Below are 144,179 nucleotides of genomic sequence, written 5' to 3' on the forward strand. Positions count from 1 at the left end.
GGGGTAAAAGGGCACTTTGGGCATCAAGGGGCAAAGGTGCAGGTGCTATAGCACCCACCGCTCGCCCTCTGCACGTGCCTGCTCGCAGCGCTTTAGCCATTGCTACCTTGACGCTGTCTCTGCTCTTTTGGTGATGTTAATCACAAACCAAACCAGAACATTTAGTGGCCGATTCATGGATCAGACATGTTATGTTGTAAGTACTGAAACAATGAACTGTTGGTCAAGTGCATTTAAATGTTTAGAGAAGGTCAAATTAAGCTACCCGTAAAGTTATAGTGCATTTTAATCCGAAAGCCGAATCCCTAACGTTTTGTGAGTAATGTACATTAGTCTTCACTGTTGTGTGGAGAGGCAAATAATTTGACCTTGCTGTGTTTCATACCTTACTCACATTTTTTGATTAGATGCTTATGGTTTAAAAGTATAGAGCTGGCACCAGTGGACAAAGTCATGACCCGTTCAGTGTGTAAAAGTAATAATAACGATAATAATACTCAACCTGCGATTTGATGGAAAATAATCTACCAGGCAAAAAGTCAGGCTGTTGTGAAATGCTCTTTTGATTTGCTATAATTAGAGAGTTGTTGAATGTCGCATTAGAGGCTTTGGTGACAGATGACTTAACGAGCTACACAGGGAGTCCTAATTATTCTGCAATTAGAAATGTAATTATGGGTTGCTCCAATGGCTTTTGTGCTATCTGGTTAGCAGTGTGAGCGAACAGGGAGCATCACCAACAGCTAATCGGTCACACATGGAAAGGTAGATAGGCCTGCAATCACAGCTCCACTCTTCAAACTTGTGAGCAGAGCTAGTTGGATTTTAGCACCGCGGCCTGCGATCCATCAATACAAACCAAACTGGATATAACAGCTCAAAGAACACATTCAGTTACGCTATACTCAGTAATCAAACTGCTGCTGTCCAAACCTGTCAAGCTGGAGATATAAAGTCATAGACCAGAGGCAGAGGTAATGGCCTGTAATTGGATTCCCCTCAGCCTCTCAGTGTTGAGAAAATTTACTGTGGGCAGTACGTGATGAGCATCATTTCTGCTGAATGTTAATCTTGTGTAGTCAAACTGTGTTAATGTAGCTCACAGCAGTCCGGAGAAATATTATGAAAACAAACGGTTTGGTAGATGAATCCAATACCATAGTGTCGTATTATAACTCAAAACAAATTTACCATGTTAGAAATTAGGTCAGGGTTCAGTGATTAATTAATTAATTCAGTAAAAGTGAAATGTTTTTTTTTTTTTTTTAAGTATATATTTTTGGGCATTTACGCCTTTATGGATAGTACAGTTGAGACAGACAGGAAACGGGGAGGCAGAGAGAGGGGGGATGACGCGGGACTCGAACCAGGGCCGACTGCAGCGAGGACTGTGCCTCTATACATAGGGCGCCCGCTCTAACCACAACGCCACGCGACGCCCCAAAGTGAAATGTTTTGCCTTGGCTGACATAAAAAGTGTAAAGACACCTCTGAAATATCCAATATTTCCCAACAAACAAAGAAATTAATCATATATTTTCAGACAACATAGACTGTGAGTTACCTCTTTATTTATCAGAACAAATTAAGGAAAAGTCAATCAACTCATGTCAATTACAATTGTCTTTTCAAGAGACTTCTTCTGTGTAGCCTTATTATTAGGAATTACAAGGATTACCATTTTTTCGGCGTCCACTGTGTGAAGCACTTAATATAAATAATGATGTGAGGAGTTTTCACTTTAACTGGTTCAGTACATGTAGGCTAATCTAAAGTTTAATACGCTCTCAGCATTCAACTTTTATCTATAACTCAAGGAGCAATAAACAAGAAAGAGTTTCAGTCACAGGAGCACCTGCCTCCTCTGTCACAGCTGAAGGCAACATCAAAGTAAGTTTTCATACTCTTCAGGGACAAAATGTGCTACAATGCTCCTGACTTTGGGTAAAATCCATTAAATATGTGAACTGACTGTTTTGGGACTTTTTTTTTTTTTTTTGCGTAGCACATTTTCTAGCTTTAGGTCAGACTTGCAGATTTGCACAGATCTGCTCCTATCCAAGGTCATGGGTATGATGATGTATGTGCGTGATACCGTATTGATACCTGGGGGATATAATTCATCTTTTCAGCAGTGGAAGCAGAGGAGGGTCAGGTGCACAACAATGACCTTGAAGCTGTTATGGTTACAGTGCATTGCTTTGGGATATTGTGAAGGATCAACACAGGGTCACTGGGCTAAATATGATACATATTTGTATATTTGTAGGTATCGATTCATGTTAGTATGGTCACTCTGAACTTCAAATGGTTTTTGACAGAGTTTCCCTGAGTGACACTGTAACAACAGCTCTGCCTCACAGGACACAAGCTTGTTTATCATTTTCAGGGTCAGGATGTGTTTATGCCATGCTTACAGGCGGTGCTGAGGGACTCATGCACTAAGGCACTATGTTGTAGTAATGAGGCACTTGTGCCAGTGATGACAGATGAGGGCTAAGAGGGTATAGCCCTGCTAACCCCTGAGCTCTGGATGACCTGCCAGCCTTACACCGCCTTCAACCGTTCCCAGACTCAGCCCCTGAGCTTTGGGTTGAATTTGTAATTGGTGCCTAGGCTGCACAGCAGAGACCAGACAACACTGTGAGTGGTTCAATGCAATGTTTATGTGCAGCATAGGCCTACCTCTCAAAATAGGATCTACTAGACTTTAACACACATGCACAAACCAGCTCACAAGTTTAGAAGCAACATCCTGAGCTATAGCCCACCCAAGTCCACTGGAGGCTCTGACTGAACAAACACTTAAACTTAAGTCAATATAGTCAAACTCTGTCACCTTCCACCTGTTGCCATGTCAGCAATATTAAGCTCACTGCCGGCGGCGCATAATATGATTTAGCCTCTATGATATCTACTAGCATTGGGTGCCAACAGAGCTAGCATGTTAGCATTGAGTCCTACCTTTTAGAGGCTCCAGAAGTTGAATTTTACGTTGGCTGCTCCGTTATGAAACTTCTTTGGTCTGTAAGGGTCCACAGGAGAAAACAAAAAACCCCAGAAGTTTTCTGCTCATAAAAACTTGTGAATGACACCAATCCCTCAATTTCCAATTTCCTGTTGCATTCCGCCTTGTGCCAGGTAGCCTACCTTGTTTTTGGACAGGTAATGTTACGTCACCGAGCGTAACGACGCGTTCTCGCCGCCCGGAAAATCCTTTCTTTTCACAGCTGTTCTTTCGCTACCTTGTTGATAGACATCTCAACTGACCAATCAGAGCAAAGACGGGGGGCGGGCCCTTCTCTGTCCTGGAAGCTGTGAAAAAAGTTTCCAATTGTCTCATAAATGCGTTAGACTTCATCATCAGTATGCAGCTCAGACAATTACAGACCCATTGCTCTTGCGTGTGTCTTGTCTAAAGTTGTTGAACAAATTATTCTGGAAAGAGTCAATGCATTAATTACCGCTGCAGAAAATCAATTTGGGTTCAAACCTAAGCACAGTACAGATATGTGTATCTATGTGTTAAAAGAATTGTTGAGTGACTACAAAAGAAAAAACTCATCCATGTTTATGTGCTTTTTAGATGCTTCCAAGGCATTTGACCGCGTGAACCATAGGAAGTTATTCAATAAATTGAGTGAAGCAGGCGTCCCAAAATACATAGTGAGAATCCTGTCTTACTGGTATGCTCACCAAACAATGCAGGTGAAGTGGGATAATTGTGTATCTGCCCCCTTTCATGTCAGTAATGGAGTCAGACAGGGGAGCATGTTATCACCCATTTTATTTAATTTCTACATGAACAGCATGTCAAAAGAGTTAAAAATGTATAAAACTGGCTGTATGTTTGGCAGTACTGTGGTGAACCATCTTATGTACGCGGATGACTGTGTGCTCCTTAGTCCGAGCTCAGCTGGCCTGCAGCAGCTTCTTAATGTGTGTTCTTTGTATGGAGAACAACATGACATAAAATATAATGATGTAAAGAGTGTGATCATGATCTCCAGGACAAATGAGGATAAACATATGATTTTCCCTGACTTTAAGCTGTCAGGTCAAGTTTTAAAAACCTGTAGTCAGGTGAAATATCTTGGTCATGTGATCACAGACACACTGACTGATGACGAGGACATTCTGCGTCAGTCTCGCATGTTATATGTGCAAGCAAATGTGCTAAGACGGATATTTGGCTGTTGTTCTGATGATGTGAAGCTGACTCTGTTTAAAGCTTATTGCACACCGCTGTACACTGCACATCTGTGGTCAAATTACAAAAAAACGAGTTTTCGGAGATTACAAGTGGCATATAATGACTCTTTGAGAATCTTGTTAAAACGGCCCAGATGGACCAGCGCCACTGAAATGTTTGTGACTGCTCGAGTCAACACTCTCCAGTCTGTCTTAAGAAATATCATGTATAAGTTCATTTGTCGTCTAAACAACTCAGAAAATCAGATTGTGATGGAACTGACAAACGTTGCATTTAGTGCCACACGTTACACGTCACTGCTCTGGAAACACTGGTATAAGTGTCTTTTAATAAGGGGCTGCTAGACTACCCCGTATGTCGTTGTTGTCTGTTGTTGTATTATTGTTGTTACTTTATATTGTTTTGTTTTTTTTCCTGTCCTGTCTTGTATTTTTAACTGGACCCAGAGTCTGTACTAATAAATTATCTATCTATCTATCTATCTATCTATCTATCTATCTATCTATCTATCTATCTATCTATCTATCTATCTATCTATCTATCTATCTATCTATCTATCTATCTATCTATCTATCTATCTATCTATCTATCTATATAAGCAAATGTATGTAAATTAGGTGTTCTGTGTTTATGCGTGAAAAGGAGGTGTGTCCCTCTGAGTTGCCGTAGGGCGGAAATAAGTTTGCAGGGTTTACCGCTGGTGTTGTGTAGTGTCTCAGTCTGGAGGAATAAAGTGAGCAGAGCTGCTACTGGACACGCTATCTCGTCTCCTGTCCCGTTTATTGTTTTCTATATCAATACAGTATAGGCGAACCCAGAACGCTCGGCTACAGTATCAATATTTTACAGAGATTGTTGAACATTTTGGATAATAAACTCAATTGCTTTCCTGCTGAAAGTTAAATGAGGCAATCAACCACCAGTCTTTACCTACAATATGAAGTTACAGCCAATTAACTTAATTTAGCATAGCAGTTTTCTCTTGCCTCCAGTCTTTGTGCGACACTAAAGCCACCATAATAGCTAAATATATAGTTATTTCATAGGAGTGGTTCTTCTCCTTATTCTGGCTTATTTTTGGATTCCTTCACCAGTCAGTCAGTTTCTGCTCAAATATAAGTGACTCTGAATTTTTCTTTGATTGCATGATCTTCTGCAAGAGGAAGGCAACACAAGTGGAAAAAAATCTCGACTCCAACACATCTGGGATCAGACTTTTAATTTGACTTAAATTCACATAAATAACATTGGTTCATATATATTTTGTATATTATACAACTTTATATAATATATATTTCCCCCTATGATTTACATTCCTCTCTGGCTAAAATTATATCTATGGAAACAGCCTTGCATCAAAGCAAAGCTGCTCTTTTTGTGCTGTTTGTCAAAGGTCCAAATGCCAAAAGGAGAGGAGCGTGTTTCTCTTTGAGTCATAAAAAATAATTTACACAAACAGAAAAAAGCAAAAAGGAGGATCTATTGCATTGTCTCTAGGGTATTACACTGCACTACGAGGAGTGGGTAGGGTAGCTATTGAAAATCATTCACTGTATATATTTTTACTGTATTGACTTGTGACACAAAGAAAGAAAGCACTGCAAACAATCTGATATGCATGGCAATGAACATTTCTTGTCATGTTTTTTTCTTTTCTTTTTGGGGAAAAAAAAGAGAGAGAATATGCTTGACTCAAGATAAGAAACCTCATCACGAAGATAAGGAAAGAGTTATGAAACCTGCAGCAAGGTCACATAATCATGCAGTGACCCAGCCAAGCACACTTGCACAGATGGGTTGAGCTTGTCAGTCCGGATCACAAATCAACACATGGCCGTTTCGAGGCTGTGACCGACATTATTCAACAAGATGGGTGGATATTTGGAAGTCAGGTAACATTCACTAATCTCCCTGACAGAAAAAACAACCATCCACTCATACTGGAGCTCCTACTGTGCTCTCTTTGACCAGTGGATTACCGGTATCTCCGTTGTCAAGTACCACTCAGGAAATCAAAACCACAATCATGACGGACGTGTCACAGAGTTGCCCTAAATGAACGCTGCAGGTTGAAAGGTACACTGGGAGGCCATGAGTCAGATTTTCTCTACCTTTCTGCTGCTGAGAGTTTTACTTCACTGGATCTTTGCTTCAACATCTTAATAAGTAACCAAGGCTACTAGAAAATGATTGAAATCTGTGTGTTTGCAGGGTATGTCTGTCAACCAAATCATAGCCTGCCAACACAAATGTTACATGACATTCAACATCAAGTACATACCTGGTGATGTGTAAAGAGAGTAAAAATGGCCATAAGGTGTCAAGGTTTTCATGTCAAATCTAATATGATGGTATGCAAATCATCTGCTTGTACTGTATCAACACAACCTCAAGTGCCACCTTATCACGATCCCTTCTTACAAAACCTTTTAAATCCGCATAAACTGTGATACATGTTTGATTGTCTGGATCAGCGACGCTACCTCAGCTATACACACTACACCATCAAATCCAAATAATGAGCAAACAATGGATCCAGCTACAGCTGTTACTTGGGCGGTGATGGGTGACACACAGTTTGAAGTCAAGTCCGTTGTGAGCAAATATCCAGGTGAGCGATGAAATCATGATTCAATGAAGTTGAAAGAACTACTTAAAAATTACCCAGTGAACCATTGGGATCCTACAATGTATCATGCATTTACCACGACGAGGCCAACCTAAACAAAACATGACGCGTTGTCGGTGTGTGTGTTTGTGTGTGTGAGTGTGAGTGCATGTGCATGTGTTAACAAATCACAAGAGGAAAACTACAATCATGCCATGACATTGCGACAGACAGCAAGTTAAAGTGTTAACCGCCTCCTTCCCTGAAGTAGTCGACAACAGAGTGAATTTTTTTTTTAAAACAGCTATTAGATCTATCATCGTGATAAAAAAACGCATAAACACCATCATAATCATATCCCTTTTCCGAGGAAGATAAATTTATTATATGCTATTTGAGAAGACGAATGGGGAGGGAAAGAAGCTGGTTGTGTTCAAAGCACAGAGAAAAAGAAAACAAACCTTTTCAACCTTACAGCAGATATTTCTGTTTTATTGCAAAGTGCTTTGAGTGACCAGATTAGGTGTGAAACAAAACAAAACGTTTTTATTGCATTAAACATTTGTTTGGTTAATATCTAGCCACCGTCATTAATCACGGATCATAAATTATATTGTAAATATGACTGAACACAACCAGCAGTAGTGCTAGTTGTCACTTTCCCTCCCCATGACTACCCTTCCACTCTGCTCCATCTACTCAAATACTCATAAAGGGGAAATAGTGTTAATTAAAAAGTGCATGAATATGTTGAGATTAATAATAAAAGTAAACCATCTTTTTTTTTATCTCATAAATAACACCTTTTCCACTAGTTTTCAATAAACCTCTTATTATACAATCCGAGTAGTCACATGATGCAAATCTACCCCCTGTGACCTTGACAACATCTGGGGGTAATGTTAACACTTCCTTAAACTTGGAAGCTGTTGGGTCAAATCTAGGAGGAAGACCAAAGAAAATACTTGAACGATGACCACTTACAGCAACTGAGGGTGCAACACATGAACAGTGACACTGGAGGACTATTTTTTGTCCACCTGTGTTGTGTAATGCAACAGCGAAAGTCACATACAGCTAGCATGGATTTGTGTTAGCGTGGTGGTAGCATCTAGCTGACACAGTAAAACAACTCAAAGAAGACACGTTCACATTTAACTCAAGCAAAAAAACACCAAACTATTCTTTTAACACTTGGTTGAGATCATTTTATCAAATTTTCCCTCTGCTTTTGCTGTGTTTACTTTAATCTAATACAGCGGAGACATTTAGTAATGTCACTGTTCACATGTTGTACTTCAAACTGTAAATGGCAAGAGCATGCCCTCCTTGATCTCTTGTCTATGGTCAAATCAAGATGAAAATCAATCAAAAACAGAAGACCTTAAATATTCAGGGAAGCCAGGAGTCCCGTGCTGCCCAACGACAGACCAATAAAGCTCTCTTCCTCAGCGACTCCGGGGCATCAGATGAGTTTTACGTCCACTGACTTTCACAGTCGACATACCTTGATCCCATTCACTGGCGAATCTGCAAAGCATTGGATAGCTACAAACAAACAGGACAGACATTTTTTTCCCCAGACTTGTGTGCATATTTCCATCACTTTCTAAATCCATAAAAAAAGTGACCAGTCCACTCGTAATGTAGATTAGAGCAGAACTCAGTCACTCTGTCTGTATCCTTCAGCTCCCAGTCAGCCTTTCAGTCACCGGGCCTGAGTGGACTCTGATAGGCCTTTGCTGAGCCTTTCTCAGTGGCAGGTCTTCATCCCGGTCAAGTATGGCGACTCTTGCCGGCACAGACCCATCTGCTGCTGTTGCTGCTCTTGAAGATCTGAGGCCAAACCATCGACAAAGTCGGGGACGGGCAGCCCTGAGAGTATCATGACTGACTTGTTCCAGATCATGAAGGTAGGTACGACGGGCAGGAGGAAGGAGACTTCGAAGGTGTGAATGTGCTGGGAGTTCATGGCGTCGTAGAAGGACAGCGAATTGTTGTCATAGTCCAGCAGGACACCAAGCCGCCTCAGCTGCAGGCTTGCCTCCACTAGCATCTCCTTGCCGTCGTGGCGGACCATAAAGTTGTTGTTGCAGCGTGAGAACACCCATGAGGATGAGTTCTTGCCGCTCCATTCGTTTTTCGGGGCTGATTTATAAGCCACGCCAATGGCATACCTACAGGGAGGGAACATTTTGGAATGCATTAGTGATCTGAAACCAGTGTCCTCCTTAATGACTGAAATTGCACAGTCAAGCTACCTCATGCTGAGGACACACAAGCTAGACTCAGGCCCTTTGGGTCTTTCCTGCATGAAGAGGTCTACTTCAGAGCCAATTAGTGAAAAGAATATAATTAGAATAAGAGTATACACTGTGTGTAGGGAGTGTGTGTATGGGTTTGCATAACAGCCTAGATTTTAACTCCCTAAAGAAAAATATTTCAGTTTACCAAATCTCCTTGAAGGCTTATATAATGCACTCATGTGCGTTTGTGTTTCTTACCATGTGGACGCTCCCAGCAGCACCTCCCAGTAGTGGCACCCGCTGTCAATGAACACATTACCGGCTGCTCCATAGGAGCCTGTGCCGCTGAAACGCTCTGGGGTGTGACTCTTCTTCAGTGAGCTCTCATCCTTCTCCATGGTCAGGCAGTCATTGGACAGACGCAGCTTCTTGTGGGCCGTCTTTGGGTCCAACTTGAAGGGTTGACCTGGAGAGAGATAAAAGTTTGTGCTTTAAATGATTTGTTTCTGTGACGGCCATCATCATCATCATCATCATCATCATCATCATCATCATCATCATCATCATCATCATCATCATCATCATCATCATCATCATCATCATCATCATCATCATCATCATCATCATCATCATCATCATCATCATCAGCACCTATTGGCGCAAACTGAAATCAGCTACCTAAAAACAAGCCGAATAAAATCCCACACATTATCCTGATGTAATACCTGTATATAAAGTAATTTCCAGGCTTGTTATCACTATGATTTTCTTATTAATGTTTGACTGAGTAGCTCCCATTAAAGAAGAGGGGCAGAAACTGAAAGCAGGCGTTGTGCAAACTGACTGACTGAAGTGGCCTTGTTTTTAATGCCTTGTTTAACAAATATATTTGTAGTTTGCTACAGCGCTTCATTCTTTATTTGCCACAAACTAGGGTTAGGGTTAGCCCTAACCCTAACCCAAAGGAGATAAAAAGAAAGAAGAAAAAACAATCTGACTTGAGCACCCTATACGCAGAACAAAAGTTCAGATCAGTTTGCATAAAAAAGTCATCATCACGCACTGCATGAGAGAATGAATACTTTGTTACCGAAAAATGTCACACACATGCAGCAAAATTATGTTGACAGCACTGGATCTCCTCTTGCCTATTTACACTTCCAGCAGAAACATTAGCATTCATTTGAAGTCATGTTTCTGGACTGTTTGTGGTCTCCAGTAACTCTTGGGAGAGCTGATTGGAGCTGTGGTTTGCTGCTGGGCGGACAGTATACGGTCAGCTGGCTCGCTGTGATTGAAAATGCTTGGTAGAGCTGAGGGGAGTTTGGTGATTACTCTCTGTGGATCTGACACTATGACCAAAATCCCTTTCACATTTCACACTAATTACACTAGTAACCAATTAAAATCTATTCGAAAAGGAAAAAAATGTAACAGTTGTTGCTATTTTTAGTTCATGACGTCTTGATATTGTCAAGCTGGGAAAAGGCAGAAGTTACAAGAAGATCAGAGAGGTGAAAGAGCTGAGAGTGAGAATAAAAATTAGAGCATGATTTTAACTCAGCAGCAAAAGGAGAAAATAAATAGAAAGTGGGGTGAGGAGTGCTGGCAGAGAACTCACAGGGAGACACAGAAGAGAGGGATGTTTGAAATACAAGGGCGAGAGTCTAAACTTCAAAGCTCCTCACAGCCTTTGGTGAAAACATTTCATAACAGTGGAGGAAGCCACCCGGCATTCTCCTCTGTGCCTCCCATCACACAGACTCAGAAATTAGCTGAAGGAAATCGCCTTTGCTTCCAATGCACTAGGTAGTGTTCGGGGCTATTCAGAGGAAATGCTGCTATCCGGACGCAAGAATTCAATTTGCAATGACACCAGTAATTTGGGTGTAATGGGTGGAAAATTGAGAGGGTAAAACTAGGTGAGTGGCAGAGAGAGAGAGAGGAGTTAAGGAGCGAGGAGGAGAGGAGAAGTTGAGGGGATAAATTGAGGTTGAAGATTCTGCAGAAGATCCCCTTTCTACCTCTCTGTGTTCATGTAGTATATGTATGTGTGTGTGTGTGTGTATGTGTGTAGGTTTCATGGAGGCCAGCTACGTCCCTTCCAGACCTGACATTTAACTCTGACACCTCTCATCTCATCTCTGTGCCTCCCTGAGCCTCCCACGGCTTAATGAGTGACACAATGAGGACCCCGACTCCTCCTCCTCCTCCCCTCTCTCTATCTGTCCTTCCCTTCATCTCTCTTCCCCTATTCTCTCATTCTCATCCTCTCTATCCTCTCGCCTCTCTCATACACTCTCCTCCAATAATCCGTGTGGTGAGTGTGTGTTACCGCATGTGGATATGAGACGACGAGGCCAATGTGCTGCTGGCAGCCAATTACATTAATGCGCTCTCTTCTTTGAACTGCTTATCGCTGCCAGCACAGCCATTTCCAAACACTGGGGCTCTGTCATGCCTTTCCAGGGGATGACTCCTGAGAGGCCAGGATGGGCCCGGGGTTGAGGAAGGGGAGACACACGTGACAGCAGAGGACAAGCAAGCTGACACATACACAGACACACACACTTCCAGCCTACACACAACCAGACGTACAGTAAGTGGCCAAGTGGAAATGTTTTGAACCAACGCCAGCAGGATTCTTCTAAATGGAAAAAAAAGTCATGCATAATAAGCTTGGGTTTGAACAGTGAATTCTGTGTATGTGAGAGTAAATGTGTATGTACATGAGGCTGGCATGATACTCCAAATGTAACAGAGGATTTTTCCAAGATGGAAGGTGTAACACTGAAAGAACTGTTGCATCTGGCAAGTTGGGTTGCTATAACGTTGTGAGGCTGCATGGCAAAGCAAATGGTTCCAGTTTTTTACATGCAACCTCGAATGCATCATGGTCTGCAACTGGTTAAAGCTTTCATGTGATGTTGTGAACCATTTATTTGCATCGTTAAGTCTATTTTTTTTTTCAACTCAACAACCATACAGCAGTCACAAGCTCATCAGGGGTGGGAAGCAGCTTAGTAATTAAATTTTGAGGTGCTTGTACTTTAGCCTGCATTTTATGAAACTTTATACAGTACTTATACACTGCTTTATATTCTATAATTTAGTACTTCACTGCACCACAGGGTGAACTATTGCAGATCTTTTCTCCACTGCATTCATCTGAGGGCTGTACCTGGGCTGTTAGACTAACATTAAGATATCATACGATACATCAGTACATTTTGCTGTTGAAGCTACTTCTGTTTTTTTACTTAGGGGCTGGATGTGGGACTTAATTGCATGTAAATTCTACACTGTAGTACTTTCACTGTTATTAAGGTAAAGTATCTCATTCACCACCGAACCCCTTCCTGCTGCAGAGTTTCCATGAAATGAACAGACCCTAAGTCTCAGTGGGTATTTGCTGGCAGCATTAGGAAAACATGCTTAATTTGATTTCTCCTGGAGTGCTACACCACTGGCTTAAAGGTGTTAAAAACCTGTGTGGAGTTACAGATTAAATTCTAACTATTTCAAAATAAATAGTAGATGTTGATATCAAAGGAATTTCATAACCTATTTTTTTAATTATCCCCCCTGTAGAGGCATCACACACATTACCACTTAACACTAAATAACTAATGATTGTTACAAAAGAGCTGTGTTGTTGCACACACAAATAAGCTGTCACGCACTCTCCTGTGCTGCCAGATCCTATATTACAAAAAAAGAAAAAAAAAAGAAACAGTCAGGATAGGACAATGGAACAGACCGGATTCATTAGCAGTGTCAGTGATTAGTCTGCTTCCACTTTGTAGTAATACATTAGTAATTAGAGATGTTTGCAAGTGTCTGCAGAGGTGATAACTGCTCTGTGTTAAAGCTGTGCGTTGTCTACGGCTGGGATGTCTTTAATGGAAACTTGTAAAACACACAAAGAAACAGCATCGTGGAAAAAAGGAGAGGAGAGAAATAAAAGGGGGCGACTGTTGAGGGAGCATTTGTGTAAAAAAAAAAAAAAAAAAGTAGTAGCTTCATTCCAATTTCATTCCACTGTGTCCTTGTTGAAATACTTGCAGCGGGATAGCATCTTGGTAATCGACTTTATTTCAATTCAGTCAATTTCACTCAAGCTACTTCTTTTTCCTGGCTCACATTTTTGCTGAGGGAGAGATTGAGCAGCCTCTGTAATGAGGGAGATAGGAAAAAAAGATCCATTTTACTGCATAACTAAACAATTACTGCAGTAGAAACAGAAGCATCAGGGACACAGAGCGCTCTCCTGGCACATCAGTGGTCTAATGCAACCTTATATCTTTTCACAGGTTTCTACTATGTCCCTGTTGAACTTGCAAATCATCCTGTGTCATTAAAATGCATGACTGCACGCCACTTGGCTGCTAATTGAGTGATCCACATGTAATATGGTATGTAATCCAACAGTGCCAACTACTTTCATGGACCAGCTAGGACACAGATTTACACTTCTTGAGATTAAAAATGCATCCATCATGTAAGATGGCTGGTGTTGATACCCAATGGCACAGGAGTAGTTCAAGGTACAGAGAGTGAATTCCTGCTGTGACTTCACATGTTTTACATCTCGTCCTCTTACCTCTTCCTGAGCACTTTTTTTTTTTGGCTCTGTCTACTGAACTTTTACAAAAGCTCAAAATGTCTTTGTGTAGTAAGGAGCAAAGGCAAACAGCAGTTTCCCATCTTCTTCAACTTCACCCTTTAATGAACTCGGTGAAGTCTGCAGAGACCAGTGCTAGAAAAAAATGAGGCTTCTGGGTCTGCGTAGAGTTTCACTGTGATTAAGAAACCATTTGCAGAGTGAATGTTTCTGAGATTGTTTAAGTAAAAGCATGTGAAAGAGTTTTTCTCTCCAACAGTGTAAAATCCAGTTGGTGCTCTGGCCTTCTTGGCTCACATTCAATCTGTTGTGAGTTCTGGAGAAAAAAAAAAAAAACAGCAACAAAAACGCAAAAACTCTCAGTCATTCTCCTCCCTTCCACCTGCTGGCTTTCCCGCCTGCTCAGTAAGTGAAAGACAGCATTTTGGTGAACACATCATAAAACTCTTTGCTGTCAGGTCTAAAAGGGCAAAAGATGGAGCGTGCCTTTAAATGTTAAATATCAGCCCTAATTGGCTCGCCAACTGTTCCCTGCTGTGACATGTGACAGCGTTACGCAGTGCTGTAAAATGAATCCCATCATTATGACGGAACATTAAAACCCATTGGTGCTGCTGTGTATTCTGCTAATGAGAAAAGCTGATTGGGGTGTTGGGCGTCCTTGTTGACAGTTCTAATAAAGAAAATATATTTATAGTACAGCCAGGTCACCAAGAAGGTCAATGCTATTAACTGGCAGATAGCCCAGAAACAAGGAGCTGAGACAATGTTAAAAATACAACCAGCCATCTTCACTGTGCTTGATCCATGTTTGGGCAATTATTGCTTGTTGCTTTTTTGTCCATATATATTTTGTCTTTTGTTTTTCACGCATTGACATAAAGGAACGACTTTTTAGCACACAGAAAGCTTATTTCTCTCAAATTTTGTCCATGCATGTTTAAACCTTCGTTAGTGAACATTTCTCCTCTGCCAGGATCATCTGTCCACCTGACAGGTGTGGCTCGTCAAGACACTGATTACAGCCTGATTTCTGCACAGGTGTGTCTCTGGCCATTCTACAATGTGCAGTTTTATTTTTAGAGGTATCTATTGTCAACATTTGAGAGAACTGAATTGTCTGCGTGTATAAAAGAAAGCTTAGATCTTTTATATTAACTCATGAAAGTGTGAGTGTTGCCCTGATATTTTTGTTCAGTATATTCAGTCTTTTTCTGCCAAGGAAACATTTCAGATCCAGTTACCTTTTCCTCTGCTTTTTTGTAGAGTTTTATTTTGTCATCATTTGTCAAATGACACCTCTCCATAGACAATACAGCTACACATGAAATACTGTCATTACAAGGTATGCATCTTATACCACTATTCCACAGGATACCCATCTCCTCTTCTTTTTTATCTTTCCCTTCACCTCCTTTTCTTCCTTTACTCCAGACACTCCTTTCTCCTCTCATCCCCATTTTTCCCCTCGTCTCATCTCCTCTCCACCTCTTACTGTTTACTTTAGGGGCTGTGCGGTAGCTTGAGGCCTGTCATCAGAGATGGATGCTGGGTAAATATTATTGCAGATCCTTTTACAGGAAGTAAAGAGGTACGTGTACCCCTGGGGCACCTTGACTTGTGATATTTTCAGGTTGGATTTTAGCTGCTTACTCAGTGTAGGGACTGGGATCTGAGGAATACACACAAACTGTACGTATTCACACACGCATACACACTTTCTTGTGTGCTGCGCACACACTCTACAGACACAGAACAGTTTACTGACAGAATGACGAACATTATAAAGTCAACAGTCCAGTGTTTGACTGTCAGCACGGTAGGCGCCTAGAGGAAGGTCGGTATGTATTCAGATTAACTTTTGTTTGCACACAAACAACATGCTGATTCAAAATGGAGCCTATAGTCTTCACTTGTAAACAACAGAGCTTCTCCATGAAGATATATCTAAGCCTGGGTTTATGCTGTTGGTACTCCCACCTCACACAGGCTGCTGCTTTGTTCTACAAAATGGATGCTGATGTTTGTAAAGCTATACATAGTGGTTCAGGTGCGACTGCCAAACAAGGAGGCTGGAGTGTAAATGGAGGTAGTGGAAGCAGGCAACCATACATCAGCCGAGCAGCTTATCACTAGTCAGGGTGGGAGGAGATTTTTGGAAAATGAAAGGTTTTAAAATGTATCCTTTACATTTAGAAAACTAGGTAGATTAATCATTTAACTCCCCATGAAAATCACATTATTCCAATCGACAGTCTTCAGAGTGAGAAATACATTTTCGAAAAGGTTGATCTCAGTCTGCCTGCATGCGCTGACGTCTCAGCTGAGGAAATCACACCATAAAGTTGACTTCCACCTACATGTGCAATCAAATCAGACACTGCACTTAAAGCGTAAACAACACACCTACAGAGACATGCTCAGTCTGTAATAATAAGGACCACTGCACCACTCTCCAGCCTTCATAATGCTGCTGATACTTGTGAGTCTAAATCTGAACCATTTCCTCTGTCCTGAACTGCTTTCCTCCTCTTCTGCAATTGTGTGTCCTGCTGGTATGAATTAATTACTGAGACAGGCAGCCAATTAAAAAGCATAAACAGGGCACAATCTAATAAAAGCTGTTGACATTAATGTGATTTCTTTGTCAGCCGCCACTCTAATAAGTTGTGACCAAACTCGGGCGCAACCTTAATTCAATTTCATGCTTATGAATGCATAAAAACATGGTGCTTTAAAAACAAATATAATGATTATGATGTTGTCCGCCAGAAGATGCGGCTCAGACTTTTTAATCTTAAAATGACTAGATGCATGTTTGGCTTTGAATTAATTTCATATGCTTAATTATTTTTGTTTTTCCAGGAAAAAAAAGTAGGAATTCATCTGTGTTCATTTTTACCATTAAAAATACGATGAAAATCTGGAGTCAGTGTGAGATAAATATGAGCAATACCTGCACAATGTGAGCCTTATGAAAGGAAAATACATGATTTTATTCTCTATTAGGTAAGGCAACATCCTGTCCACTGACTTAGGATTTATAAACTGTAATGGGCTCCATTTTATTTTGACAATCTGTGTATATTGCTCAGGCCTGGACTGTATTAATGGTTAAAACACTGTGGATTGAGGGCACTCATGTCTGCAGACACTCGCGCCTGCAAAGAGCTATTTGGTGTCTCTTATTCACTCAACACTTTCACTCTTTCACTCCAAATCTACCTCTTCTCATCCACTTCCGTGATCTCTCTCTCTTCATATGTCCCTGCCTCACTTTAGAAGACCGTCGTGTAAGAACCTGGTCACAATCCCTTCTGAGGTAAATGCAGAAGTATGGTCATGGCAACGAAAAGGTCACACACACATGCATGTATGCGCAGTCTCTTGCTTTCATGCTTTCTTCATCATACTTAATTCATATGTGTTTCAAGATGTCAGTTTCTCCACATGTTAGCCGTGAGCATCAAAGTGATACGTCTATATACTCCAGCATTAGCACCTCTGTTCACTCCGAGCCACTCAGGGTTCAATGAGTGGTTTCACTGGTGTGACCTAGAAAGCCTGTGAAAGCTGGAAGACTTCACAACATGATTTTAAATGTTGTCTCAATCGAACCAACTGTATTGCACAAGATGGGGCTGCAGCCACTGAGAGAGCACTCCACCTGTGTTGTACGTATAGGCAGGTGACGTTACGACTGCAGATGGGGGGCAGGAAGTGTTTTGCTGGCAGGTTAACCGTTGGAAAATGCCCAAGTTTTGCGCTGTCTACGGCTGTACAAACTGGGAAAAACAAAATAATAACAACATTGTGGGAGAAAGAAGTTATTATCTCCAATACGTGACTGAAACACGGCGATGTGATTCCCACCAGCCGTGTGGTGTTCGCAGCTGAGGGCCGACTTGCTTCTTTTATAAATAAAATGAAAGCAGCGAAATCAATGTCTTTTTTTATCCCATATTTTCATCTTTCTTGTCGAGACCTGACTAACATTACCTGCACTGCAACTTGACCTGCCTACTGAAAACTGGAGATTGAGTTGTGTCATGTCTAATGTGACGATGAGCTAGCAGCCCGTGGCAGAGATGAACTAGACAGACTTACTTCTTTTAAATTCCACACCTGCACATTTCTTTCATTTTCAAATTTGTGGCAAACAAATGCAAATACACAAACGTGCAACAAATGCTGCAAAACGTTTAATGCAGCTACAGTATTTCGGTCATACAATGCAATGGAAGTGATCCCAATGGACACAAGCCTAGTGGTGGGAGTGGGCATAATCCAAACAGTAGCAGCCCAAGTGGGATGCATTTGTTATTCAATACCTTTAACTTAAAGTCACAATGAGCCATTGCAAGTCTGAGCCAGATTCCTCGCTTTTTTGTATCCCCTGAAAACACTTTCATTGTGTTGTTGTAGAATTGAGTTTTTGAAGCTCTTTTGTTTATTTGCATGTGCTGCTTTTTTGATGGAAATGTTTACTGAATTAGCAGTGTGTATCTTTGCATGTGTTATCTTAAGTTGCAGTGCATTACGCTCTCTGGGCCACCATTTGTTCCTGGTTATCTTGACTATAGCTTCATCTCATGCCTTCCTTTATTGTGGTTTCCTTTAGATGCTGTTTGATAAAGATAACATTAAAGGTCTCTAGAGCTTTTAAGCTCCTTGCCGCTGTTAATTTCACAGAAGTTGCTGCATTTGACCTTGCTCATACATTCACACAAATAGCTTCAAGACTAGGTATAGGTTTTCGTCTTCACAATAGCATGGTCCTTGAAGGCTGATGCTGCAGCAGCAAAACATTGTCTTGTTCCCCTTCTTCCCCCCTCTCTGTCTCTCTGTCAGACAAACATGCACGCACTTACACACCCACAAATGTAAACTGTCTGGATGAGATTACAATAAGCACGTCTGGTCTCTTCTTTACCATGAGACCAAAAGTTGCGGCATCTTGAGAGATTAAAAGCTTTTTATACCTCTGGGATGAATTGACAGATGGCATGAAGATTGAAGAAAGGGCACCAGAAGAAGAGATCATATGCCATAGCCAGGGGTAACAGAGGACAGCGTGCCAAAGAAGAGGTTAGAGAGGGACATGAAGGAGGAACATGAAGAGTCTGAGGCCAAGGCAAGACGTTGCGTAAGAGAACAGGCTTTAACAATGCCTTTTGAAAAAAAAGAAAGCCTGTGTCAAAACCCTTTATTTGTTTCCAATTTGAACAGTTCCCACACACACTCTCGCTTAGCAGTCGTTAAGCAGAGCGAGATGTGTGTGTTGTGATTTAAAACCTCATGTGTTTGAATTACCTTTATATGAATATTGCGACAAATTGTGTCCTCAGAGGTCAAACTAGAGCAGTTCATTCATTTTCTGCTCTGATTCCTTTTGTTCATTTACTAGTAGATTAATTTGCTGTTTGTTTTGCAGCAATTTACATAATAAAGCAGGAGAATGACTGGCAGTGCTGCCCTGTGTTTGCTTTTATGCCACCACATTTGCCTCATTCAGATTTGTTTTACACGTATACAGTGCTGCATTTTGGTTGTACTAAGTAGTTCTTCTTTTGAATAGCGAGTTGTGATGCATGACTTTTTAGTATCTGTGCGCCTCGTCGTTGCGTTCTTCGCTTTGCAAGCTTCAGCCTGAAATATGATGAGCTTAGGCTAAAAGCCCCCAGAGCCTCTCTTCTTAAAAAATGTGACAGCTAAACCCTCCAATCTAGCCACAGTCAGAACGAGAGACTTGAAGAGCAAGAAAGGAACTTGTGGTTCTCAGCTCAAAGGCTTGCTACTGGAGCTCAGAGTCCATGGAGAAACCTAATCAAAACGAGATATCTGTGATCAGTTTTGTTGTTACCCATTTTAATCCAGTAACACTGCTCGGCTTCACCAAAACAGATGAGCAGGCCCATTCGATCTAAATACCAATTCCTTAGAGTAAAAAGGGGGAGAACAGAGTGGGAGATAAGGAAAAGAAAACAGGGACAAAGACATGAGAAATGGACTGACAGATGCATGCACAAACACAGATTGGTGAAGGTGCCATGATGAAAACCAAAAGAAAGAAAAAAAAGCCTCAATCATGGATAAAAATACAAGGTCTTTTTTTGTGGTTATTCTGACAGCTTGTCTAAACCGCTGCAGCAGAGAGAAGTGTTGGTTGCCAATCAGAGGCTCAAAATCTCCACCAAACTTGGCTGTGGGTGGACAAGCATTTCCCCCTGATAGCTCTCTGGCAGTCAGAGAACGGGAGGACTGACAGCGAGTAGGAGAGACAAGGGAGAAATGATACAACATTATATATCAACATTATACAATAAAAGTACTGGACAATAAGCTACTCTGTGTCATAAACAGTGTTAAAACTCGGCCCTGACTTGAAAATATGGATGGTAATGAATGTGGACACCTTCTTTCTAGCTTTTTTCAGAGGTTTCAACCACACATTAATGTATGATTTGATCAAATTTGACTTTTGAAATTTAAAATACATGGAACATCTACTGTAGTTCTTTCATATTTTAATAATATTATATATCAAACTAGCTTATCACATTTTTAAAGTTTCACTCCTTTTCCTACTTTTATCTTTCTTAATTGGCTTCACAACACATGTACAGTATTTGTACAAAAGGGCAATTAAAAACTGAGATTTCAACTGAGTTTCAATCAAGTGTTTCTTGTCTTACCTTAAAAAAATAGTCTATCAAACTCCCTGTTATGTAATGTGGCATGACTGTCATAAGAATAATGTGACTGCTTTATAACTGTGTAATGCCAGCAATTATTGTAATATGATCCAAAGCAATGTCTCTAGTACTTTTCAATGCATACATTGGCCTTAATGTTACTGTTATATGGTGAGGGAGGTGTATGCTACATGTTACAGTAAGTGTAATCCAAACATAAAGTCAATAAAATTCTATTTGAATAAGTTTGGTAATAAGGTTGTGAGAGATTGAGAAAAGGAAACAACGAGGGAGAAAGTAATATAACGTAAGTGAGACTGTATGATGAAAAATAATACCAATACCACCTCATCATTTATCTGTATCAGGGGAGATGGTTATAAATTGAACTTCTCCTAAATGTTATTTATATTGCTCCCAGTAAGACAAGTCCAGAGCATCTGTGACAGTGAGCTGAACTGCCAGCTCCAGATACCCCGCGCTTCACCTCTAAATGCTCCGCTGCTACATGTCGAGCCTGCATCGCACCGAGGCAGTAATCCACTCTGATGCCATAAGAAAAGAGCTTAAGCACTGACATGCTCCATGTCCCACAGGCAGGGCGTGTCTGGAAGAATCTGGGTGTGCGGGGTGGGAGGGAGCACGGATTCAGATGAGAGGGCCGGTGATATGATGGATGACGGCAGAAGCTAAAACCTGTTGTGCTTAAAAGGAGCAGATGGCAGCTTCACATGCAGGACAGGTGTGCTGGTGGAGAGGGGGAAGAGTTCTCTTTAAGTTCTCCCTCGTCACTATTAACTAAAAGCACATAATGTATGTGAATGTAATATTACATTCATAAAATAAGCATAAAAAGGGCTAAAATAAAAAGTGTGCCTTTGTGTCCTATTGACTTGGAACGATCGTTCTGGTGAGAACGTTCCCAGCAGTAATTTCACTTTTAAGAGCAACATATACTCGTCACTTTATGTCAAGAGAGCCACTGGGAGTAATAACATGGACTCAGTGACACACAGACTGGATTAGGTTAAATTGTGATAGCAGTTCCACTTTACAAAGCTCATCTTTTAGCAGTTTAATATTAACCCCATATCTCCAGCACATCCAAGGGCCAAATCAGACTTCCAATAAAGCACATAAAGAGTACATCAGCAGTTTTAGTCGCTTTCAGCAACACTGAACAGTTTTACAGCCACAAACAGGAAGCTGAGACATCACAAAAGTCTTGTTCCTGTCATCACTTAAACTGGTGAAAAAAAAAATCCTGCTAATACTTCATTCATTTAGTATGAGTTCTTACAATGCATTGCTCAGAAGCAAGATTGATTGTTACATCATTTATATAGTTATATAATTATCATCCTTAGGAAAGAGCATTCATGTAAGAACAAAAAGCTGCACACAAGGAGTGATACTAGAATAGGACCACGCACACACACTCTGCTGTGTGTGGGCCTCAGTTGATCGATACCCTTGTCCCAAATCTGCTAGCAAGTATATTTCTTCGTATTATTTTCAGTATCCAGTGCCACTACTCCCCTTCTCATAGGCTCATTTAGCGTGTGTGTGTGTGTGTGTGTGTGCAGTGCCCGAGAGGGAGAGAGATCATCCCTTGACTATTGCAGTTTCCCACACACCTATTTTACCCAGCAGAGTGTATCCAGATTACAGTTAATCCTAAATACCACAGTCAGACTCCTGACAGCAGCTACAAGGAGTTGGCATATCAACTCCATTTTAGCTTCGCTGCACTACGGCTGCAATTTAAGACTGATTTAAAATTTTATTGAGCACCCTTGAGGCACATCCTAAATTAGCTACTGTATATCGCTGAGGTTTTAACTCTTAATGTGCCACAGCTCAGCCTGAGGATTATTTACATAGTTTCACTGTGGCTGATCAGACTGTCTAGATTCAACAATATAGAACCTGTTTGTTATGCTATACACCCGCAGTGCATTGTGTATCGCTTTTTAAAAATATGTTTTCTCTATTTTTTCGTACTTCTTGTTACTTCTCGTATGAACATTGGCCTCACTGTAACCTAACATGCTCCAATCTTGTGCACATTTTCCCTGTTTATCTGCTCATATTTTCTTCAGTGGGGAAAGCAAATAAAAGAGGAAACAGCTCAAAGCCAGGACAAGATTCTGCAGCAGAAAACACAACTTCAGGGAGAAAAAGAAATACAGACTGAGAGGTAGAAAAAGTGTCAATTAAACTTCACCCTTTCTGACTGCAAAAACCCACCTCCACCTAGTTAGAGAAACAACTTCTTCATACGTGTCAAGAACAAGTATGACTACTGAAGAAAAAGAGATGATGTCAAAAAGACAGCTTCCTCAGTCAGCATGTTAGAGACCCTCTGCTAAACGAGAAACCCAGTGACTTAAAAGATAGAGGAAAAGTAAAAAAAAAAAAAACATGCAAAAAAGAAAAAGCAAGTCATGAAAGGAGAGATGTCATAGTGCCTATTAACATCCTCCAACTGCCATTTTTGTGCAACATCCCGCAGAAACTACCAGCTTGGAACGGAGGGTGCTGGATGTTTAGAGTGGCGCAGGTTTTATTCTGCAGAGGTACATGTGAGTCTAAAAGTGACGCTTTCATGTAACTCTATGCGAGCTGACAGGTGTGTAGGAGAGGTAAATAAAGAAAAGAGGGAGCTGTCATAGGCACTATATGCCGAATTCTGCCGCTAGCATGTCTTAAATTAGCACTGAGGATTGGCACTGACTTTTTTTCTCATATAATGTGATTTAAGCCACAGATTACTTGGTTAAAGTTTCAAAATTAGTTGACATAAAGCCTTATGCACAGTCCTGGCAGGACTAACGTCTGGGTTTTAACAAAGCTATAGTTAGATAATGCTGCACATGCTTCTATGTACTGTGTACTGACCTAAATAATCTCACAATAGTTGATACCTAGTTTTAAATTCAGAAGTATTCAGGCAAGCCTAAGGGGGTAAAACTAAATAACTGATGCAAGATATATTTTACTACAGTACATCCTCTGCTTGATACCTTAAAAAACCTGCCTGATAACAATACGCTGTGAGCAATTAAGACACGTTCACCCAACTCAGACTGTTCTGTGCTATGAATGAAACTCCACCATTTGTAGCTCTGTTGAAATCCCAGTCATCATGGCGTCTCATCCATAGGAGACACCATATGAACGCACAAAGACCGCCTGGGAACTGTTTAGGTCTTTGACAAGAAAGTGTGTGTGTATTTCTTTTTTGGAACAAGTTTTTCATCCTGGATGATGCAACTGTGAAACTGATTCAATACATCAGTCAAAGGATGATGACATCCCTCCTTCTGGGAATATGACTAAAAAGTAATGGTTGACTGTGATTTATTTAAGACATTCATGTACATCCGTACTTTTGGACTTAAAATCATTCAGTGAAGCGCTCATGGAACATGTAATGAAATGTCTCTGACACAAATCTGTCAAGGTGTCGTTTCAGGTTCCTCCTTTCATTTTTTGCTTTGTTGCCCCACGGACAGAAAATGTAACAATCAGACTGAAACCAAAAAGGCAATGCATAAATATTCTGTTACTAATGAAAATGTAATCTACTCTAGTCCTAAATCTGCTTCTTATCTTCCACTCATTTCTAAATCAAAGATAACCCCCTGGGAAAAAAGCTCTGAGCGGAGAAAGCCTGTAAGTTCTGCTGCACAAAGGACACCGCCAGACTTTGAATTGTATTAAATATCAAAAACAAAATTAACAAGACTTGTAAATATTCATAGAAAAGCAGACAGAGGTGCCACATGGGCCTTCACTTACTGTTGGTTTTGAGGCGGGCTGGCTCACTGTTGCGGCTTCCTGCCTGGTTGATAGCCTTGACAAAGAAGATATAACGGGTGCCACTCTGCAAGCCGTGCACCGTGTAGTGGTTCTGCTTGATGTTAGGTACGATCATCCAGCTGTCTGCTGAGTTGTACAAACCTGGCAGATGCAAAGAAACACACACAAAACAGACAAATGTAACATGAGTAACCAGCTTCTGTTGATACTTTCTCCAGACCTAAAAACGTCATGGCACAATAAGACACACAGGGACTGTACAACATTTATGTAAACATACTGATCCATTCCAGGCATGACAGACTCCCTGAGGTGATACTGTAAATCTAAAAACCCATTAAGAGAAAGCCACTGACATAATATGACGAGTGCATCTCTATAGTAAGCGCCTGAGGGCGAAGGAGTGTGATAGCTTTTAATGTTCAAATGTATGGAAACGTGGGCAATACCAACATGACCCCGGTTAGTAGGTGCTTTGATTCAAAGTGACTTGCAGTAGAAGGTTAGTAATGGCTGGGCTAGCTCTGCAGCCACCTGCTTCTAAACACTGTCTTTTCAGTCTCTCAGCTGCAGCCGACTGTGAAGGATAAAAGGGAAATCTCAGCTCAGGGCAGAGGAGAGGATTGTCTACAATGGGGTGTGCTTTTGGTCTCTAGTCTTGTGTGAAATAACAGGGATGAATTTATTCACCTAAACTGACCCACCACATTATCACTCCTTTTCTCTGTCTTGTTTTCTTTTACTTATAAAATAGTGTTTGCCTGAATGTTAAAGCTGAAATACACAACTTTCAATCACATTACAGATGGCAGAGTTGTTGTGGAAGGTCCACTGGTTATCTGAATCAGAACACGGGAAAGTTAGTTAGACATGGTGATGCTGTACAAACAAACAAAGCATCTTGTTTGAGAGAACTAAACAACATGATTAATGTTTGTAGAGTTGGACGTAGAATTACAATCCCTTTCATTGCCTTGTCTTCACTCCCCAGTGCAGAATTGCAGGGAAATAAAAACCCTGAAAGGCTCTCAGGGCCATGCCTGCCATGTCCCTTCTGGTGAGGATGGCGCATTGTGAATTATTGAGCAAGATGGCAACAGCATGCATAAGTAATAACCAAGAGTCTGCTTGTAAATATAAATACTTCACGGGACGCAAATAAGGCCTTTAAAAGTGAGGCAGCTTTAAGAATGAATGAAGGGAAGGGACTCTTAAAGTTGAAGTGAAGGCTCTACATATCTGCCTTTCCTCCGACAAAGAAAACACTGGAGAAAACGTTGATATCCCCCTAGTAGATGAAAGACAAAGACACTGGCCAACAGACTCAACCACATGTTATTTCAGCATCATCTTAATAAATATGCATCTACTGTCAACAATGAAATACAATTGCTGTTTTCCTCACCAAAGGCAAGATTGTTGTTTTACTGTGACAGCTGTCCCTTGTTGTTAAGAAAATTACGCCTCCCACCTGTCGTTTTAGCCGCATCCTATTAAAATTACCGAGGCTACACTGTCTGTGGGCTTTCACAAAGACGAGGGAGAAGGACTTCGTGCTGCTTTCCATTTTCAAGGCTTTTGATCTCCATCCGCACCTCTCCATTTTTGCTCAATCAAATTAGGTCAGTACACAGTGACTCTCTATCACTACTTTCACATGCTGAAAAAAGGGGAGTTTTCTGATGCTAGTTGTGCTGCTTTGGTGTAAGTGAATGTGCCAACGCAGAAAGAGAAAGAAAAGCGAAACAGACCAGATCACGTCTTGCATCCAGACATCAAATCTGTGTTTGTGTTCACTCTGCCGACACATGAGAAGGGAACAGAAACACAAAGCATCTTGGGAATGTAAGAGGCTTAGTTTTTGATGATGCAATATAGAGTTTATTGTGACAGTGTGTATGTGGCTGCATGGACGTGTGCTGCATGTATGCGTACATGCAAAGACAAAGTCTTTGTGCGTATGAGAAGCTGTGCACCTACAACCTACATTTGTCCCCTGTGCACTATTTGTCTGCAATCACTGTAAAACTCATCATTATTTCATCCTACATTGGTACAAAGACTGATCCTGCTGATATTCTGACAGATCCCTTGTTAACACGAAGAGGGAGAGAGATTTTTACCAAACTCTGCCATGTCCTAATGCTCTCACTGCGGTACTGCTTTTCACCTGTGATAATCATGTTAATACTTCACCACAGGCGAGAGCTTATCAAAACACATGAACAACAGACAGCAGCTGGAATCAGCAGGTAGGTCATAAAATGTGGTTAACATACAGAGCTCCCTGAAAGACGATGGAAGGATTTCTAATAGTCCAGATAGATAGAGTAAATGGTTTTTACTGACAATTAGGAAACTGTTCTTTGATCTCAATTATAAAATCTAGGAGAACTAACATGGAGCTAATGTGGATGTTTGGCTTCTTGGACCGAGGTTGGGCTCTGTAGGTAAAGCTATCTCGATAACAGTAACTGGCCAAAATGAAAGGTACCAAACAAACTAAATGGGCACAGAGTCAAAAGACAAATGACACAAAGCTATTACGATGGTGTGCTATTTTAAAATAATTTCTTGCATTTCAGTGCAAAACAAAGAGGTCTGAATGTTGAAAATTATATTTACAGTAATTTTGCCTCCATTTGAAGCATTAATTCTGCCTTGGATTGAGATTGATACCATGCATGTATGCTAATTATAAACAGCTGGAAGACGGTTAGCTTAGCTTAGTGTACAGTCTGGAAACTAGGGAGAACAGTTAGCCTGCTGCTGATGGATAAACACCTACCTATCAGCACTTCTTAAGGTTGCTAATTAACATGTTATATACAGTATATCTGGTTTGTTTAATTTAATGAGTTAAACAGAAAGTAGTGCATTAGACTGGCAATCAGTGAGATTGCCAGGCAACCAGTGGAGACCCTGACATGAGCAATTGGTTAAATTTGTATCACCACAGTGTTTACGGCCATCATTACCTCTTAGTGCTGTGTTATTGATGAAACCATTAGGATGCAGCATTTAATAATTAAGGTCATATAAATGTTGTGTTTACATCAGCGCTACTGTCTGACATGTAGAATTACTGCCTCGGGCTGAATTACTGCACCGACCAGTTGCAATTTACATCCATGTCTGTCCAGAGCCATATACTATATGCAGGTATTTTGTCAAAGATTAGCATATAAACATTGGAATTGTGGCAAAGATCATGCTCTGTGATGTCAATTGTGACCTTGACCTTTGACCACAAAATTCAAATGACTCCATCCTTGATTCCAAGTTAACATTCGTATCAAATTGATGAAAGTCTCTCTGCATATTCCTCAGACATTGAGAATGGTGCGGGTGGACAAACACTTCTGGAGGCATAAAAAGCAAAACAACTGTTTGAGTTAAAATCATCTCCTATGTGACTGTGGTGTGGATGGGAGGAGGCTGAATATTGTATAAACTAGTCTGAATGAACAGAAAGAAAAACAAACATTTACAGAGGCGTGAATGCACAATGTGTGGATGGTTGGGATATTTTCAGCTTGTACTGAGCCGCAGGTAGCAGCTACAAAATTACAGCTCAGGTTTAAGTTTTCGTTTAAAGACATATTTGGCTTTCTGACACTGCTTACATTTCTCCATGGCATTTGGTTTCACTTGCTGATTCTATTTTCTGCCGCTCTGCTTGGATGCTCCTGCAGAAGCAAGGTTCGCAAGACCCCACAAACCCCTACTGCCCTCCTCATGGGAGGCCCGAGGCTGAGGATGAGACCAGACGAGAGAAAAAGAGAGAGCTGGGATAGCGCTCGAGTGGGAGCATTTAGCCACTTGGAAAGTCTGAGAAAAATGCTTTGGCAAAAACTCAAGTGGCATGGCAAGCTAAATGGGTTTCTCTCTTTCTCAGTTTCTCCTGTGAATCTCTGAGGACTCAGTGGCAGCACAGTGCTGAATATCTGAGTCACTCAGTCTATCACAGCTGAAATGTATCCTGATGTTTCAACTGGCTGGGCCACTTGAGTCGCATGTTGAGATGGAGAAATGTCAGGCTACACAGAGGGGAGGAGAGCAGATGATAAAAAGGATCAAAGTGCAGAGGAAAAGAGAGGCGCAGGTGTGTCTGTGCACGCGCTCTCATGTGCACGATTCTGTACATTAATCACATCCTCCTCATATCAGTAGGTGTTAATTTCCACTTCCCCTATGTAACCATTATCCACTCAGATCCTCATCTGTTCTCCTGTTGCTCTCCTCCTCCACAGTGATCTTTCTTCTCCTTCATTTATGTTGTGATAGACGATCAGCGATAATGTGTTTGGCTAATGGGGGTCAGATTTTTGGCAAATATATAAATATTGAATAAAGTTTCAGGTAAATAATTTAAATGTAGTCGATCCTAACACCACAGACCAGACTGAGGGCAAAACAATAAACTCATTTTACAAGATTGCTCAGCAATAAAATTAGTCAATTAAGTTTGATTACAGTTAAAAAACTATGAATTTGTTTACCAATTACAGGAAAACAATTTTGGCTCTGTCTTTTTTCAGTTTTGTATTCAAAAATGGAAAAAATAGCAAAGAGCACAGTTTGTGCCAATGGTGGTTGGGTTTGACTGTAACCAAGGAATTGGCTTTAAGCCCATGTTGTGACCCAAAACACAGAGGCATAGGCTGACAAGATTGCCACATGGTGGTGATGTTGGATCTAAATCTGCACCAAAATCCAACCACCTGCTCCAAAACACTACAACACCCTGTGTATGGTAGGACTTATGTAAAAATATAGAATATGTAATGCAAGAGGCACTCACACATTCACAATGGCTACTTAGAGATAGATTAATGACACAAAATTAGACACTGTCTAGTCAGTCTGGCAGGATTTGCTCTAGTAGCGTTTCTGAAATCTTTGCAAAAATATTCCTGAAACAATAAATGAAACAGCTAGAATACAGGGAGAAAGGTTGAAAAAGGACACTGTTGATTTTACGCTCTCATCTCTAGTGTCTGCAGAGTTCTCACATAATCCCAGATACTAAATAGTGAATCTACTTGAAGCGTATCCTCATGATATGTCTACGTCCTATTTTTATAACGAGTAAGTCCTGATAAGTCAGCTCTGTCGCTTTATAAATATGAGCATGGAGGACAACAAAGACTAAAGCTGGACAGAAAATCTAGGTTATGCAACACAGTTGGTATGAAATATTGAACATAAGAAAACACAGTGAAAATAAGACAGAGGAATAACAGAAGTATTGTGCTGCTCCAGTTTAGTTCCCTTTGTAACTGCAGAGAGGTGACTGAGTTTCTTTTGCGCCTCTTTTGGGGATTGTGCATCAGTGTGTATGTGTGTGTCTGTGCGTGTTACATGACTCACTGATGAAATTCGTCTGGCCAGTGTAGATTGTGTACTGCAGCTCGTAGGAGGTGACACTGAACTCGTCCTCAGACGTCCAGTGAACAGTGATGGTGTCATGGGAGGCGGTGCACAGCTCGTCTCTTATGGATGGCGGGGTGGGAGCTACAAGTGGAGGAAACGACAACGTGATTCATGGTAAAAATGGAATAAAGAATGGTCATAATTAGAATGTCTGGTTAAATATAGAAGTCGTTCATTAAAACATAAAGATTAATATAAAGTAACATTCAAGAAAAGAAATGACCCCCTACAGGTTACATGATTTTTAGAGCAGCTGGTGTCTGGGATACATTTCTTAGCCTGGTAATATAAATAGTTCATGCTCTCAAGTATAAAATGACACAGTATGGAAAACCTTTTACACTATGTCTACAAGTTACGTATGTAAATAAGGTCATCCAAATGGTTTCACATGCCAGCTGGTCTGAGATACCCATCATTATGAGTGAGAGGACTATTTCGATGACAGCAGACTCGACTCTTACCCGTTAGGTAATCTAGTCCCTCTAATATCTTCTTCTCTCTGGAGAAGTCCAGGGCAAAGTTGTCAAAGGCCTCGTTCAGGTTGACGTCAGGGATGAGCACCTGGGAGGAGGCCGTTGCCATGGCAACCCTTTAGCGTAGAGGCCAGAACGCGCGAGGCGAGGTAAATGTCACAGGGAAGGTGGGGGAGAGTCCAGGACGGCCATGAGGTCGGACGTGGTGATGAGAGGGAAGGGGCACAAAGAGGGCGAGAGGTGATGAAAAGGTGGAGAAATGTGAGGAGACAAATGAAAGAGGAGAAGTGACAGGAGGGGAGAGGTGGTAGACGGAGTCATTGACACATGGGAAGGTGAGGGAGAAAGAAAATAAACAAGGACAGAACATTAATGATAAAGAAAACTCACACCATCAAACGAAGCTGTGCCCATAGACCCCACCTCTGTGTTGTTTCTTTGCCCACAAAGCCAGCAAAACATAGACAAACCAGACACACATCGGCACACTGACTCGGCAGTCTGTACAGCTTTGTGGAAACTTGTGCCTACTTCAATGAGCAGTCTGTGGCAGGAGCCAGCCTGAACCACAGTGCTGGCAAGGTTACAGAGCAGAACAGAGCACAGAGCAGCACTAGTCCTTCAGACTTTTGTTCCTCTGTTCCTCAGTGAGGAGAAAGCAGCCGGTCAATAAAGCAGCCAGGCAGGTGCTGGATTAAAAAAAGCAGGGTCTAGGCCAGAGGAAAGGATGCTACACTTGCTACAGGTGTTGCACAGTGTCTCTGTCTGTGCAAGGAACAGGGCCAGAAACATGCCGGCCTGCCTTCCGAACTATGCAGGTGGAAAAAGAAAGTGCAGAGCCGGCCCTTTAAATGATAGATGATTTTCAACAGAGGCCTGATATTGATTGCGGGAGTCGGGGAGGTTTGATAAAATGCTGATTTCACCAGCAGCTTTACTCTGAGATTGGATTTAATCGAAGGAATTTGATGAGAAAAATAAAAACAAAACAAAAGCAAATGTGCTTTGTCAAATAAATAACAAATGTTTTACTGTATTGGCAAAAATGGATTACATACTGTATGTCTCTACCATAAAACCGGATTCAGGTAATCTCAGTCCCCTTATGTACGCTTTTACTTTCCCCTTGATATTTTTGTACTCCTCTATAGGTCTTCATGTTGATTGATTGTTCGTTTACATGTAAAATCAAAAACCAATAAAAAGTAAATGACAAAAAAAAAAAGTGTGTGACGTAAGATAACACAGAGAGGCAGAGAGAGAAACTACTGTACAGCAAGAGGACCAGTCTAATACACCCTCTTCTGCTTACACAGTGGTAAATGAAGTGGAATCAGTGCCCTTTGTGCTTTGGTTTGCCGGCTCTTAGTATACTGTCTGTATGTTACACTTTTATTAAAAAGGATCAACAGCAGCACAAAGACGGAGGCTGCGCTTGTAGAGAAAGTCAAGGACGGCAGAAATGAGGACAGAGCTGTTGCCTGACTGCATTTGATCACATGTGTCTCCTGTTTCCAGGCTTGCAGCAGATTTCCAGAGTGTCTGGTGAAATAGGTGTAAAGACAGATCTGCTTTCTGAACAGGTCTCTAACCAGTGATTAGTCCGACAATCAATCAGCCGATATGAGCAAAGAACAGCCTCCACTGCCTACCTGGCAATGTGTGTTTGTGTGTTTGTGTGTGTGTTTACCACCCACCTTTCTGCTACATTTCGGGCGGTCTGGAGGAAGCGGGCGTGGTCGTTCTCCTTCAGGCTCTGCTCGGCCTGCGTGATGAGTGCGCTGGAGCGCTCCAGGCACTGGCGACAGTTTGCAATCTGTTGAGCCAGCTTACGCAATTTCATCACCTGGAAAACACACACACACGGACACAAGCACATGTTGGTATGTTGCGACACACTGATTCATATTCATTCGCTCAATCTGCATCCGTGCACCATATTTCATCACTGCTTCCACCAAAAAGAAAAAAAAAGAAAACCACCCACAAAAGTAGGTCTCTGGTGTTATTGATCTGTTATGCTCATCTCCTGTGGCTAGAAATAACTTTTCTATTTGCCCATGGCAAACTCCCGCTCACTCCACTGCACAAATTCATGAATATGTGCCTCGGAGCGTCTTCTACCTCCACATGCATCACAGCTATAGTCCAGTGAATTCATATGAGGAATTCATCATTTTGACAGTCACTAATCCACAAATGTGTTCAACAACTTCCAGAAAATATTATTAAACATTTCTGCCAAATTAATCCAAAATACTAATTTCAAATTCAGCATTAGAACCCCATTGCAACTCTCCTCACCCCCCCCCCCCCCCCCCAAAAAAAAAGAAATAGAAAATTAAAAAGACTGCTGCCAGGTGAAACCAACAAGCTGACTCTTGATAGCTGAAGTCTTGTCAGCGTATGAGGACAACAGCGCTACAACAAACACAAACCCTCTGAAATGTTGACAGACTGAATATGTTGGACACTGACCAAATAGTATGAGGACTGAAGTATGCCGCATTAATTAAACTGAAAGGAGATGACATTATCCCAGCTCACGTGTGGAGAGGATGAGAGGAGGTGAAACAGTCTGTATTAGGATGTTATTTCATACTCGGCCGAGCCAAACATTTAACCCTTGTTCCCATAAAATGTCTCCCTGATGTAACTACTCTATCAACCCCGGTGTGTGACGGCTGTAAAACACATGATAAACTACTGGACTGGCTCGTCATGCCAGCACTGACCCCATGACTGGTTACACATAAGAGCAGAGGAAAACAACATAATGCCTCACCTGATACATGGCAACAACAAGATGTACAGAGAGATAAATATACAGTGGGTACGGAAAGTATTCAGACCCCTTTAAATTTTTCACTCTTTATTTCATTGCAGCCATTTGCTAAAATCAGAAAAGTTCATTTTATTTCTCATTAATGTACACTCAGCACCCCATCTTGACAGAAAAAAACTGAAATGTAGAATTTTTTGCAAATGTATTAAAAAAGAAAAACTGAAATATCACATGGTCATAAGTAACCCTTTGCTGTGACACTCATATTTCACTCGCATGCTGTCCATTTCTTCTGATCCTCCTTGAGATGGTTCTACTCCTTCATTGGAGGTTACAAAAGAATTTCTGCAGCACTCAAGGTTCCTAAGAGCACAGTGGCCTCCATAATCCTTAAATGGAAGAAGTTTGGGACGACCAGAACTCTTCCTAGACCTGGCCGTCCAGCCAAACTGAGCAATCGTGGGAGAAGAGCCTTGGTGAGAGAGGTAAAGAAGAACCCAAAGATCACTGTGGCTGAGCTCCAGAGATGCAGTGGGGAGATGGGAGAAAGTTCCACAAAGTCAACTATCACTGCAGCCCTTTGTATTGGGCAGGTGATGAGCAGTGCCTGGTTTTCTCCACACATACCGCTTAGAATTAATGCCAAAAAGTTCAATCTTCGTCTCATCAGACCAGAGAATCCTATTTCTCATAGTTTGGGAGTCCTTCATGTGTTTTTTTGGCAAACTCTATGCGGGCTTTCATATGTCTTGCACTGAGGAGAGGCTTCCGTCGGGCCACTCTGCCATAAAGCCCCGACTGGTGAAGGGCTGCAGTGATAGTTGACTTTGTGGAACTTTCTCCCATCTCCCCACTGCATCTCTGGAGCTCAGCCACAGTGATCTTTGGGTTCTTCTTTACCTCTCTCACCAAGGCTCTTCTCCCACGATTGCTCAGTTTGGCTGGACGGCCAGGTCTAGGAAGAGTTCTGGTCGTCCCAAACTTCTTCCATTTAAGGATTATGGAGGCCACTGTGCTCTTAGGAACCTTGAGTGCTGCAGAAATTCTTTTGTAACCTCCAATGAAGGAGTAGAACCATCTCAAGGAGGATCAGAAGAAATGGACAGCATGCGAGTTAAATATGAGTGTCACAGCAAAGGGTTACTTATGACCATGTGATATTTCAGTTTTTCTTTTTTAATAAATTTGCAAAAATTTCTACATTTCTGTTTTTTTCTGTCAAGATGGGGTGCTGAGTGTACATTAATGAGAAATAAAATGAACTTTTTTGATTTTAGCAAATGGCTGCAATGAAATAAAGAGTGAAAAATTTAAAGGGGTCTGAATACTTTCCGTACCCACTGTATGTAAAAGTATGAATCTGAGATGGACTAGAAATTACTATTTGCCCTTGACCTTCTAGACCAAACCACTGTTGTTTCAGTCTTGTAAACACTCATCTATCTGCATCTGCTCGGTGTGGACATAAATGTATCAGTGCCCTGAAGTCTGAGCGGGACACAGAGGATTCTGACCCACTGATGTCTGCTTCACCGTCATTATAAAAAAACACACTGTGCACATGTAGCAGGTCAGTCGGTCACGCCAGGGTTCAGACTCTTTAAAAACAATTGCACACACAGGGTTTTGTAAAGCAGCCCCCTTTTGACTGAAATTTCTCAATGGTTGTACTGTAATTTAATTTCTGACTGAGCATAAGGAAGCCATTCTATGCCAATTTGAAATTTAACTAATCTACTTATCTTCATTATGGTTCATATCCTGATCCCCCAAATTAACTTAGTTTGATGAAACTCTCCACAGGAAATAACACCGGCTGCTCATGAGCTCAAAGAGTGTAAACAAAAGGTGAGCTGTAGGATGAAATACCAGCTTTGGTACCAAGTGCATCTCAGCACTGGTGATTAAATGAAACCTCAGTGAACTTTTAAATGGCAAACAGCGAAGAGACGTAGGTTCCCTTTTTGACAAACACAACCTGAATCTCTCAACACATCTACAATTATGAAAGACTTGAGGGGATTAGTCATTTATACTTTCAGCCATGTATTTTGGCTTGAAGTGCTTCAATGAAGAAAAATTCAGAAAAAAAACAATAAAAAAAACAACAACATTGTGTGGCAGTTGGTTAAGAGCTTGTCACCAGAAGCTCTCAAAGAATCAAAACACTATCTAATGTGCGGTGGCTTTTTCCTGCTGCAAAAAGCTACTCCTGCTTAGAAGCCTCTCTAAGCTGGCGACTTAATGGAGTTCTCAATTGAACGTCTTAGCTGCTCTTCCACTAAGTCCACCCTAATCTGTTGTCACTATAAATGACATTTGAGCAGGTTGTTGACCGCAAAAAGAGGAGAAGCGAGACAGGTTTAATGGATGGTTTATTATTTGGAAACATATGCCGCAAACAACAATTTTGGAGGCGATTACTCCCTCTCTCTCTCAGAATGATGGACAACATTGCTCTCTGAGTCTCTGAGTGTGTTTGTGTGACTATCTCAACCTGCAATGTCTGCATCATATTAAACTGAGCAAACCTTAAATGTTAAAGCGCTGGCCTATCAGTATTACAGTTCTTCAATTACAAATACACATCCAATTTAATATTGTAGTGCTGAGTCCAAAAAATATTTCTGTAATCACCTTTAAAAAAAACAACAACCCAGTAGTCTAATCTTGGTATGACTGAATTATTCTGCATATGACCCTGACTAATACTCATAGTATGCTACATTAGCATCAAAACAAAGTAAATAAAAAATAATAATACATACGTAGTCTAAGAAAGAAGGGGAAAAGTCAGGGGGCAGGAGCCCACTTTAGTATTCTTTCAGGGGCCCAGAATTCCTAGCAACGGCCCTGGCCACAACATCTTTTGGCATACTGTAGCCTCTGTGATAGTCAAACAGCTACAAGAAGAGCTCCCTTGTCAGATAAGTGTAAACACATCCTGTCTCTACTTGCCATAACCTTGTAAAAATCACATAATGGACCAAAACAGTTTTTAGACATAATGTGAAAATATTTCAAAGGGGATTTGAGGTGCTAATCCTCAAGTCTCTGAAGGAGCAGTTAAAATAGTTTTCAAAATGAAAATGAGACGCAGAAGCAGAGACGATGCCTGGAAGACAGGGAGTCATATGATGAAAAAAAAACAGATGCACACATTAGGCCATGGGAATAGTGTGTGTTTTGTTTGGGCTGGGAGAGATTAGGCATGACTGCTGAGTCTCCTTAGAGAGAGACAAAGCTTGTTAAGAGGAGGTGAGACAGAGAATGGGAGCACCTTGCACGGCTCTGCTCGCCATGATCAAGCCTGAATAATCCTGTTAGTCTATTGCAGAGTCACCTCTGAATACTCCCCTTACCGTCCTTACCAAAAAAAACCCAACAACAACAAAAAAATGACAACATTAGTAGTCTGTTGATACTTCAAATCTCCTCTCCTCTCCTCTCCTCTCCTCTCCTCTCCTCTCCTCTCCTCTCCTCTCCTCTCCTCTCCTCTCCTCTCCTCTCCTCTCCTCTCCTCTCCTCTCCTCTCCTCTCCTCTCCTCTCCTCTCCTCTCCTCCACATCTGCAATTCTTTGAATTACTCAATGTGCAGTTTATTCATCTTCCTTGACCCTTAAATCACCTCAATATTAACACATCTTCCCGGAGCTGACTTCAATCAAGCCCTCCTCTGGTGTTTTACGGGTTTTCCCCTCTCACCTCCGTCTCCTGCATTTCACTCCTCTAGCCTCTCCTAGACAACCTCTTACAGAGCCAGACTCTCAGGAGAACAAGCCTTGCACTTTGTCTGCAATCACTGCGGACACACTCTGACACACTTCCTCTCTCTCTCTCTCTCTCTCTCTCTCTCTCTCTCTCTCTCTCTCTCTCTTTCACACACACACACACACACACACACACATACACATACACACACTCCCCTGCTTCAATCCTTGTGTTCAGTGTTTGGGAATCTTTCATCTCTCGACAAAGCTCTTTTGCTGCCTCAGAGCATCCTCCGCAAGTGCTTAAAACTTCACCTCTGGGAGGGCGAGATTAAGAGTTTGTCTGCCCTGAAACCCTAGACACTCAGGGGGTGGGAGAGGTGGTGGTGGGGGTCACACAACCATATCCACCTATGAAAGCGTGCACACACACATACACACACACACATCTGTACAGTAACTCCTGCAAAAGGTTCACAGCACTTTTTTCTGCCTTTTCAGATTTTTTCATACACTGCCATTGGTTCTCTCTCTCTCTCTCTCTCTCTCTCTCTTTTTTTTCCTCGCTTTTCTCCTGAAGCATCCATGAGAGATACAGTATGTTTGGGGTAAACAAGCAGGCAACTACACGGGCGAAAAAAAAGAAATATATATTGCATCTATGGCCCTGCTGCTGCTCTCATATTCATTTTCCTGTATGAAACCACAGCCTCTCCACCAGTGGACTGTGACCGTGGGCCGAGTTTCTTAAATACGTATTTGTCAGTTTGGCTGCTTCCACTAGAGCTGTTTGAACTGATGCATTATGAATGAACCGCTAAATCAATACTTCTCTATTATAAACCTCAAACTATATTGTTTATACGAATCAAACGATGACTCGCCAGTGCTCATTGCTCATTGTTTTGCTTGTACGGCACGTGTGCAGACTAGCCAGATTCTCTTCCACCGCTCCCATCAGCAGGCCACAATGTGTTTGCTACAGTACTCAGCTCTAATCAGCAGACAGACATAATTTCATTTGACTTTGATTCATTAGCTGGTTGGAAACAGGAACTCCAATGTTATTTCAATGGTAAAATCGGTAGATTTAGTAACAGGCGGAAACCACCTATCTATCCCAATTTCAACTCAATTTAAATGTTCTTGTAGTGAAGTTTCTCTGCCGAGCTAGAACTGAAATGTACTGTACAGAGTATAAAAAGGCATGCTGGGTAAAACTTTATACCTTGGACTCTTTGATCTTCACAGCGATGACCTGCTTTCTCTGTCGAATGATCTCCACCAGCTCGTCGCACTCCTCTACCAGCTTAGCTTCATGCATGGCTGTGTTCACCTGCAGAGAGGAGCAGATACACATGTGATGAAGCAAATTAAGAAACACCAGTGCACCACACACTCACACTCCATCTTTATAAAGAACACACCAAAGCACCCCAATGTTGTATCTTCTTCTTCATCTTCTTCTTTCTACGTCTATACCACAGAGTTTCTTTCTTGCTCTCTCTGTGTGACAGGAACTTTGTAAAATTTCTAGTTTGGCAGCCAGGATGATTCATATCATCACTTACACTCAGATCACGTCATTTGATTTTGGATTTCATTATGCATTCTGCACACATTGAGAAGTTGCCTCCGTCAAGATGTGCACCTGGATTAGAACTGACTTATAATGAACGAAAAAGCGATATGCCATTTCCTACTCTTTAATTGTGTCAGTGGAAACACCATTTATCATTTTACGTTACAAAGCACACACACGGTGGAAAAGAAAACTAATACACATAATTGATGGATTGATTGGCCCACAGCAGCCAATTTAGTCTGCATCGAAGGTATAGGTGAGAAAAGAGCAACTAAATGTAACACGTAGGTGGAATTTCATTATTCATTTGTCTAAAATGTTCTGCTTCTTGCTGGAGGGAAAGTCTGTCTCAGCTCATAAAAATGGGTACATTGAAGCCACCACTTGCTCCTGTATGTAACAATAAGATTTTATTGTGCACGACAGGCTGTGATATGCTGAGAAAGTGGCATGTGAAATCCATAGTTGCACTTTTTTTTTTGTTTTTTTTAGGGGCGGGACTTTAACTGATTAATTACGATTAATTAATTACACAAAAATTACACAAACCTTTAACGCATTTTAATCGCACTTATTACATTTTTTTTTTTTTTTTCCTCACATGTGTCTACGTGCGGTGCGCCCGCACGCGAGAGAGGCGGCAGTTTGAGAGGCTGACTGGCAGAGATGAGAGCTGGTGAAACGCTAGCATGGTTATTTAAAACACCATCTCTGATCTCTGCCTGCACATAGATACACAGACACGGGCGCACGCTAAATGCGCTATATAGCGCTAATTGCTCAGCTGCAGCGCTATATCTATGACCTGTCACTGTCACAGGTGCATCTCATCTCATTATGATAGGACTTCACCCTCAGAGCTCTGTCTTCAGACTGTCCTGACCTGTCCCTGAACATCACACAGGGACAACATGGAGCTGCCTGTGTGATTGGTTACTGAGTTTTATTAATGTTTTCATCAGGCTGAGTTCAACAAATCAGTTTATGCTACTGTGATTTAAGTAGCCTAGTTAAATACTACAGTAATCATCATAGTGTATTGGAAGGAAAGACCATTTAATCTGTATCAAATATCGATTAATGAATTAATCGATAATTTGCATCCCTAGTCTGTTGGTCTTGGTTAAGTACCACCTTGAATGCTTAAGCTTATGTATTCAGTCATTCAATGGTATACTAAAATCCATGTGAAAAAAAATGCTTCTCACTGTTCTCAGGTCAAATATTTATATGCGATTAAAATGCGATTAATTGCGATTAATTAATTACAAAGCCTCTAATTAATTCGATTAATTTTTTTAATCGAGTCCCGGCCCTAGTTTTTTTCACTCATCACAAATACAAATGAGGTTGAGGGTTGCTGGAATATTTGACACTTGATTAAAAAAAGAGACTATGCAGACATTCATTTATTCACTGACAGAATTTGCTCACACCGTGCCAATTTAATAGATTCTGTGATTATTTTAGGACCAAAGTTGCCAAGGCAACTCGTCATCAGTTCATCATCTCGGGCCAACGCTAAATGAACAGCCAGCTCCAGAGTTGTGTGGGTGGGTGGGTGTTACTGAAACATTAAGGGTGTTTGCTAAACTGCAATTCTGAGCCACTATACTGATGGGCCTGCCAACTGTAAAATACAATTATGGCTCCAAAAGTTTCTGCAACAGCTACAGCGGGGGCTTGAATGAGAAAAAAAAAAGTTGAGATGTACTGCTCCAACTTCACTGCAGCAGCAATGAAGAGAGCAGAGAAGCATAATTTCCTTGATTAAGGAATATCTGACATGCCATAGTGAGGACTGACTGTTTACCGTATAGTTGATGTGATTTGCTGTTTCACCACCAGCATATCTAATCTAAAGGTAAGACACCCCATCACTGCTCCATCTGAATTCCACAAGAAAACTGTGCACTGTGTTTCTACCCACTGATGTCAGGATGTAAAAAGCTCCTGTCTACTGATCTGCTGTAAGATGAAGATGCCACAAAGTTGGAGTTACGCTGTAAGTGCAACTGCTTCACAGCTATGACAGGAGTCGACACTAACTTCAGAACCATCCGGAGAAGGGATTTTATTTATTTTTTCCAAATATTGGCCTTAACGGTCACACAGGCGTTCACACAACAACACTGCTGCTATAACTGCTCGGCTGTATAGTGTTTGTTGTCACAAAGGCACTGATGAGTGTTTTTCTTTGCAGTGCACTACTACTGTAGCAAAAGCACCGCTGAGCTGGCAACCCTCATACAGCATACTGTAGTAATACAGTAGAGGAGAAAACCATTAACTGCTCAGACTACAGTAGGTGGCCATTTCTATGTGATGCAACAATGACATTCAAATCAAACTTTGCACTGTGACAATAAAATAACAAAGATTCTTCAGATTTGAATCACTTCCCTACAACAATATAATGTACATATATTCAGTATAATACAACAATATACTGAACCTGAGGTGAAGGTTTGTTCATATCATTTGAGTAAATGTCCTCTATCATGTGCTGAATATTAACTGAATTCAATGGGTATTCAACTAGTTCATTTCTTCACTTTTACAGATGAAATATGGGGTCATTTAATATATTTTATTACTTTACATATTATACATTATAACATTAATAATATACATTTTGATTAATGCTCCATCCACACATTTTACAGGGCTGTGACTCTCTGTTGTGGTCGGGACTATCCAACTACCAAGTTCCACTCATCACTGCACAAAGCTCATTACAACACTGCGATCCACTTAAGCCTCATTATTCACACACACACATGCACGCACACACACACACACACACACACACTGGCACCCGCTTGTCCACATGCACGCCAACCCACAATTCATTCTGCACAGAGCCATCTCATGACTGCAGGTTAGTAATTAAGCAGGATAAATTCAGACGTCCAGGATCACTGTGAATTACAACTGTAGCTACTTGGCAGTCTAGAGTTACGGAAACAATCTTCATCTCCATCCTCCTCCTCCTCCTTCACCTCTCACAAAAACCTCGTCCTCCTACGTTTTCTGAAAGTTCCCGACATTATTATCTACTCCCTGCAACATAAACACTGTCACCTACTGTGCATCTCCCTATTCATCAGGCTCCTCTGCAGGTGCAGTGAAATCACAGCGCCAACGCCGTGTTAAAGTGTCGCTCTATTATTGGAATATGTGAAGAGCATCCACGGCAAGATTGAAAACATTCAATGTTAAGAACTTTCCAGCTGCTCCTGCTATGAAAATTGTTGAGAAAATCTGTGAAAATACCGACTGCAGACACTCTGTGTGCAAATGTAAGATGCCAGAAAATCTAATAATAAATGGTTTTTGTGTTCCAATTTCTGCAGATATTCATTCTTTCATTATCTGTACTGCTTATACTTATAAGGCTGTGGGGATCCCAGCTGACATTGGGTGAGGGCTGGACACAGGGCTGACATATAGAGACAAAGAACCATTCAAGGTTCACATCTACAGGCAATTCAACCTCAATCAACCTACAGTAATGTGGATGTCTTTGGACTGTGGGAGGAGGCCAGAGTACCTGGCCCACACAAGTGCAACGCGAACATACAAACTCCACGCAGAAAGATTTATGATATCATTAAAAGTTTAAGTTAACAATTTGAGATTATCATTTTAAATCTCTACAAATGAGATCCATCACACGATCTTCATTAATCCTGGTCCACGCATGTGAATTCTAGTATTACTGCACATTCACCTAATACAGCTGTCATTTTAGTTTCTCGCAAACAATCATTACACACACACAAAATTGAAATGCATATATAATTAGATACTGTAAGCCTATTATAATATATTATCTAAAACTATCTATTATGATTGTCATAGTACAATCGCACAACAGAATAACTGTATCAAAACTTATCACTGCACACTTCACCGGGCGCTCCACCTATGGTTCTCTTATATGGAAGGTTACACTGAGCACGTACAGCTACTCCCATGCATCATTAGAATGAGTTCAGCTCTCACATTATGTGCTGCTGGTGGTGTTATGATTAAATTTATTCACCCATATTTTCTTATACGGCGGAAATGAGTGCTGCATTACTTAGAAGTTATGCCGCTGCTCCCCCCCCCCACCCCTCTGGCTTCAGGTGACAGTCATGCGCCACCCACCCGTTGCTGTTTCAGCGAATAATGACCTGACTGACGTGTGTGGCCAAGCAGAATGCCACTCATTCTGATGCTGTCAATCACACGGAAGTGCACTGAAGTCAAAATGAGGCTCGTCTTCGCTTCTTGAATTCCTCCCCGATGCTGTGATTCAGCATTGTAATCTCTCGCTATGTTATGATTTTGAAAATCTCTGTCAACCCCAGATAAGTGCACTGAATTGTGTGTGCGAGTTTGTAATGATGCTGCAGTGCTCATTCACTCTTGATAATGCTGCCTGCATTTGTCAAAAAGAAAAAAAGAAAAGAAAAAAACTTTCACAGCTCAAACACAATAACAACCTCACAGACCTGAGCGAACGCTGCTAAATTACTGGCCCAAAACAAAGCCAAATTTCTTTTAAAAACCAGTGCAACCTTATTTAAAATTCTTCTGGAGATCCACAAAATATCCACAAAGCAGGGGAATAAAGTGATTTGCAAGGTTTGCAAGAGCATCTGCAGACTTAAATTTGACACAATGATGCAAAAAAGGTTTGGATTCGAGGTATTGGAAAGAGTACATACAAAATATGTACATGCATGTAATGTTTTCACATGATGTAAAAAGATTTTCTGAAGTTGAGGAGTTGAACTAAGTGGAAAAGTGGGAGTTTTAGTAGTCTTGGCTGTGAAAGCCTGGCAATACAATCTTTGACCAATTATGGTTACACAGTTGATAGTCACACTGCTGGGCTTTCATTCATCATTTCATGATTATCTCATAGCGACTTTCACCAGTTTATATTTGACTCCAAATGAATGAAACAAGCAAGTTGTCCTTAGAATCCTGACAGATTTAAGAGATTATCCCATAAATGATCATGCAGATATTTTCCACACTGTAATTCATATTAATCTTGGAAATTTCCTGATTAATATTGTCATGTTCAGTCCAGCCAGACTGTCTATAAGCCTTACTCACACCCTTACTCACATCTGGAGTAACCAGCAGACACTGAAACAACCACAGACAACTGAACAATGCATGGCTCCCAAAATGAACCACTCTCACTTAAAGTGGTTCCCATTCCAAACGTAAGTAAAGGTCGGTCCAGGATCAAAACAGCTGTTAACCTCTTGCTCACATTAAAACCCCCTCACATCTGATATCAATTGTGCTCATTCCACTCCCATCAGCCTCTCCTGGCTCCTACCTCTCTCTATTTCTTCCTCTCTTCTTTCTTATTCTACCTGTCTGACTACACCACCCTCCCCTCCTTTCTGTCTGCCCCTCGCTGACCACTTCAATTTCTCTCACATCGCCCACCCCTCCCTGCACCAGTGTCTCCCAGACACGGTGCCCTCAAACAGATGCAAGGATTGAGCCTGACAGCTTTATCTCAGATGCTGTCCACAGATTCTGGGACAGTTCCTGCAGATTTATGAGGCCGGTGGCACCTGGCTCTAAAACAGGGAAGAATGGCTTTATGGATGCAGCAGGGTAGAGGAAAATGCCACTGTGGGACATATATCATAGATGTTATGTCAAAAAGAGGTGATAATTGGGAACACTTCATTGGCAATGAATTTTAAAGACTGGCCTTATAACCTGACAAAGTGATCCTTTGAGCTTTTATACTTTTAACTACATTTACTTTTAACATTGTCTCCTCTTTTCTCTCAGCAACTTGACACATTACATCGCTGATTTATCATGGTGCGTGTTATCACAGATTAAAACATTAATCATCATAGATTAAAGTTTGCGCTTATGTGTTCATACATAAAAAAGTTCTATTTAAGAAGATTTAAGAAGTAAATCTACTGTAGTTTTGTGGTGTGGTCTTGGACAGCTTGAATGCGGACTCTTAGGCTTGCTGATGATTCTTGCTCTTTTTATTTTATCATCTGCAATTTTGTTAAAATGTTGTAAATATAAAAAAGAGTGGACTTGAGAGATGGCAGAGGAAACACTGGCATAAAAACAAATGAAATGATGGAGTGGCCATCTGTTAAAAGCTAAAATACACCAGCGCCTGTATAAAAGCAAGAATTTAATTTCATTATATGCCATTATCCCACTGCAACGATGGCCCCATACAGCAGAAACCGCAATCGGCTTTAGAAATACGGCAAAGATAAACAACATCCAACATCAGTGGACTGTTCAGTCTCACCGTGGCTCCAGTAGAAAGGTAAAGACAGGTGAAATTAGATCTAATACAAAGGATTAGACAGCATTACAGCCATCTCCACACAGCTGATTCACATTCTACACACAGTGGGACCAGCTCCAGTGTAAATAAACCTAGGCAGGTATTGGCTAATGACTTACAGCTCATTGTTTAATCAGCAGACATACATGTCTGAGCATTAAAACCCACTAGGCCTTTGTCTGATGTGATTCTTTCTCTCTCTTTCCCATCAATCCTAATGCACGCACACACACACAAACTTAACAGAGGGATCATTTACTTTTCTTCCAGATGGCAACACAAATGTAGGGCTTTGAAAAACTGGCTGCAGCTTTGACTGCTTCCTCAAAGCTGTGTCAGGAGAATGCCCTCCCCAGCGTGACATACACTGTGTAAGCTATAGGTGAGTTATACGCCTGATTATGGAGGGCCCTCATCAAAAAGCCCTCTAGCAAATTTACCTCATCACAACACAGTCTGTCTTTCAGGGGGGTTAGCTGAACCAGTGAGTGCAGACATAAAGAGCAGGAATACAAAGATACAGCGAGACACAATTGATTTGATCAATTGTCGAGCTGTGGAGTGAGTGTCTGGAGAGAGACACAAAATCAAGAGTTTCACCGTATGCAAACAATGCTCCGAGTCTCCAGCGCGCGGCACAAGCCTTTAAGGAGACATTAGGCATGAAAGGGGAGACTCCCTGGGACTTAAGTGGAAATCGACTTCAGAACTTGTGTAAGAGATAAATAAATAAATCAGATGTGCATCCTTTGTTGTGTCCATTTGAAGAAGAAGAAGGGGGAACTTCTGCTGCTACAAAATGGTGGCTGCAGTAGACTTATTGTTCAACTTTACAAAAAACAGGGTAATTTGTCACAGATTGTTGGGAGACAGGAAAGGAAGGAACTGATGTACAGGTGGTGCCAAATGTGATCACTCCAGTATTCATCTATCTGGTGAGATTTTCGAGTACGCGTGGACCTGGATATTTACACACCAGGAGAAAACTCCATGAAATTCAATGGGAATCGAACACAGAACCTTCTCGCTGAGAGGCAACAGTGCTTACCACTGTACTACCATGCAAACCTGATGGTTTTTTTCAGCCACTTGAAGTCTCTCCTCTGCTGCTCATTCGTCTCCCTCCAGTTACTTAGCATTGAATGAATAAGTGTTTTTAGCTCAACAACAATCATTGCAAACGCTTCCGAATTGCGCTGTTCACTCTGTGCCTTCAAGAAACATTACTCTAAATACCATTAAGAACGCCAACCGATTTAACTGCCCCACACCAAATATTGTGACATGGTGAGAGAGACCCCCCAAAGAAGAACCGTCCTGCATGTCTTCCGAGTCGATGCCGTGAGACGAGAACCTCAGGAGAGCGAGGCTGCATCGCTGCTGTGTGTGCTGACACAAAGGAAGCTGATTCACATGGTGTTTGATCATATCTCTGGCACCAATACAGTATGATGCAAACAAAGAGGAGAGGAATCCAGGTCATGCTCAAAGCCCTTCAGAGATTTCTTTGCGCACACAACTCTCTCTCTCTCTCTCCCTCACTTGCACCAAATCTCTCTTTTTAAAAAAAAATTCCTCTCCTTGTCCTCATAACCCTGCTCTTTCTCGTCCTTTTATCTTTGTCTTTTCTTCTCCTCCTTCCTTTACCTCCTCTACCTCCCTTACATTTCCTTCTCCATCTTCTTCTTCTCCTCCTTTGTCCTCCTCCAACCATCCACTGCACATTAATATGAACTCACCGAGAAACGTTACACTCTCTCATTCTTCCTGTCATTATGCACTCATCTTTTGGCATCACGTAGGAGAATGGCTTTGTACAAACAGAGCAGGAAAACATAGTATAGTGTCTTTTAATAATTTGCTTAAGAGTCAGTGAGCCATGTTCCCCTCCATGCTATTGCTCCTCATTTCTTTTTGATGAATAAGTGATGAGATTCTTCCTCTGCTGCTGCTGTTGTTGTTGTTGCGACATTGGTATGCACTGTTCATGAACAGTTTGTCTGTATTTAATGAATCACACAGTGATCATTTAATTTTGATTGGCTGAGCGGCTGCATGAGTTGTATTTCATGGACCTCAGCGTGACTCTGAGAAAATGGAGTCAGACCCCGCTAATAAGAAATGAACTGTGCACAGAGCGATGGCGCCACCAAAGTGCATTTGTCCTCTGCAGCCATTAATGTCACATCTCACAGAGAAATGATGGTGTTTATTAAGAGTGGGTGCGTTAAGGCACAAAGTCCGTGCTTGTGTGTGCTTGAGCGTGCACGTATTAGTGATGCAGCGCAGAGAACGCTCGATGGCTGAGCATTAGTACTCTCAGACTGGCTTCATGCAGTACCTCCATTAAATCACAGCATGAGCCCAAGAGGTCAACAGTGACAAGACTGTCTGTCTGGGGTATAATTCTTTTGCAGCCAGGTATGGGTTCATGCAAGGATACCAAACACTCCTCCAAGGTTGTCACTAAATGGAACTGGGTGAGCTGTGAAACCTCACTAGCTTGTGACAAGTCAAATAAAGTTTGCACTTGGAAGATATATACCAGTTGACAGATAATGGTATTGGTTTTGACCCGGGAGCATACATTTCTTGTATGGGTGGCGCCAGTGGGAATTAAGCTGTTGAGTGTTGTAACAATAACTCATGCTAAAAATAAATATTCAAAGCAAAGCAGTGAGATGCATGAAAAAGGAAAGTGCAGTTCAGACAATGACCTTGAAGAGGCACAAGATCTGAACTTATGACGCTTTAAAAGCATTGGATTAAGCTATTAGCACCTTGAAAGTGGGGAGTATTTCATAAGAGGTTTGGCTTGTATCTTTGCCCACAGCAAATTGGTCATTTCACTGTTTGAAGTTGTCTGAATTACATAACTACCCCTTTAAACGGTTTGAGAGCGGTTGGTTTGCTGAGAGCTACTCCAGCTCATTCTTTGTTCTTGAGTCATGGTTTGAATCAGATTGTCTGGAGAGCTACCAACGGCAAAGTACAAGAGGTCACTGAGACCCGGTGGTTTCATTTTCGCTGCTTTGCGTTACGTCAGCCACTTGATTGAGAATCAGTGATTACAAAGAGTCAATTGAACGGATCCGTCTGGGTGCACATGCAACTGCTCAGTTTATCAAAGTAACACATTTTAGTTCTAACTTTTCACTGTGAAGTAAATGTTGAATGCATAACGTAATGGCCATAGAATAATGACACCATCTGTGTTTAGATTCGTTCACTATAAGCCTCTCTTTCACTATCCAATTCTTTCTGCCACAGGGCATGAAATTTCATGGACCAGCGCAAAGGAAGTGCATCTGCCATCCTGCAACCAAAACAGAGCAGTGCTTTTTGTTTTCCCCGGGAGCTTTTGGTAGTTTGCCTACTTATTAATTAATCCAGGTGTTTTATCATCATGGTGAAGATGATAAGAACGTCATTCTTATGGTTGTTTTTTGCTTTGGACAGTGACAGCCTGGATAGACGCGCGCTACAGGCCAAGTTTCTAACACTACCGTTACCAGCCAGAAACAAACAACTAATTGTCCATTCACAGTTCTCTGGCTGTGACATTTTTCCAAAATGAAACTCACTATTTTCTTCGATTGCGGCAGCACCGCCAACATTCATACCTCTTGGAAACACAATCTGGTAATGTTGTCTATTGACACTTTAATGGTAGTTTCTTCTGTCTTTTTCCACCAAATAATGATCTTTTAAAAAAAAAAACCCATGGTATAGAACTGAAATTCTCTTTGAATGTTGAGACGAATCAATATTTGATCAGAAGTGGTAAAGGGAACTGAAAGAATGGGGAGCTCATTTTATTGTTAGCACAATCACAACCATGGTCCAAGACGAGAGTAAGAGAGAGAGAGAGAGAGCAAGAGAGAGAGAGAGAGAGAGAGAGAGAGAGAGAGAGAGAGAGAGAGAGAGAGAGGTAAGGAACAAGGCAAGAAGGATAGAGATGGATAAAGATCCAATTTCTACCACAGTGCTTCCTCAATAAGAGGTCTTCCACAGTCTTAGATAAGAAGCAGGGGCCCCAATAGCTAAGGCAGTAAACTGTACACAATCAATAACAGTGACAGACTTGGGCATTAATGGTTTCTCTGAGAGAGAGAGAGTGAGGGAAAATACATCCACACTAAGGCCTTAACCCCTGTTTCTTTGTGAGTTATTCATGAGCTAGGGACCAAAAAGTGAAACCCTGGCTTCTTACGAGACTGTGTTTGAAGCTTGACACATCTCCAGTGCTGGGTGAGGGACTGCATCGGCTTTAACTAAAATCCGGGGTAGCTTTAGTGGTGTGGCAGGGGAGCTAAATTATATCAAGTGACTGTCTTTTATCCAAACCAACTAGAGTTTCAGTCACACACACACAAACACATGTAACTCTCTGAGCTGGTTTTCCCTAATCATCAAAACAAAGCTCCTGCATCACTTCGTCATTATTTTATCCCCACACTCATCGTTCAGCATGATACAAACACAAAGACGTGCTGCATACCTCAACCTGTTGGCAGATCTGGATGAGTTTTGCCATTTGGTTTTCAAGTTCACTGTTCCTCTTCACCAGGTTGGTCAGGTTGTTCTCCAGGGTTTGCTGTTCAGAGGGAGGGAGGGAGGGAGGAGAAAACAGAGCAAAGAGGAGGAGGAAGTGCAAAAGACAGAGAAGGAAAAGGAAGAGACAAAATATAACATTAGCAAAGTTGTCAGGATGTCCATGGACAGAACAAATTAGATTCATCAGCACCATGCCCACAAGTGTCAATTGAGATGTTACAACATACAGTAACAGCTAATGACATTGACCAAATCTTGATTGCTATATTATCAGAATCGTTCTCAATTATATGAATCTGGCAAAAGTGTCTTTATTTTAAAGTAAACTTGAGCTGTGAACTCCATCTTCTGCCTGCCCTTTCATTAACTTGCCAAGTTGTACAAGCTCACATACATCCTGTTGACAGGCATATCATTCTATAAGTATTTACAATTACACTTCAAAGACTGCAATACAACTATGTATTTACCGGTAACACTTTACTTGAAGGTATCGTCATAAGAGTGACTTGACACTGTCATAAGACTGACATGACACAGTCATGAACGTGTCATAAACATTATGTCAATGTCATAACGTTGTCATTAAGTGTTAGGGTTAGGGTTAACCGAATGACACTTAATGACAATGTTATGACATTGACATAATGTTTATGACACGTTCATGACTGTGTCATGTCAGTCTTATGACAGTGTCATGTCACTCTTATGACGATACCTTCAAGTAAAGTGTTACCTATTTACCACTGCAAGGATCAATGAAAAGAGCAAACAGATACACATGCTTAGGGTTTTCAGTCAGTTACATTTGATGCTCTACTCTGTTTCTTCTTCTTGTGGTCGTTGCCTGAGGGTTGCTTTACAACACATGAAATCCATGCAAAAACATAAAAATGTCCTCACACATGTGTAAATGCTACTGTGTGGCAACCAGTCAATAGTTCAGTAAATGGGTCTAAATGCTATGAAAGCCTGTAAAACAGAATATGTTGTAATTCTCCTGGTTAAAATAGTGTTAGGCCAAATATGAGGAATTACTACCACAGTCGTCATGAAACAACGTGTCGATACTATTATGCTGACATCTTGAAAAACAAATTGTTATTAATTCAATATAAATCAAAAGCAACGAAAACTGTCTCATTGACTTTTTTGTTTAAACTTAGCAAATCACTTTCTTCAAAAATGATCTGCATGACAAAAAACAAAACAAAGCAAAATTTTGAAACTTATCTTAAAATAATTTCTTGCTGAATTAAATCAGACGCTACAGTATCAGGCACCTTGAAATCAGCAATTGAATGTATGTTTAGAAAGAAAACAAAATGAGTCACCTCCATAATTTATTGAAGTCCTTTTTACAGCTAGAATGAGAATGCTTGTACAGCATTTTCATTTGGTAACATATTATTTATGGCGAGACACTAGGCACTTTTCATGCACTGATCAATGTTGCTATTTTTCTTCCTTAACATGTATTCTTTCAGAAAAGTGGAAAGAAATGGTAGAAAATCCACATTAATTAACATTAATCCACATTATTTTACTTCATTTTGTCTCTTTCGTCAGTAGATTTCTCCTAAATTCACCAACATTTAGCTACTGTGACATACTATGCTGTGCCTGTTGTCTGACCCATGTCATGTCATGTCAGGAGTCATTGTAAAGCTCTCTCTCTCCTGAGCAATAATGTAGGCTCCAAAAGTTGTAATTTCCTCCATATCCACAACAAATCGTAAAAGTACGATTGACATTAACAATCCATGGAATATTACAGTACAAGTCTTTATTGTCGTTGTTGTTTTCTCAAAATGAGTTTTTCCTCAGACTCTGAGCTAGAAATCTCCACTTCAGCAGCACTTACAGACACCAAAACATTCCAGTTTTATTGCTGTCTATATTCTGAAGGTTTTTCGGGTTTGTTGATATATAATTCACAGCTTGATGTGATTATACAACATTTTATTCTTTTTTTTTTTTTTTTTAACGGCGAGTAATAAAAAAAGATATCCCAAATCCCCTCTAATACAGTACAGTATGTCAACAAAATAAAACAAGAATTTTGAAAGGGGCTTTATCCATTGTTCAGATTTCGGTTCTGGAAATGTATGCAAATTAGCGCATATTTAACTAGATATTGCCTCATTTACATATCTAAACATAAAATTTGACAAAACTTGTAATACAAAAACATATTTATCTTAATGTAAGTGATAAACTTGGGAAGTTTCATGATGATATCTGTTAAACGTTTACCCAATTCAACTAGTGTCTCTCCTTAACCACCTGACTCTGTCAGACTTTACTTTAAAGCCACAAATATTAACCTGCATATTAATGCATATTAACCTGCATATTATTATCAACCTCCACTTGCCATTATAATGATCAAACAGTTACGATCCACAACTAAGATCCTTTGTTGAATGCAAAAAAATAAAAAGGCACACACATAAATAAACTCACTTGAACATACAGTACAAAAGATGAAAATGGAAACAGGCAAATAGTGAGCCAGAAATAGAAGTGCCGTTCAAAGGAAGCAAATCAACAATGGTGGCGACGACGATGGGCATCAAAACAACAACAACAACAACAAACCACAGCTGCAAAGGGAACAGAACAAAGCAGCAGACAAGCGGCGGGTGTTTGAAGTAGCTCTACTCATGCAAGTGAAAGGGAGGTGGGCTGGACAAACACCTGGCCATGACCCTGACTGTCTTGACTGTACATCTCTGCATCTGTCTGTGCTGCTTTCCACTATCTCCTCTGCCTGTCGCTCAGCCTGATTTTACTCTTTCTGCCCCTTATCTGTTTGACTTTGCACCCCCTTAATTTTTTTTTTATCTGTCTTAGCTTATCTCCCTCCCTGCATCCCTTCCTTTTCCATCCAGGTGTCTACCTGTGTGCCTCTCTGCGTCCCAGCAGCAGGGGTGGGGGAGGAAGGGTGGGTTTGGGAAGGAGAGGGCTGGGGGAGGTCGGGTGGGGTGGGGGGGATTCGGTAAAAGGCAGCCAGGGAACTCACCGCAGCGCTTGTCTTTGAAGCCTCCATTACCGCATCAGACACTCTGCCCGGGCTCACCTGATAAGCCTACGAACACACACATACACCCACGTAAGTGCACACATAAACACACACGCAGACAAGCCTGTTCACACAACGTCTGCCACCTAAAGTCACAGCAACTGAAGAGGAGAATTCCTCCCTGATAAAGTTGTCACAAACACTCCTCTCATGGTCTCATATATGGTGTTGCATGCAGATGAGACAGCGTGGCTCCCTGTGCACCTAAATATTTGTTTCCCTGAGACTGGTGCTGGAGTTACATCACTGGAACGAGCATTTGGTTGTTGTGTCGCAGCCCTGCATTTGTATGTATGTGCGTGTGTGTTTGTGTACCAGGGAGTTTGAAGTGGAACATCAGTGAGAGGGGACAGATGGGTCATTAATTAGCAAGCTGGAGATGAAGATGATTAATACATCAGAACACAGCTGTCTCCCATGAGACTGCAGTGAAACAAACTCCTCTGTCCCCTACACACATGCACATGTATGTGTGTAGTGTGTACTAGTAGATGTATGCATTTATACCATTCTGACACAAATTAGCAAGCGCTGTGCATGCAGATGACATAAGCTAATACCTGCATTTGCAGGGTGAATAAAGACAAAAAGTGTGCAAGTGTGTGTCCCCTTCATGAGTGACCCACACAAAGTAGCTTGTGTGTCAGCCTGTTTTGTATTGGCACTCCTGTGGCTCTAGCCCAGCAGGCAGTACGAGCACCCCGGGGAGAGGGGAAGGGAGGGGGGGTGGAGGCAAGTCAACAGCCAAGTCATTAAAACACATGATTTACATCAAAGAAGCCTAGAACCATTCAGAGATGACGGGAAGGAGCAGAGAAATAAAAAATGGATATAGGGAAGATTGGAGGCGGGGATGGGTGGGAGAAGGTGCCAGCAAGTGTCGGCTGGGTGGTGACATGTAGGAAGTGGCAAAATTAAATGTCAACCCAAACCAGGAAAACATCTTTTTAATATGATAGGAAGGCTTATGAAGTGAGAATCATCATCAAAGCAGCTACAGAAACAGTCTGGAATATGAAAAGACATCGAAATTGGGTTGGGTCAGATATTTACAGATCCATCTCGAGACTTTTCAGGGAAGACAAGGCCTATGCTCATCTTGTAGGCTATAGACCGAGTCGGCAAGCAAGGAAACGTCACTTCCGGTCAGGGCCGTGGGGGATAACAAACCGTTTTCCCCATACACACTCATGCAAAAAGGCGGTATTTTAAACCTTTGTCAAACGCTTGTCCGCTGTCATTTCTTGGTTTGAATCACTTGTATATGCTGTCAAAGGGCTATATATTAAAAAACTTATCATGATCGGGTCGATTGTTGTCCGTATATTTATATTTATATTTATATTACGACAACAATCGACCCGATCATGATAAGTTTTTTAATATATAGCCCTTTGACAGCATATACAAGTGATTCAAACCAAGAAATGACAGCGGACAAGCGTTTGACAAAGGTTTAAAATACCGCCTTTTTGCATGAGTGTGTATGGGGAAAACGGTTTGTTTTCCCCCACGGCCCTGACCGGAAGTGACGTTTCCTTGCTTGCCGACTCGGTCTATGTTACTAGATATTCCTTTGATTTTTTTATTCATACATAAATAGACACATTATTATTCAGTTTTAGCAGTATCCAGCTTAGTTTGAAAGATTCAGTTATACTAACACACATGTAGATTTTTTGTAATTTGATAAATGCAGGGTCTACTGCACCAATATTCACATTTTAGTAGGCTACATGTATTACAAAAGTTATATGTAAAATCATTATTATTATTAACACTTAGCAAGCTGGTGTTTGCTTTTTTTGTTTGCTAAGTTAGCTAAGCTGAATACGTGACAGCTAATTTTAGGAGCAAGCTAGCTTTTGTGTAGGCTACAACTTGTTTTTAATCTAGTGATGCATAAATGCTCACTTCACGTTATAAGTTTAAACTTACAAAGAACTGATTTCTTCTGGCAACAGCGGGCGCTAATTCAGTGTTCATTTTAGCACTGTATTTTCGGAATATATCAACGGTCCACTGATATGTTTACTGGCACTTATAATAGGAATTCAAGTGGATAAATGCAAAAAGGACATTTCCAGAGAGAGACAGGTGGAGAAAAGAGATGGCGCTAAATGGAGAAGTGAAAGAAAGATAGAATAAGAGATGGGAAATCAGAGGACGGCATTGCAGAATGGAGGGAGGAGGAAATAAAAGCCAAGCAGAAATGAGTGACGAATTGCATTTCAGTTGCTGGAGGCATATGACGGGGCTTGCTGGGGTAGGCAGGGTTATTAGCATAAGGTAATATCATTCAGTCACCGATTCAGCTTTGGATGTGGCATGTCATGAGAGTGAAAAGAGAGTGTGACGGAGATGGAGGGGGTTGATGGGATGGAAATAGGCACACGTCCCGTGCTGAGAGGGGAAGCTTGGCAGAGTAGCTCCAGTCTGGACGGCCCTCCAATTCAGTCCTGTGTCTGTTCTGAGCTTCTCTTTTCCCTTGGTATCTGTCTTTGTGTCATTCTCTACCTTTTCCTGTTTTCTACAGTACGTCTCCTCTATACGTCTAACTTTGACTCCCAGTCTCCTCCCTTGCTCTGTGTCTCGCTACTTCAGCCCTTATTCTGTCCATCTTGGCACAGTTACAACTGCAGCTGCTGACAGCCCATCAACCTGGGTTAGATCACCACCCCCTCCTATGACTTCATTGTGTCGACGGGCGCCTCATTCCTTTACATATGATCCCATTTCTCTTTGAGACAAAAAAAGGACAGATCTCCTTTATATATTTTATATTTAGCGAGACTGAGGAGAGGGTCTGCGGGAGAAAAAAAACTGATACCTCTCTCTTACAGGAGACTTGCGTATATGATGAAGGATTTATTGAGCACACTCAATCTAAGACTGCTGTCATAGTTAAATCTCCAGTCATCACTGCTTACAGAGGCTGTGACTGTAGTTTCGTTCCCCGCTTCACCATCAATTGCACAGAATTACATCACGAAGTAGAAACCTAAATTATTTGTCTTCAAAAAGTCACAATCAAAATAGTCACTTTTTGAGCAATGCGACAAGCCAATGACTAATTTCTGAAAAAGGGTCAAGATTTCTCTTCTGCAGTAACTATGATTGTAAATGTCAAAGCACATTTTTCAATTGCAATGCAATACATTACTCTTAAACTTGCTAAAGGAACATTAAATGACTTTTACCTGAGATCCAGTTAAAACTTAAGAATTTAATCACAAAAAAAGTAAGAGAGCATGGAAACAAGTGTTATTATTCCACCTATCAGGCAGGAGAAGAAGATCACCATAAGTGTTTGGCTCTGGGGGGAAAAAATTAAAAAAGGGTTTATGCTGCACTGCATTGCTCGCTTAACAAGATGACATCGTCCAGTAGCTGGATCTCTGGGTCGTTACAGCAACGTAACAACAAAAAATGCAACCGCAGCCACAACAAAAAAAGAAAAAAAGAAAAGTGGAACAGAATGCCCCGAGGCTAAGTATCCAACTTCAAAGTCTTTTTCTTTTAATTAATTCGGGATCCTCCCCCATGCACAAGAGAAACAACGAGACTGAAATGAAGGCGAGAGAAAGAGGGAGAGATTAAACTGGAGAAAGAGCAGCAGAATAGAACAAGCTCACTTTACAGCTGTTGTTAACAAGAGGCTTTTCAGAGCGTGGACGTGTCAGTAACACAAGCCTTCTGGGAAACGGGGTTTTTGTCTGAGGATAATATTCCATAGGGCAGAACTCTTGAGACCAACATATTGTAGCGGACTATAACAAACGGTGAATCGCGCTTGTCTCATAACCCGCTGGCTGGGGCCCAATTAATGAGGCCAATAGGGATGCTTAAAACTTCTGCTAAAATGTTAGCGCGTTAGTATCTCACTATACCGAAAGCAGACCACTCATTCACTTTGGCTTTGCTTGTTGTGGATTGAATTGGGTCATTCATTGCAACAGTGATTCCATATTGCCCTCTCAACACAAAACAAAAGAAAAAAAATTGTAGTGAATGTGGATTATTAACTTTCCTAGTGTGAATAAGACGCTACGCCTGAGTGAACTCCTGTGACCTTCAAGCTATAAGCGACCGTGTGAGTGTTCAAAGGCTCTAAGAACAGCGGGGGTGCAAGAATAAATGGAGGCAGACGAGCTAAAGATGCTTCCTTTCATTTACAAGTCTACTGGGGGGGAAACTTAAATAAAGTTGCTCAGAAAGCAGCAGCAGAGGGAAACCAGACAAGGGAAAGGGTAGGAAAGGGCAAGTCTAGTGCACCTCTCAATCCCAATTGCCTTTTTCCCTCAAGCCTTGTTTAAAAAAAACACACATCTTAAATGGACACAAATCCACCAGTAATTCAAGTTTTTAGCCACATGAGGGGATTAGGATCAAGGAATTTCTCTGTAGGGTTTGAAAGAGAATAATGAGTCGTCATGACTACTGAACAGTGGCGAGGAGGCCAGACACAAGTTGGCATTTGATTTGTTTATAAGTCTCTTGGATATCCCATGAGGCTGTGTGTGCTCTTAGCTTCCCAATTATTTGTATGGACTAGGAAGACAGAACGACGCAGGACTACTAAAAACAAGAGAAAAGAGAAAAAAAGACAATTTCTAAACCACTTGGAGCCTTTTATTAGATAATTTCATATCAGATTACAGGCTAAGGTTGGTGTGATCTTTAAATGTAAAGAAATTGGAATTTAATGCAGTGGATTATAGGGGGCTGGGCAGAGATATAGTGGGGTTAGGAGAAAACAGTGATATGGCTGAATGGACTTAAAGGATCTTTCTGTTTCATTTCAATCGGCCTACACTGGATTTATGTTGGAACGGTGCAATTCAGTTCAGTGGATTAATAGTGAAACAGGAGAATAACACATATTCGAGTAGCTTGGCTGGTGTTCAGTTCTATCAATATCTCTGCTTAAAGGGCAACTTCGGTTTTTTTCAACCTGGGCCCTGTTTTCATATGTTTTTCTGTATATTTGAGTGATGGATAATACTTTTATTGAGGTCGCTGCAGTATTGAGCCGGGCAGGCAGCCTGCAGCCCAGGTAACGCTCTTCACCCGGGCAAGTGGCTCCCTTCAAAGTTCGCCCTATAAACGGGCATTTTTTTCAAGCTGACAGGCTCAGATAGTTACAATGAGTGTCCGACAACATACTAGAAAGGAGAAATGAACGTAATAGTCTCTACCTTTAGCTGGAGGTCGCTGTTTGCTGTGATCTGTGTCCAAATCTCACCACGCCAGAAATCACGTTCTGAAATCTCGCGATAACTCGCGGCAAAACACCGGTGGGGAATACTGTTACCTGACTGAGGTGAAGAGAGACGACCGGAGAATTTACAAATTGTAGCAACAAAATGTTGGGCTGCTCTTAGCGCAGCTGTGCTACAAATGGATGCGAACACTTAACTCCTGTCGATGCACTGTGCCGTGCCGACCACAGGGTCTGCTGTGACCACTTTGACTGGGGATGACTACTGCCAGTCAGAAGAAGAAGAGGCGTGCTGGCTAAAGGTAGAGACATACAGTACGTTCATTTCTCCTTTCTAGTATGTTGTCGGACACTCATTGTAACTATCTGAGCCTGTCAGTGTGAAAAAATGCCCGTTTATAGGGCGAACTTTGACGGGAGCCACTTGCCCCGCGGAAGAGCGTTGGCTGGGCTGCAGGCTGCCTGCCCGGCTCAATACTGCAGCGACCTCAATAAAAGTATTATCCATCACTCACATATACAGAAAAACATATGAAAACAGGGCCCAGGTTGAAAAAAACTGAAGTTGCCCTTTAAGAGAAAGAGCCACAGTGTTTTTTTTTTTTTTAATTCTTTTGAACAGTGATACACTAATTGTGTTGTGTGTTAATGATATATCTTTCAAATGAGCACAGAGAAGCAACAGACCAATAAACAAGATTAGGAGTCTTGAAACAAACTAATTAATTTGCCGCAAATGTCACTTCTGTTTATATTAATATGCAGCAACCAAATCATTATTTTGGATATTCATCATAAGGATCTGATGAATGAGGCTATGCGGATGCAATATAGGTGTTTTGCTGCTCCCAGGACACCACATACTGTAATTAGCTGTCAGTCACTTAACAACAACAGCTACCATGCACATTAACACAATGTAATCTGCAGTAGCAACAGGCAAACAAATCTAATGCCTCAGAGTGTACAAGAAGGATATCAACAGCTTGGACCTATTTAAATATATGACTTCCCCTAAAAATGTGTGACAGTAAACTCATTATTGATATTTAACATTGTTGGCGAGAGCATTGTTTAGTGCTCTCAGGAATATTGTAATGACATAATTTGGATGGGAAGACACACTTGAATATAAGACTCCAATTACACTCTATTGTTTAATCTTTGCATTTTGTGCTCCTCCACCATTGTTTTATTATTGGATCTGAAAAGGGTAAAACAAAGAGGAGTTAATCTGCATTAAAATCTTGCAACTCATGAGTCAAGCCATAATAAGACAATATACTGTATATGAAGGGGTAAATTAGATGCACTGTGCACACTGAGGCCAAAGAAAGTGTGAGCTATTGCTGAGTCTGTACTTGTGGATCGTGATTGAAAATGGAATTGACAACCCATATTACTGACTTGTCAGACATGTAATGACTTGACTTTTAACTTTGGTAAGAAGTCAAGTCAAAGTCTATCTGACTGATGTAGCACCACTCAATCTGTTTGAAGAAGTTGCTCTTCTTATTGCAGCCCAGTGTGTGTGTGTGTGTGTGTCCTCATCTGCTCATTGATTTGTGAACTACTTACATCCTAAAGACGCCACCGCCAACAGTATATTATAAATCAGCAGGTTGAGTGGATCAAAATAGTTTCATCATCCGAGGGCTACACTGTGCAGCTCCCGACAAATCCTTGTTATCCATGTCCAACCTTATCCACAGTAGATGATATCATTAGGCTGGTGCTGCTAGCTATGGGCTAGATAAGGAATATTCCTGTCTTCAAGACTCCAGCTGCAGCCAACCGCTGTGGCTCCTGACTAAAGACATTATCGTCATGGAGACTCTGCCTGGATGCCTCATGCAGATAGAGGCTGGAGCAAAGCTTACTGGTCCTGAATAAAATGCCAATATATAAGTTAAGTTATAGTTCAGGCACAATATTGATAGCAAGCAGTTACAACTGCATTGGCCATGGTGAGCACATCTAATGTGTCTGTGTACAATCTGATGTACGCAGCCAGTAACACTGAGAGGGGCCTAGATCGCAAGATACAAGAAAAATGAACACAGTCACAAACAACTGCTCTGGATGCATCTCACATGTCCATGCTCGGTGTGCTAGATCTGTTGTTTGGATATTGCTGCTACTCACAGATAACTGTCCAAACAATGGAATCAATGTAGCAGGACCGAGCCCAGATAGTGCACATATTTGTATCCATATTCAAAGGCCACACCTCAGTAGTCCTGATATCACAGGGACGGTTTTGTGGCAGGACAATGTGACAGATGCACAAAACACACAGAGAAGAACTAGAAGAAGGAGAGAACCCAGTGCTATTAAATGCACAGATAATTGATATTGATCTACTCCCCTATAGCTCTAGGTAAGACGGCGAATAAGTGCATTTCTAAAATGTTGGAAAATTCACTTGAAGGCTCTCAAGAGGTAGCACTGGCATGTTTCACATTCTAAGATGTAGACTTTGACTGGCAGCAGACTGACCAACCCAACGGGGAGACTGCACTCTGACCACATAATCCAGGTTCAATCTCTCGAATCAATGAGCATCTCCAATGGAGTGTCCTTCGATGAACCCCCTGCTGCTTCCAGAGGTAATGTCTAGAAGCCGACCTTCACCTCTGACCCCTCTGTAAACCTGAAAGAGTAAATGTCATGTAGAGGTTTTGCTTCTTTTTCATCTCTTCTCTCTTGCTCGCTTTTAATTTAATTTTTAATTTGACAGTCTTAGCACTATTTTCACAGAGGAAACAGTTCAGCTCCCATGATATTATCTACAAAAAGCCGCCTTGTTATTTTTGCAGTGTCAGGCAAATTGGCCCAACAGTACACAACAGAATTATGCTATGCTTTTGAAAATCTCAAATAACCCACATGAGTCTGATATTTCCTCAGTTTTCCATGCCCATACTGTACATTTTTAGGGCCTAATATTACGTAAAGCCAGGCTTTTGGAAGATTATTAAACCAATGCAAATAAATCAATACATTTCTGCACTGTAAATGCTTTTTTAAAAAAAAGATACTGTGTGTGACAGTAAGGACACCGCCCAACTCGTTAGGCTGCATTTCTGTGGCTTATTACTAACCACCTGTCCTCTGCGTTCACCTCCCACAGCATCGGCTCCATGTGGCAGCCTGCGGCCCCGACAAACCTCACTATCTACGCTTTCTACCTGATTGGTTTCCATTACAAATGGATTTTATATTCAGAAATGAATTTGGACAACGTTCCTGTTTAGTTAGTACGAGAAAGAGCATCAAGACAGGCATGGAACACGTACACATGCGTTTTCCGTTGCTGTAATACAATTATCCAGCTGTCGGCTCATTGGTACATTCATATGACACGGTTATTCATTTTGTCTTATTTTCTAAAATGCAATAATAGAGGGAGCAGTGTGTTGGGTCTGAGTCATTCCGACTGATGGGAACCCAGAGGCCATTGCTTTGCTCTGCCTCTCTAAAACCCTCTGACTCACCGCTATAATGAAAAATGTTCAACAAAATACCAACATATTTCCAGCAAAGTACTGCAATGAATTTCCACCAATTTTGGCCCTCAAGGTGAGGACATAAAAATAATGACTTCATAGTGTGATTTAGTTCATTCCAAGGTTCTTGTGGACAATTATTAGAGTGATGGGTGTTTGAACAGTACAAACACTGTACAAACTAAAATCAATGGAAGTGGACAAATGGACAAAACAGAACACACTCTTTAATAATAATAATAATAATAATAATAATAATAAACATTTTGTGTAGTATAAGGTTGAGTCCCTTTTATTTGTGTCAGTATAACTGCAGCGCTGCTAAGTCGAGTCCTCAGCACCCACAGGGGGTCACAGAGACGTGCCGGGAAGACGCTCACAGATATAACAGCATAATGAGAACTGCAGCTGACACACACAAATAGTTGACGGATCCTGAATGATTGTCAAGAGACAAAACGGACCACCTGATTGGTCGTGTGGGGGTGCAAGCATGAAACTACCTCATGTTGGTTTCCGCTCAGTGACGCTCCAGAGGCAATTTCATATCAGTTTGCAATTCTACATTGGCTGCGTGAATCTCACACCCACATCTTTTACCTGAATAACTACAATCAGGAAGTGCTTTTGACAAACTCACATAATCCTGTCTGATTTCAACTGCACCAAGCCGTGTGCATAATAATAATAAAAAATAAAGTTACCACAGAAGTGAGATAAGCACAGTAGTCGTTGACGGTGCCTGGTTATAGCTGATGCAAAAAGAACACTGTGCTAAAACCAAGGTGTTCTCACTGAACCTCCTTTAAGCCTTAAAGCTCAAAGACATCCATCCAAAGTGAGGCAGAGATAAAGAGATGTCAGAGACGTCAAGGAAGTTACATTTATTTGGAGGTGACTAAAGTGAATCGGGGACTTGTTTTTCTACTGAAGGAACTTTTCTACTGATGAAACTTCTACTATCGTAGTTCAAGTTGGGACATGGTCATATCTTTGCAAATCAGATCCTTAATGTATTAAAGCTGTAAATGCACTAAGCTGTTAGAACATTTGCCACAGACACTGTAAACATATTATGTCATCCTGGGTGAACATCTGTCCTCTTTCCCTTTTTAGGGAAACATAAATTTACTGAGAGTCACTGAGGAAGGCTGATATAGTCGTCGTTGGCAGTTGTTTTTTTTATTCCCTTAAGATACAGAGACCGTGAGCTGTGCACACTCTGCCTGTGAAAGCGCAATGAATAACTGACATGACAGTTGTGAAGTTTTCATCGCAACCCCACAGCTTTGAGAGCCCTCGATGGTGTTTTGCCATATCACTCTTGGCAAAGTGACACACCAGATAATCTCACTTCAGACACACAGACTGTAGCACATTTGCGCTTGTGGAAAATTCATGTGCACTTCACAAACACTGGATATACAGGGCTTTCTGGTTGAACAGGTACATGCACCTCCAACCTACCTTCCTCCTCTGAGGCCAGGATGCCCAGTGGGGAGGCAAGAGATTCAAGCTGGACACAAAAGTTGTTTTCCTGGGATGGATAATCATCATCATCATCATCATCATCCTTTGCTTCTGGATGCATGCATGTATGCATAAGGACATCAACATGTGCAGACATGTGACTGTCAGTCTGTTGTAATTTTCCCTTCTGGTATTTTGCACTTTAATTACAGTGAACTTGTTGCTCTTTTCAAACTCACTCCACTTATGGACATGCCCTCCAAAACACAATAGACTACAATAATTAGGCAAATATTTAAGTAAATTGCCCCCACCAGATGGCTGTCTGAAATCATATACATCTCACACACAAGCAGAGTGGCAATTAAAAAATGATTAGGTATTGAGTTCAAAAATGGGAAATTAAAGAGTACAGCTAATTCAGTTTGTACAGACCTACTGCTGTTTAGAGCAATTATTGAGTAAATGTGCTTTTTTGTTAGATGAGGTACATGAAAAAAATAAATAGCACTCTAACATCTGCCCAATAAATATGTTGCCTATTGTGGCGTCAGCAGGAGGTAAGGGTTAACTTAGCTTAGCATGCAGACCACAAACAGCAAGCCTATACTGTTCCAAGGGCAACACAATGTGCCAGCACCTCCGTAGCCGGTTGATTTTTTGTCTAATATCTACAAAAATAGACAAATAATGGAAATTAAGCGTAAAAGCAACATTTTACTGTCTCATGGAGGGGTTACATGATGGACTATTTCTTGGCCAGGAACAATTGCCAGGCACCTGGCCAACAAATTCTTTCCTCTGCTGTAAAGCAGGAAATTGTTGTCACACATTTTTTCCCCACATTTCTTATCTGGAGTAAACAAACAAAATAGAACATATTAATTAACTTAACTGGCATCTTGAAATGTTAAACAAAATGTTAAACTATAAGATAAAAAAATATATTTTTTAAGAATTATGTTGTAACACTCTTTTGAATTACAGTATACTGTATTACCTGTCCACTCTTCATTGCCTGCTCTGTCCTGAAAATCCTGTCATTGACTTCCTCAATGTTAGCTGTGATGGGACAGTAAAATAAACTCTGATGCTATTTCCTATTGTGTACGGTTACATATTTTCTTCACTCTGAAAACTGTTCTAAAACGCAGATAAAGAAAAACACACTCTGAAGTTCATCTTTTTTATTTCTAGTGAAATCCAGTGTGTTGACAGCTGAAGCCTCACCTGTGGGTTTGCTGGAGGCAGGTTAGGTATAAGCAGTGGCTTGTCATTTAAATCGTGAGGAACGATGAATAAAACGCCCTGAATGTCGACATCATGGAATCTGTGCAGCTCCTCTTTCTCTTTTCCACCCCCGCTATTTGCTTTTTCTTACCTGCCACTTCTGATCGCACATCTTCACTTTTCTACGATGTCAGCTGTCGCCCTCTTCTAACTCCTTCCTCAAACCTGACCTTCATCTTTGTGTCCTCCACTTCTTCGTTTTGCCTTTGCTACTGTAAAAACTAAACAACTGTGACAATCTGAGCCCCGTCTCTATACGACTTAGCGCTGTCCCCACTTCTCAGTCGAAATTTAATACGTTTTGTTTGACCAGCCACCACTGCAAGTAGCAGCTCAACTAGAAACGATGCATTGCATCTGATCTTTCATAACTGAAGTTCTACAAACTAATCTTCTCTCATTGGAGTCCGTTTGTCATCTCGGAGCCTCATGCTGCTGTACATGTCATCTTTTTAAACCTTCAGCCATATAACAGGAACAATAATCTAGTGTGATTGACACTTTCCGAGCCAAAGCTTTACACTTGTCAGCTTCCAGCAAAACCTCCAGAGAAGTTCATCTCAGCTCATGGACTACAGAAACAGGGGGTTGGTTCTGTGAGAATGTGATAAGGTTATGAGCAAAACAGTTAGCCATTTCTTTTTCTCTCTCTCTCTCTCTCTCTGGTGTGAGGGTCGCGGAGCAGTGAACGCCTCGTTTCCGTGAGCATATGAGACATGGTTCCAGCAGCAGGAGGATAAACACACTAATGTACACACACATTTGCTTCGAAAACAAGATACTGACTCATGATTTGTGGGAAGATGGAGGCACAGACGGCTCTGATGTAAAGCATCTGTGATTCCAAGGCTTTTACCGCAGCCTCGAATTTAACCTCCACAGAAACTTCCTCTGTGCTTCTCTGGACAGCACATTTTTAACTCAGTCTGCCATGAATACACTCCTCTGTTGCCTTGCCTTCCAGATTAAAAAACTTTATTTTGCACACACCCAGTTTTTCCCCTGCACTTAATAGTGTGATTTGATTGCCTTGTAACTTATTGAATACTGTAGGTACCCTGAGCTGTATACTTGAGGAAATAAATGGGTAGAATTTACTCTGAGTATACAGAACACAATTGGAAACAAACAAATAAATAAAAGAAAACAGCAGCTTTATATTTGCTGCTGTTTCAGCAATATCGACCGTGATAGTAGATAATACCATCCAGAGACCTATTTGAGAGAAACAGTGAGATATCCACCCCAAGGTGTTTTATCCTGCCCAACACAGTGCGACCCCCCCTACCGGGCCCTGCAGGGCATTCAGATGTGGAACAGAAAATAACCCAGACTGTCATCTGCCAGAGCTGCAGTTGGCAAAACGCACACAGCACATCAGACACACGTATCGACACAGTACACAAAATACACAATAATGTGCTCGTACACAGCAGCAGCGGTGGTGAGTGACAAGACAGAGTGTCTCCATTACTATCAAAGTGGTTGTGTCCACCCTAACAGATGGGTTCGCCTCCTCCAAGGTGGGCGAAGTGATTTATTCTATCTCTACTGTACTTTGCCTTATCTAATTGGACCGACGGTGCCCAGGAAGCAGGCCAGTAAATCATGTCACTATCATGTATTTATAGATGAGGTCATGTAACTCTAGTGCTGATGGCAGCTACATAACGTCTATATATGACACCTGTTACCATGACAGCTGCTGGCAGGATGCCCACAAGAACTGAGATGGACACTGTAATGTTAAGTGACTGAGGAGGTAAAAATGTAAATGTCAGAAAAAAAATATGATGAACTCATATCACTGAACACATGGAGATTACAGCATCCTCAGATGGAGTCTACTGCTTTGAGTCTGACACACTTTGGATTCACATGCTGGGATTCCCAGCTCCAGCAGACTTATGGAAATGATGAAAAAAATCTCAGGGGATGACAACCCAAGTGCAAAATCACACAACCCGAGCTGGTGGTTCAGCTCCACCACTCTGCATTACTGATTTGGCCGGACACCAGAGTCACAGTGCAGGGAACCGCTCCGGACAGTGTCTGAATATAGGAAAGATGCATTCCCTGCGTTCCTGTAAGCCTGCGTGGCTAGATTTCTGGCGTCGGTATCTGAAAGAGACGCATTCCTCTCTGTGTGCGACTCCCTGGGGAGCTGAACTTCCTCTGCACAACCTGAGCGGCGATAGAAACACCCAGGGATGTTCTGGCAGATCACTGGGGTCACGACGGGGGAGGATAGAGTTCACTATACAAACAGTGAACCAGAATTTATATTGAAAAGTGATACTGTGTCTACATCTTTGCAAACAAAATCTATGGTGGGATTTCAGCAGGTGTTACACAACAAATGGAAAATAAAAAGATAAGGGAATAGAAATTCTGACAGAAACCTGAACTTTGTCAGAATTATGAAATCAAACATATCCGGTCACACGTAAGCAGACATCGAACCAACAGATGTTTTCCCCATGATATCTCCTCACTCAGGTGGAGCTTTAGGACAATCAAGGACTCACTGACAATAAAACAAAAAGTAATAGCATGAGCTTGATGGTTCTTCACAAGCACACAGCAGCTGCGGTATTGCAAAGGGAAATTACTAAAGAAGCTGCACACAGCTGCCTGGAAAACACCCAGTGCTATCAATTAGTATGTCTATTTGTGCATGTAAACTCTATGAGGGGTTTCAAACTAACATGACAGGTCAGTTAAGAAAATACTACTTTTAGATCTTACATTAAAAGACCACTTTCGAGGAATAGCCTGCACTATGTGTGTTCCTGGCTATTTCACCCATGTAGAAATAACATGAGAAAGCCATCTATACACTATATTGTCCATGTGAATAAACAGGTAGTGGCTCCATGTTTGTGCATGGCTTCAGATGTGCACGTGGCTGTGTCGGTTTCGCCGTGGAGCTTTATGGGACAGGGTGCTGCTGGCTGCTGCTGTCACCACTACGCTGGCCAGAGAGGATAGGTGATGTGTCCCTTTTTTAGAAGCCATAAAAGAAGCCCTGCGTGCTATTAAGTATGCATCAGCGCTCCGCATCGCCTTTAAGAGCGGGACATCTGAGCACAGCGCCGCTGACCTGTGTTCTCAATCTCACTGTCACATGAAATGAACAAGCTTCCAGGTAACTTGGGTTTGCAAAAGCCAGTTCCCGGTCTTATTGTCCTGCCGCTCCTCTCCGTCCAGCTCTCGTGGTAAAAATCCTGTCCAAAGTCTTGTAAATCTACATAACTTGTACATGTGGGAGTAATGCCTCCAACTCTGGCTGACTGCTAGATGTCTCCTCACAGGGGACGCAGGTTCACTTGTGGTCTAGAGTCTAGACCGCAACCAACAGCCCTGAACTGTTGAACCTGAGGAAGTGAAGTGAAATGTATTTTTTTTTAAATGTATAATCTACATACACAGTCAATTTGTATTTGGTGCGGCTGGTGCCAAAAACAATAGTTGTATTTTCTACACTGATTGACATTTTTTTTTCTGGTTTAGATCCAACACTGACATATTCAGAGCGTAATAATTATGGTAAATGTGTAATTAGAATTGGTAAGACTGCAGTCAGAAAACAAACTTTCTAACTTTTCTCCTTTCCTAAATTAATACTTAATGACAAGCTATAAAAATGGAGCTGCTGTAAATACACAACAGTTCACAATGTGTTTAAAACTTTTCTAATTTACTATACAAAGACTTGACTCAAGAGTACAGGCAGCACGTGTCTGCCTCTTTCCCTATACATTGCCACTCTAACAGTCTCTGTGTTAGATAATGATCCTCATGATTGTGTGTGTGTGCAAATGTTGTTGGAGAGCGTGTTTCAGGAAGTAAGAGATTCATGGGAATGGAATGTAGTGAAGAACATTTCTGTCCAAAGCAGCTGTGTCTGTGACTGAGAGCAGTGTGGGAGACTGCTTCCCAAAACAACACACACATACTTAGAAATCCATTTCTAGGCCTTCACTTTCCCCTCAAGATGCCCAAAGGAGTCGTTCCTCTCACTCACAGATCACTTCACCTTGCGTAATCTATGTCAGAAAGATGTCTTCTAGTCAATGAGTTATATGTATCCAACAGGCAATGCTATAGCACAATAATGCTTACAGTAACAATAAAACCTGAGTATCCCAATTGCACTTTTTAAAACATAGGTTAACTTTGTTGACCTCATTCTTCACAAATTTCTCCCTTTTCATCCACCTGTCTGCGTCTGTACCACAGGAAGGAAATCTAATTCAGAAATAAAAAAGAAACAGCCGGGGCTTTTCCAAAGAAATTCATCACTTGGCACCTTTGCGATGAACTCCTCTCGCTTATTTTGCTTGTTTTTCTCTCTCCTGGCACTTGTGATTTTGAACCGAGCCGTCTGATTCCTGACTGACCGACCTTCACAGAGAAGTAATTTCTCTCTGTCACCCTAATGGGATTGCTTAAACGGGTTGAAAAATTGTAGCCTTGTGGAAGGATAGGAAATGCAGCTTCAGTGACAATGAAAGCAAAGAGTCAACACAGTGTATGAGATGATCAACCAAGTGTGATTGTCGCAGATAGACAAGATTGGTTTCTGTCTGACTTAAGTATCGCTGTGTATTATGGACCACATCCAGTTTTGGTCATTTGCTGCTCTAAACACCCAGTAACATTGAGCTCTTCAGCTCTCTGCTGAAAGGGAAATGATGCGTTTTCCATTTCAAGCTGTTGCAACACTGAAGCTGCTAAAAGGGAAACCAGCTGTCTTGGAGCCAAAACTGAAGTGGACATAGCCACAGCTTTCAAAAAATGAAAAGCATCCCATAATGAAAATGTATGATAAGAAATGATTATCACAGAGTAAAACGCCATCTTCCTGAGTCAAAAATCTCACCAGGGCCAGAGGGAATGATGCAAATGAGGTTTGTTTTGCTCAGCCACAGACTCCACAGTCGAGTCTGTGCTTTACCTGCTTTGGCTTTGAAAACCCAAGATAAGAAAACCAGACATCTCACAGTTTACAGTATATCCCAATTTGTCAACACAATATAGCACTATACCATCAAGTTTCTATCCTTCAGGGCCAGTTGCACTTGTTTTGCTACTAAACGAGCTAACACGACCCTCATGTATTACTATAACCCTCCAAACTTGCTATTACTGACTAATAACTGGTTCTTAAGATGCTGCATGCGCCTCTAGCTCTATCACCTGCTATTTTGTATGTTTGCCATTTAGTGACGAATAGATAACATCCACCTGGATACTATAGTCAAGACTAACAGTGATAAGATTGGTGAGAGTGAACCAAAAGTTAAGTTGTGAGCCGTAAAAGCAAAACGATGTGAAAGATGCACACACACACACACACACACACACACACACACACACACACACACACACACACACACACACACACACACACACACACACACACACACACACACACACACACACACACACACACACACACACACACACACACACACACACAAAAACTACATAGATCTGAGACAAGGGTTAAGTTGGTAAAGTGAGAATTAGTTATGGATTTAAACACCTTTCACACCATGTGTCATGATTAAACCCATTGTGGAAAATATTGATTAAAGCAGGTATACATAGGTATATTAAAAGTAGAGAAGTGCATAATTCAATCTCAGAATTTAAAAGGCTAGGGATTCAATAAAGCCACTCTTCAACATCCAGATAATACACATGATTCAATGCTGAAAACTATTATTAAACATGATTATTGTTCCCTGGGTGCAGCTCAGAGAATAATAACCACTGGGCTATTTTAAGTTTGGGGATGATTCAGAGGTCCCTGTTGTCCTCGGGCCAGTGAAGACGTGCTGCTCATCTCACACTGGTGTCATTAGTTCAACCTAAGCATCTTCCCAGTGGTGACGCACTATTCCTGCCTGGCAATCTAACAACAGGATTCAGACTCGCACACAGCGCAGCACAAAAAGGAAGCGCGTGCACAAACACCAAAACACACCTCAAAGGAAAGAATAGAGTCTTTCAGTGTGTCTTCAGCTTTTGTGTGCATTCCAATGTGTGTGCACGGATACTCCAGTGTGTATGTGTGTGTGTGTGCGCGCGCGGGTTGAAGAAATTCAGAAGTTGGATGCTGACAGACATTCCACACATTGTATAAATATTCCTGTTATGCTTTGGTGCCTTGTCCGCTGTCCCTGAGCAACAAGCCAAAATAGTTTCTTGAGGATTCAGGCACCTGTGATTTACCATTCTGACATAAAAAGCTCTCGTAAGATTAAAACGAGTCGACTTCATCAAGCCTGAGCAATCTTGCAAATTCCCCAGAGACACTGTAATGTGATTTGTAAATCAAGCTGTATAGTAATGTTCAGGGTCTGCATGTGTCATCAGTTTCCCCCTAGCCCCTCCCTTGTCTTCATACAAAATGTGATCTGGGCTACAGATTGTTGCAGATTAATACCAAGAAGTGCTTACTCAGATATTGCAGGAAAATAATGTGGCAACGTCTGAAAGGATGGAATCAAAAATGCTTGGAAGTCACTGGAAAAAATAACATCAGCATAGCGAGATGAGTTTTCCACTGTTGATTAATGTGTAAATCCTCTTACGCTGTGGTGTGTTGCTGCCAGCCATCTGACTGAAATACATAAATAGTAATGAGTTTATGATCTGCCATGCATTCCATGTTGTATATACACAAATACAGCCTCTGTATCAAAATAGACACAACAGACACAGAACTCAATCTGGCGTGCATGAATGCATTGTAATTATAAATATATACAGTGCATGTGTTGTAGGCTATGGGTGACGCCACAGAGACTCATAAAGTTGCAGTTATCAGCTGCTTAGTTAAAATGATTTTCCTTGAGTGCCAAAAGTGTCAGAGGCTCAGCTAAGCTTTGCTATGTTGTCAGCTTCTAACAGCTTTACACTGAAATACACACAGAACAAGCCTTCAAGTTCAGGTTTCCTTCAGGTTTTAAGCCTTGTGAAAAGGCAAAAAAAAGGAGAGAAGCAGATGACAGAGAGAGACAGGAGGGGAAATCAAGCAGGGTTCAACCCACATGGATTTACAAGGAGGGCTGAGGTTGATTCCCCCGAAATACTTGTGGTGATTTAACGTTTTAGAAGTGGATCATTTTCATGCTAAAAATTGATTGAACATTCACTTCATGAATGGTGGGAAATAGAAAGAAATCAGGGATATTTGAAACATCCATAAATCTATTATCTATACTGCTTAGCTGATTATTTGGCGAGGGCAGTGTGGACAGGTTGCAGAGAGAGAGCCCATGCAGAAACTGGGAGACCACACAGTAAAGGCTCCAGGCTTGGGGGGATCAAACCCAGAACCTGCTTGCTGTTAGGGAACAGTGCTGTTTTCTTATAGCACTCACAGCTTGTCAGATGAACTAAATGAAACTAAAAGTACCAATATTGCATCCCATATATTGATTAGGTACAGGATGCAGAATTTGTCTTAAAAAAAGGGGAAGACTTGGGAAGACTGAACTTGTAAATGGAGAAGTTATTTAAAACAGGTTCATTAAGAAGTATAAGTTGCTGAAAAAAAGGTGTTTCATTTCTTTACTGGCAGTTGTTAAGAAACTGCTCAGAGTCTTAAATGTCAATTTCAAAGATAACATCACCACAACCTCAGACAATACTATAGATGATCTATTCCAGTGGGTCACATGGGCCGTTCTATTCTATAGCAGTGAATATCAGCACTGTATTGTAGCTGTCTCTACTGTGCTGTCTCTTGCAGGCTACACAAGTGAACCCTGCTCTCATTTCATGGAAGAAAGGTGAGGAGAGGCATCAACGGATAATGGATAAATGAAATGGATAAATTTGTACATCGTTCTCAAACATACACACAAAAGTCAGAGATGAGTAATGTCAGTTATATCCCTCTTTCTGCATTACATTGTATCACCACCGACACCAAAGCTCTTAAAAGCTTTCCACTTTCTTTCAGCATAAATTGTGCATATGCATGAAGCGGTGGCTGGGAGTGATTTGATAAGCTTCTCTTTTTTTTTTTTTTTTCATGACCCACCAAATTTTATGATGGGATAGCGTGACATATTTTCACAACACATGCATGATGCATTGACACAGTGCGCGGGTGCACGTTGTGAAGTATAGGTTCTCGTTCAGACACACACACGCACGCCCATGCACGCTTCCTAATGGGCACGTTAACGCACGTAGGCAGAGTGGCGCACACACGCTAAAAGCTTTCTACTACATCCTTGGTAGTTCTGTCATAATGACTAAGTGTGCTCCATCTCACACCGTTGTGCAGACACAGCCATGATTTCCCCTGGCATCACACACTCACACAGCTCCCTATCACTGCACACATGTCAGTCTTAATAGCATCTGCTTCGACACACACAAGCACACACCTGTAAATACTGCACACACATTTGAAGGCAATCATGTACTCTTCTCCACAACGAACACACCGGAGGGTTGTGAGTCTCCCTCTCACCGGCCATATGCTGCTGCAGTGTATGTGGCTTTGTGTGAGACTGAAGGTGAAGGAGTGGGGGTTACCTCAAACAAGACAGACTGGCCAGTGTCCAAATGAAGGAAAGGGGGGAAAAAGAGGGAGAGACACTGACAGAAACCAGGAGGGAAGGATGATGTGTGTGTGACTGACTGCAAAACAGTGAAAGTGAGAGAAATAGTGTGACAGTGTGAGAGGACAGTGACAGAGAGAGTGGGAGTCTGTGTATGAGGGGAAAATAATAAGAACGTTGTCAAGAGTATGAGAAAGGAGGAGGTGGAAGCGCAAGACGAATTCAGCTCGGCTGAGTACTTGACATTGCCGCCTTTTAATTTCCTCTTAAAATCATTACTGTCAGTGTTTGGCGTACAATCAGATTAGATGAGATGAACTCTGCTTTGTGTATTGGCCCAGAACTGTGTGTATGAAAAGAGACTCAGAAAGTGCAAGTAAGTTGGTGGGAGTAGTGGTGATTAAATGCATGCAAATTTGTGCCTCCATGCTTGTGTGTATATGTGCGCGAGCTCACGCACACAAAACTTGCTTCTGGAATCTGGAAAAGCCGAACGGGTGTAAATGCAACGGGAGCAGAGTCAGCAGCGGCATGATGCACACACTGCACAGAAAAGAGTTAGACAGTGCCGTAAGGAGCTTAGATGGAGAAAGTAAAGGATATGCTGGGGGGGTTGGGGGGTTGGCGGCTGGTTAAGAAAGCGTGGATGGAGGGGAGAGGGAGCGATAGGAGGGGGGGGGGGGGTCTGTGTCAGTGTGCTATGGCTTGCCACTTCCAAAACAGGAATTAATCCAATAATCGCTTGAAAATGTTTTGCATATTTCATCATTCTTCTCAAGTACATAACAGACTATCATCTGCCGCAAATATGCGTGAGACCTGTCAAGACCCTGGAGACACACACACGCGCGCATACACACACACACATAAAAGCAATGACAAATCCCACTGCTGCAGGGTTAGCGCACATATGACGCGCTGAGTTGAATATCCAGGGTCTTTAAGTTTATCTGCCGCTTATGTTCGGCGCTGGTCTAAGTGTCACAAATGTCAGCAGTTCTCCCAAAAGGCTTTGCCGCCACATCAGCTCATTAGCACTTCATGCTAAAGCACACACACTTCAAACACTAAAGAGCCCTAAAGTCAGTAAATTAACTGCCAGTAAAACGTAAAAGAAGAGACGAAGAAGCCTTTTCATCCTGGTGATTTGATCCATTTATCGCTATTTCTCAGTTTGTTCCTGTCATGGTCCTGTGTCTTCATCATCTAATGTCTGCTGTCTCTCTCTTCTCCTTCACCACCTTTTTTAATCCAGGTGCCTGTGTTCATCAAACAAAGATTACTGTGTCTCTGGGTGCTGGGTAGCAGTTGAGCTCAACACAGCGTTGTCAGACAAGGACAAGGGCATGAGGGGTGGAAAGTGACTTTACAGACATTTTCTCCCAATAGTGCAACCAAATGCTGCCGGACACATAGCCAACAACAAGTCTATGTGTTGTGAGATAACATTGCCACTGCATGGTCACTAAATGGGGAATATACCCTCAGGAGTCAGGACATATGAATTAATGAATGAAATAATGAACTAGATTAGCACATCCCTCCATCTAGGATGAATCTTAACAAAAATGTTGAAAAATCTCAGAATATTGAGAATCTGCACCCACATTTGATGCCTACCTCCCTGGCCTATGACCCATCCCTTCCCTTCACCAACAAACAATTTGGTGAAAAATGATAATGCACTTGTACTTGCTGGCAAACAGACAGACAAACATGGCTGAAAACATAACCTCCTGGCTAGCAAAGCCCACTGCAAGTATTGAAGCTTGAACAATCTGTCACCACTGAGGGGGCACTTTGACATATTGTTACATGTATTTGAAACCTCTTGAGGACTGATACCTCTCTCATGTCTGTATGGCATACATGAAGGTGGAGACAGCAGAGGGTTATGTATCTTTTATCATTATCATCCCATATTAAGAGTGGAAACAGCAAGCCTGGCTCCGTCCAAACTAACAAAATCCACAACAGCACCTCGGATTTACAAAATCCAAAGTGTAACAACTATAATTTCACACTTTGTTTTGGTATGACCAGGACATTTTCTTCATGCTAAACTAAGTGGCTGCTTCGTGAGACGAACTCTCAACAAACAGCTATATTTCCCAAGATGTTAAAGGTGTACAGAAATGGCCATTTGTCCTGTTTGTCGTGGCGAGTTGTCACGAGTTGCAGCACAAGTTTACCCGAGTAAGGAAAACAAATCTGATTGGTCGTTATCGAGCGGGCGGGCTATTCAAAGCTTGGGGCGAGCCCGAGCTCGGTGTGTGTGTGTTGTCTCAGACGTTTGATTGACGGATGATGGATCCAATATCAGTGGTTGATGAATCGTGAGCAGGCTGACGTATAATCCGTGCGCCTGCATTATCCAATGCGAAAAAAAAACTACCACCCTTTCATCCCGGATTTAATCAAAAATAGAAAGTTAACGGGCTACATCGTCTGATAGATGAGTTATTACACTAATTTTATGACCCAGAGTGGAATCAAATTCAATTTTCTTTTCTGTACAGCTTTAAGCTATTCAGCAAATGGATGTATACTCCTTGAAACTTTTTTGTCATAACGTTAAAGCAGTACTAAAGAACTTTCAGTTTTGGTTGAGTTTGGCGGCGCCTGTGGACCAAAGCGGTAGTGTTTTGCCTGAAGGAAGACTCCATTTCCCATGAACACTAGCGTGAAGCCCTGTAAATATCCTGCATTAAAATTAACAAAAGACATCAAAACTAAGTTTCTGTTTCCAGTGGATCATTTCAAAGTGAAAACACAAACATAATCCATTGCTAAAGTGCTGTTTTGCCTGTTCCCTCCTTGTTGTGACTCGCAAAAGTGAAAATGAAGGAAGACTCCATTTCCCATGAACACTAGCGTGAGAGCAGGGTTCCTACCATGCTCCTCAAAGCTGCTTAGTGCCAGAGAAAGAGATACAGACCCCCTCAGGCCATGACAGAGGTGTCATTCAACTTGTTGTAAGTCGATGTATCATCACAAAAGTTATGAAAATATTTTATGAAGGTTGAAAAGTTCCTTAGTGTTGCTTTAAAAACAGCAACTACACAATTCCCTAAAACTAATTTAGCATATTTGTGGAGTATCAGAGCAAGCTTGTTCAGTCGTGACTGATGAGGTGGTTCACTTCTAAAATAAAATGGCCAGTGGATGCTTGAGCTTTTTTTATTTATTAATTTTTTTTTTAAGTATATTTTTGGGGCTTTTTATTGCTTTTATTTGATAGCACAGTTGAGAGAGAGACAGGAAATGGGGAGGCAGAGAGGGGGAATGACATGCAGGAAAGGCCTGCCCAATGCGGGATTTGAACCAGGGCCGCATTGGGCCTGCAGTGAGGACTGTAGCCTCAACATGGGGCAGCAGCTCTACCAAGTGAGCTAAAGGCCGCCCCATGCTTCAGCTTTTTAAACTGGTCTACCCAGCCTCTAAAAGAGCATGTAGGCTGCCACAATTTTTTTAACCTAAATTACACACTAACAAGTCTGCAGTACACACTTCCAAAGCAGCAGGTGATGAGCTATTCATCGCTGCAACAGCATATATCTTAGCTGGAAGTGGTTACAGCGAAATCTGAAAACAAATAAAAAATCTTAAGTGCAGCACCCTTAAGCTGCAGTCTTTGTGTATCAAAGTGAAAAATACTATTACCAAAGCCAGCCAGATTGTAAGACACAAAATGTCTTTGCTCCTGAGCAAAGAGCTCTGCTTAACAGCTGCCTAGAGAGTTAATTCACTTCCCTGCAGTTTCTGAGCCATAGTCTGTCTTGTATGGAGCTGGCACGTATTTGCATTTTCTCTCCTGAAATATCCACCCGCCTCACTCATGGGAAGCTTACTTTTCCCATAATGCGTGGGAAATCATTTTGGGATGGTGTACACAGCAGATGCAGGAAGTAATGTGAAGGGTAATCCAGAGGTCAGAGATCAATCAGAGTAAGACAAGAGTTAAAATAAAGCAAATCGATGTAATTTGCTAAGGAATCACCAGTGAGAATAGCTGATTTCCAAACCAATCACTAGTTACATACTGTATACCTGAAAACTGTGGAAAAAAGTGGTTTAATGTATATTAGTCTTGGAGAGAAAAAGGAAAAGGAAAAGAGAACACACAGGAAGACGCACACCCCTTTTGACCTACATCTTCCATGATTAGCATGCACAAATGGGACTTCCTCTCTGCCGCTTTGCCGTGTGTGAGAAGAAGATTATAAGTTAGCTGCCACTGCCACTGGTGAGCTGAGCTGGGGCTTGGACTGGGGCTGGTCTCCTCCCAGATTTTGGGTAGATTGGTGATTTCAAAGTCAAGAAAGTTCAAAGCCTTGGATGTGGAACGTTCAAAAGAACCACAGCCAGCCACGAAGTGGAGAGGAAGGGAGGGGGGAGAGCTGGCTTCTTACAGTAAACTCTCCCACAGTCTGTAGAGAATGAGTCGGTAGTATGTGTGTGTGTGTGTGTGTGTGTGTGGGGGGGGGTTCAGTGAAAAGAAAAAAAAAATTGTACATGCTAGTGAAAATAAACTCCATGCTCCCGTGAGTTACGTCGATGAGAGGTGCTGAGCAGGTGGAATTTCGCTGACACGTTGGTGCTGAAACTGAAAGTGAGAGCCACAGTTTTGGCAGAGCAAATCATCAATAATGCACGAGGTGGAATAACTAAAATAAAAGTGATGTTTTATGCCACTGAGCGCATCGCTGCCGTTGTTGTGCTCACCTTGGAGACCCAATGAGATGGATTTTTGTTGCATGTGGAATGTTAACAATGTCTCTTGAAACAGAGGCCAGCATATTCTCACACCCACACTTTTGCTTTGTACTCTACTTTGTAACGCAAAGACAAAAGCCCAAATGTGAGGCACTGAAAATGTATCCCTGTTTTTCTTTTTTTGGGAAATACATCTGCCAACAAAACTACACGTAGAGCACAGTACACCTCTCTACAGATAAGGCCCACAAAAGTGCCCGTGTAGCACTTTCTCAGGTGTCCGTTTCTCTCTGTGTGCTACACAATGCCTTTCATTTGACACAATCAAACCATGGAAATACCTTCACACTGTGGGGACACAAAACATCAGTGGAATTTCCTTAATCTATGAGCCCTCAGGGATTTACAGTGTGAAGTACAAAGGATCAGATCTTGTTGACATCAAGAAGGAATTTAACTTTTAAAGTAGATTCTTCACATAATAAGAATAACACGATATAGGACTACAGCCTATTGCTTTGCCTCTTTTCCACAACATCAGTGAAAACACAAAGCATCTGTAATTCCCACCCCTCACACAGTAGCACCACTTCAGTTATCTCTATCAGACAGAAGGCCAAATACCTGAGCCTGCATCTTTGTATCAGAAATTCATGTCTGGGCAAAATGTGAATATCTGTTCCTGCATTAACACACACACACACACAACAGGATTTTCTTTTTACTGTTTTCACTTTTGGTTTAGCCATCTGTGCGGACCCATTTATGTAACATCAAAGAAAACAAAGTGAATCAGGAAGCCTTTGCAATTATCACTGTTACATCATCACCTGGTATACTGATTTCACTCAAGGCGTTGAGCTAGAGGACGAAGCACCTCTGTTACCTCAGAATTACTTTGTTAATTAGAAGTTTGTTTTAGCAACAAGGATGCTCATTTGCAAGGTATCAGGGGCACATGAAAACAGTTCCACTATGATACAGCCTTAACTACGAATAACTTGATTGTTCTACGCCAGTATACAACAAGAAATCCAAGTACCTCACAAAAGCAAATCCCAAAATTTTAAGCTACTTTTATCTATTCATTTAATGTTATGATGGTGTTTAATTTTGAACTATTTTCACCTTCTCCCCCTTTTGTGGGAAAGGGAAAAAAATACACAAAAAGACGGTCACATGTCTTGTATATACATGTTCAATGTACATGGCTGGTGAAAGTTTTGGGCCAGCTGATGCAGCTGGCAGCTTTAGGTCTTTAGTGGTGGAATTAGCTCCAGCTAGTGCCTCTCTCTGTTGTTATTCACCCTGATTCAGCAGTCCTGGTCTTTACGCAGAGCCTCTGAATGCTCAGTGGCCACGGGGAATGCCAGCTCATCGACTATTATAATGACGGCCTCCCTACTGCTCTCAGTCTCTCTCTGCCCTTCTTGCCAGTACACTCTCCCAATTCTCTCTCGCTCTCTGTTTGCAATCTGTCTTTCTGTCCTTCTTGCTGAACAAAAGCTGGCATGAGTGAGTATGATGCAATTGTAGCCGCACCGAAAGTTCATAGTCAACAGAAATGCACAGAATGAACATCCCCAAGGTGGTAAGGGATGGATTAAAGATTTTGCTGTTTGGCAAACTGCAAACAAAGATATCACAATGAATGTCGCAGGCTATGTATGAGAACCTCTCTGTTAAGATGGGAATAGCGTCACAGCTCATAGTGAGTCATTGTTCTCTTTCAGTTCCATCTTGTGACTTACCTTGCTTCACAAACAGAGACAAGAATAAGGGCAGAACATAGAAACTGTTGATGCCGACCTCACTGCATGCTTTGTAAACTGGAGGGGACATGAGGGACTCACCTTGAGCTTGTCAAAGCGTTCGGTGAGCGAGGACACTTGGTGCTCTCGGTGGCGCCCCACCAACTTGCAGAGGGCACAGATGAGCTGGTCGTCCACCAAGCAGTACATGTTGACCTTCTCGTTCTCGTGCTCCAGACAGGTCAGGCCGCGGATGTGAGTGTCTGGCACAGGCTCCACCAGGCGGTGGCTGGTGAAGGGCTTCTTGTTCGGATGCGTCGCGCGCAGGCATCGGTCGCAGTACGATACCTCGCACGTGACGCACGTCTTGACGGCCTCGCGCGGCGGATCCTGCTCACAGAACTGGCAGCTGATGCGTGGATCCATTTTCGCAACAACAGCCGGGCTGTGGTTGGCGTTGGTGTGGTTGACGTGGTTGGTGTGATTGGCGTGCGGGTGGGAGTGGCTGGAAGTGGCCGGGCTGCCGCGGGCGCTACTTCCACTTGTGCCACCACCACCTCCGCCGCCAACTGTTCCAGCTATTGTACCGCTAATGGTGGCGGTGTAGGGCCGCTGCGGCTGCAGACGCCGGCTCTCAGTGGGGGAATTGGGGCCGCTAAGGGAGGCCTTTTGAAAGCGATCAATGATGTTCTGCAGCGTCACATTGCGCTTAAGGCCCTCCAGGCCGCGGTGATTCAGTGTGATGACGTAACGGCACGTGGGACACTGAAAAGCTGAGATGGATTCGAGGGGCTTGCTGGTGGAGCAGTGAGACACCAGGATGCGGTGAGCGCAGTTAAAACACAGACTGTGAGCGCAGGGCAAAAGTAGAGGATCTTCAAACAACTCCAGGCAAATCGGGCAGGTCAGCTCAGACTCCAGTGTTTCCATCTTCAGTTGAACCAATCTAAAGGTGACATCAAATCCCACGGAAGCTGGCCAGGTACCTGCATGAAAAGAAAAAGGCATGAATGACTACTTCGTTTACACATTTTTAACAGAACAGAAACTTCTGCTTCACCGTGCTTTTGTTCTTGCTTTTCTTTTTGTTCTTTTTTCCATTTTTATTGAACAGAGCAGCAAAGAGAGAACACAGCCCATCAATCTGCCCATTCATCAATTTCTACTTTTAACTAACTCAGCCTTGAGGTTATTGGCTTGAAGAGAAATTGGTCGGTGCGGATTCAGCAGAAACATCACTAACACACATATTTCTTCCACTGTTATGGATCAGCCGCTCCACTTGCGAAACGGTAGACGGGACCCCCTTGCTGCAGCCTGTAACACATGATTCCTCCTGCAGAGGTGTATAAGAAGAGAAGACAGGAGGAATGGCTGAACTAGAAATAGGATGAAAAAAGGGACAGGTTGGCGGAATAGCAGAGAGGAGGTAAAAATCAATGGAGTGAAGAGAATAGCAGAGAAAAGGAGAGGGAGATGCACAGTCAGGAGGACAACAAAGGAGGAACTACATTTCTCTGCATCCTGACAGACTCTTAACCTTACTTTGTTTTTACTTCCATGTCTCTTGCTCCGGCTCACCACTGATATTTTACTGTGCTCTCGATGGTGAGATCAGTTCAGCTTACAGAGCGATAAACACTTAAGTTGGAGAACATTTTAAACTTTAAAGCACAGTCCCAACAACAATGTCAAGCCAGAGAGTGAAAACGGGAGCCAGAGCTAAGCAGGAATTGATTTCAGACCCCCGCCCCTCTCCTCCTCCTCATCCCCCCCCCTCCTCGGCCAATCTCTGCACCTTACAGCCTGCATATCAAGCTGTCTCCCCTGGGTGGCCTTAAAAACCACTGACATGAGAAATCACCAATAACCCCTCTCACCAACCACTCACCCACTCATGCTGATTCATTGGCACAGGAGCACAGCTTGCAGTGGCTCTCTGTCCTTTTAAAGAAACAAAGCAGCCACCATGAAACTACAGCATTAAACTGGACTCAAGATTTACCGATGACTGACTGACCGACTCAGTGGGTTTTATGAACCATCAAAAATTATTTTTCACCTTTGGGACTGGGTTTAAATTCCTTTGTGTGACTTGAAGCTTAGGTCATCAAGATGACTACCTATGTTTAGACTGAAAGAAACACAAGGGTGAAAACTTGTTATCAAGAGAGAGGAAGTAAATACAAAGGTCATTAAGATAGACTGTAGATTAATGAGTATTTGTCAGTAAATTTATACAGCAACAGATCATTAAGCTTCCTGTTTCTCCACCTATTAACAAAAATAAAACAACTCCTATTTCTTCCCTAGTGTTTCTGTCCTTCTTGTCTCTCTATCAGTGCAGACACTGTCGATGTCCGACACAGGGAAAAGCAGCAGAGATTGTGTTCAGTGCATCTTCCCCAAACATGTATCACGTATTGTGTCGCAAAAATGTCACATTGCCTAAATCAGATAAACCTGACTCCAGAGGGATAATGAAATTCACAAGCTGTCAAAACTTCATGCTCAAGTGACAAGACGTTGCCCTCCTTATCTCTTTAATTACTCATATTAGGGAATACTGAATAAACTGTGTCAGCCACAGCCTGTTTGTAAGAACTTGGTTGCAGAGTGACAACACCACCCTAACTTGTGCATCCAGTTGCATTGAGAGCTACTCATTACACAACCATGCAGCACAGGACCAGCTGCAGACAGGCCTATATAAAGACAGAAACAGAGCTGAAAAGCTCAAACTAATTTGCACTAACAAAAGTCTCCTCCCCTCTGCTGCACCAGAAACCATGCCTCAACACTGAGCTGTGTTCAAAGCAAACATGATTTGAGCAGCAGCTAAGTGCTTGGGAAAGGCACTCAACTGCAGAAAGTCTATGCATGCGGCAGCGGCTTCGTTACAACATTCATTATATGGAAAAGAAAGAAATAACGTCTCGCAGCCAATCATGCAGATATCACACTGATAGGAAATGGACATTATGCTCCTATGCAAATAAGCGTGTGAGACTGTACTATATAGAAATATATATTTTACACATCTTCCAATGAGAAAGTTATGTGTCTATGTGTGCACAAGCACATAATGACCTCCCCCAGTATTCACCTTGGCTGCTGTTTATCAGATGCTTTATGTGGCTGTTATCACAGCACTGGCCCTGCTAGGGAGAGAGCAAGAGTTCGACAAGAGACTGAGCAAACACCAGTTTTCAGCTTCGTCACACCAACAATAGGTTTCATTTATCTCCACTGTATCAGAGACTTGATACCATGGGCGGACGGATGGAAACAGGATGTAGGTGGAGGTGATGAGGGGGAGGCAAGGGCGTCCTTCAAGACCTTATGACGACAAGAAAGGTCACTGACCCCTCAGTTTGTGGACTCAAGGTAAAAACATTACATAAATCTCCACATAAATCCTATTGGAGACATTTTCAGTTGCTGTTTCACCTTGAGTCTCGAAAACATGAACATTAGATTTCTACTTTAAATCTATATTTCATTGCTTTCTTTGACCTTCCAAAACAAGCAAATAAAGAAGCAATATTAAAATTTTCCTAACTCAGTGAGATCAGGATTTTCATGGGGAGGTAAGTGGCAGAGAGCAGCTGCTGGCTGAGAAACACCTCAGCTTCATGTGACTGCTGTCAGCAACAGGAAGCAAAGCACATGCTCATTAAGCTTCTCAGAATGCACATTCAAGATCATTGTGTCATTGCATAAATATGTCGACTGATGCAACTCAAGAACAACAATATCCTTTCATATCGCACAAGAAGAAAAATTAAGTCAATAAGTACTTTGTTGTTGTATTACAGAACATTATTTGCGTCTGCATAATCACTATTTGATGAATGAAACCGGGAAAAGTCACAGAGATCGCAAAACTCCATTTCTACTCACAGAAATCAACCATATGCCATTGCGACAAATAAGCAGAGGGATTGTGCATCTGTCGAGAAAGCTGTAACACAACAAGACAACAGAATCCGAACCTTCAATTATTAAGCCCATCACATCTTCAGGGATGTGCATGACTGTTATCCCGTCGACAAATGTCCAATTCAAGTGTCGACTGATTCAGCAGTCTCTCTTCATTCCCCAGGACAGCACGCCACAGCGCTGCTTATGCTGATGTTAATGTGACTGTGTTTAACGGAGCTTGGTGTTATAATTAACACCAAGCTTTAACTCACCATCAACAGGCCCATTAAGCTTTAGCTATGTCACTCTGGGGAAACAGTGTCAGCTACGATGGGATCCACTTAGGGACCTGAGACACTAGCTTCATGGTAAAGGCGCTCATTGCACTGCAGACAGGCTGGAGACACGCACACACATCTCCACACAGAAAAAAAAACAAAAAAACAAAACAAACACACTCACAGCCAGAGCTGCACATTTACAAGCACAAACTCTGCCTGTCTTCTCGTCTCTCTTCATCTGCAGCTCTTGTTAAGGTGAAGTGCCCCATCTGGAAGGAGAACAGCTTGAGCTGGTGCTTGAGGAAAGACACACATACACGGACGCATACACGCAGACATAAAGCTGTAAGGCACTCCCTCTGATCCATTGTTGTGCTGATTACTGTAGTGAGATTTTTTTTTTTGGTCTCACTCAGATGAAATAAAAGGAATAAAAAAAATAGGACATCACTGATGATTCATTATTTTGTCTGAGGAGACAGCACTAGATTAATGCTGTTCTTTTACACATACTACACACACTGTGAGGCTGAGGATACTAATTTGGTTATGCTTTATAGTTTTGCTCCTGACAGCCGTATAAACACATGCAAGGTCACATTCATGAACAGGAAGAGAAGCCATTTCAGCTTTGTTGCTCTTTTCAAACTGCTGTAGACTAGCAGCTATAAGAAAGCTATAACAGCTGTCAGGCACAGGACAGGTACTGATGACCCAGACAGCAATGTATTCCACTCTCAGCATGTGAAGCAGCAGCTGAACCTAGGCAACAGAGATACTGTGGTTTATCTCACAAGAGAAGCTTGTTATTTGATTAGTCATAATCCTGCCAATAGGGAGCAATCAGGAACCTGTAGCTTTACATAGTAGCATAGCAGGCAGGCAATCATGCCACTGATGCCTCAGGTCTTAATCACATCAATTTATGGCTTTTGGGGGGGGGGGGGGGGGGTCAAATGTTTAACTGCCATTAAGGGTGCTGATAAAATGTTGGCCACAAAAACATTTGCATAAGCTAAATGTCTATAGTTGTAGTGCTGTCTGCAAATATAAAACTGCTATTAATAATCTCATTTTGAAATTCCCAAATCGTAAATTCTTTTTACAAGCCCAACTCAACTCGAGTGGAAGGGGAGCATGTGTACCAGCCATCTGTGTTTGTGTGTGTCCAGAGGTATTTTTATGCTTCAGTTAGATCAGAAAAGTGTTGCAGTAGTAATGATTTCCATCACCAGCGTAAGAGACACAATCTTGTGGAATTACCCAATATAGAAAACACTGATGTCATCTTTTCTGTTATTGCACAAGCCTGCAAACATCAAAACAATAAAAGAGACGATTTTGTTTTGTTTTTAAAAAAAGGACAGTTGCAGTCCCCTGGGTGTTGCATGGGTGTGAATTCACTTCCTTGACGCATGCATCATTCTGGAGAAAAGGCGTTTGTGGAACAATGATGACTATGCGTGTAACAAACAATCCACTTGTAAAAACCAAATTGCTCCCTCCTGAATTGCACTCGCACAGCTGCAGAGCCAAACGGGAGTTTAATGGACACTTGATGATGTTGGGAAGACGGTGCAACAGTCAAACAAATCACCACACCTAGACCTCTGAACCAAAGACGCAACTGCATTGTGCTGTGGTTTCACAATGCACTTCCCCCCCCCTTTTTTTAAATGGAGCATTTTCAAGAGCATGAAAGCTCTAAATTTGTATTTTTTGTACATTTTCATCATATTTCTGTAATGATTCATTAACACTGACTATCTCAAAGACTCTAGGATCATTATCATCCAATCTAATCGAATCTAATCAAATCAAATCAAATCAAATCTAATCTTATCTAATCAGAACAAGTACACAGAAACATTTCCTCCTTTTCAAACCTTGAGAGAATTAAAAAGGGGGACATATAATGTGCTAAAACCTACTGGACAACAGGGCAAATAATTCTATTTTTTCCCTACAAAAAAGCCTTTCATTTCAAACATATGAAGGATATGCTGAGGTGAAACCAGAACCAAAGAATCAAAGAAACCTGGTCCCTAAGAGGAGACCAGAATAAAGATTACTTCCAGGGAAACCGTAGTTCAGTGAAAGGTATGGGTATACGGGTATTAACAAGGAGCATACATGCACTCACATCTACTGTATGTCTCTAACTCTTGCACATACAGTGACATAGAACCAGCTAATGGCTGATGCACCCAAACACAGTCCTTGGCCACTACTCCACTACCAGACTTCATCAGTAGCAACTGAATCAATCCTGAGAGTGTGACAATCTACAGTGAATCAACGCTTACTTTATTGTCAGATTGACAGTGTATCTATCACCCCTTCATCCCGCCCAGACCCTCATCCAATCCCTGTCCACACTTCCACTACTCTACCTGGAATCTCTCCATCTCACTCGAGGCTGTCAATCTAAGGCTTATCACAGTAAAAGGAAGAGGAGCAGAAAATCACGTAGTTGAGGTTTAAAGGCTACAGAAGGTAAGACGACAGTAAACAACAGCAGTGGGGGGTCGCCGATCTTCCTTTTTTCAGGGGATTTGATAAACACCATGAAGCTGTGGCAAAAAACAAAAAAACAAAAACAAAACAAAACAAAAAGACATTTAAAATGTTATCATTTGTGCTTTTTGGTGTGAGGAGTAGGTTGTAAGTAATTGAGAGACATTACTTGGCAAGCAAACAGCTTAAACAAACACTTTAAAGAATAGTTAATTGAAGCCATAGGCAACGAGGTAGCCTGCCTCATTTACAATTCTGTTGTGTTTTAATGCACTGCAGGTGAAATTTAAAACCAGTGCAAAACTTTCCCAAGGATCGAAGGCGTAGTAAAAATTAGTTTGCCAAGCAATTACATAGGCAGAGGAAGCTGAAATAAAGCAATGCTATAGCTAACTGTCTCCATACAGAAAAAACAACAGCAATGTAAGACCGCAGCTATGTGGCAACAATTGCCTCATAAGGAGTTCATTTGTTTGAGCAAAAGGTGCAGGGGCCACAGTAGCTGTTTCCAGTCTTTATCCTAAATGCTAAAGCTAACCTGCTGTGGGAAACCAGCAGTTGTACAACAACCAGTTTACCAGTCACATGTGTTTATCTGGAGAAAGTTGCTAGTGTTACTGCACTTTTCAACTGAGGGTTACAACATTAAATGTTTTTGGTTATACAGCTGCTTTAATGTTTTAACCCCAGTGAGCTCTGGTACGATATTTGTTTGCTAGGGGTCCGCTAGAGGCCAGCTGCATTCGTGGTAGTCATCAGGTTGATTCTCCACAGTGGTTCGGGCCTAAACAAAGACAGGTGCTATTCAAACGACAAGCCCAGTCAGACGTCTGGCTGTGACCTCAATCTGCTCTGAACCTTGTTGTTATGCAGTCAGCGTTCCACAAATATCTCCAAACAGACAAAAGGTTAACAAATGTTAAAGGCAAACGAAAGGATTTCTTCCTCGAGTAGTTCATGTGAAACAGTAACACATCACTAATTAAAAAGCTGCCTGGAAGAAAATGAGGGGAGGAAAAAGAAAAAATTAAGCTTGAAATTTTTATGGAGCAGGGAAGATGTTAAAATGTGCCACGGCAAGATGGTGGTTTGATTTCTCTCTCTGTCTCCTGCCCTGTCTCAAAAGGGGCTTTCAATCATTACTATATGAGGTGGCAAAACACCACACCTGGAGCCAGCATGTGTACAGCACAGAGAATGGCTGGTCTGTTTGTGTGACGCTGGTAAATCACAGACCTTCACACATTTTGGCATGGCCCAGGTACTAATCAAGAGCGCACACATTAAAATGACCAATAAAAACAGCCTAATATAGCACTGCTGTATGAGCACTTTCATTAGTGGCCGTGTGAGCCAACTCTGTAGCCCTGGTGCTGGCATTTACCCTAATCACCTCAGCTGAGCATTTAAACCAAAAAGAAGTAGGACATTGTTTGTGTGGATTTGGTGGAATTCAGCCGCATTAGTGGATTGCAATGCTGACATTTATTTTGAGGGCAATTCATTATTGCATTTAGGGTTAAAAATACCCACAAGCATATGACACATGTCAGAACCAGTCGCTGCTGAGTTTTGCCAGACATCAAGAGTCTATAGTTATTCACCACTATGGTTTTGGAAAAAGGAAATTGGGCAGCTCCAAAAATGACAGCTCACCAGTTGACCAGAGCACACAGCGAAAACTGTACACACGATTATATAAGTGGGATCAAGCAGCACATTAAACTTGCTGTGTTACATTTCCGTGCAGTCTTTGACAGGAGCCATGCGTCTCAATGCAGCTGCACGATGGGATAAAAAGGAATGTTTTAGCATAAGAAAAAACTGCCCAGGGTTCCTTTGGCCACTGCTTTCATTCTCGCTGTTTTCTCTTCATCTTTTTCCCTCTCTTCTTCCTTTGCTCTCACTCTTCTTCCCGCCTCCACTTTCCCAGTCTCCCACCCCCCACTCTGTCTTTTCCAGCCTCTCTCTTTCTCTGTCTCTCTCTCTGCAGCAGACCTCAGAGCGGGCTGGATTCATCAAACATGTGATTCCTATTCATAGAATGTAAACAGTAATGCAGCCAAGCCGGTGTTTCCATTTCACATTCAGCGCAGCTGAGCGGGCTGGCTTAAGCTTAACCCTATCACTGCTACACAGGAGACAGTCATTTGCATTCTGTCACAGCCTATCGGGGGTTATGTTGCTCATAACTAATATCACATCTGTCTTTTCAGTTTAAGATCAATCTTTTTAAAGAAAACTATACCTGCTTACAGTATATTGTACTGCATTCCAACTCCACGATTAAATTGTATATTCTTTTCAAATTTGTTTGTTTTCTTTTTTAAAAGAGATTTTCAACAAAAACATCCACGTTTTCCAATTACATAGCATCTGGCTGGCTGGCTACAAGGTCAGCATCATAGTCAGTGGAGTATGAAAAAGGCAGCAGGCAGAGCTGTGGTTCACTGTACCAGTTAGCTCTCCCATCCTATTCCCTTGTCACCAATGTTAAAGCTCTTTATGGGAAAAATATGTGTCATGATCCTAATTCACCTCATAATGCCTTAGTTAGTTTCATGGAAACTCCCAGTGTGAGGTTATATGCATTACGTATAACAGCACATAAAATTCTGTGTGGTACTGGCATGTTAGGAAACTAGCGTGTTGGTCCATTTTGACATGTTGAATGTCATCCAGACTGAGGGATGGCATGTCTGTGGTATTGATATTTATAAAGTGACAAAATTGGTGTTTTTGTATAGATAATAAATACAGTGCATATCACAAACGCAAAGATTTTGACAGTGTTAAAAGGGGGATTTTACACTGTTTTTCTATAACATTGATTAAAAAAAATTCTTGCATTTTATCATAATTTTAAAATGTATTCATATCACATCACTGTGAAACAGAGGAAACGGTGGGTGTATTTGCATTCCAAGAATTTTATCTGTATGTAGACCTGCATATTCTTCTGCCTACATAGATTTAAATGGGATTTTGAATGCTGCCCCAATTCTCTATAGAATTAGCTGTGCTGGTGCCTTTGGGATAATGTGTTTTTTCCTTGGCTTATATCTTTGTCACTTAGTCATATCTGGTGCATTTTAAAAAGGCAGGTATTAGTACATGTACTGGACGTATGTTTTTTTTTATCGCATGTTCACATGACCAGTGTTTGTTTGTCTATATGTTTGAGTGCAGGTGTGTCAGACCTACACAACGTGTATGGTCGCATCTACCCACACTCAAAGGCCATATTTGTTTCTTCTGTTCTTCTGGCTGCCTGTCAGTAGTGCTGATGAGGTCTCTGATGTAAGAAACTGAAAATAAAATAAACAATCAACCTTAACAAACACAAGACCAAGCCAGACTTGCTAATTGGTGTAGTATATTTATACATGAAAGCAAAATTAAATGAGATTTTCACAGGGTTGTGACAGTGAGTAGAACACACCTCCTTCTCCTCTACCCTCCACTTAATACTGCTGCCTGTTACAGCTTGGCAGCCTGTGGGTAATAAAGTTAATACTGTCAGACGTCGTCTCATCAGCTCTCTGAGGCTCTTTTGCTGCGGTGGAGAGTCTTATCAGGCTTCAACACAACACTGTGTAGCAACCATGCCCCTGCCTCACTTCATGCTGCTTCCATTATTCATGTGCATTTGCCCAGGTGAGAACAAACCCAGGATCAGAAGTTGGCAGAACAGCTTATTAGATATTTAGACGCTGCTGAGCGTACTGGAGGGAGGAAAGGATGAAGAGCGAAAGAGAACAGAGGTACCGCTGTCTGTCAACTAAGGCGAAAAATATAAATTGGTAAGCGGGTGAAGCCCGGTGGCTACTGTGTAAGTTGTACAGGTTGACCCTGAGAGTCAGTACCATGTAATTCCTCTCTTCAAATATTTCCCTTTTTGGAGCACATTTAGAGGATTTTGATACAAAACCAACAAGTGCATGTAGAGATGGCCCCACAATCATCCAGGAAAATGTTTGTCAGAAACAATACCTTCTTTTTTTATTCACTTCCCCCCTTAATTCCCTTACCTCACTGCAAGCATCAATTTTGCTGCTCAGCTTGATACACACTGCACAGTTTGCTTGAGTATACAAAGAATATTCACATTTTCAAAACCAGCTCACCTTGAACACTGTCCAAGAGCTACAACACTGACTGTTTTATTTTCTAACACATGACCACACTCCACAGAACTCTAATTCAGAGCAAAACAATTCCCCTACATGCAGCAATGAAACTAAAATGACATAAAATAAGATGATAGAGTGAAAAAGCGCACACTGCAGAGCGTAAGAGATTCTATTGTCTTGCCTCGCAGTGAACAAACTTTGTTATGTTGACAGTTGACACCAATTCATCCTCAATGTTTTGATATTTCCATCTGGATGTGTGTGTGTATACGGGCACAGTGCCAAGGTAATGGCTTACCTTTAACTGGAATTTTTCTATAAATATGCAAATGCACTATACATTGTGCAAAAAAGCAATCTATTCACGGTATAAACTGCGCATTCAGCTTCCAGAAAGAGGATCTTTTCAGTTGGATATTGCATCCGTGTACCCTGTACACCTACATTAGACTGGAAAGACTGTCAAGAAAACAATAGATTAATGACACACTCCTGAAGATTTACCCCGCTGAGGAAAACAGCTGACGTCTTTAAATGCATCATTTTGGTGCTCCACGCCAGCAGGCTAACTGATACTAAAGGTGCTAGCCACTTTATCAATAGCTTGTCAAAAAACATTAGCAAGTGCTATTGTCCAAGTTGGCGTTATCGATTCTAGGGGAAGCAGATACCCAGGTCAATAGGAAGGTCTGACTGCTCCTATGACTGCTACCTTACTAAGAAACATCTCAGAGAGCTACAGTAACAGCCCACTGTGCTACTGAGCTACCACGGATTTGTCTACTTGAAAATGACAAGAGTTTGGACATTTATCCTTGTGGCTGCAGTCATTTCTTAAGATGAAAGTAAAAAATGTTTCAGAAGAACGCCCTAGTGGTGTGTGTGGTGATAAGGTAGAGATACATAAAGACAAATAGTCGCCTTGGTGGTGAATGTCTGAGCCCTATCCCATGTACATCTGTTTCCTGAATCTGCCTACACCGGCAGCTGGGGCTCAATCTTCCAAACTGTCAGTGCAGCCTGCCAGCCGAGGGAAATACATTAATATGTCTGATAAAAAAAGATAGCGCAGATGAAAGACTTGTTGGAGTTGTCTCGGCTGAATCATCAGTAACCCCATTACACACAGGCAGAGCAACTAACCTCGTTTTGGGGACCACTCTGTCTCCCTCCCCCTCTCAGTAGAGGTGGTGGGAAGGAGGGTGAAGAAGAAAAAAAAACAGTGTGAAATGACAAAATGAAATCGATGATTTAATATTTTAAACCCTAGATGGATTTTCCATTCCTGTGCCCTCGGTGTATAAGGCCCTTCCTCATCCTGCACCTCATGCTGCAGGCTGCAGGGGCCACATGTCCTTTGACAAACACAGGTTGTGTTCATCCCGATGCAAAGGGACATTTCTCATTACCGTCAAATTATGGCGAACTGCACTGTAAGAGGGAGCTGCTTGTCCAAAAGCTATTAAATACCTGCTTTCTTGCTGCTGAGTGCAGCATTCACCTTGGGTCAGAGTCTGCACCATCCTCCCAAACACAATAGTCTACATTCAGGAGGTCCATTTACTGCTCCAGCTGTAGTAGATGGTGCCATTAATAAAGCAGGAGGTGTTTCTGATGTGTTACTAGGTGGTTCAGTTATTCACGATGACCCGGTGTCAGAGAGACAGAGTAAGAAAGACATAAAAAATACAAAGGTAAACCAAAGAAGATGGAAAAAAAAAACCCACAGGGAGGTCAAGAGAAATGAGCTCAAAAATAGACCACACGCCCAGAGAGAAAAACAAAAAGAGCAATAAAGAGAGAGAGAGAGAGAATGGAGAGGGGGGAGGTGAGGTCGGGGGGGCCTTGCCATCGGTGTGACCCCAGGGAGGGGGTTCCTGTCCTCTATCTGGCTCTCTTGCTCTACAAAGACAGAGCCTTCTATTTATACAGCACTGTAATGTTTGGCATTTCCTTCGGGGGGGGGGGGGGGGGGGGGGGGGGGCGGTATGAGCCATTGTTTTTCTTGGCTGCTGTTCGATTGGCTCAGCAGGCTCCGTGCGTCGAAATGTCAGCAGCTTGTAGCTCTGTTTGTTCGATTTATCTTTACGTATCACTCATAAGCAATCACTTTGTACCTTCCCGAGATGGAGAAATCTTATTATCATAAGACGAGCAGACGTTTGAGGGATTGAGGGTTTTTTCTTTTAACCTTTATCCTTTGAAATATTGATGTGAGACGTGTTGTAGGTGTGTGTGTATGGTCGAGGAGAGGCAACTACAACAGTCCAACGGCAGACCTGAGGTTGCTGACTGCACGCTGCTGCGCCAACAATGATGCTGCAATGATACGCAACACATAATCATGACAAACACAGTCATTTGCAGTGCGGAGCAGTCACTCTAAACTTCAGCAGCAGACAACTTCACTGACAAAAGGGGGAAGCACAGGCAATGTACTGTAATACTGGGATTCTATTCTGAAATCACAGAAAATGAAACCTAGCTCCAGTGGTGAGTCATATGAGATAAGGACACGCAGGATCTCACACTGCAAACATGACAAGCAAAATGGTCTTACTGACAAATAAAACACAAGTGTGTAAGAAAAAACATAGTCCAAAATTCTGCTGCAGAGGCCTGTTTGACAGAAAGTCTGCATTTACCTGGGCTGAGATGCCACTCACTCCCATATAGACTGCTCTCAAACATCTAGAGAAATGTGAATCGAAAACACAAACACACCCCCGCGCCTCTGCCTTACAACTCTGAAGCCGACTCAAATCAATAGGTTGTTAGTTAAACAATAGCTGCCCAATGTTGCCGGCGTTTTAAAAATAGCCGGTCCCCAGGCTGCTGCAAAACCAAAGGGAATAATTGTGAAGGTTAACAATGCCCACTGCTATATGAATATTGAACTGAACCGATGGCCTGGAGACTGAAAAGAAAGGAGCGCAGTCCAAGGGCTTTTTTTTCTTTTCTTCTTCCCAGAAGCAGGTTCACAAGAAATCCTGCTCATACTAATGATGTGTCTGAAAAAAAAAATTGGTCAACCTCAGTCAAGCAATTTCTTTTTTTTTTTTTTTTTAGGAATTATTAGTGTTACAAAATTACCTCCAGCGGGAACTGACAGGTGATCGATGTTTAGCAGCAGGTTTTTAGGAAAATATCAGCAATATTAGATGTACTCCCTATCAACAAGGAAAAAGCTTCTCTTATTGAGGTGTTCCTTAAAAATACCTGCAGAGCAGATGATTGTGTATGATGTGCTAGTGTGTATCTGTCTGTGAGTCAGTTGAGGAATGAAGCATGCTTTCCTTTCTTATCTCCTCTACCCCCATGACTTTTTGTCTTTGCTCTGTGTAGCTATTAACCCTCCCCTGAAACCTACAAACATGCTTGAAGCTCAAAAATCTTTTTTCACGCCTCCTCCTGTTTACACCTACCCTCTCGATCTGCCTCTTTATACTTATTTTCTCTTACTCTGCCTCCATTTTTCATGCCCAATCCCACTATTTTTTATCACAGCTGCATCCAAGGCCTACTCTTGCTTTAGTAGCCTATGGTGTGAAGAGATGTTCATTGTACCACGCTCCCTGACTGTGTTAAATGGACCAAAAACCAGACACCGCAAAACCTGAAAACAAACTAGATTACGCTCACATGCCACGCTGCCTAACTATGCATGTACAGTATTTACCCATGGGTCACACACCACTCCCTTGGCAGAGCTCCGCGCCTCTACAACCTCCCGCATCCCCCAAGAGAGGAGGTGTGGTGCACTCTACCCAACAGAGGAGCTTCTGGGGTGAGCAGCATGACGGCAGAGCTGGGCCTGATCCCAGGCTCCTGGTGCCATTAGGTGAGATCATGGGAAACACGTGCGTCGCTGTAGGAGTTAACACAGGCAGCTGGCTGTTAACTAGCGTGTTGGGAGGTTGGCCGCCTCCTTAGCTCAGCTGTTGCTGTTTGGGTTGAGGTGGAAAAGCTCCCTCTCACTTCCTGTCTTGGTGGGTTCTTAGGATTTAGAACCTGGTATTTGGACTTTTTGTGTTTTGCACAGCTCAGATGAATAAGACAAGTTAAAGCAGAGATCACACCTACATTCGGCAGTCAACTGGCCAAGCCACAAACAGTATTACTTTCCCAGATTTGTTTTTACAGTTAGTTATTTAGTTTCAAGCTGTGAGCAATGCTTTGCAAACAAAAACAACAGTCACTGTTTTCACGGCGTGTCTTCCCTTAAAATTTTATATTTTTAATATTCTACTCTCGTTATTTTCAATAGTCTCTCCCCCTCTCTGCTTTCTCATGCTTTCAAAGCTCCTCTGATTTACATATTTCCTGCACCACTATGCTGCATCTAACCAACAACCTGAATAAGGATTATTCATTATGTGCTGATGGAGTCTAATTCATTATAACATTAATATTAACTTCACGCTGATCTCTCTTTATTGAACTAAGCATAACCATGGGAACTGGGGAATATGGGGGTGCTTTGGTTCCCACAAACCAGAAACCAAAGCTGAATTTGAAAAAATAAATGAAGATATAATAAAATGAAGTGAAAACACCACAATTAAAGTAAGTATTTTGAGACACCAATCATTTTTGGTCATTGCATGATCTTTCTGATGTACCTTAGTATTACAGATGTAGCTAAATGACAACCTGTTGAAATGACACAAAAGCACTATAGAAAAGCTTCAACCAAACATAACCATGAATAACTCCAGCACCTCTGAAATGATCAGGGTTTGATAATGTTGAGCACATCAACGGAAGTTGAGCTACTGCTATCCGAGCTCACATCTTGGCTCAAAACGCTAAAAAGTGTCAGCGACAACAGCACCAATCTGAGCCGCTTCAGGAAGTTTGTTTTGCAAAGAAAAGTTTCCTACTACTTTCCAACTAAAGGAGATGGCCCTTGGGAAAACTGCAAGCGAGTGCGTTGAGATGACACGGTGATGGGGAACATTCTACACACTGTATCCACAGTGGGATTAAAATGCCAAGAGATGTTCTGTGATGCAGGCAGTAACTTATATGTTTCCAATTCTGCTGCTCCACAACAAGCATTTGTCTTTGAAGATTAGAATTTGGCTGTACTGTGTATATCATGTTGTGTTCCTGTTTCCAAGTCTAATCTGTACACCTAGCATTCATTTTTCTTATCTATGTTGGCAATGAACAAGTTTCCAACTTAGAAGTTGTATAGCACCACTCCTTAGTAAATGCGAATTAGCTTAAGCTTATACATATTTTATGATAAAGTCAGGACAGAGAGGGGTTGAAAAGATTAAATATGCTACTTAAACAGCTGTGACACACGGTTTAACGCTTCCATGGAGTTTAGCACCACTGACAGCATCTGTAACTCTATATGGCCACTTGAAGTGTCATTCCTGCCATGACCAATTCTATAACTCCAAAAGATTTTTTGGGGGGCAAAGCCTTATTCAAAATACAGACTATGGCACTAAGCTACTGCAGTATAAATTTACTGCTGTGCTACCTAAGTCACATATTAATGCATTTTCATTTCATTTTGATTTTCAGTTATACAGTACTTTTCCAGCCTCCCAAAACAAACTGACAAAGTGGAGGAAACATCACCGGATTCGAATCAACATCCTCTAATGTTCTTGCTATGACAACGGCTTAAAATAAAAGATGACTCTCGTAGCCGATGCGAGTCTCTCCAACAAGGTTCAATCTGGAGAGCTTTCTGGCTAATTAGGTTTCAAATGGCACTACTCTCAAACCAATAGACTTAAGCCGCAGCCAGGGCAATAGAGGGCTTTTAGATTTTGGCCTCATGGGATTCCAATGCAAACTGATGCTGTGTAATGTAGTGTAATCTGGGCTGCCTTTGCCCTGTAGGACTGCTGCCAGCAAACCATTAATCAAGTCCAAATGTGTAAACAATTCACCTATTACTGTGACAGATCTTTGGATGCTTGTAACCTGTCGCACATATGCTCTACAAGAACATTTATTTACTGAACTGGAACAGAGTGTGTGATCTGTCATCGATGTTTACGACATTTGCGTGCATCAAACTGTCATTATTGTCAACTGAGAGGGTTTGCGCTGCTGTTAGATGACATTGATACAAGACACTGAGATGGATAAAAGAGGAAGACAAGGACAAGTGCAGGGAGTGCAATAAGTTATATCAAGGCTCAATCAGCATGCACATTCTCCTTTAGGGTGGTGCTGGGAACAGATCCCCAGTCAGGTTCAACATAAAACATCAGCACTCTTGAAGCTCTTTTATTGTTAAGTCAACGTTTCGGTCTATTGACCTTCATCAGGACCTAGTGCAATAAGTTATAGCCATGCTTGTCTTCCTTTTTTTTTTAAAAAGTAGGCTATATTCTTGTTATCATGAGTTTCACTTTCCTAGCTCGGTGGATTGTTGAATCTGAAGCTGAAGAACAGATTTCTGCTTCCTGGCTTTCAGCTGGTTTTACTTTTTAGGGCTGGACCAAGACATGTCCTCTACCAGCCCCAGCGTGCCTTCTGATCCACCCTGCCTTCACACATACAACCCAACAGGCATTGGTTCATATCATGCGATCCATTCATGGCACTCAACATGACAGTCGACAGGATATAGAATTTGGCCTAAAATATGTTTTGCATTAGTAAGCAACCTGATGTCGACAGCATATCCTGTAAGAGAATGGTCCAGAGTCGTACAGCCAAAATCTAACCAGTTCACTCTTTGCGCTGAAACATCTAGGCTGGAAAACATCCACTGAGGGAAACAGCTGCAACAAGCACCAATCAACTAACTATGGGAAGTGGATTAGATGATGAAAGGAGAATGCGAACAACATTTGGTTTGCAGCTCTGACTGATTAAATACTGACTAAATTGAAGAAGAAAAACATACAACCAAGGTTTTCTTCAGCATTTTCCCTAAATGTACTCTACTTCTTATTTCTGTGTGCTCTGTGCTGCTCAGATAGCAATGCATGCCAATTTCCCAGCTGGGTACAACAGCTCAGCCACAGTCTAACACCAAGTTCAAATAGCACCATGGCAGAGACAGATGTTTCACACCAAACCAGCACAGGCATAATATGATACTACATGTAATATTGTTTTTGGCTAAATGAGAAAGTTAAACAGTGTGGTGCTGTGCGTGGCTACTTGTGGCTGATCTGCATGCAGTGCAAATATGTCTGGTAGACGGGCTAGGCCTCTCTTGGCAGCGACCTTCATTGCAGTGGGTGCTATGGAGAGATCAAAGGAGTCTGGAGACAACAACAGGAGGCAATCTGTCACACCACGCATTCCTCCATGCTATGGCTGTCTCAACCCCAACACTCATTCCCTTGATCAATTCTATATCGCATAGAAAAAGCATTTCCTCTAATGGATGCAAGAGTTGGCAATCTCTTTGTTTCATTCAATTTATAAATATTTCATAATTAAATACCTCTGCCAAAGAAAGTATGTTTTCAATCACATCTGCTGGTTTGTTGCTTTGTTTGTTGGAGAACCCATAAATATCCTGATGACGATCTGGTGAAAAGGCTGAATCAACAAATACATTAGCACTTTTTGCAACATTGTGCCAGTTACTGAGGAAGTAATGTGAAGATTTATGTGGCAGGAAAAAAGAGCTCAATCACATTTGGATGGAAATCCAGATAATAATTTAGAAGTTTCATTCTTAAACCATGACTGTCAACGGGAAGTGAGAGCCGGCCCCAACACTTGAAGCTCAGGAATGTAACTGCTGTTCCACCTGTTTTGTCACTTCCCATTTAACATAGCAACTCGTCATTCCTCCATCTTTGCTGTGTCAACAGTTGTGGCTAATATGAAGGTTGGTAGAGAACCCTACTATTTTTTTTTGTTACAGTTTGACATACTGTATATGTATTTTGAGAAATAACTTTGTATTGGTGCTCTTTGGCTGCTCTATACAACTCTCTCCACCCTGACGACTCTTACTTAATGCTGCCAACACATCACGTTATTTTGTGCCCACCAAAGAATTGAGTCGTTTGGTGTTGTAAAGCAGATAGATAAAAAGAATTGCATTTCATTGTAACAATTATACAAACACTGTAAACTAACAATAGATTTAAACTACAGTCCTCCTGTTGCACTTACGGGCCCATGCAGCATTGTCCAATATAGAGTGGTTTTCTCAGTTCATTTACTGTCCGTATGAGTACCAACAATATGGCTGCGGGTAAAAGCTCAGGAGTTTGCGGTTCACTAAAAGGACCATTTCTGCTAGCTGTTGAACCGTTGAGTAGAATTAGTGGAATTGCTGTGGTCTAGATTTGTTGCAGAAAGCTGGGAGACTGTGACGAATAGTGAGGCTGGAAGGAAAGGGGTTTTAAAACATCAGGGGTGCAGATTCATGGCTTCTCCTGGTATGTGCCTCAGCTGTATGAAACTGACCACCTCAGTTCACACACAGACACACACACACACTCAGTGGTCTTAAGCTGTTCCCCTTTTTACCAAGGGTCAGATGTTACGTGCTTAAACGTACACTACAGCTGTCAGTTTGTCCATTTAAAAGTTTCATCAAGGTGAACAGAAGCCTTTCCAAGGACTTTTAATGCCGCTAAGAGATAAACGTATGACTTATTTCACCCCTGATATGAAAATAAAATAAATCTACTCAGATTACAATTCTTGTCAGGGCTTATGTCTCAGCTGCTAGCATAAGACTTAATTCAAGCCTTCAAGGGCTTTTCAGTACTTGAATCTAGGAGGGGAAAAACAATATAATTTATGATCCAATATGTATTTGCAGATGCCTCAATAAATCAGCTAAATGTCATAAGTCACTTAATAAAAATTGGCCAGAGGGCAATCAGAGTTACACGATCAGCACTGTGGGAAGTAAGGACAAGATGAGACAGATTACCTGTCTGCTGCTGTTTTATTCCATTTAGTGAACTGCTATGCAGATATTAACACCTTATGGTTGTTGCACTATAATGTTTCACTTGATGAAACAAGTCAGAATTCAAGTAAAAGCTGCTTTAACTTTCACTTTTATACTTTTGTTTATGTTAAAGTTTTCCTGGCATGATCAAGACTTTGCCAGTCCAAATACTAACTCTTACAAGACACCATGCATAACAACCGTGTTTTGATTAATAATGTCACTTAATTTCCCTTGATCCATTCAGTCAGCATACATCATTGCACAAACAATGCTCCCTTGAAGCTACCACTTTCCCTCAACCCCCTGCTGTCCACGGTGAATAGAAAAACCTTTAAGCATGAAAGGTCACACAAAATAGGTTAATAGCAGGTAAAGCAGACACAAAACAGTGAGCTGTGTAATATGCCTCGGAGCACAGCAAACAGAGAGCGGGGAGGGGAGAGGAGAGGGACTCAGAATCGGAGGGAAGGAGGGAGGAAAGAGACAGATGATTGATGCATGGATAAACCAAGAGAGAGAATGAGAGGGCAGGAAGGAGGATGAGAGAGACAGACCACAGGAAAACAACCCTAAAGATAGACAGTGAGGGAGGAGAACGTATGGCTTCTGAAGGTATACAAGTCAGCCCAGAGCAGTGACTCTGTTCTTGTCTATTTGAGATGGAAGCATACATGAGTGATGTGTAATCGGCCTGATGAGCCATGTTGTGTAATGATACGAGGCAGGGCAGCTCCGGGTAAACTCCTGCTACACTGCACTTATAGGACATGCACAAGGCTGATTGGGTTTGTGCTTTTAGTCCACCTTATCGTCGCTGTGTGCTTCGCTCCGACAGCTGGCACAGGCAGAGGGAAGGAAATAGAGAGGCATAGCGTTTCAAACTGGAAACAGGACTGAAGACTCAGTAAAGAGTCACTGATTTAAGTAAAGGGTTAGAGCCAAATAAAAAGAAGCGAGCTACTCGACTTCCACTTAAGCAAGGCAGACATTGATCCCATAACAAAAGTGTTGATCTTCCCTGCTAATGCTACCCAGCCTCCCAGCGTACAGACGGCATTCAACAAGCTCTCTCTCTCTCTCTCTCTCTCTCTCTCTCTCTCTCTCTCTCATAGAGTCAGCTGAGCTCAGCAGGATCATCAGAACTCAGCTGAGTTCAATCTTTGGCATTCAGCCCTTGCACAAGATGAATTATGTGTGGCGACACTTCAACACCCTCCTGACAACTTTGTGCATTTCAACACAAATTGACAGGGTATTAATTCTGGGGCACTGCTTACTTCAACGCTACCCAGTGGCAGATTTGTTTTTGATTCTGAACGCAGAATTTACTGCTTCGGATGAGCTGTCTTCGGAAAAAGAGAGATGTTGGCTTCATCTATATCAAAATGAAACACACATTTGTGTCAAAGTATAATTACTCTGCCAGACTGTCAGGTTTTGGGATGTTGAAATTGACTGAAATTATGTCAGAAGGATACTGCACAACAATCACATTTATCACGCTGCTAACAAATTACAGGGATACTATAAAGAAAATGAAACCACTCTTACAACTTCACTATAATGAAAGCCAGACCTCAGATTCTACCAAACAAGAGCAGCTAGGGTTACAGCAAAATTTTTTTAGACAGATGTTGACCAAGCTGGACAGGATGATGATGCCACCAGGACCCTTCCCCAACAAAAACATGATAAAATGCAATAACCAAAGTCTCAGTGTGTTTCATGGCACAGATAAGCCTGCAGCTCCTCATCCGAGCCTGTTAAAACCTCCCAAAACAATCAGAGGGATATGCTGCATGTGCACTGCTAAAACTGTTCCACATGCTTCACATGGCAGCAACACACGCATCTCTGCTGAATCATTCTAATAACAAGAATCTGCGATCCTGTGCGCAGCAGGGGGAAGCTTCCCAAATTAGGGTCCGTGGCTATCCTGTGGTCTTGTGGGAAATACAGGGGACTTCAAAGGAGATGGGGAATAATAAATATGAGAGGATTCTTTTATATAAATATTTGACTAGAAATGGTCCAGTGAAGAAGAAACATACAGTTTCAGTGTAATGTTTTGCGCCAAAAACGAGCGTCTGTACAAGAGGCTGTTATCCAGTTTGGCCATGCAACAATAATCTGTCCATTCATAGAAGGTAAACATCAGATGAGGTCCGCGTGTCTTCACTGTTTTTACTACAGACATGAGAAACACACGAGAAACGTTGCCGGGACCAAGTGTGTGAAGTTTGAGCATTGTACCAGCAGCCTACCTCAGACATGTTCATGCGCGTGTGACTCAGATCCATTCAAGGGGGAATCTAAAGGCAAAACACAGCAAGGAAAATCCCAAATTGTGGGAATTGTGAAGAAAAAAAATCACAAACAACCACCGCTTCTCGTTTCTGCTCCCGGGCGCTCTGGTCTCCTCCGAACCGCTCCCCCCGCCCCGGCGTGTCGGTGCGCTGCTTTGCCACCAACCTGAACCCCGCACAAGCCAGACCGAGCCAGACACCTCTCTGGGAGGGGTTTCAGACACCTACCAGCTTTACATGCCGAACACTCTTTTCTTCTGTCATCTTGAGAATAGCCTCCCAGAAGAAAAAAAGAAAAAAAAATGAAGTTCGGAAGAAAACACAAGAGGCGTGGACAAAGAAGATTGAGCCAAACCGGGATAGCGCAGCTATAGAGAGGACTCCTTCTCTCCTCCTTGGCCAAAAAAAAAGTGTGCTCCACTCAGCGCGGCGCAACGCGAAATAATGATAATGACAATGACAACAACAAACACCACCACTAGCGCCGGTGCGTTCAGTGAGTGGGGCTGCACCGCTCCGCTGGAGACAGCTCCCAGGCAGGCGGAATATTCAACTTTGGAAAATGAGAGAGGGAGAGAGAGAGGGAGAGAGAGAGAGAGAGAGAGAGAGAGAGAGAGAGAGCGCGCATGCAGGCAGACAATCACAGGAAAGCGGCTCCTCCTACCCTCACAATAGTCTACTAAAAAAGAGGCTCCAGCGCGTTACCCCCAAATTGCACCGCACTGTAACTTGTACCCCACTAATTACATGACATGTGAACTACAGTCTGTAGCCCACAGACCTCAGACTCCACGGGCGGTTTATTGGATAATCCGGTTTCATTCTGAGGTCATACTGTGTGAGAACAACTCGCCTATTGACCTTATTGAATGATGTTAACTCGTTACCAGACCACATACAAAGGTCAGACTGTGAGGTCGCCAACCATTCACACCACCTATCACAGACAGAGTGACAGTCATTTCCCAGCCTGGATGATGATGATGAATCAATTAATTAATGACCACAGTCGCTCTTATTCTGGCGACTGATGCAACCCTGGGTAATAAAGAAGGCTTAAAAGTTCATTAGTATCAATAAGTAAAAATAGGGAGGTAACACCATGTTCAACTACAAAAAAAAATCCCCCCAAAAAAGGCCCGAAGGCGCTAATTAGAATATTCATAGATTTAAACTTGAGTAAAAGTGGTTTATAATAATGGCGATATCACAGATTAATTTCTTGGATTAATTACACCAGTGTGCGTGCGTGTGCTAAGTAATAATTGTGTGGTTTACTGTGTGTAATACTCCTCTATATAACAGTTTGTCTGTCACTAAACTGCAGTTTACATGCCCCACATTGTTACTGTAATTTTCCATATCTAGAGGATATCACACACGCACCAAAAATAGGCCTACCTCAGAGCAGGAGCTCATCTGCAGGTGTGTGTCCTGCTGCTTTGTTGTGTGTGTGGGAGCTCGGAGTGCAGAGGTTAAGAGGTTTTGTGGAGATTTCCAGCAGACTGCCTCGGTGTGTGTGTGTGTGTGTGTGTGTGTGTGTGTGTGTGTGTGTGTGTGTGTGTTGTTGCTGCTGCTGCTGTCTGCAAGCCTGTCCTGCACTGCACCTGTCTGACCTAACACACTGCTTGTAATACCCCCCCCCCCCCCATTCAGTCTCCACTCTCTGCATCAGGGGGGCCACATGTGCTGTGGGTTCCTCGTAATAACAGACAGATGCAAAACGTAGTGAAAGTCATGTAATATTGATAGAAATGTTAATGCTGGGGATGTTCAAAGTGCTTACAGGGTTTTCTTTTTTTTCTTTTTTTTTTTTTTGAAAGCTTCCAATAGGCAGCCCTGGTAGTTTTGAGAGATCAAAAGGAAGCAGTTGAATGAACGTACAGTGTAGAAACAATCAGTGGGTGCCACACAGCAGGTACCGGCTTCTGTGGGTAAACAGCGCCAGACAAGGTGTGGCCTGACAAGCAGGTGTGCACGACGACTGTCAGCAAGAGCCGCCACGTAACATCTGAGAGCTCACTGTTTACTATATTTACCTGTCTGCTTCTATTCAATTCATCTACAAATAAAAGATGCTGTGCCTTTTCTTGCCATACCCGCCCTCCCGTTGCCAAACCCCATCTTCCTGTCTGCAGCAACGTCGGCCTCCTGGTGAGCAAAATCCTCCAAATGATCTGTTCTGCGCTGTGAGGTAGAATCAGTTTGTCATCTGTCTATCTGCAGCGTTTATCTTATACCTACCTGCGTTTTCCATCATCTTATCTCTGTCACTACTCACTACGAGGTGGTGTTACCAGATGAACAGGTATGATCACGGAAATAGCAGCAATTCAAGTCAAAGAAGGTGGATCTTAATTGCAGCTTTGCTCTGTGAAGAAAATGCATAATAATCTTTTTTTTTTTTTTTTTTACAAATTGCAGTGATTAGATTTGTTTATTTCTTTTACTCATGGTGAACAATGCAAAAGTTGATTTATTTTATAATATGCCCTCATGACTAGAGTAAGCTACAAGTGATTATTTAACTATAATCCCCTGCTGAGGTATTTTGGATTTTAATAGGTATTTTGCTCTTTGAGCCTGGCAGAATAGTAGGTTGATTGACTGCACATACATCGCCTGGATGCAGCCCCAGGCATCTATCTGTACTGTCTCCACTCACATATCCTCACTGACCACGTAGACATCTGAATTTTCTGACTGGCAGTCGTCTCCTCTGAAGTCGGCCTCGCCGCCGTCCGGCGCTCTGAATGAACTCAGCAATTTCTGGGCAGGACATGACTAATGTGTGTTTGCTCAGAGTGTGTGCAAAGCGAAGCGCTGTGATTGGTCGAGGATTTGCTATTGACATTATGATAACAGCCCCTTTTATTTTATTTTAATCAGACACTATTTTCTCAGTCTGGCTTTGGCCGCTAAGACTCATTTACTTCTGCACCACTAGCTGGTTATTATATCACCGTCCCGTGTGATTACAGGAACGACAACAGCAAATATACCAGTGATAAAACTGGGTTATAGCCTCAGAATTTCACTGATAAAGCAAAGTCTGTGAGCTGCTTCAGATAGTCAGCTTGAGTCAGCTCTTACACTCACTTGATATACGCTCTTTACTGCGTAAAATGCACCCTTTTGATTATGGATGTGTACTTAAGCCGTCAGTGCCCCCCCCCCCCCCCCCCCCCCAACTGCTTTTGCTGCCATGCCTGCTGCCACACCGCTTATCTGAGAGTTCTGCTACTTGCTGTCACTTGCTGCCAGGGCTGCTTCTCCTTTTCATATAACATTTTAAAGGCCTCCAACCTGTAGGCTTTTTAATCCACGTCTCCCCGGGGGGTGGAGAAGTTGTTATGGATGCTCCCCACTCCCTGCTGTGCTGAGTTTGCTGCCTCTTTGTGTGGAGGGGGAGAGACTAGACACCAAATATCAACACTATTTGTAGCCTACAGACATGTTTACATAATAGCCTAAATGATTCTATATGTAAACTGGGTGATTAATACATTATTTAACTGTTTCATTCAAAGTGGGAATAGATTACATGCGTTAGCTTGGATTAAACTGTTGCTGCTGAAGTTAGCCCTATTAGCATATGTAACACATGATATAATCTGAGTTTAGTCTAGAGTTTATTCACCTCATGTCTCTGACTGCATTACTGTACATGCACAGTAAAACTAGCAGTAGTTTTGAGGATACTCTACAGACGTGATGAAATCTGTGATGATGAATACTCATCAAAGACAGAGAGGGTGACAGAATGAGGACAGGCTGGAGGACTGAGTCTGCTGTGGACAGTAAACACAGTGGCCACTGGAGACTTGGCCTCTCTGCTGTGTGACTGTGGCCCAGGCATGGGGCATATTACATATCAAATTACCATCAGCGCCAGTTTGTAACAGTGTTTGCGCGTTTCCTCTCCAGCAACACAGACACACCACGCTCACACACGTCCAAGTGCACACTTGCATGACAAATCACCAACACTACCAAACAGTATGTGTCCAGAGGAAATGCATCAGCTCCTCTTTTCCTCTTTCCTCTCCCAGCCCACAGAACAGCGCTCATCAGGGACTTATTGTACAGCAGCAGTCTGACTGTGTACTGCAGCAAACATGAAGTGATCGGGAAAAACACAGTCGCTGCAGAGACATACAAAAAGAGAAAAAAGATAAATCTGTGTTCCCTTTAGAAGATAGGGATTTTTGGCCCAGTGCAGAAACCACAATAAAGAAATCCTGTTGTTATAGTATTCTGTGTCTGCATGCATTTCATACCATTCTGTGTTTATATATATACGCTGCTCAGTGGCTGTGGTGATCATTTTATTTCATTCCATTTTTTTGCGGAGCTGTAACCACTTTTTCTTTGATTACAATCACCCATTGTTAACCTGGCGTTGTGGCGGGGAAATGTGATACGGTACTGTGAACATTTTGGAGCCATCTCACTTTCATTTGGCAACAAATGTACGAGCAACCTAACAGCGTTGCACAGGGCCGCACAATAATAGCTTTGTAACTCAAACAACTTGTTTATATTTCTCCATTATTTCAGCATGATAAAGCACCACAGGTCTGTAGTAATTCAGTCGAAGGTATCACCTGGTTGTCCTTTTCCCAATTTAAAAGTGATCATCATGAACAGATCAATAAAACACTCAAGGGGCATAAACAAAGAAGTTGTTGCGCGTGGCACCGCTCTGTCAGGTTTTCATTAGTCTCGCCATTCAAATCTCATATGTTCTGGCCAATAGAGGCAGGCTGTAACTATTTTTTTTTTTTTTCAATTTACCTAAATAGACCAAAAAAGCCGTGTATCACACAACAACATGAATTCTTTTTGTAGCTTGCATTTTTTTATGATCAGATCCTTGAAACTTTTTCCAGTGCAGCATTGTGGAACTGTGGGTTATTGAATGCTGGTATTTTAACCTTTATACGTAGATCTGATGGCCATAGTGGTTACACAGTGAACAGGTCAGTCCAGGAATCAAGACGGGAGGTAGTAGTGTAAACTGAGGAAATGGTGACCCCTTTCAAATGAAATAATACTGTGAATATACATGAGTGTGTGTGTGTGTGTGTTTGTGTGCAACAGAGGGAATGCCCAGACTTTCTTATCATAGTCCCATTTGCCTTCTTCACCGCCTGGCTCGACACCAAGACAGGATGGAGCCGAGCACAAGCTGTCCATGGACACAGAGCCAAATCCACAGAGTGACTACTACTGTGTTTATTTCAACCCAAGCAGTAAGAAGAAAAAGAAAAAGAAAAAAAGGACTGGACACAAATATAGCCAAACAAATTGCTCATTATATGTGCATTTGACCTTTACAGTGACTCTCTATAAGCCTGTTCTCTATAACATACATTTACAGGTATAAGCAGAGATTTTAATAACTTTTATAGCCCCTTCACATTAATCATCATAAATACAGTGCATCCAGCCAGCACCATAATCTACACTATCATTTACATTAGATAATATTGTGACATCTCAGATGCATTCAGCATTACTCATTAGTATTAGCAAACTAAACACATGCTCAACCAATCTGACAAAATGAGCTCAATGTCTGATGGAAACTAAGTTTAAAACATGTTCATTTCAGGAGGATCTTTATTGCACAGTGCAAGTAATTTATGGTTAACTGTAGTGTGTCACTGGTATAGAAGCTCGAGTTATGCAATTATCTTGGCATTCAAGAGATATAAACAAAGAAGGAAGTCATCAACAGAGCCAAAGCAGAAGAGGAAAAATGAAAATGGAAAAAAAAAGCAGATGGACAAGCTCATTTGTATCATGAATCAAGCACACATCCAAAACAGCCAACACACTGCAGCGCATAACAGAAACACTATCTTACAACAGACATCCTCTTTGTAAGCCAAAGCCAATGTTTCATGACAACACTGTAACACTTATGTAACTTCATCTGACAGGCTTTCATATTAACATGACCGTCTGAAACCTTTAAAGGGAATCTGGAGTCAAAGCCAGCTTAAAAAACTTATTTCCATAATGTCACGTTCATGTCTTCCGCTTGGGTAGCTGCCTGGCGTGGGAACATGCGGCTCGTTGTCAGCTGTCACAATCTGTGGGATCATTTTTTCCCATCTAGCGATGCAACAAGTTGAGTTCTGGTTGACTGTTAATACTGGTGGCCTGGTACTGTAGCACCAGGTCGGTTCTCACAGGCATGAGGATGACATATGTGTATGTGTCACCATTAGCTTTAAAAACAACCCAACTGGGACACAGAGTAGACTTCAGTCTTTAACAGTTAGTGCTCCATACCCTATGGGGCTGATGTTTACCACAAAGCCTTTAATATACAGTACAGCATGTATTTCATTTTATAGTGACTTGCTGAACTGCAGAGGTGGAATTAAAAAGGCTCACTAAAAGAGTAGCATGAAGCAAGGGACAGACAGAAAACAACCCATTTGTTTGTCTGAACCAGACTTCACAGATGAGGGAGAGGGCAATGTTGGAGTTAATTATCACAGTGCTACAATATCTGATGGCAGCCCACAAGTGACTTGCATCCTCCTTCCATGTGAAATATAAAAATCCAGATCTATCATGGAGTCATTACAGGGCAGCCCTATATAAAACACTATATCTATTTACATTTATAATTGAAGAGTTTGACTATTTATATGGAAAATTATTCTATATTCATGTTATTCAAGTGAATGTTTACTAATGTGACAAAATTTGCATAAAGGAAAAAAGGTTTGAACTAAAAGTGTAGTCTCTTGGAGAGTGATACCACCTCTTGATTACATCACAGATCAGGCCTTCAAAAGACATCTCAAATTAGAGTGGTGCTTAGTATTGGTCAATTATGCAGATAGGGTCAATTATGTAAAATGAGAATCTCACATCCTCTGGGTACTGCGGACGTCGTTTACGATTACAGACATTTGAAACGGGCTCACTCACCTTATCTCTGCCACAGTGGATCAATATGGCTCTCCTGCTAAGCACTTATAATTTCATTTCCCCTATGGCAAAGACCTTTTGCTTCCTCTCAAGGCTTTGCTGCTAAAACCTGGGATTGTGCACAGCAGTAGAAGCCTCAATTACACATAGCTCTGCTGTGTTAAAACTGAGTGGTTCTCAGACTATCAAGTGACATGAACGGAGGCTGAACTGGAGCCAGTTTCGATGACAGGTGACTGAGAGAGAAGTGCCCTACATCGTGATCGGTACTACACAAAGCGCATGTGTACACACACTAATCACACACACAAACAGTGACTCACAGACACCTCTCTAATGACACAGATTTCACCATGAAGTCCCACAGTGAATGCTTATTACATAACCCACAGCACAGCTGCAGCCTTACTGCAAAACAAGCAAAACAATGAGTGACATCAAGTGAACTGAAATAATCCAATCTGACAGCACAGTGTTGGTATTAAAGCATCACTGGTGCGGAGTGGATAACATTACTGGTTACCAGTTGACAAAGTGTGCTGCAGCAAAGAGCAGGCGGCAGAAGTAGAAAAGGTAGAGAGCCTGAGAGGGAGACTGGAGACATAAAAAGCCAAAACACGGAGGAGGGATCCGGAGAAATGTGGGTCAGACAGAGAAAGACAGGGAAAGCTCAATGTAAATCAGAGTGTGTAAACATGTACAGGCCTAATCTCATTATCCTCCATCCTCCTGGGCCTATGATCAGATGCTTGATTAAAGTGTGAGATGAAAAAAGGGAGGTGGATGACAGAGATGGAGGCAGTGGGTGATAGATTGAGTATCCTATAGAGGGCAAACAAATAGAGAGACGGAGAGACAGTATGGAGCACGTATTGTATCACAGTTTCATATTAATTATTACTGTACGTGGGGACTATATGTGCGCCAGAGTGAAATTTATGTAACAGCGCGATGGATGGTGAATATTGCAATCACAAGTTACTTTTCTTTTCCCTTTCTTTCACCTTTTTAAGTGTATTTATCATCATTGGCTACACAACATGGACCAAGAACCAAACTGTCATATCAAGATCAAAGTGGAGCCTGTATTTAATCCATCCCCCTCTCAGTCCTGCCTTCCCATTTAGACTTTCATCTAAGGACAATCAGGTCAATAACGACCACAATTACATATTCATAGTTAAAGATCAAAATGATGTTAATAAGCACCTGTCAAGTGACTTTTCTTTTTTTTTTTTTTACCTGTGAGAGGAGCAGCAATAAGAAGGGATCTACTGTAACCTACAGTCATCGTAGTGAGTAGTATGATTCATGCATACATTAGACCACGGAAATAAGCAACTGAAAACCCACACAATCTTTCCTACAATTTATTATTCCTTTTCCACACTGATTGCATGTCCTACTCAACTTGCCTTAAGTTGCATAATTCTTGGTTCAGCAGCAAATGACCTCAGGAATATGTAAAGAGATGTCAGCCAACTGTGGATTTGAGACATCTTCTCTTGACACACATGTTACACCGTATCAATCAGCCTCCGGGGCTCTAAAATGAAGCAAATATGTGACTCCCAAAAATCAAACTGCCGCTTGAGGCTGGTTCCTCAACCCACAGACACTCCTATGTTAAATATTTACAGCAGAAACTGACATGCCTGGTAACAAAAAACATACAGCTAATTGCCCCTTATGTGGGAACTGTGCAGGGAGCGAATTTCTGTGCGATTTTCCCATTTAAATTTTATTAAGCCTTAAGGTTATATATAGCTAAGTGAGGGCATGCAGGTTCGACCGACAGGTGGGTGCGAGTATGCCTGCCACAAACCTTCATCCTGAGAAGTCTCAACTTCGTACATGTCGCACCTTGTTTCTCATTTCCCAGGAGGTAGACTAGAGAGGGTCAGGCACTGCCAGGACGGCAACACAAGAGCAGCCCACTCTCTGCTTCAGGACCCTATGGATGACATCATGGAGGCCACACCCATCTTTGTTCACACTGTATGTGTGAAGCCAACAAAGAATTCATCTTGACCTGAACATCTCTCTCCTGGCTGTCCTCCTGGGCTCCCTACCAGTTTGGGGGTGTGGTCATATTTAATCTGTTAAACTGAAGGAGTGGTGAAATATCTGGAGGCTCCTCAGAGGATATGTGTATGGACAAGTCATTTAGATGAAACCAACAAACCAAAAAATCTGCAAATTACCTTCTAATCAGAGTTGCCTGAGGAAGTAAGGATAGCGCCAAGTTTGAGACACCTGGAGGTAGAAGCTGTTCGGTACTATGTCGTGTCAGGACAGCAGGAACATGACTGTGCAGCGGTAGCAAAGCTTAAGTCTTTTACTGTTCTACCCTGATGGCTTAAAGACTGATCTAACACCTCTTGCTGTTTGCTTATACGTAGTCGGACCCCCTCAATGTGCAATCTTTAGGCCACCACTGCTGCAACGGATAAGAACTCTTAATGCTCCGTAAACATGTTTACTCGTTTGGCTCAGTACTGTTGCTTGCTGTGACACATTCCCCTCCGTTTCTATCCTTTCTGCAATTTCATCTCATTGTACTACAGAAAAGAAATGGGCCTCCATACCACACAGATACAAGCTTGACAATGAAATCTTTATATTGTAAAGATTGTCAATCTGCAGGGATATAGAGCGCAACAGAGGACATTATAGCATCAGCAGGGACATATTTTGCATTGTGCTATCTAGACTCCAGGCATAGTTGTTAAAATGACAAAAATAAAAAGACTGAAAATACAGGTGTACGCTACCATTTGCCGACCCCTAATTTCACATGTGAGACTCAGCAGACAAAGTAAATTCACTTCAGCCTGTGCCAGCAGCATAGCTTGTTTATATTGAATCTCATTGGACTATGGCCGACCTTTAAAGCTGCATTTGCAACCCAGACGTTACTCCAGAGTAGAATATTTCCCTTCATATATATTTATTTTTAATGAGTATAAAATTGACATTAAATGAAATAAAGTGCCCTCTGCTATTGAGTGCGAGCCAGCAATGCAGGGGCATTTCACACTTGAAACATTTTCTCATACTGTTAGAGCAGACACCATGAAATAGCCTATAAAGTAAAAGTGATGTCAAAACACAGACCCTGGTCGGCTCTAAAAACAGTGAGCAGAGTTGTTAAAGTGCTGTTACGGTAACTGTGGCCATATCAAATCACTTCAAATGTTGGTAAAAATGTCTCTTGTTCTCCCGGCCCGCCCCTCCATATCTTCTCTCCCCCTTTTTGTCTGGATCTCCTTTTCTCTCCGTGTTCTCTGAAGCCCTTCTCCTTTTCTCTCTAGTATTTTCTCATCAATATACAGTATATAGTGACTCAACCCTTTTCCTCCTTCCCTGCTGATTCTCAGTTGTTCAAAATTGCCTTTCGCTGATTGCCCAGCTCATTCTTGCTCCTCTGCTCCTCTTCCCTTTTCCTCTCCCTCTTCTTTTCCTCCTCCTCCTGCTCCTCCTCCTCTCTCAGAACAGCAGAGCTCTTCATCAAGCAGACGTCAGGCATCTGTCAGAGTCCCGGCCAGTCTCGGTGTGATTGATTTTTGGCCCACCTGCGTCTTTCGTAATGACCAACTGTCAGATGTTTTACTGCCTGCACTGCCTCCCCCTCCGTTGCTGCAGCATCCAGAGGCTAAATCTCTGAGCTCAGACCTATAGTGCATTATCTAGCTTGTCTTCTGATAATATTTATGTGTGTAAACCATACAGCTGGCCTGTCTCCCCTTCAATCACAGAGGAGACGGTTTTCAAGGATGGTTATTTTAAAGGAACAAGCACAATATCTCTTTTACAGTTGAAGTTTTCAATTATTCCCTGGCAATGAGGTTTGTGACAGAAGCTAATAAATGTCTGCTTGGATTTGCAAGCAGGATGCCGTGTTTTGATTTGGTGTGGTAACAATTTGTAAAACAGTTTGGAAGCTGAGGCGTGAGACTGTCTTGTGTGGAATTACATGGTAACTCTGGAGCTCTGCCACACACCGGAGGACTGGCAAGATGTTTCCTGTGCGGCAAACCAGTGTCTTTCTAACGGGAGATGACTAATTGATTAACATGAAAAAAGAAAATAAGGATTTATACCAAATACAAAATGCTTCAACAAGAAGTGAATCTCTGTGTGCTATGTGTATTTCCTCATGTTGCTTATTCTGCTCTTTCAACCCGATCAGTGTCAATGTGAGAGAGATGTAGCAAACAAATAGACCAGGACATCAATCCTGACTTGATTGGGCACTGGAGCTGAACAAGAAATTTAAATTTCACCTTAAGGGATAAAGTTCAATTGATTTTGTTCAGTGCACTAGATGTTACTTTTTCAACGAAGGCCTTAGTGTGACTCCAAGACATCAGATGATGAAAACATGTCAGGAACACCTTCAAAAAACTCTTTCATGTCCCGTGGCAGCCTCCAGACTGAGTGAGGACATATAAGCGGAGCTTCAAACTTGGGGTGGAGTGAAAGACAGGAGCACCTTGCTTCCCCTAGCTGCACGGACCATGCCAAGGTTTTTGATCATCACCTGAAGTAAAGGTCCGAAGACCTCGCTCTGTCCCTCTTACTTTCTGTGGCCGTTTGTCTCTGGTTGTCTTTCCTTCCCCCACCCTTATTTCCTCCTTTCCTCTCCTTCTCTAGCTTTCTCTCCATCTGCCTGGCCGGGACACCTGACTGCCCACGGAGAGCAGAGATGCAGCAGAAGGCATCTTTGAAAGAGAGCTCTGGCTGCAAACCTTTCATCTACTGCTATACCTGGCCAAGGCTGGCTGCAGGGCACCGCGGCTGTCAGAAGGCATACACCAGAGGAGGGAAGGAGGGAGGGGACCAGAGGAGAGGATGGGAAATTAAATGCAATGAGCGGGAAACACAAAAGTACAGGAAACCCCCCCCCCCCCCAAAAAAAAAAAAAAAAAAAAAAAAAACATGCCTATCTAGTATTAATAATCTATTTATACTGTCGCCATGCCTAAAATGGGGGGAGGAAGTGAAGATGAGTGAGAAACAGACATCAGAGGGGAAAGAGGGAGAGCAGGGAAGGGTGAAGCAAAACTAGAGCAGAATGATGAGAGACCCTTGTGGCTCATAGAAGAGAACCAATTTACAAAGCTCCCGCTAATGCAGCTACTTGGGCTTCTGCTTCCACCTAAAGTATCACTGTAGAAGACAATATCAGTAACAAATCACTAGAAGTGCTTATGTCTGCTTAAGATGAGCATTTCTGCCCTATTGATTAGTAAACAAAGAGATATAACAGAGGAAAATCAAATGCTACAAACACCCTGCAATGGATTATGAAGTGAGTGCAGGGTGATTTGACATGCTTCTTACTCAGTCTGTATTTTTTCTTCAGTGAAAGGGCTGTAACCATTCTGCCAGAGTATGAGAGTGCACTGAAATGACTGCTGTTCATTCAAAGCAAAGACTCAGTGCTGCCTCATGACATCACAACTTTATACATTATCTCAGCAAGTCACTGCCCTGCATCTGGCCTATTGCATCTGCAGAGGAGTGTGCCTCCTTGACAGGCAAAGACTGATTGTTTGGGAGGGTGTGTGATGTGCCTCGACAGGAGGCGGTGTGAGTGTGTGTGTGTGTGTGTGTTTGTTGTGTGTTTTTGTGCGCCTGTGTGTGTAAAAAAAAACCCTCTGCAAACCTCCCACTGAAAACAGGCGGCACGCTTCTTTTGGTAAGGCACATAATAACTCAAAAGCCTCCCATTGACAGTGGTTGTCTATAGCCGTGAAAGACCGTGAGTTTGACAAATGGATTCTCTCACAGCCGTCTACCTGTGTCGGTTCTGCATGGGGAAATCAGGCAGGAATGCTGCGAGGCAGGTCTGTCCTTAGTCCTTAATGCCACGTCTGGGAACACAGGCAAGGATCAGTACCAAGTCATACCGTGTGGTTACTGTAAAGCTGACAAAATGGTGTTTACTTCAGGGCCGGCCTCCTCATCTGTCTAGTGGAAATTTGTCTTTTAAGTCAGCATGTATTTCATCCGTATTTTAGAAGCCATCATTAAAAGAAAACAATGCTTGCCAATAAGGAAAAAGCCTGGCTTCAACGATTATTTTAATCTTCCTCAGTCTTTTTCCAGTTGGTCCTGCCTCTCCTTTGTATTAAAGACAACCTTGATCAAGTGAATATTAAATGTAAATGCCTTGCATCAAAGACAAACAGTGTAACCATAGGAACTAAATTGTACTTCATAAGAACAATATATTGCTTTTCTTCTGTCTGTGGTCGTCGCTTAAACCTTACAAGCCTTGAGGTGGAAACTAATAAACAGAAAGCATATCACTGAGAATCAATATTGCATTAATTAACTAATACCGTCTATTACAGAGTATTCTCTGATGGTACAAGATAAAAGGAAAAACTGGAAACCTTCTTATTACAGATAGAGCGGCAACTATGTGCTGCATCATCCAAATGAGACGCTTTGTTTTCAGTGAGAATAAAGAGATCCTCCATTAAAAAAAGACGATATTTTGACCCAGTTTTCTGCTTTAAAAATTATGTAAAATAGTCTCTACAATAAGACAGAAAAACCCACTGAGCCAAAGCCAAAGCCATCAGGGCTTTACAAACAGTTCAATCCATTTAAAGACCATTCTTTACCTCCACAGGAGTGAATTAAAGCAACTGTTTACACCAGAGGACTGCGAAGCCACTCGACCTGTATATAATAAAGTCGGCATGCTTCTTCCACGCATATACAGAGAGCTTCCAGTGCATGGTACTCATCCACTGGAGGAGGTTATGTGCTGTAAGCTCTTGTCAGGAGGATATGCAATGGGAAAAACCAGTGGAGTGGTCTTAAAAGACAAGAGGCTGAGGCTGAGAAGGGGGAGGAGGGGGAGAGGGAGCTGACAAGACCATGGTCTTCAGCCATACAGTCCAACAAGTGCATTATGTTTCACTCAGTGGGAGGGTTCAGATGGCTGCCAGGCACCATGAGAGGCAAACTGGCAGCTTAACAAAGCAAACCATTTTAGACATGAATGAATGTATCAAATGATAACACACATCAGTGTTAACCAGTAATTAAAGTCAGTGTGGCTCTCAGCAGGTGCATCACATGTTAATCTCTTTTTTTCATTCTTGTCCTCTACACCCCACTGATTCCTCTCTTGCTTTTCTACGCATGCTTCTTCCCTAATTCACTTATTTCATAGCTTTTTAATATGGTGTAAACACAAGCACAGGTCCCCAGCTGAAAGCAGCATCTAATGCTGTCAAGTGTGGCACACCACTCACTTCTCATAAATGCTCAAGATGAAGGTGGCAGGCAGCATTTCTTCAACAACAACAGAAAAAGAGAGAAGAAAAGGAAGAATTGGGTATGAATAAATAAACAGGTATTGGTCTACAGTCTTCTACCACTTGGCTGGAATGGTAGAGAGGTGCTGCCAGAGATGCGAGTTGGGGTTGGTGGGGGAGAATCGTGGGGAAAGATCCTGCGGAGTGGAGTTAAAAATAGAGCATGGAGAGAGAGAGGGAGAGAGAGAGAAAGTGGAGGAGGAGGGGACGTACCTGTGGGCTCAGAGGCAGCCTAGTTAGTGATGAGCCGCACCGCTGTGGACGTTGATGGACTGGAGAGGGAGACAGAGAGAGAGAGAGAAAGAGAGAGGAGGAGATCAAGAAAGATGGTGAGAGTGATAGAAGGAGGGATAGAGGCAAATGAGAGAAAAAGAGGGGGATGAGGTGAGGTGAAAAGCAAAGGACAGATAATGAGCAGAGAGAGGAGACAAGAGGGAGGGGTTGGGGGAGAAGATGAGGAGAAAACAAGTCAGATTAGCATGAAACCCCAAAGTTTGAGTCAGAAACAGACAATCATTTCACAGTGTGCTGCGGATTGGGTGCAATGATTAGCAATAGTCTGTGACAGATGCACATGCTGAACATACAAATGATGCTACTCCCCCCCCCCCCCACACACACACACACACACACTGGGTGTTACATAGTGGCTCCAAGAAGTGAGGATTACATAAATAATCCCTCCAATAGCTAAGCCTATAGAGAGACAATACAGCCATATGGAGAAACGTATGCTTGTGTCACGTGACATGTTGGCTGCTCCCTAAGAACTAATCAATCAAAACACAATAAACACAACTTTATGAGACACTTACTGGCTGCTGTGCATTGATTGGGTTGGCACTCATGGCGCATCACACTTCATAGTAGAACATCTTTGATTCTATATTATTAATGACAAGCAGCTTTAGTGAGATCTGCTCCCAACAGAGAACAGTTAAGTAGTATACTGACACCAGACAGCAGCCACACAGAAGACACAGGAGCCAGTCAACGCAAGAGGTGCCACCATGAACAATCAGTGCATTGTTTTCATGAGGATCCATCCAGGTGGGGTGTTACTTTTCTTTTTTTTCTTTTGTCAGTGTGAAATAATCTGAGAAAACAGAACACATGGCCCGTCATTTGGTTCCTAATAAGCTATTGTTCCCAGTCACCCACCATCGACAGAGAGGAAGGGATCTGGCAAGAAAGTAGAAAGCAGCTGTATCCAAAATGCCTCCAGACTTCAAACTTTAATACCTGGATACTGAAGATTTTTAGCTGTCGCGGAAAAATAGTAACGATATTTGTGCTGCTGTGCTCCCCCGCCCCCCGCTCAAGCATATCAGATTTGAAATGTTTATGTACTTACTATATAAAAGGTAGAACACGTAATAAAACCAATACAACTTGAGTTTACTAACTCAACTTTCCTATTATTTATGACTCACTAGGGTTTTAATGCCGGTCTGTGTTTTGAATTTATTCCAGGCACTAAAATAACAAGAATCAGAGTTGCTGGTTTTCCTCACAACAAGGACGGATTTGTGTGATCTCCTAATTCATGCTTTTCAATTAGGCTTATTTACTGCACACTGAAAAATGAATTATGGTTGAAAATCAATCACTCTGAAAGCATTCATTAATTTTCAATACAGCTCATTATTTAGCATATTCCCTAATTAACATGAGGTGTGCTAACAAAACCATGGTTAATTATGAACAAAGTGGCTGCTTGCTGCCAATCTCTCCACTCTCTGCCGTCCACCAACACTGTCTCTTAATCATTGATGCACATCAGTGTGCCATGACTCACCACAATGATTGCCTAATAAGAGACATGAGGAGAGTTGGCCTGTCCATGGACTGCAACAAGTGTTCATCTCCCCTGAATGCCAAGTAAAGTAATAGTGACCTTATCACATACTAAAGAGAGAAACAGAAAGAGAGAAAAAACCCACTCTTCATTCACATCCATTCTAAGCCCTTTTAGTTTGCTTAACCATCTACTGTGAAACCAAACCAGTCTGAATAATATTAAAAGGAGGATCCTCAAACTCCAGACAAATAGATTCAAACGCACAATGTCGAAACTATTAGAAATGCACGAATAGCAGTTAAAGAGGTGTAAAATACGAAGATTTAAGATATTCAAACTGTTCACAATTAGTCCTAGCTTTCAGATAAACATCATCCTGATAAAAAGTCATCACAGACGCTGCACTCATTCCCCCTCGCTCTGGATGTTTGCGTCAGTTAATGTCTTATTCTGAAATGTAAATGTGAGATTAGTGTCTGTGCCAGCAAATATTAACCACCTGCCCACCGGCTGCGTAATGACAACGGAGAGTGTTGTATTTGATCATTGGTTAACAGTCATAAATGGGAAGCACTCAATGCACAAGGTATCTGGCAACCTTGTACAGATAACATGTATTAAAGGGGGGGGGGGCCGCCATTCCAACACCCCACCAGTCCGACATAGACCTCTACTTGTCTAAATGGCAATGAAGAATGAAGAAAGGAGTTGGTTACATTTAGTAAAAAGACCAGAGAGAGGCTGGACAGGCCAGATAGATAGAGTCCAGTGGTAGAGAGTCCAGATAAGTAGGAGGGAGTCACCTGTTGAGTAACGCACATTCCCTTATATTGATAGCCTTGTCAGAATGGTGGGACGATGGCATGTCGGAATAGCGGTATGTTGGTGTGGTGGGATGTCGGAATTGTGGGATGTGTGAATGGCATCATGTAACCTTATTAAAGAACATAATGTGCTTTAATAACTACATTTCCAACACTGTTTAATCTTGAATAAGAAATCCTAAAAAAGTTGTGGTGTCAAAATAAAGCTCTGAGGTCAAATGATATTCACGCACTGGACACTGTTAGGAACAGTTTCTGGTGATGCATCAAACATTTAGCCATTCAACTATGCATTTTTCACTTTCTCCAGCCAGCTGCAGAAATGTGTTGTTTTGTTATATCAGACTGTTAATAAAACACTTTTCAGATAAACATCCACAATAAACCTCAATTTTCAGGCTTCATGTGGAACGACCGATTTGCACCTCGGTTTTTTATGGTAAGAAATCCCATCAACACTTACCTCAACACCTGAATAAAATCCAATTTTGAACAATGTAAAAGTACGGAGAAAGCCTGACAACACATGTGGCTTAAGAGCTATATTTAGACCTACCAACATGTCCATACAGCCATCGCTGATGGGAAGAAGCTCACATTCTGTAGGAGCTGCAGAAAGGTATCTAGGGTGATGTAGAAGCATGTTAACTAAAACTGATATAGGTTAATGAGAAATGGGATAAAAAAAACATAATAATAAAAGCATGTTTACACAAACATTTTTTATCAAAGATGCCCTTCACAGTAATGCCAGGATTGCACTCAGGTTAAATGGAATGGTTTTATAACAGGCTAAAAATTATTCATAAAAACTCCCCATCTCTCCTGTACAATCTATATGGTAATTTAGATCATCACAAAGTAACTCCCAGAATACATTATTGATTGATGAAATCCATCCACCATCCATTTTCCACCACTTATCCGGGGTCAGGTTGTGGTAGCAGTAGCCAATGCAACGTAATCCACACGTCCATCTTCCCTGCAGTATGTTCCAGCTCCCTCCGGAGGGGATCCTGAGGGGTTCCCGTTCCAGATGAGGAATATATTCCCATCCTGGATTTGTTTCAGTCACATGATTCACCTGTTGTGTTGTACCTCAAGAAGAACCAGAATTCTTTTGATGCAAATTCTTCTGTTGGCCAATACGTTTACCATCATACTGTAGGTGAGGGTTGGACCAAAACATTAAGAACTTCAAGAACTTCACTCTTCAGCACATGTACTGCTCATGCCATAGTCGCCCTTGTTTATGAACCCGACCCTGAGACACTTCTTCATTTGGGGCAGTGACTCTTTCCCAACCTCTACTGTAGGGAAGCTGCTCGTTGGCAAGACAACCATGGCCTCGGTCTTGGACCAGCTGACTCAGACACCTTTTGTTGAAAAATCAACCCAGTGTGTGCAAGACAAAGGAACCAAAATAATTTGCAAAAAGCAGAAGAGCAAAACTGGACACTGTTCTTCCCTCCTGCTGCATCATCTTGAAATCCTGTTGTCAGTAAAGACCACAAACAGAATCATTGAAAAGGGGCCATGGAAAACATGCCCGACTTCCTAATGAGAATACAGACACAGCATGGACGATGGTTATATAAGAGATGAACGGCTTTTAGCAATGCCCTGGTACCCCACAATCCCCCCTAATCCCCTAAAAGACACTCCCAAGGGACTCAGACATAAGCCTTCCCCAAGTCCACAAAATGCAAGAAGGATGGATGGATTAATTACGTCTAACTAACAACATAGAGAGTGGGTGTACTATCCTTTAATCTTCACATTGTTTTTACAAGAGGAAACTATTTAGTCTGAGTGGAACATTCAGTCTCTCTGAATAGAAACAGGTGTGGCGGTGAAAAGTAGAGGTCAGCACATTCATACATCGATAGGACCGTGATGCCAAAGAGGTCCACCTCACTTCATAGGAAAACCCTGTTTAACTTAGAAGCAGATTTGTCATCCACCTGCGAACAGCATAACAAAACGCCTCCCTCGCTCAGACCACCTCTCCCTTTTTCCCCCTCTTTCTTTCCTCTTCCCCTTTCACTTTTGTTGGCAACTGCCGCTGACAAAAAAAAAGATGGTATCAGCCCACCATTTTCTTCCTGTGGGAGCCAGAAAAAGGAAGATAATCAGGAGGACACAGAGAAAATATCCAATGTGTGAATAAAAATAACCCAGGTATCCTGTCCCTCCCTCGCAGGTTGTACATATTCAGACAGGCAGGGATTTTACCATGATGAGAGAAGACCATCACGATCCAGACATCCCAGCTCAGCTTGTTGATTTATTTACTTCTGCACATGCTGAGAAAAACCTGACAGAAATAAAGTGGATGACTTGACTAATTTTGACTATGGCATAAGACAATAAGTTGAAAAGATTCATGTTCACCTTACAGTAAGTGAGATGATACAAAAAAATACTGCATTTCCTGTCATTTGGCCAGAGGTTACACTTGAATTTCACTTGCAGTCTGGCAGAGATACAGCTTCAAAAGACAAACTGGTGTCAGAGGATGGGTGTTATTTTTTCCTTTCACATTAGCAAGTGATTATCGTGAGGGAAATAAAGCCAACCTTGTGTGAGCAACATGTGTTGAGCAGCAACGAGCCTTTGATGTGGATGAAAGGCCTTTCTCACCACAAATTGGTTCGGAAAAGATATAAGATGTTACCATAACATTTCAAGAGACTGTTTATGTGAATCGGATCTCTCTGGCTCTGATATGTGCATGCAAAACATTTTATCAAGTCAAATGTGTTTATAGTTCATGATATAATGACAACCCCCCCCCCCCCCCAAAAAAAAAAAAAAAAAACCTCATCCACTAAGCTACTCGGTATGATTTTCATTAATTTACACTCCCAGCTGTGTGATCAGCTGAACACTCCTGTTCTTTTCCATGACTCACAACCACCATTTCCTCCTGGTGGCCACTGGGATGTGTTCAGGACAACCACAGTGTGTCTTGTTCTGCCCAACAGAACAAATTACACAAATGCACCTTGGCATTAGCTGTCCTTCACTTTGCCCCACCACATTCTCCACGCTGGCCTCGAGGCTAGAGGTGACAAGTCTGTGGTCACAAAACCCACTTAATACATGACAAATACTATTAAATATTCCAACTCCTTATCTGTCTTGATCAAATTAAAATGCCTGCCGTTTTCTCGGCCATCGTAAATCAGCTATTAATATGCCAAAAGGGGGCATCATGCGTAGATAAATGTCAGCGGTGCAATGTACACAAGCTAATGAGTTTTGAATACGGCTGACACTGTTTGGCTCAAATAAAACACAAAGGACAAGAGTGATGACTAGTTCACTATATTCAATTATCCTGCCTGAACAGAGGCTGTCGCTATGCTTGGTCAACCCATCCTCCGGTGGGGCATCTTGCATTTTTCAAATAAAGAGACTAAATTAACTGTCAAGGCTTTGATGGAACAGAGCAAAGAGAAAGTTACAAAGATGATCAATATTCCTCAAAATAATAATAAGTAGTGTTCTGAGGTACAGTATCTTCTCCATTTCCCCACCCATTTGAAATATAGATGATATCAGAAAATATGTTTTCTTCATCTTTATTTTGGTTGACATAATGTCAAAAGAGTTTGGCTATACCATTTATTTCCCTCTTGGGAGACACACAGTCTTTGGGCGACACATTTTATGGGAAAGGGTGTTGCCTCTTCTTCCACAATTAGCTCAGCACACATACGTCTGTGCTCATTATCAGCGAAAACCACAGCCACAACACACAGGGGCCACTTTTGTATCGCCAGGGAAACGCTCACACATCCTTGCCCCCGTTTCCTGGTATGAACTCACTTGCAATAGAATGTAAACATTATACGTCAGCTGTCAGCATTTTTCCCAACATGAGGCAACCAGTAACGGTTTGCTCGCGCTCACACACAGATACACACACAGTCACACACAGCTCTGTATCGTCATGCCTCTGACACAAGGCGCATTGTCTTTAAAAGAAATAACCCACAGTCAGTGTTTCCATTCATTTTATGAGGGCAGTTTCATCTTAACAGGGGATTTGTTTTACTGGATAATTCACATCCTGTGCTTTTTTTAGCTGCTTGACAAGCTCAAGACTTACATTAAGTTTGTCTCAATTTAAATCATATATAATTGTTTATCTTTTTAGAGAGAGAGAGAAAAAAGTTGAAATCCAAGAAGACGTAAATGGAGATACATGGCATTCCCTTCAGTCTTTAAAATAACATGATGCGATGTTATGACAGGGTTATGGTGAAGATATAGCTATTAGAACTTATGTGAGCACGGTTGCTATAAATCCTACTTTCTTTTGGAGTGCTGTGCGCATCCTTTGAAATTATAGCTACAAATTATGCAAAATGTAATATGCAAATGAACACTGGGGACAATGTAGGGAAAGTGCTCGGTGGGTTAATTCATCAGAGCAGATCATCAAACATCTGCACAGGCATTTGAAAATGTTGATGATATTTCTCATCATTGATTTCTTAAATTGGCAGAGTGAGTGAAAACTGGTTGTCAATGTGGTGGTGTTGAGTTGAGAGGCCTGTCTGGGCATAAAGCTGTAGCCTCCATGATGTCACCTATGGGTTTCTGAGGAGCGGTTTTGAAGCTCAGAGTGGGCTGCTTCTCCTTCACCATCTTGGCAGTGCCTGACTGCATGTCACTCCTGACTAATCCAAGCATCCAATCCAGCAAATTGCTGGAGCATGTCTGAATCCTCTGGTGTTGCCATGTTTATTGTCTAAATCATGCAGTTGTATATGGTCTGAGTGCTCTAGTGTGCCCTTTAGAGATATCCTCCAGTAACACACATATCACCCAGCAAGTAAGTGAATGGTAACAGCTACGATGCAGCTTACTGTCTGAAAAATGGGCATATCTTTGAGACTAAATTACAATCCCCCAATGCCTCCTTTCCTTTGGAACAAAAGAGAGGTTTATGTGAGATTTTATAAAAGATATTCACAGGCGTCTGAGCATGCATGAAAGAACAGTCTCAAAGTGACATAAATATTAAAAAAACAGAAAATGTAAAAGAGACAAAAAGGGAAGATAGAGCTGTCCTAGAGCAATAGTAACTTCATACTATATTGTCACCATTGTATCACCCTGTACATTTTATTTATTTTTTAACAGATATAGCATCATATGCACGTGTGAGCTATGGTCGCACATGGCTCTTCAATTTGCACTAAATTACATTACAAGTTTAGCATTGCGAAATTAATGAGAGGGACTCAGTGATTTAATGAACTTGGACTGTGCTGTGCACTTGTGGCTCATAACCAACCGTCTCTGTAATGGGGTGCCAGCTACAGCCGGGTCTCAGTCCCTACGTAGAGTGTTCAATAAGGCCAAACCTCTCACCTTAATGACTGTCGACTTTTTTCCTCAGTCGGATGCACTTTTAATTATCAGCTCCAAGGCTCTCTGTAGCATCTGTACTCAGAGGACAGGGCTCGCCTTTTAACTAAGAACCTCCAACTTTACAGAGTTGGCTCAAAGTCAGCCTGAAAATCTGTTAGCTTTGCTAAATTCCGGCCCACACCAGCAGAAGTGAAGTAACCCTTTCATGGTAGTGTCATCTTTAGCCTGGCTGTTATTTTAATACCACTGCTGCAGAGCTGTTCTTCACTTTAGGAGCATCACAGCGTCCTGACAAGGCAAGCAGCTATGACATGACGTCACAAGTAATGTGCCACGATCCAGCTATGTGGAGAATAATTTAAAGGGATAGTTCAACATTTTGGCAAATTGGCCCATTGCCATAATCGCTATAGTCATAGCAGTAGGTTTGTTACCTTTAATTGTCGGTGTAAGCTATTCTTAGAACGGAGGAGCGGAGCAGCAGGCTGCTAAGGGCTATGCTATGGAGGCTAAGGGAATTTCTTGGTTTTCCTCATCAAACTCATCAAATACACAACCCAACAACTCCAAAAGGCTGTCGTGGACAAGTTGTGAGCTGCACAATCACTACGCTATGAGATAATAATGGAACATTACGAGACAGAGTTGTTTTAGAGGGAAATTCATGCAAAACCGCTGATGCGCGTTGCGTTCAGGGACAGTTTTTCGGCAAGCAGACTCTGTATTTAGCCTGTATATACCTCGAAAACGGCTCCATTTCGTAACGTTCCATTATTATCTCATAGCGTGGTGATTTTGCAGGTCACAACTTGTCCACGACAGCGTTTTGGAGTTTTGGGATTTTGTATTTGATGAGTTTGGTGAGGGAAACCAAGAAATTCCTTTAGCCTCCATAGCGTAGCTCTGAGCACCTCGCCGCTCCGCTCCTCCGTTCTAAAAATAGCTTACACCGACAAATAAAGGTAATGAACCTACTGCTATGACTATAGCGATTATGGCAATGGGCCAATTTGCCAAAATGTTGAACTATCCCTTTAATGTTTAGCTTTCAGTATGCACATTTTTAATACTGATGAGAAAACCCTCAAACATATTTGTTATTCTGCTGTAGAGCAGCATGACCTTGATCGGAGTCCAGTGGGAGAGCAACTTTAATGCTAAACTGGCTCTGAAAGAAATAATTCCAGCACCAGCTTCTCACACATGACAACCCTAACTGAGGACGTTACCTACACATCCTGGTCCTGCCTACTTCATTCCTCTCAATCTGAGGTGTCAGTCATGTGCACAGGATTTACTTGAAACAAGTATGAGGCTAATGACGCTACACAGACAGTGTTGTGTTTGTCCCGCTGCAGAATGTGCATATTTCTCCGATTCAACCAAATAGTCAGTGGCTGCAACAATGGCCTTCTACCAAGCGTTTCTCTCTCTGCTCAAACTCTCACTAGGATATCATTACTGTGGCACACATTTTCCCCATGCAGCCTCTGAATGATGCATCAGTTCATAGAAGGGCTTCTCAAATGAGATTCATTTCTATTGTCATAGTATGTTTTTGCATCTTGTTTAAATATGTTATAACAATTATAAATTCAGATTCTTAACAAATATCATTTAAAGAACATTATTTGATCCTTCTTTTACATATCAATAACAGCTCAATGTATTCATGTTCTGTAAATGATGTTATTTTTATGGTCTCTATGTATTATTTTATATTCCTGCAACATTTAAGTTGACAGTCACAGAGGATTATGATTAGTAACAAAACACTTCTTGTGTCAAGAGCTAGCACATTAGCACTCCTGCTAACAGTTTCTCACAAATTCTGTTATCTGACTTTTATTAACAAAAAGGAAAGCCATTTTTTCATCTGAATGCCCACAATACTTCACAACCATGCAGTACACTCCCAGCCAAATATTTCTCTCAATCTGTTCCAGAGCCAGCGCAACCAGGTAAGAAGGTCCTAAAAAGAAATTGCATTTCATATCTGTACTGCATATTGGAAAAATAAACCTCAGGAAATGAATCATCACAGCCTCTCCAAACTAAACTAAACTAAACTGAACTAAACTAAATAAATGGGTCAGTGGCATTCTGGGAACACCGCACATGTTTTGGGGAGTATAGTTAAAATCGCACTACAACAAGTGTTAAGCAGATAATCCTGCTGGGTCAGCCGATATTTTATTTAGCAGGTAACTCAGCTGGATCGGCATCTTTGAGTCAGTGACTGTTTTTTCTCCACCACTGTGCAGGGGCTAAGTAACAGCTTTGTTAGTCACTGGGATGCTGCAATAGTTATTATATACTATGTTGTAAATGGCCCCATCTTATCTTCATCTGCAGGATTTATACTTTAAATAAAATACGCTCTCCATTTGCTTCTATTTATGGTTCATCCACAGAAGTTTTTCTTCTTCTTCTATTGCAGTTCAAATGGACGGCATGATATTCACTTCACAATCAGGTTCAATTTTCCAGAGAACTCTGTGTTCGACATCATGTTGACTGAAGTAGATAACATTTAGGATTAACACTTTTAAGTCTTTATTTTTGAAATTATGTATGTGTTTGAAATGATCATTGTTTTCCTCAGTGAGGGGCAAACAGCTCCAGTGAGCAGTATCTCATCACAGATGAAAGCATAGCCTGAATGCAACATGCTAACGCCGGCTCAGTTCTGCTACATTATTAATAAGCTTCTTATTTGTAAAGAACATCTAATAGCATTCCTTTTTTGATGTGCAAACTAGACTTTGTGCAGCAAAATAAATCACCACTTTCTCATCTTCTGGAAACTGTAATGTGAGTGTGCTATTTTAAAAAATAGCACAGGACTAGAGAAGGGGGAGAAAAAAAAAAACTTTTCGGATTTGTGAGCCATCACATCAGACACTGAGCATGAGAGTCATATTTGGGCCACAATGACTTATGGGATGGACAGATGTCTAACATTAGTGAGAGAGATGAGGAGCAAGTGTAAGAGGATGGAAATATGCTCAAACCGAACAGCGGGGGGAAAAAAGTAGAGCATAACGGACATTACGAGAAATCTTTTTAAAAAGCATATACAGGCCCACATCAAACACACCACCAGGAGGAGAAGGTTGCTGAGTGGGAGTCATCTCGTTCCTCTCCCTCTATGTTCTTCCTGCAGTGCTTCCTGCAGCTCCCGTTTTGCTCTGTTCTTGCTCTACTGTCTTCCTCTGCGCCATCTAAATATTTTATATGTAGCCTGATGTTGTTTTAGGGATGTGTCCCACTCTTTGATCAGACAGACTGTCATTGATTTGTTGCTGGAGCACAGTAAGGCATCGACTGTTTCATCACAGAGGAAGAGACAATCAAGATAGGCTCACTGAACAAGGACAAATCAATAAATAATGCATCATCAGCTTGTATTCAGCTGTTTTATCAATCATTAAAAGCCTGATACAGTGCAGTCCCACCATTACATGTTGTTACCACCAGTGAAATAAATGTTGCACTAGTCTAGTGTGTATGCTATTGTAATTTGTCTTTCGGGCTCAAACTGACTCGGAAGATATGTTGCTGTAAATAGTGTATTTTATGTTTCTTGTAAGATACACCCTGTAAATCTCCTGTAAAGCAATATATATCACTCTGTACTTCTTTGACAGTTGAGTTCAATATCCTACATTGTACATCTTGGAGGCACTCTTTGGAAATGCTAAAAAATCAAATAGCAAATGCAGCAGCAATTACAGAGGGACACTTCTGAGTCAGGGAAGATGAGCTGTATTCCACAAAATCATATCGGCTCTTGCTGCATTACTGAGCCAAAACCCACTGACGCTCTGGCTTTGATGTTCAAACTGTGGTCCTGCTCAGCCAGGAAAAAAAAAGTGTTCTAAAAACGGGGGCCTAAAATCTGGGAGTGAGAGGAAATGTTGCCGCTGCCATAATCCTATGGGTAATCGTTTACATTTGATCACCATGCATGAATATGAATACTGTTCTGCGTGTCCTTGAAACCCCCCTCCTCCCCCTCCTAACTTACAGTCACTGGCTGGGTAAGAGAGAGTGATGTGAACATTTTCTCCACTTCTTCCAGAGGATGACAGCTATTCAAATGGCTTACTCCAACCTCCAGCAGAACGACTAGCGTGAAACCGAGTCACAAGTGGCACACATTTAAATGCACTCAGTGTGGTGTTACGAAAACAACACGAGGGAGACAAAAAAAAAAAAAAGAGAGAGTGATGAATAAGAGCGGGTGCTACAGTACCTAACAATGCCAAGTAGAAGATTACAGATGGCTGGCTTTGTGGAGGGGTGCTTGAGCATGTTTTCAGGCTCATTTCAGTGTAATTTTCTCCCTTTATCCATGGGCACGCAGCCTGTGAAGGGTCAGAATGAGGCACGGTGCCTCGTGGAGAGAGGAAGGCCTAGCAGTGCGGACATGTAGGCAGAAAGGAGACGTGATGGGGAGCTGGAACGGCTACTGCTAATCCCCAGCACAAAGGGGGAGCGAGAAAGAGAGACAGTGTACTGAAGCGTGCAAGCAACGCACAGACAATGGAGCAAATCACACAATAATTTCATCTAAATTGCGAATACGACCTGAACTTCTCCTCTAGATTGAAATGTATTGTACTTGAAAATTAGCTATAATGACCAACTTTTATCTCAGGCTCTATTACATACATTCAGGACAAGCTTAAATTCAATGTTGGCTGTTGCACAGATAAAGAGGATTTTGATGTGGCAAAAAGCAAAGAGTATGTTGAAATTCAATTAAGAAAAAGAGGGGTTTCAATAAATAGACTGAGAAATGGGAAAGCGTTCGAGCATCCGCGTATTGTTGTCTTCAAAATGGACATAAATTGTGGGGACAGGCTATTTTTAACTAGTGACCCATTTCTATAACTGTGTTAACAGAAGTTCAGTTGAAATCGGTCCAGCAGAGTTAGGATCCCAGCAGGGTAGTATCAAGTTAGATAAAAATTGAAGCTCCCAATTCCTCTTTTTAAACAGATGTGATATTTTTACTGAAATGTAGTTCAGTCTAGATTACACACCATGAATCAGTCATTTCAAGAGGCCACCAGTGGCATTAGATCTTCTCTATGATGTCCTCAAGAGGTGAAGCTCAGAGTTGTTCTATTAACAATAGATGGAGTTCAACTTTCATGGTAACGTTGTAAAGTTGATGTTGAGTCTGCTGGGATATCATTTGGATTTATGCTTCTGTGTCGAAGTCCATTGGTCTTGCTGAAGGTGCCTGCAGCGTAAGAAATGATTTATCTTTCAGCCTTAGACTTCAGAAGTTGCACCAAAGGAACACTACAGTACATGTACATGTAGAAAACTGTAAAAGACACCACATGTAACAGCAAATTGTCAATGATCAGGTCTTATTATCCAATCCAAAGAAGTCATGAAAACATGTTATTTATGAATAGTAATGATGTGACAGTTTGCCAGCTCTCCATAGATGTATGAAAACTATATGCTGAAATTCTGCACCTACCCCTTATTGCTTTGTTACTCTGACTTATTACTTTACTAGCCTTTCCCCATTTTACTACATATTTTCTTCCATATTAACAATCAGAAGGAGGCCTAACTTGACGTCTACTTAGTCAAGGTCACCTATAGTTTTTTTTTGTTTTTTTTTCATCATTTTTGAGGAGGTGCACACAACCTTTGGTGCAACCTGAGGGTGTATGCAGAAGAAAGTCAGAGTGTTTCCTGTAGTTTCATGTGATCAAAGATGATGGCTTTTGCAATGACTTCTGCCAAGGTTGAAATCTTGCTTTGGCAACTTTAAATGGGATGTATAGAGATGAGAATGCTGCTGACAAAATATTTCTTACCACATTTAATAAAATATGTATTCCCGGTGCTTTTGTATTGAGATACCGGTGTTTGCGGGATGCCTTTAGCACTTGCAGATGTAGTGGTTTCAACATAGGCATCAAAGTGGCCTGGGACTATGTGAGAGTATCTACTGCATGTGAAGAGAGTTGGCTGTAGTTTCAGCTGAAATTTTCCCTTTGGGACATGAAACAATCAAAACTGATGCCAAACTGACCTGCGCTGACTTCACACATACGCTATCTGTTCATAATGTGGGAATTAACACTATGATATGACTGAAACCAGAAACATGAGACCCACAAGTCACAACAGTGACTTGTTCCCATGAGTCAAACCAAGGACACAAAGCCCCAAGCGAATTTGTCACAATGTAACCCTCTACCCACCCAGCCACATTTTTGATGTATAAGCTTCTAAAGAGCTGGGCATGAAAAAGGCCCTTTGTGCAGAGCAAAGTTTTATAGAGAACAGTAGCTTAATATCTGGTGGGTATTCCCCTCGAGTCAGAGGATGTCATATATGCACATGACACACACACACACACACACACACACACACACACACACACACACACACACGGACGAAGAAAGAGTCTCACAGAAGGACCATTCAACTAAATGCATGCACAGAGATTCTCCACATTTAAAACTTAATATACCCTCACACATCCACACAAACTTTCTCTCACCCCTCCGCTCTCTTGTGACAGAATATGCCCTTTGTTCATGTTCGTTGAGGGAGCGTCAGGGAGCTGGGTTTCTGGGGCTCTGGGATCAGACATGAATAAATGGACTGTCCTTCATAGCAGCAATGACGAGAGCAGCCAAACACCCTAAGCATGCAGGAGATCTTACAGCCATTATCAAAGGGCCTTTTGAAACGGCTACGGCTACAACTACGACATGTGTGAAGTGGCAGTTACACACCAGCGTGTACGAGCCCGCATGTATTTGGAGAATAGTGTTGTGAATGAATGCACATAAATGCACCACCCTGTGCTACACACACACACACACACACACACACACACACACACACACACACACACACACACACACACACACACACACACACACACACACACACACACACACACACACACACACACACACACACACAGTCCTCTATGTGTCAGATCCAACAAAAAGTATATTCTCTCTATCCAAAACTAAATGGACAGTGCCAAAGACCTAAGCCATGGAGAAATATTGAGAAGGGGTCTTTCAGAACAGGAAATTAATATTTGATTCAAACTCTGCTGCTTTTTAGAGACCGCTGTCTTGTATGCCCTGAAATGAATACATCACTAGCACCATCTTCCCACTTAGACTTAAATGCTTAAAGCAAAAGACTAAATAGTGTATAGGCTACAAAGGGGATTAAAGAATAGTACTTGTACTTGTTCTCATTCATTTCCCCATAAGACCTGACTCTTTCCACAGCAGTGGCTCGATCTGGGTCGGTAATCTTAACCTGCTAATGTCGCAGACTGACATGTTTAAAAAGGTGAAGCCATATTCCCCATTACTACTGGTGTGTTCAGGCATCTACATCACGCTATGGCACAACAGAGATTTTCTGCAGGTGCAATAGTTCTGGCTTCTGGCCTTCATTTATAGATGTGTGAAATACTGCAATATCTATGGTGCTACAAAACAATGGTTACTATAAAATACTCTCATCAAGGGCGCTACACTAAATCCCACTTCTGCCAACTATACACTTTGCAAATAAATGGCCTTTGAATGCATCTTTTCTGTTACAGGAGCTATTTGTATACGTTCTGCTAGTGCTGCATCACTAGGTATTGCTAGTGATGCATCATTAATGCATTAACAGCATCACTAATACATCAACAGCTTCAGAGCTTCAGCCATCATTACATTTAGTAGATTGGACTACGTCCTCTGAGCAGTAGACTGGATGTTATAGTAACTTGGTGTTACGGTCCCTCGGCATTCATGATACATAGGCTGGAGCTCGACTGGTGCACAACTTTTATTTCCTCTTTGGCACCGTGAAACTAGAAACACATGAAAAGATTTAATTACACAATTGCCAATATTAAAACCATACTGCACAATAAATTCGATACACACTCCCGCTCCTCATCCTTATTCATACAGTTTAACAACACTTCATTCATAAAAACAATTCATTGTAGCCGTCAACCCATATAAACAAACAAACAAACAAACATTTACCTCACTTCGCCTACCAAGGACGTAAACTCTTTGCTTTAAACGTATCCGCTCCACACACATCTCTTCTTACAGTGGCTAAACAAACACCACAGTCAAAGTTGCATTTACGCACACAATCGCATGAAAACGATGTTGCATCAACATATAGTAGTAGTAGTTTTTATTTGTCCCCGTAGGGAAATTTAGTTTTTTAAGTTACATATACCATGTCCTTTATTTATTTGATTTCCCCAACCCCGGCAGCTACTCTGGTAAAGCTTGGTGTGCATGTGCAACAAAGAAAGTGGCGTGTGATGACACTCATAACCCCTATACCGTTTCTGGAGCACCAGGACAACAGCATAGAATCCAACCAGAAGCGAGAACCCCCCTGGTGGTCGCTTACACTTGGTATTGGAAAGTGATCAGGAAGGCCAGCTGGGCCAGGGCTAGCTGGTGAGCATACTAACTTCAACAGTAAACAGCTGTTAATGCTAATATTGGCAATCAAAAGAAAAAACATGTGGGGCACATACAATTTGAACTAAAACTAGCCAGGATCCACTCAGGTGGAGTTTTATCCATTCTCCTAACTTGTAGTTTGTTTAATTCTCTTTGTGATGGTGAATAGCTTTATCTCAAAGACAGGATGTTTAGATCAAAATCAGAACCATTAATCAGACTGCTCTGGCCCATCAATGTGAATCCTAAAAAGCAGAGTCACATTTGGTTTCTTTTGAGTTGCCGAGTTTGAAGGACTTTACATCACAGAAATCATGTTGCATAACATCCGTTAACTACACACTCCTTGCACCTACATTTACTCGTCTCATTCTCTGGAGAGCCTGGATGTGGTGGAAAGATGGAGCCACTGTTAGTGCTGAACATTCTGCTGCTTTTTTTTTTAATTCACTTTTACGTTCTAGGTAACCACATCTATTAAGGTTCATGTTTGCATTTAAAATCGAGCTTACCGGTGAAGCCCCACATTAGGTGCTACAGGAGAAATTGCCATGTGATGGTTTTTCTCCAAGGCCTTTCAACTCTCATCTTTACAATATCGCTGAGCTAACAACTTTAGTCTAAGACACCTTGAAGAGTGCAGCTGCCTTGAGCAGTTCTCTAATAGCCATCTGTGTGAGACTTTATAAATCACTTACTGTAACCAACAGCTTTCTCCATTACTAATCTCATCACTGACTCAAATAAAATCTATAATTTTTTTCCTCTGTCTGTGGAGAGTGGACAAGCTGTCCTTGTGTTATCGTGTCAGTTTTAGAGGCCTTGTTGTGGGATTTCTGAGCACCATTAGTCTAGACACACATGCAAACACAGACGTACACACACTGCCAGTCTCTGGACCAGTCTCTTGACTCTGAAGTGCTCTAATTAGTGTGGATAAACACAGGAGTTGATAACTGTGCTTGTTTAAAGTTGTTAGAGCTTCCTCCGTGATTGATCTGTTAGTTCTGTTTGGCTAAAGGTCATGAGAGGCAAAAGCCAACAGCTCTGGCAAGATGCCAAATGACCTGATGCTGTCAGCACAGAGCAGCAACAGGTTGATCACAAAATTGAGCACAACACATATATGTGCAACCATTTCAGCTGCTATGTGCGACAGAGGTTGAGGACAATCTGGGCATATATCCCACTCAAAGACTACATCAGGATATTTCACTGATACTGTATGTTCCTCCGGACTATACAACTGTGTTGCATGCTGCGCACAACACATGGAAATTCATCCAAAAGTTTGGGTGTAGATCAAAGTGGCGCACTGACTGACCAGCTGGTCGACACCGCCTACAGCCTCACCGCTGGCTAAATATCACTCTGTTGTTAAATTCAAAACATCTTTCGCCTGTGGAGCAGCTCCTTGCAACTCACAGGAAATGTGTTTTCAGATTAAGCAATGTCACGGGGAAAATGTTGAGATCCATATGTCAGCTGGTAATTTTGCCGACAAGTGTTTTGGAAGGCATCCATTAAAACTGGGGTGCAGATGTGGACCAGCCGTTTCCTGTTGGTTTGGCAGCTTGTAGCATCGCTTGAGATGTTCAGTAGAACCAGAGTTGAATCACAAGATTTTCAGCCACAGAAAAGGATTGGTTAACTATAATACATTTCACAATTTTCTCTCTTATCAGTGTTGTTTTATAGCCGCCTGAGAGGAATTCCTCACACTTCTTCACTGGCTCCAACAATGCTTATTGCTTCTGCATAAACATCACGCCTGTTGCTTAAACAAGTTTGTCATAGTTCTCTGTGCGACAGTTCTGCAAGTCTTTTATCAAGTTTGTGGCTTGGGAGCTTCCAACAATCCCATATCCTGCCACAGCATATTTCAGAGGATGTTTATCAACGCTTCATATAAAACAACACATTTTCCTGATCTGATCCCATTTTTCTGACTAGAGCAATGCAGATAAAGAGTGTCAGTAACCAATTCTAACTAAGTACTGTAATGATCTCTTGAGGCACAAAATATAATAACTGACATTACATGTACCTCATCCATTCCATTAACCCATGAGAATTTAAAAAACATATTCACTGCACAGATAACAAGAGGAGAAGAAACAGGAAAGCAACTGGATCTGGAGCAAAAGGATTCAATATTTTCCGCCCAGTTGTTGGGCTCCATTGATGTTTCCTTTAAAGTGCAGCTGCTTGGTTTTTCCTGTTTGAAGAAAAAAAAAATTGTTTGTAAAAGTCACATTGCATGTGATTTGACCAATACAAGCTTCAGGCAGGTTATAGATGGTGTCTCTTGCAATCCAGTCCTGCTTACGCTCAAAATTTTGGAGCAAATGCTTCACAGGTCAGTGTTAAGTTTCTGACAATTATTTCATGAGTATGGATAGATTGGATTGATTACTCCTAAGAGGAACCATGTTGGAGATGAGGAGAAGAGACTCTGAGAGAGGAGAGGAGAGGAGAGGAGAGGAGAGGAGAGGAGAGGAGAGGAGAGGAGAGGAGAGGAGAGGAGAGGAGAGGAGAGGAGGGCACTCTCTCTGTGGCGGGGGGAATGGGGGGCTAATCCCAAACATGGAGCAGATTAAGAGCATGATACAAAATGCACATCTGAGTCAGAGCCCTTAACAATCTGCTTAAGGGGATAGAGAGCACACACACACACACACACACACACACACACACACACACACACACACACACACACACACACACACACAGTAAAAACACATGCAGATTTGTGTCCCTGCAGTGTTATGAAGACCTATTAGACACACACACGACCCATGTCGGCGGTGCTAAACTCAAACATGAACAATGTTTCATAAAAGATGCAGACTATTGCCAACACAATTAAATTATTAAATAACTTTTTCTTCTTACAGTACAAACAGAAACTGGATCCAACTGCAAACTAGAACACGCACACATGTGGTAAAATACACAGAGACTGATGGTGAAAGATTACACCGTCGTATCCCTCAATAGAATATATGACAATGCTATCTAATTGTCCTCTTTACGTGAAACAACAAACTCATTTTTGTGATTTCATGTGTATGTGTGTGTGTGTGTGTGCGTGTGTGTGTGAGTGAGAGAAAGAGAGAGGGAGAGTCACAAAGATTTCCCAGGGATTATATATCCATAGTGCCATCTAGTGTTTCCTGAAAAAACATACACAAACACGTATGAGATTCCAGCTGTGATTGGACCACAGACGGTTCACAGTCAAGTAAAGCCTTTTCATGTAGGTTATTACATAAGCTGACATAATATGAAGTCATTTCAATAGTAGCTGCTCCTTTTAAAAGTCTCCTTGAGTTGTTTGTTTGTATTTCCCTATACTCACACAAGAACGGTACTGAGACTTTATGAGAGCTGACAACCAGCTAAAATATGCAGCAAGTGAGCACATTTCATGCCAAATCCCTACTAGAATATACAGACAATATAATTGTTAAAAAAAAAACCCCCACATATCTACAGTGTGGAAAGCAGTGGATAGCGGCTACAACGGCATAAATATGGTGGAGCCATAGGCAGTTCTCCTCGGAGATTGACTACATATTAACATAATTAACAACAATATATTGGTAAAATGATTCATAACATACTGTAATAACTTGTGAACCAAGTCGTAAATTGACTAATTCCATCAGTAATTATGTCTCTATGCATAGCAATGATAATTATACTCATACTTCATGATAAGATATGGATATTATTTAAATATTTTAGGGCTATCTGCCTTAGATAGATAGAATCCAAAAGTAGATCAGATGTATGATCATATTTTTAGACAAGAGCTGCAGATCTAGAGCTGTCAGTATAGGATGATGGCATAAAATAGTTAAAGATGCATGTGTTTGTACAATGTTATCCTTGGACCAACTAGCAGGCTATACTATACTGTACTAAGTCATCGCCTGATCTATTGTAGGTTAATATGTGTGTGGTCATTACAGAGAATTACTTCTTCGTCTACTTTCCATAGGAATAAATTTATATCACTCACTGTTACACACTAATTAAAATACCAGAAAACCCTATAGGCTTCTAGCTACACTAGAGACCATAACAAATTCATTTCCTCTTGTACACGGTAAATATACCTAATCGTTTTAATATTTTTCCTCACCATGACAGGAATGTTCCCGCCATTTTAGTGTCACACATGCGAAACAGAACTTACTGTGATGCTGCACACATCAAACACACAGAAGCATGCATGCCCACACAGATTTAAAAAAGAGGGCTTGTTACAAACTACAGTATGCAACAATCAGACGCTCAACAAAAACATGTCACCTAAGAAATTGCATAGCCCTGATAGGGCGGAGAAACTGATTAAATGGGCCACCTTTGTGCTCTATTCCACTGCAGGATTGAATAACAGCCCTATAGGAGCTGTTGTTGCTGTTGCCAATGAAATTCAATATACTCTAGCAGAGAAGATATGTCCCTGCAAAATCCATTAACAAACAGGCATCTTCTTAAGAGTACAAAGGCCACATCTTTGCATGTTAGTGTCGGTGTGTATACAGTACAGTGTAATTGCTGCTGAGGACACTGAGCTCATGGAGACACTGACAGAGTACTACACTGTCCCTACTCCCGAGCCCCCCCTCTGTCTTCCTATCAGTGTCGTCCCTGCTCATCTACTTCTCCCTCCATCTGTTTAATCTCACTGCCGTTCTCCAGGCTGCATCAACTCCCCAGTGTCTACTCTACTCCACTTCATCAGACCCTTCAGGGTTTAAATGACTTTAATGGCTGGATTGTTTTCAGCAAAATTAAAGGCTTCTTGTAAGTACTTCATGGCCCACATGAGATTTAACTTATCTGTGATCTTTTCAGGTATAAAACCTTGCAATTCTTTATAAAGTGTCCTTCATTTAGATCAATACAGTATTTGGCCTTTAATATACACATAACATTTGGAAATATGTTATGGAAAGGTAAGCTGTCCAATGGGTATCTGTAGACCATGGGATGTAGGCATTACCAGGTAACAGCGGAGCGGATGAATTTGCCTGTTTTGAAAGCTTTAATTTAGATTTTTGAAATCTTTCAGTCAGATTCATTTCCATTTGCAACATCTTTAATTTTGTTTCATGAAAATAAATCCCATCTTTATACGAGTTTCTTTTCAATTATTAAAACATAAAATGGGACACAGCATTGTTTGGTGGTCATAAGAGAAAAAAGACTCCACTCTCTCTCAAGCTAAAAAAAAAAAAAAAAAAAAAACTCTCCCATCTGATTCTCTGGCTGAATTTATGTTTTTGCTGCAAGGTCTAAGCCATCTTATGTTCTTCCCTTTTCCCCTCCCGTGCAGTTTTCCTAGAGCATCTTGAAAGAGATTTAAAAAATGTCATTAATTATTAGCATCTCCCTTGTCAGCGGAGTTCAGTGTGAGAGATAGAGAATAGACCTAGGTCTCTTGTGTGTTGGCAGTGAATGGTAAACATAAGGACGCTACCCTAATTCAAGAATAAAAGTAACTCAGCACATCAGGGGATTTTTTCAAACTGTCACTGCAAGAAGCCAAGGAAAAAGGGGCTAGTGAGGAGAAGTGTGAAAACATCATCTGAAATATAGAACAACATTTCATATGCCAAGGGAGCCTGTAGCAACAGCTATCTGTTTTGATCAACTCAGACTGAATCACCTTGATATATCAAAACTTCACACTCACTCAAGTCCTTAATTGTTACAAGAGACACATCTGATCATTTTGTTTCCATGGAAGACACACTGCATTTCAAAATAAACCACACAAATGTAGTAAACACTAAACACCAGCCTCTTTCTCTCTCCTAAACACACAAACACACACAGAGACAAAAATGACCATATGTGTGACTTTGGAATATAGGTCACTCATCATCTGGTAGAACAGCTGCCAGTTCTCTCCAGCTCTTTTTTTCCTGCAATTATTCCAAATTGTTAACTATTAGCCAGTTGGAAAGCTAACCATGATGTGAAAATCAGTTCACAATGTTATTATATAGATATATTTTTTTATGTAGTCTAAACAAGTTTGGCTTCAACATTAGCATCAAGAGCAGGACATTAGGTTATAACAAAACGTTTGAGCAGTGCAGACAGGACACTACACAGTGACTTAGTATTGGCCAGGGCTAACTGGTTAGCATGCTAAATTGTAGTAGAGTAAAATAAGTGATAGAAGAAGAGATAAAACAAGAAGGTTTCTATTGCGTGAGTCAAAGATGGAAGTCTGATAGTGGACACCAAACATTTCCACTAGACAGGTCAGTAGTTTGACAGTTGTTTGATTTCTAAAAGGCCTCCTAAACAGTAGTTCTACGCCAGTCCTACGCCTGTCCCTAACATCCATGCTCTTAACCCTCTGCGGTCCATGACTATTTTCTCGATTTTTACATAGATTCTTAAATTCACCTTTTTAAGGTACTTAATTATAATAATGGTTTACATTTACGTAGAGCTTATCTATTGCTACCCGAAAGCGCATACAGAAACCATTATTCATTCATACCACATTCACACCGGTGATGGTAAGCTACGTCTGTAGTCACAGCTGCCCTGGGGCAAGCGCGCCCGCCAGTGTGCGCCAAACAGCCCCTCCGACCACCACCACGATTAATTCATACGCATTCATATGAGGCAAGTTGGGTAAGGGGTCTTGCCCAAGGACACTACAACAGAGACTGGGAGAGAGCGGGATTCAAACCGCCAACCCTGTGATTGTTGGATGACATGCTCTACCTCCTGAGCCGCTGCTGCCCCTTCTTGCAGATACAACAATACAATAGTGTTTTATGTATACAGTAAATATTCAGGACAATCTCAGCTCTATGTAATCTGAGGCCCATTTCTGTCCTATAGAACTGTATAAAGAAATGGAAATAGAAATAAAGAACCTTCAGTCACAAGGACGACCTGTTTTGGTGCTTGAAAACCTTCAACCACCAAAGCCTATAAAGCTCACAAATTAAATTGTTCAGAACTTGTCTGTTTAATCAAACCACATAGCTCACAGACAAGAAACTGTTCAGTTAATAAAATTGGAAATCCTATTGCCCCTTAGTTTTTGCCCAGATTACACAAATGAGACATAATTAGCAAGTTTCAGAAAGTGCTTGTAGGCGCCTTTTGTTACCTTTGGACAGAGCCAGGCTCGCTGTTTCCACCTGCTTTTTTGCTAAGCTAAGCTAACCAGCTGTTCGCTGCAGCCTCATATTCACAGTACAGACATAGGCTACAGTAAGTGGTATCAATCTTCTCATTAGACTCGCCCAAAACAAAGCGAATAAGCATACTTCCCAAAACATTGAGCTGTTTTTTAATCACCTCTGAGCCAAACTGCTACAAATGAGAAATTACAGCTTGCACCAGTGTATAATTTACTGACATCAAGCAACAATATTTTTATAATTAAATTTTCTGCTAACCCTAGCTGTCATTTGTGGATACTAAAATGCACAGCTTCCCAGTGCAGCCTCAAGCACCTAAGCACAAAATCCGACAAAGCTTTTAGACATGGAATTTGTGAAATCATTAGCGACTGACTGATGGACTGACTGACTGGACTGAAACTTATGTGCTCTAAACTTGCTTTTACAGCAGTAGCAATCACTGCACTCCCACTAGTGTAAGCAAACTTTACAAGACAGGATGAGGCGTAGGAGCAGACCTGGAACAGAACTTGTAAAACAAAGGCCTGTAAGTGAAGACTCATCATTCTGGGAGAAATGTGCCACCATCAGTCAGTGAGGGGGCAGAGAGATCAAACTGGACCATAGTTTACATGCAAAGCACAAGTACAAGGCAGAGCAGGGGCCTAATACTGTATGCCAGGCCCCATTTGGAGGCACAGGCGAGATCCCTTGGGAAAACAAGAGAAACTCCGGCTCAATACACTGTCCACCTCTCTTTCAACGGCTGTCACTCTGAAAAGATTCCCTGTCCAAAAGAAGTGATAAGGGGAACTGCTCATCAGATGAAGATGTATGAGATGAACATCAACAAGATTGTTGGTTCATCTCATTAAATTCTATGTGAGGTTATGTTATTGAGATTTCCTTATAAAATGTTACAAGTGATGAATACAAAATAGTACAGTATTTTTTTTGTATTTGCTCTACAATTTAATGAGGAAAAAAATGTTAGGGATGTTAGTTGTCCTTTTGTCAATTCAACACATGTCCAGTTATTAATAGTAATAGCTTCTATCCTTTCTGTGCTTGAATAAAAATGTTGTCCTTTTTACATCAGTGTGAATTTAATATTTTGGGAGTTTGTACTGTTGGTTGGACAATAAAAGTAATGCCATCGTCTTGGGTTCCACCAGTTAAAGATTTAGCAAAATGAAAACCAACAGCTTTGGCTCTATTCCTTCAAAGCATTGTTGCTGATGAACATGAAGACTGAATCACTGTAAGTGAAATGCTTGTGCTTTGCCCAGGAAAAAATCTCTTGGATTCAGTCAAAAAAAAAAAATTCTGTTTAAACTGCATTGTGTTTAGGGGAGGGGGGGGGGGTTGTTTACCAAAAAATATCACAAGGAAAATAGCCTTCATCTCCATGAATGTGTAAAGGGTGAGATTATGTAGTCACACAGGCGGCAGTGCTATGATAAAATTTTGACATGAATGCTCCACTTCATTATCTCGAGCTATTCAAACACAATCATCATGACCATAGTTTTACATCTCAGCACATATGAAAGAAGGACAACACCCAGCTCCATTCTGAGCGCTGTATGGCATTTTTCTGATAACCAAACAAACACACAGCAAGAATGAAAGTGATTTTTTTTTTTTTTTAATCTTAGATCACATCCTCAACACAGCTGCAGAATGCCTGGGGGGTTCCGTGGTGATGGGCTGGGGAGGAGTCAGCATTTTCCCAGGATGCTTAGGCTTACAGGATGGGTTGTGTGGGTTTGCTTTTGTTAGGGTTTTCTGAGGACAGGTTTCCTCTCTCACTGGTTGAGTAGTTTAACTATGGGATTTAAAAAGACCATGATGCAACAGTAACAGTCTATTTTTTAAACTGTGAAAAGCCTGATGGTGGTGGTGAAGCCCAGAGCCTGTCCAACCTCTAATAGCAGGAGGGCTGATTTTAGATCATTGTTAAAGCCTTAAGTTGTATGATCAGAGCGGACCCGACTGGTCTTAGAAAATCAACAGTTAGCCTATAGATCTTCCAGAGCCTCCAATCATTAAGTACTATCAGCTTTAAAGCGTGGATAAAGGTTTTAGAGCAAATACTCTGAAAGAAATACCCCTTTTTGTGCATTTAAACTTTTCGCCTGACTTGCTGCAACTTATTTTCAATCAAGAGGTCAACTCCTTAATTCTAGGGGTCAGGCAATTCCTAAAATACAAGTGATAATCTGCAGAGCACAGCCTTCAAGTCCTATTGAGTTTTATGGAGTTACTGTATCTGACTTGATCATATGATCCTGCAGCTTAACAGTAAAGCTTTCAGCACTCTCAGGTTCAGCCTGGCAGTCACCTTGTCATGTCGTTTTATGGAGCGAGACTCCCTTGACCTGTGTGTTTAAGTGCAGACACAGCAATGCCAAAATCACTCCGCATAAATGGGGTAATACTCCACTAAAATTAGGCACAAAATGTCTGTCTGCCTTTGTTCTTGCTAATCATTCATGTGAAAAAATAACTCTCCAATTTATAATGTTCATGATTCACTAACCAAGCATCTTTACGTCTCCAAATGAGGATGGGAAATTACAAAGTGGTGAACACAGAATCTGAAATTAGACAACCCCCAAATACATTTATGCAACTATAATTATGCCAGTATAATCACTTGATTACGTGGAATACAGAGACCTCAGATAACAGACTGCAATTATTCGGCATAAAACAGCCCGGATTTATCATAGTACTTATGGCTCAATATAATGTGAAACCATACAACACACACACATATACATCGTTCATTTATGTAAGACATAATGATTAGAGCCACCTCCGGAGATTCATAGGAGTGTCAGTTGAGTGAGGATGATTGGTCGGTTTTTCTGCTACTCTGGCAGCTGTATCGGCTGACTATGAGGTTAAGCAATTAGTGCGAGGTCAGTAAAAAAAACCTGCGTGACCTTCTAATGTAGCGCCGTATGCTTGTGACAAATTGTTTCTTCTCCTTATAAACCTAATAATTAACACTCCTGTCAACACAGCAGAGGACACGTAACAGATAATCTGGCTGGAAACTGGCAGCAGCACGTGGAGAACGGATAGGATAGGGCCTGCTAGGGAGATGATTAGAAACTACAAAGGAGAGATTTGGATCATGTTTGTAGGCGGGGTGTGTGTATGTGTGTCAAGAGAGTCTGAATGGAAAGAAGAGGTACACAGTAAGCGGGAAAAGCAGAGGGGAGGAAGCGGAGAGGGAAATGGAATTGAGTATGCTTGTGCATGCATCTATTTGGAAATCCTTACATCGCAGTTTGCCAGCAGAGGTCAGGAAGACAGTGAGAGGTTAGGAGTAATTTATCACGGTGAATTAAGTAAAGAAGATGTCCTCCCCCGCTGAGATTACACACAGAACAAGTGGTGACAGAGGACAACTAGAGGTCGGTGTCATCTCCCATTCAGCTTCCATTCAAAACTACTGCAGCCTCTGAACTCTACAGACAGCCCCTAATAGAGTGTGTGATCATTGGTGCTGGGATATGATTGCATTATCGCAGAAGGAAGGAGGAGAGGACTATTCAGATCAGGGATGGTTTTGAACAAACAGCTTTTATACATGATGATCAGCCAGATGATTTCAAAGCAGACTTTTACACAAACCACGCCAGACATGGATAATGCTATCACAGATCCAAAGCAGGGTTTTGTAAAATGTATTAGGCTTAATCCAACCTGGCAATATTGGTGGGTTTGTTCCAAATCTGTCGAAAGAAAAACACCCTGTGAAAAATCTCTATTGAACATAAATCTACAGATATGAAAAGACATTTACACCCCCTCCACACACAAAAAAAGGAAAAAAAGAAAGAAAACCTGGGGTTTCTCAAGAAGTGATAAGATGCATTTTTGTGGAAATAAATAAAGCGATCATCAGGTGCAGATGCAGGATAGGCTATTTTCTTTTTTCTTTTTTTTTAATATTCAGCTAAAGGCCATGGTGCATTCATGGCATCCTGGCAGCTGTTTCCCTCACCTGGGTAAACACAATTTGGATAGTTTAGGATTATTTCAAGCAGGTCCCCGCCGAGAATCCCAACATTAGTCAACATCTCTGCCCCTTGTGTTGGATCACTCAGTTATGCACAGCTTCACCCCCCTCCTGTTCTAAATGCATGTTGCTGCGGTCATGCAAGCTGCCTCTCATGAAATTACCCCAGGGGAGCTGGGTGATAACATCATGGGGCTTGACTTTAAGTTCTGTGAATGCAAAGAACCTAAGTACCCTTGTGATTCTTTAATTAAAAAAAAAAAATCAAATTCACATTTAATGTACAGGATGCATCTTAATAAGCCATTGAATTTTGCTGTGACTTTTCATGGGTGTAGACCCCTATTTATGAAAAATATGTGGAATATGTGGTTATTAAGATATGCAAAAATAAAAAATAATTGCTACAAAAGAGCAGAGATAACAAATAAAAACATGCATTTCACAGAATTAATCAATAATGGAATTTTCTGATTCTTCATGCAGCCTATATATCATGCAGCATTTTATTTCCCCAAAAGATTTTTCTTTTCTTTCGTCTTTACAAAAAATTATTAGTGTAAACGACCTTTAAAACGACCATGAGTGACTTTCTTTAGACTGAGAATGCCAATTAATTTAGAACTGGTTCCAGAGCTGCAACAATTGAACAATTGAACTGTCACAGCTGATTTGTCAATTTATTGAACAGAAAATTAATCACCATAATGGATTCATCATTCAATGCACGTTTCAAGCAAAAATGCCGAACATTTCAGAGTCCCAAAAGTTGCAACGTTGTCAGATTTACTCCTTGTTGAAGCATTTTAGGAGATTGAAACTGCAAGCGATTTGATGATGGCCATTAGGTAATTGTAATCACGATTAATTGTGAAAATATGCAGCAGATTAATCACTCGGTTAGTTGCAAACGCAGTATATTTCCGCAGTCTTGGGTTTTTGTAAAATTTTGATGCGGGGGTTGAAGATTATTCCGCCAGATTTGAAACACTGCAAAATCTTTGATATCTCACATTACGTTTTAACATATTTTTCTGCAGAGGCAGCACCATACTGACTACAACTGCACACACCAACTGCAATTACAATCAGTGACACATAAACATTCGATACCCAAGCAAATGTTTTTACTGTGCCGCTTTGGAGGAGGGGACAGCAGGATGTCTGAATGTGTGTGTGTGTGTGTGTGTGTGTGTGTGTGTGTGTGTGTGTGTGTGTGTGTGTGTGTGTGTGTGTGTGTGTGTGTGTGTGTGTGCCTGCACATGTGCATGAAGGGCATGGAGGAGGCAGCAGTCTCCCGGAGGAGGAATTTATTTGAAAAGAGCCTCCCATGACCTGGCTTGATCTCATCC

General features: G+C 41.7%; 1 protein-coding gene across 4 annotated transcripts; it reads right to left on the reverse strand.

Annotated features, from left to right (window-relative positions):
• Positions 1-5,513: 5,513 nt before the first annotated feature.
• On the reverse strand, positions 5,514-103,548 carry mid2 (midline 2). 4 transcript variants are annotated; one of them, XM_083980229.1, is made up of 11 exons: positions 103,480-103,548; positions 78,845-79,728; positions 52,135-52,200; positions 49,054-49,149; positions 37,847-37,954; positions 31,821-31,969; positions 30,112-30,239; positions 29,585-29,728; positions 24,191-24,352; positions 9,326-9,533; positions 5,514-8,998 (listed from the first exon to the last, which is right to left on the reverse strand). In XM_083980229.1, exons 1-11 carry the CDS (start codon positions 103,502-103,504, stop codon positions 8,575-8,577), a joined length of 2,394 nt encoding a protein of 797 aa, XP_083836355.1. In that variant the 5' UTR covers positions 103,505-103,548; the 3' UTR covers positions 5,514-8,574. The 4 variants fall into 4 exon arrangements, with proteins under 4 accessions (XP_083836355.1, XP_083836357.1, XP_083836358.1 ...); XM_083980231.1 differs by lacking the exon at positions 103,480-103,548 and adding an exon at positions 101,043-101,232; XM_083980232.1 differs by lacking the exon at positions 103,480-103,548 and adding an exon at positions 100,773-100,953.
• Positions 103,549-144,179: the final 40,631 nt, after the last annotated feature.

This window comes from Trachurus trachurus (genome assembly GCF_905171665.1).
Source record: "Trachurus trachurus genome assembly, chromosome: 10".
Classification (NCBI taxonomy): Eukaryota; Metazoa; Chordata; class Actinopteri; order Carangiformes; family Carangidae; genus Trachurus; species Trachurus trachurus.

Excerpts from the sequence above, each read along its gene's own strand:
- mid2 (XM_083980229.1), bottom strand. The coding sequence starts at position 103,504 with ATGTCTACGTGGTCAGTGAGGATAT. Across the intron at positions 79,729-103,479 it reads TACGTGGTCAGTGAGGATAT|GTACCTGGCCAGCTTCCGTG; the intron begins GTGAGTGGAGAC and ends CTTTTCATGCAG. Across the intron at positions 9,534-24,190 it reads AGCCCGCCTCAAAACCAACA|GTCAACCCTTCAAGTTGGAC; the intron begins GTAAGTGAAGGC and ends ATCTCTCTCCAG.